Below are 144,179 nucleotides of genomic sequence, written 5' to 3' on the forward strand. Positions count from 1 at the left end.
GAAAGTTGGACTTAGTTGTAGGGTGTGTGGTCAACAGAATCCAGACAACAGGGACAAATGTTTGACTTGCAGTGCTCATCGCTCACGAGTCATGCGAGGAATTTACTCTGCCATAACACCCAATCAGGCAATAGCACAATGAGTGGCAGCCGCAGCAGAGGGAGGAGCAGACAGTTCTGATCTTTATAATACTTCGTCCTCTTCAGGGATCGGAGGGACGGCACCAGGGGGAATCACACAGGTGTCCTTGGCAGAGTACAGTCCCTGGACTCCCCAGGAACACATCACTGATTCAACAATTGCCAGACGCTATTGCCAGACTGATGCCATACTACAGACAAATGGCACAAATACAGAGCACCTACAATGCCACATGGCAGGACCTGACACCTCTAACTGCTCTCAAAGCTGGAGAAGCTGTTGGGGTGATCATAAATGACCATGTAAAAAGGCATTGTGGGCACGATTTCAATCAAATAAACCACCTTGATTGGTTATATGGTCCATTGTACATCACGGAACTACACCACTGGGCTAAAGAAAAGTTACAGGAATCCTCCCTGTTCCTTTCCAATATAGTACATGAAAAGGGAGACCGTATTGAGACTTTCCTTGCAAAGCTTCAGACCAGATGGGCTGACTTGGGGTATAATGAGATTGGACAGATGGGTGACACTATGCTTGCATTGGCATTTGTGGATGGCCTTAAGCCATCCATCAAGGAACAATTGTAGGATTGCAAGCCAGAATGGTGGACGGCTGCAGCATCCTCCTTGCTCCAGGTCGCCAAGGGCATAGAATTAAATGAGAGATCAGAGAAAGTTACTCCTGGTAAACATGTCATGTTAGTACAAGGGGGAGGTGGTAGAAGCTACAACAAAAAAGGTGGTTGACCCAAACAGCATCATTTCAAGTGCCATTCTTGTGGCAAACCTGGTCATTTCAAGCGTGAATGCAAGAAGTTTTTGGGCAAGAGCAACAGTCTGACACTGTGCCTCTTTCTCCTACGGAGGAACAGACATGAAAAACAGGCAACCCCCTACCCCTATTTCCCGTCACTGTAGAAACAGAAGGTTCAGTGGTCTACATGAAGGGGGAAGTTTTACATCATGAGATTCCATTTCTTATAGATATGAGGGCTGCCATGTCGATCATTAAGGGGCACCTTGTACCTCCACCCCATAGACAGCAGAGTACACAATCAGTAGTGGGGTTGGGAGGAAAACCTGTTGCATTACAAGAGACCAAACCCCTTCCACTCAAATTCAGGGGCCAGATGGTAATAGTTTAGCTGCTAGACAGCGATGATATCCCCATCTCTGTTCTTGGCACTGACATCTTACAAGCCTTATCTGCATCCATCAAATTCTCACTGGATGGATCGGTACGGGTTGGGACCTCAGGTGCCAGTTCAGAGAAATTTTGCAAACTAACTGCTCTCTTGGTGGAGCCGGCTCATGTGTTTGTCCTGACAACCTCTGAACAAACCCAGATTTCCGCGGTTCTTGACAAATTGTGGGCCACCTCCAAGACAGACATAGGGAAATTGAATATACCCCCTATGATGGTATATCGGAAGCCAGGATATACACCCTCCGGGTTAAACAGTATCCTCTTACTTTCCTACAAGAAGATGCAATTTGGGGACAGGTGGGAGACTTGGTCCAACTGGGGGCTTTACACGAGATATGCTCTCCAGCAAACCCCCCTCTTTTTCCAGTCAATAAAAAGATGCAAAAAGGTCAGCCGGACACCTACCGAATGGTCCATGACCTCCACGAGGTGAATAAGGTTACGGTAATGGACACCCTTTTGGTGCCCAATTCTCACACCTTACTAGCACAGGCACCACCTACCGCCACCGTGTTGGATCTGACAAATGCCTACTTCAATGTTCCCCTGCACCCCTGCTTCACCTTTAAATGTAAACAGTATGGGTGGACAGTTCTCCCACAGGGAGCTCAAAACTGGCCAAACATGTACACTCAGGCACTCCAGTCAGTGTTGGCTTCTCCCACCTGGATCTTTTGCTGTGTGCTGATAATCTGGTAACCTGTCAACAGGTCACCATCACGCTGTTGATTTTCCTTGCAAAAAATGGTTGCAAAGCCTCAAAGGAAAAACTTCAGTTTTGCAAAACAAAGGTTGTTTTTTGGGTCATTGCCTGGCTCAAGGAACCAGACATTTAACAGAGGAATGGAAAGCCGCTGTCCAGGCCATTCCTGTGCCTTCCTCTGTTGCCAAACTCCGTACCTTTTTGGGTCTTGTCTCCTACTGCCGTCCGTGGATCTGCTCTGACTCCTCTCTCATGCAACCACTGTATGACTGCCTCTCTGTCACTCCTTTCTTTCTGACCTCTGAGCAATTGACAACTTTCATACTTTAAAACTCTCTATCCTCATCTCCCCAACCTTGGGAATTCCTAACTATACTTTACCTTTCACTCTCTTCTGCACTGAACTTTCTGAACACACAACGGCAGTATTGACACAAAAACACGGAGGGCAATCACGACCACTTGGATACTACTTCATACGTCTGGATCCAGTGGCTCGGGGAGCTCCCTTATGTGTCTGTGTGGTGGCAGCATTACAAACAATGGTTGACAAATCCTCTGAGTTGGTATTAGACTACCCCCTAGTGGTTCTCACCCTTCATGACATCCAGAGCATACTGACACAGGTCCAACCAAAACATTTGTATTTGGCTTCATCAAAACAGATTGCAATGTGCCCTTCTTATGCCCCCTAACATCTCTTTCCAGCGGTGCCCTACGTTGAACCTGGCTACTCTTCTTCCAATCGAGTACACTGGTCCGAATGTGGGAGGAAGAGACATATGTGATCTAGGTACTGCAGATCAGTTATTTTTAAATTCTTTGAAGCAAGATTCTGATCTATTTGAAGGAGAACATCAGCATGATTGTCTAGCATTGATGCAACAAGAAACTGCATGTTTTGAAACAGTTACTGTAACCCCTTTTGACAATGCACATTTTGAGCTTTTTGTAGATGCTTCCAGGTACCAGGGTGAGGATGGACGATTCTATACCGGATATGCAGTGGTCACACAACTTGATGTCCTAAAACCAGAAGCTTTGTCTCCACATGTCTCAGCACAAGAAGCAGAACTGAAGGCCCTCACTGAGGCGTGTAGAGTGGCAAAAGGTAAGACGGCAACCATTTACACTGATTCCTGGTATGCATTTGGCATAGCTCATGATTATGGCCCAATATGGCAGGCCAGACAGTTTCTTACCTCAGCAGGACAACCAATTAAGAATGGTGCAGAGTCTCATGGAGACCCTACTTCTACTCGACAAAGTGGAAAGCTCACACCAACTCCTACACTTGATAAGCAAGAGGCAACGCCCTCGCCGACAGCACAGCAAAGGCAGTGGCCCTCAAGCTGTGAAAGAAAGAAGAAAAGATACTGACAGCACGAGTCAGAGGCAAAAACTTGTACATTGACAAAATTTGGACATTGATATGCTAAGGACTTTACAGTTACAAGCCAGCAAGTAAGGAAAGAATAAATGAACTAAAAACGGGAGCAGCAGAAACAGGACAGCGTATGGCGAACAGTCAACAGTACTTGCCTACCACGGTTCCTGTATCCCATGATGGCCCAGCTGATGCACGGAAAGACGCACCTAGTAAAGCAGCAATGATGTTGACGCTTGAACGAGGATGGTTGGCTCCTGGGTTTTCTGTAGCTGCTGCATCATTTGTCCAGTTTGCATGATCTATGCCATAGGCGAGTCAGGACAGAAGGAAAATGTGCCCCAAAGACACTTGCCTAGACCACTCTACACATTTCAGGGATTGCAAATTGACTACATTCAGCTCCCACCTGTTGGGAAGTATGAATATGTGCTTGTTGATGTCTTTTCAGGTTGGAGGTCTACCCTTTTACCAAGGCAAAGGAGTAGGTAACCACAAAGAAGCTCATGAATGAGGTAATCTGCAAATATGGGGTACCAGAAGTGATTAAGTTAGACAGAGGTATGAACTGTGCAGGTGAAATAATGCAACACATCTTGTCTGCCCTGGGTGTATCCCTGGCCATTTACACACTCTACCACCCATAGAGTAGTGGAAAGGTGGAGAGACATAATGCCATGCTAAAAAGCAAGATGCTTGAAATGACGCCGGAAATAGGGCTACCCTGGACAGACCGTCACCCAATAGCCCTATTCAGTGTTAGATATATACCCAGGGGGAAACAAGCATTATCTCCCTACGATATTCTGTTTGGGTCAGCCCCAAGGCTAGGTTGCTACTATCTCCAGTAGTTAAAATTACAATCTTCAGACTTCACAGCAAAGACAGTGGCCCTCAAGCCGTGGAAGAAAGAAGAAAAGAGGATACTGATAGCACAAGTCAGAGACAATGAGCAAGGAGACTTCAGAAAACCTACCTGTATACCAGATAAAACAGCCACTGGAGAATGGGTGATGGTGGGAATCGGGCAGAAAAACAGAAGAAAAAGCCCTGCAAGGGTTGAGTAGAACCGTAGAATGTACCTTTAACACAACGTCACCAAGAATCTTCAGATTAACTGTTTTAAAAGGGGATAAATTTAAGACTGAAGCTCTGTTAATCTCCATTTTGTCTTGTCTTGTCTCTGAACTTTAGCCCAATTTTGTTTTTCACCTGAGATGAGGATTCATCTGGGCGTACCGCCATTCCTTTGTTCTTTCAGAATCTCTCATGAAATATAGTTTGTTCAGTTATATCAGAATTCCACAACTAGAAATGTTACAAGTTTTTGTAGATACGAATATGTACTTGTGTGTTAGTTTCACATGAGAATGAAAACTTGCTTATGTGAGATAATAGTTTCACACAAGACCTTATGTGAAGCTTTGGCATAAAGCCTTCTTTCTTTTCTTGATAAAAACTCATTTTGTAGTAAAAAACTTAGGATTCTTTGGAATACAACTTGTCTGGCTGTGTCTCATTGATTGCTTCTGTCCGGATATACAATCTAATTTGGAACTCGGCAACATATCATTTGGGGTATCTGGAATATCCCTAACAGGACTATGGTGCTAATGGATGTTCCAATGTCCTATGAGACCCCCAGTGCGAGGGCAGACAATGTACATGATGCCTTCACAGCTTGTATAAGGCTTCACTGTCCATGTTCTGTCAGTTTACAAGGTCTCTCTGAACATGGCAGCACAAAAAACACCGGATGGTTTCTATTTCCCAATAACGTGGCCAATAGTGGAAGGTCCAGAAGCTGTGATGTTCCATACTGATTGATTGGTGACATCCCCCACCAGACCCCTTTGTCAGCTCTACACTTGGTGACATCCCCCACAAGACCACGTTGTCAGCTCTACACCTGGTGACATCCCCCTACCAGACCCTGTTGTCAGCTCTACACCTGGTGACATTCCCCCCACCAGACCCCATTGTCAGCTCTACACCTGGTGACATCCCACCACCAGACCCCATTGTCAGCTCTACACCTGGTGACATCCACCCACCAGACCCCGTTGTCCGCTCTACACCTGGTGACATCCACCCACCAGACCCCGTTGTCCGCTCTACACCTGGTGACATCCCACCATCAGACCCCATTGTCAGCTCTACACCTGGTGACATCCACCCACCAGATCCTGTTGTCAGTTCTACACCTGGTGATATAGAATCATAGAATGGTAGAGTTGGAAGGGATCTCCAGGGTCATTGAGTCCAACTCCCTGCTCAGTGCAGGATTTACTAAATCATCCCAGACATATATTTGTCCAGCCTTTGTTTGAACACTTCCATTGAAGGAGAACTCAACACCTCCTGTGGTAATCTGTTCCACTCATTGATCACCCTCACCGTCAGAAAAGTTTTTCAAATATCTAATTTGCGTCTCCTTCCTTTCAGTTACATCCTATTGCTTCTAGTCTTTCCTTGTGCAATCCCCCTGCCAGACCCCGTTGTCAGTTCTACACCTGATGACATCCTCCACCAGACCCCGTTGTCAGCTCTACACCTGGTGTCATCCCACCAGCAGACCCCATAGTCAGCTCTACACCTGATAACATCCCGGCACCAGACCACGTTGTCAGCTATACACCTTGTGACATCCCACCGCCAGACCCCATTGTCAGCTCCACAACTGGTGACATGCCACCACCATACTCTGTTGTCAGCTCTACACCTGGTGACATTCCACCACCAGACCCCTTTGTCAGCTCTACACCTAGTGATGTCCCCCTGCCAGACCCCGTTGTCAGCTCTACACCTGGTGGCATCTGATGGTTTCTGTACTAGGATCTCCTGTGTGATCCTCTCCTTTATACCTAATGCTCACATGTCCGATTTGCGTATCCCCTTCACCTGGCAGCACAGGCTCTTGGTGCCACCAGTACTTTGGGTACATGCCTCTCCACTTCCAAGTGTGATGTACCTGCTAGCATGACTGATGAAGGGGTTCACCTCGAAGTGTGTACATTTGCTTGCTTTTACTTTACTTAATAAGAGAAGTCGGCTATTTCATCCTATTGTCTCACGACTTTTATTGGAGAGTTGCAGATAGATTGAAGATAGCAGGTAGTTGAAGATACCATTTTTTTGTATCCGCATATCTAGTCTGCCAACCTTTGGTGGGTTAACCTGGTTGCAGCATCTCCACTACCTGACTTCTATAACCCCCCTCAAAGCTGTTTGAGTCCTGGTCTTTTGTCTATGACTCCACCTCATTTCTTTCATCCTCAGCACAGGATTGCCTTTATCAACACAGTGTAAGTGGATATTATACTAATGGTCCATATGGCCTCTTGTAGATGAAAGTAGGAAGTTTCAGTAAAGTTGTAGCAATTCTTTAAAAATCATCAAATCCCAAAACACCCAGGTTATTATAAAAAGGATAAAAATTAAGCGATAAACGGCGCCATTAGCGAGATTTCTGGAGCTTAAGAGAGAAAATGGGCCACAAACTCATCGGGCTAATGTGCTCTATTGTGAGAGAATACAGTGTATACTGACGGGTGAATACAGCAGCCACTAAAGAGCTGACTAATGGCGGGAATTATAGTGCTGCCTCCCAGCACTAATACGACTCCTCTGATGGAAGAGGCAGCCTGTGATTTACATCACGCCGCTTCAATTCATGCGGCCTTTTCAGACTTCAACTTTTTATGTATCAGTATAAGTGGCCGAACGTTTATTGCGGCCGCGTCCATTATAAGAAGGACCATTATGGAGCAGAATGTGGAGAGATGGAGGACTGTAAATGCTGAAAGCTGTAGCGTAATACGGTAACATGCAAAGTGTGACTGTAGCCGTAATGTGCAGAGCAGAACTCGCTACATAAAGGGAACTCAAGGGTTTCGGTGGGACAAAGCAATAGAGTTCAATGGAGTATCTAATTCTATCCTGTGTGATACTTTCTGCTGAGCTGCTGTATCTAATCCTATCCTGTGTGATATTGTCTGCTGAGCCATGTATCTAATCCTATCCTGTGTGATACTTTCTGCTGAGCTGCTGTATCTAATCCTACCCTGTGTGATACTCTCTGCTGAGCCATGTATCTAATCCTACCCTGTGTGATACTGTCTGCTGAGCTTTGTATCTATCCCTATCCTGTGTGATAATGTCTGCTGAGCAGTGTATCTAATCCTACCCTTTGTGATACCGTCTGCTGAGCTGTGTATCTAATGCTATCCTGTGTAATACTGTCTGCTGAGCCGTGTATCTAATCCTACCTTGTTGTAATACTGTCTGCTGAGCCATGTATCTAATCCTATCCTGTGTGATACTGTCTGCTGAGCTGTGTATCTAATCCTACCCTGTGTGATACTGTCTGCTGAGCTGCTGTATCTAATCTTATCAGGTGTGATACTTTCTCCTTAGCAGTATTGCTCATTTTGATTGGCTGGGTGATAAGACTGTTCCAATTTTCACAAAAATAAATCAGGCCAGTCTAAGCCGATTTTTGGCACAAATCACATGAAAATATAATTTCCCATAATGACTGCTGCAGAGGTCAGAGTGCAGCCAATCAGCAGCCAGGGCACCTTGCTGATGTCACCAAATGTGTGCTTCATCTTGCATATAGGCAGCAGCTTCATTGGACGCCTATATAACATAGGCACAGTGTAACCATGGCCATTTTTCAGTTGAGCACAGAACAGAAAAGCTGCATCTGCTTCATACACCTATACGAAATGTGGTCTGTACATTGGGAGTGGGGATACGTCTACTGCTGTCAATGTATATAGCGGCAAAGCAGACAGACAAAATAAGCTTTGGTGTGGGGAATATTGCAATTCTCTATTTGTGGCCTCAGACATCATTCACTGACGCCAGTCCGACCACTATGAATTATCGCAGATCTTACACAGCTAGCAGGGGAATTTGGGGAATTAAATTACACTGCACCAAGCAGGGACAGCTCACAAATATACAGGCTATACTGTGTGGCCTTCTGTTCTCACATATCCTGCCTCCCAGGGATTGCAGCTTTTTTAGTTGGCCATACTTTTTTGTTAATATAAAACAAAAAGAAAAGCAAACAGGGAAACAGCAAATACATACAGTGTGTGTCAGCCGCCTCAAACATCATTCAAAGTTGACAGTCTGGCCATTAGGAATTATTTGCAGGCCTTATGCAGCTGGCAGTGGTTTTCTGCAAAATACAGTTAAAAGCTAAACATTAGCTCATAAGTTACATGCAACTACACTAAAAAGTAAACAAAAAATAAAAAAAGGAAATATGACAAAAACAAGGGGCAAGGATTGCGTCAGTGGTGGAGATGGTAGATGACGGGATAAGTTGGCACTGCAAGCAGCTCCAACTGAAGCAACAGCTTCACATTCTGCAGGAGGTGAGGAAAGCCCACTGCCAATCCTTAGAAGTTCTGCCTGTGCGTCACATCAGCAGCACACGGTACAGGTCATAGAGCGGATGACATAGTTAACCTCAAGTACCACCACCTCCTCTTCCTCCCAGTCACAGGCACACAACAGTAAGTTGACCCTCTACTTCACTCCATGCCAAATTCCTCACACCCTTGGAAGAACTCCGGATGGATCAGTCTGAGGTGCTGTTTGGTCATTCAGCGTCATGGATGTCAACTGAGCCAAACAAGCAGATGGAGGAGAGCAAGATATTGAATGCACTGATGTCCAACCATTTGAAGATAAGGAAGGATCAGTGCCGGCAGTCAGCCCGCCACAGGCAATATGTACTCAGGAGGATGTGGAAACAGAGATGTCGACTCCCAGTGCTCATAGTACACTGAGTAGGAGGACGACGACAAAGAGGAGGTGGAAGATGAGGATGTTTTTGATCTAACATAGAGAGGCAGGGAGAGTCATGACAGCAGGTTGCAGGTGGCAGAGGGGGACGTTGCAGGGCAGCACCATGCTAAGACAGGGAGTAGCATTTTTCAGAAAAACAGAACAGCAGTGCCACCCCCCTTAGGTACTACTGGTACTGTTGTATCTTGTCTCCACCGGAAGCTAAGGGCTGTATGGCCTTTGCTGCAGTGTACGCCCCCTGTCATGCCCCTAGCTTGGGTGCTGGTGTTTGGTTCCCACAGCTGTTCCACCCCCACACATACAGCTATTGGCCAAGCAGAACACAGCGGGATGCGTAGCTGACACTGCTCCCTGCACAGCAGAATACAGCTGTGCTCATGTATCTGCTACCGTGACTTCTGCCATGTCAGCTTCCCCTCTCGTCTGCCTTGTTGGAGGCCAGTGCTTGCTAGCGGTGCTGTCAGTCTGGTTGTGTCGACTGTGCTTCTCATCTCCTCAAGGCGGCATGGCTGCTCCTGCTCCCCGCTGTGATTGTTACTGGCAGACTGCCTGCAATGTGCCCCCAGTCACTGAGCACCGGTCTCCATGCGCTGCCATCAGGAGGGTGGCGCCGACACTGACAGCAGGGGACCGCAGCAGAGCTGCTTGCCTGAGTTTCTTCCTGCTGTTCCTAGCGGTGTAAGTGCCAACACTAACACCAGGGGACCACGGCAACTGTCACAGTGGGGGACTGCGTCGACACTGACAGTGGGGTACTGCAGCGGAGCTGCTCTGCCGCGTTTGTTACTGCTGTTGATAGGGTCAGTGGCGGCAATGCAGGACGACCGAAGCACACCTCCAGCAATACTCAACACAGCGCCCTGGTGAGCTGGTAAACTGGTGGTAGTATGGTGGGAAAAGTCATACGAACCCCTAGCACAAAACTTACAGGAGGCTAACGCTGTCAGGCATCAGTCAAGTCACTGTTGGGGGTGCCTCCTACCCTTCCCTGCATTAGTCAATCTATTCCTAGGGGTGTCACCTGTCACTGAGCCAGCACAACCCATGTCTCCACCCCTACTTCCATTGGAGACAAGATACAGCAGTATCTGTACTACTAGTCGCAGCAGCACTAACATCAGGTCCACAGCTGGTTCTGTTCACAGGACTTCTGCAGCCCGGGCATTCTTTGGAAGCATATGTGATGACAGAAGAGCATCATCTGCAAGATCTGTTACAAGTATGTAAACAACCTCAACACAACATGTATGAACAGTCCCACCAGCTGCTGCCTTGGAGAGCTCACCTGGGCCAAAGGGTAAAAAGTCAGTTTTGTCCTGCTCGTACTCCCACTGCCTCTTCCTCCATCTCCCTACCTGGTCATACAGTAGTCTCTGAGCACAGAGAGGCAGGTTTGTGTAGGGTCAGTAGCACGACTACTTCAGGCCTCTCCTCCCCAATTGACGATCAGGCTGCAGACTTCAGAGCCAGGAGTGGGACATGGAGAGCAGAAGTTGAGCCGTCACCATCACCATCTTCACCAACATTGACATCTACCCCATATTCCAGCGTGTCCCAGGTCAGCAGCCCTCCACCCCTCGCTATAGCAACATAGAAAACTACCACCCAACCATCCACAAGCACAGAGCCTCAACCCAAGCATTGCACAGCTGTTGGAGATGAAAATGCTGCCCTTCAGGCTAGTGGACACAGATACCTTCGATGATGTGATGCTCCATGCTAATCCATAGTACCAGATGCCAAGATGCCATTTCTTTACCCAAAAGGCCAACCTTGCCTTGCACCACAATGTGAGGGATTACTTATCACTGGTATTGAAGAAAGCTGTCAGTGGCAGGATGACCTAACCATGGACAGTGGTCCACGTTTTGTAGTACCCCCGACAGTTGAGACATTCATCCATGTCTATCCCCTCCTCTCCCCTCTCCAGCTCCTTCTTCTCTTCCTCCACCTCTTCATACCAACTTTCAACATCCTTCACATGACCACAGATATCCATATGCAAAAACAACCTGGCCTCTATACAGCGGTGCACGTTGTAAATGCCAAAATGCTATTCTAAAACTCATATGTCTAGGAAAAGCAGCCACGCGGCCGAAGAGACCAGGCTGATGTACGGCTGACCCCACACAATATGTATGGAGGTTCATCATTTGACATCTGTGGAGTGACTGCATATCAAGGACGTGTGTGCCATTTTAGTCTGCTTTGAGGAAGTGACTAAAATTATCAGTTGTGATGACACACTTATCTGTATGACCAAATGCGGCTGCTAGAGAGGGGGCGGTCCTTCATCCTTCATCCCCACGACCAAATACAATCCGTTCGTGTGGGCGAAGGACATCTCCCTCTTCACCCGTAAATTACGCTGGCACAAATACTTTGCGCTCAAAAACAGAGAACGCGCCAAGGAATTGGGGTTAAATACAGCAGATCTACCAGGCCTGGATGCTCTCCAGGCACTTAAGGATAAAAATCTAAGACCTATGGGGTCAGGTCGATTTACAGACCTCAAACCTCCCAATACCTGCAATCACCCTCCTGTCCCTGTCCTGAACTTGATAATCCACATATGGCCGACTAGTACAGGACCCTACCATTAATTTTCTATCAGAGCTAAAAAAATCTATTACGGAAAGCCTTAGAACTAGGATGCATAGACGACAAAGAATACCAATTTATGTATCCAACGAATCCAATGATGGCAACCTTTTATGCCCTTCCCAAAGTGCAGAAAGGGACTAATCCTCTTAGAGGAAGACCCATTATATCGGGAATTGACAATCTCACACAAAATATGAGTATTTATACTGATGGAATACTCAGACCATTTGTCTTGTCATTACGATCCTTTGTCCAGGATACTATGGACATTCTGCGCTTGCTTGATGGCATCTCCATTAGCACGGATACGTTCCTGCCTACGATAGATATAGAGTCATTATATAGCTCTATTCCGTACAAAGGCGGCAAAGAGGCTCTCAATTCTCACACCATAACCAATGCGTCTTGGACAACGGGGACATCTTGTGCCCCATCGTACGCCAATCTGTACCTGGGCTGGTGGGAGGAAAAATACATCTATGCCACTGGCGATTCCATCTGGTTAGAGAACCTCATTCTATGGCTAAGATATATTGACGACGTACTGTTTTTCTGGAAAGGCATGGAAGCGTCATTCCTAAGTTTTGTGGACTCTCCTAATGTCAATGACCTAAATCTACGCTTTACACCCGAAATCAATGCAACATCAGTGTCGTTTCTGGATTTACTGATTACGAAAAACACTGATGGATTTTTTTTTGTCCACTTTATAACGTAAAACAACGGCCACAAACAGCCAACTAGGATGCGATAGCTACCATCCCTTTTTTTTTAAGAAAAGGGATCCCGAAAGAACAATTTTTGTGGATAAGACGCAACTGCTCTGATGGTAAAATTTCCACGAGGAGAGTCACAAACTCAGACAGCACTTCCGGGAGAGAAATCACCCTGAGGATGTGATTGACATCACATATGAGAATGCTGCACAACAAAAGAGAACACATTTATTAGTTCCACACAATCGTCCAGCTACCCAATTTTCCTGTGTCATAGGTACATTTGACACGGGCACAAGACAAGTACGTGAAATACTCAAGCATTATTGGGATATTCTTATGGATCATGAGGACCTGCGGGATGTTGGACCTCAATCCACAATGATTACATTCCGCCGTGGCCATAATTTAAAAGATCACTTGGTAAAAAGCCATCTTCCACATTCCGAGGACAGTACCACCTGGCTAGACTCTGCAGGACCGGCTGGCACCTATCACCGCCACAGATGCATGGCTTGCCCAATTATTCTTAAATGCAATTCTTTTCAAAGCGCTAGCACTAACAGAGTTTATCAGAATCGCAGCTTTATTAATTGCAAAACTCCAAATGTGCTGTATATGGCTTCTTGCCGTGCCCTAAAAACTACATAGGGAAAACTATTTAAGAGTTTCGCGGCTGTATTCTCTCGCATGTAGGAAACATCCGCCATCAAGAGTCAACCCCACTGGCAGACCACATTTGGTCTGTGCATAAGGAGGATATGAATTCCCTGAAATTTCCGGGGCTCGAGGTGCTTCGGAGAAATGCTCGTCGTGGCAATATAGATAAAAAGCTACTTCACAAGAAAGCGTCATGGACATTTAGACTCAATACTCTTTCTCCGGTCGGTTTGAATGCGAACATCAACTTGTTTTCTTTAATCCAGTAATCTTGAGCCTTTGTGCTAGCTCTCCGGATAGTGCTGAGCCGTATCATGTAACCATCTCTGTTATCTAGATATCGAGTTATTATTTTAGATCTCACTGGGTTTACACTGAGATCTTAATGAGCTCTACATTATCATGTGATCGCTCATTGTCTGATCTTCCATTTGATGAATGGTCGTTTGGAATATTTGTCTACTCCGAATCGGGGGCAGACAAGAAGATGCAGCGCGCTACATCGCTACAAAATCTGCATTTTTCTATTCATTAGTCTATACTTACCTTACTGCCCCGATCCTCTGTAATCAGTAACTGAAATAGGTATGGTAATACATGATCGAGCTTACAACTAGTTCCGATCATGTGAGCTGACATATGATCTTTGGGGGAAGAGTTCTCTCAATGAATATAAAACAGGACTTAGTTTACTACTAGTCCCGATCATGTGACTCCTCACGTGACCCTGGCTAGAAAATCTCTCAATGGATGCAGCCGTATTAATTACAGAACACGTGACAAGCGCCGTGGCATCATGACGTCGCGACACAAGCGCGCATGCACAATACCACCAGACGGCGGATCCATTTACTACTGGGAACCGTTTGTCATCGGGAGCCACTGTGAGCAATCGGGAGGCAGGTTTCTATGCTCCAAGCAATTAGCTGCAAGTACATGGCGGGAAAGTATCTTAATTGTCGTTTCAAAAGGAACGATCGCCAGGGGATGGATTTGGGGCAGTCTTCACTCCCTTTGGCTACCTCCACGTAATTGGCAAGTGGCTGCTAAGGAGGACACACCTTAGATGGGAAGTCCCCTGTGGATCTTAAATAGGAAGACAAAAAGATCCGAACTCATATACCTGTCGCTCACCATCAGAGCCACAGGCGCTACCATTTTTGCTTTATTTTATTTTCTGCTCATTGGCAATCTATTCTTTAGCATTTAGTCTCTTTTGGGGTCATTGTACCCATTCCTCAGAGTCGGCTAGCAATAGATTTGACTAGAGGGTCCAAATCATAGGGCTGATTTCTTCTATATACCGAGTTGAGCAGTTATCCTGTTTGGTACCAGTCCTTCAACAGGTTACCGTATCTGTCGGTCCTGTCAAATCGCTTATTGAATGGGATAATATATTGCCCATTCCATTACTGCGACATCATGCAGTATGGACAATGATTTCAGCTATGCCGATCTCTAGGGGATTGCCAGGTATTATGAGAAGAGAATATAATTGGCCCACTGCTGCGACGGCCCCAAGTACCGACACTCATGCATTTGGGGCCAGCTTTCATTTAGCAGCATATTGCCGAGCTATTGTTATTAAATAAACGACAGAAATAAAGAGTAACGGTAATATCCGTACTCCGGGTCACAACCTGTACTCAAATTATGATCTGAGAGATGTATACGTATGATTAATTCTGAGATGAGCTCCTGATGAACTGTCCACAATAGGACAGAGAAACGCGTTGAGCAACAATCCAGTTCCAAATGAATCTAACTTTAAAAACACAATAAAGGGTCAATCTCTGTGTTCTCAAAAAAACATATGAACACTAAGATCTGTCATCTCACATGAAAACTTAGTTAGGACCACTCAGATCTCTCTTGAAATCCATCTCGCTTGAGTCTGGGGCATGATTGCACACAGTAACATTGCTGGACCAATGATGATCTGCTTTTTTTTTGCATGAATCATCTAATCGTGTCTTGCACTCCATGTTGTGACTGATATAATACGTTCTGTATATCACACGTGATCATCACTCACGAAGGCGCACAAATTGGGGCAATGTCATACCCTACTGTGTACAGCTAGGACATTCGATATTGACTGTCCCTTACCCCTTATAAGGCTGATAACCCAGCACAGCCCAATTATTCTTTTCTTGTCTGTTAGCCCAATATTTTAGCATTATTAATGCAGTTTTGTGTTTTAGTCCATTTCTGTGAAGGGCGAGGTCAATAGTTATATAGACTTCCTACCACTGTGAATTCTGACTACAATAGTGTAGCATTAAATAGCATAGTTACTGAGGCACGTTGGGCACACCCCAGGGCACACGGGGTTCACTTCAAATGTAGTAATCGTAGGTCTAGGATAGATAGGTTTTATTTAAAGGAGGAAGCCGTCTCCTCACTGACGCAGCATAAAATCCTCCTAGAGGATGAGGTAAGTAGGAATATTCTGAGTATGCTCTCTGGAATTTTAAAGGCTGGGTGAGCCAAGGATGGCCTACCTCTAGATGAGTTTTTACTTTGGGGTTCCCTAGCTTGGAGAACTCTGTGGGTCTGGTGTAGTAGCGAAAATAAAGAGTGAAATGTCTATTTCACTATCTGAGCTAACAGAAAAGATGTGCCGGACGCATTCCAACTGCCAACAGTTATCAGTATATGCAGCTTTCGTAGAAACACCCGCACATAACCTCAGGACATATCTTGCTTGCTCGCACGTAACCCTCAGGTGTCATCTGACGACACACTGCTCACCACGCCCCTGCCCCCTCCATCGACCACCCAAAATGTTGCCTGCATCCTACATGAAACCACGGGATAAGGACGTCGATGACAACAGACGCACACGCAGGACCGGATGCAAGAAGAACTTAAATGGTTTAACCTACCACTTGCTTACACGTATCACTTACACTATTTCCGGCATGCCCATAAAGGGAAGTTAACTCACAATGCTATAAAAGATGCTAGTCGCCTACTAATAAATAGAGTAAGGGAAGACTTTATACACTGAACATCTGTGTTAGTGTGATTTTCTTCCGTCGTGCGCACAATCTCTGAGCATTGATCTGGAAGGGTGCAAACATTCCTATTGATTACGCCGTGGACCCCAAATAAATCCACGACACAGGATTCTTTCACCCTAGCTTTTTGTTTTGTTTTTAGATTAAAACTTTGAGTGAAAGTCTTACGGGACCCAAATAGGGTTGCCACCTTTGTCACAAATCAAAGATGTGTCTAATAGGCTGTCAAGACTCTTCAGTCCTACAGAACACCACCCATTCCTACTAATACATTTAGGGACAAATGACAGCAAAAAAGGACCTTGCAACTATCTGTAAAGACTTTGAAGACCTAGGAAAGAAGGTGAAGGAACTAGGAGCACAGACGGTCTTCTCATCCATCCTCCCAGTGGATGGCCATGGAATAAGAAGGTGGAACAGGATTCTAGAAGTGAACAACTGGCTACGTTCATGGTGCCATCAGCAAAGATTTGGATTTCTAGACCATGGACTGAATTACTTATACAATGGACTGCTTTCTAGAGATGGGTTGCACCTTACAAAAACCGTTAAGCATATTTTTGGTGTGCGCGTTCTTTAACTCATTAGGAGAGCTTTAAACTAGAACAATATGGGAAGGGAAGTGAAAAGCCAGGGAAAAATATACAGCTAATTATTACATTTGAGAACCTCGCTATTAGAAGTGGAAAGAAAGAACAAAGACAAAAAATGCAGAAGGCAAGTAGAGGAGCAACAGACCCTCATCACAAACTAACATGTTTCTACACAAATGCACAACATGGGAAATAAACAAGGAGAATTGGAGCTCCTAACACAGGAAGAGAAATATGATGTCATAGGCATCACAAAAACTTGGTGGGATGATAAACATGATTGGAACACAAGGCTTGTAGGATACAACTTATTTATAATAAACAGACCAAAAAAAAGGGTGAGGAGGTGTTGTATGTTAGGAAGACATTCATCACCACCGAGATTCAAGCTCCAGAGCATGGGAGTTCTATAGAAACTGTTTGAGTAAGAATACAAGGAGAGAACAACAGAAAGGACACCATTGTAGGCATTTACTATAGGCCGCCTGGACAAGCAGAAGATATTGTTGAACTCTTTCTACATCAGATGGCCAAGCTCTCCAAAAAGCACAACATAGTGATCATGGGAGATTTTATCCATCCAGACATTTGTTGGGAATCTCTCTCAGGTAAAAGTAATGTATCCAACAAATTCTTATTTACTTTTGATGACAACTTTATCTTTCAGAAGGTCGAAGAGAAAACAAGGGGATCTGCTATCTTGGACCGAATTCTTGCCAACAGGGAGGGAATGGTTGAGGATTGAGGAAGTTAGGGTGGCTGGGACCTGAGGAGGCAGTGATCATGCTATCCTTGAATTTTCGATAAAAAGAGGAGGAAGACCTGAGAAGATTCAGACCTCAAGGTCGGATTTCAGAAACGCAGATTTTAATGAACTCAGAAAGAGGGTAGGAAGAATCCAATGGCTGAATGTTCTTTAGGACAGAAAAGTCCAAGAAGGTTGGGAAATATTGTGAAATGAGATTCTCAAAGCACAATCGTTACCAATCCCTAAAAGGAAGAAGAATGGGAAGCATTTAAAGAGACCAGGATGGATGAACACAGAACTTGCACACATGTTAAAAACAAAGAAAAATATGTTTATCAAATGGAAAGAGGGTGAAATATCTAAAGAAGAATTTAATCGGATCTGCAGAAACCGTAGGGCAAGTGTCAGAAAACCTAAAGCTAATAATGAATTTAGGCTTGTTAAAGAGGCCAAAAGCAATAAAAAAGGATTTGGGGGTCAAAAGAAAAATCAAAGATGTTATTGGATGCTTACAAGATGAAAACGGTGAATTGGTTAAGAAGGATTTTGGGAAGGCCAAACTTTTAAATTCCTATTTGGTATCCGTTTTCTCTTAGAAAGTAGATGGAACATCAACTGATATTCTCTGTGCTATTGGGGGAATAAAAGAGTGTAGGCTATCTGTAAGCAGAGAGATGGTGAGGGAACACTTAGCTAACTTACATGAATTTAAGTCTCAAGGTCCAGATGAATTACATCCTAGAATACTAAAGGAAGCAGTGGAGGTAATTACTGAGCCACTCGTCATAATCTTTGAAAATTCTTGGGGAACAGGAGAAGTCCCAGAAGATTGGAAAAGGGCAAATGTTGTCCCTATCTTCAAAAAGGGAAGAAGGTGGATCCAGGAAACTACAGGCCTGTGAGCCTGACTTCTATACTGGGAAAGATCTTTGAACAAATTATTAAACAGCATGTATACAAGTACTTGGATGAAAATGGAGTAATTAACCAGAGCCAGCATGGGTTTGTAACAAACAAGTCATATCAGACTAATCTAATTGCCTTCTATGATAGTATCACTGACTGGGAAGATGTAGAAGGGTGCAGACAGCACAACCTTGCACCGTATTCAGCCAGGCAGGAAATATGCAACTGCCACAGAGAGGGAACCTGATCCAAATAGGTCCCTTAAAATTTCCAATGAGTATAGATATAGGAGTGGCATATTTTTCAAATATGTATCACTGACTGGGTTGATCAGGGAAATGCGGTGGATATAGTATATCTTGACTTTAGTAAAGCATTTGACAAAGTATCTCATACTATACTTATTGAAAAAATGACCAAATTTGGGATTGACATGACAACTGTTAGGTGGATTCAGAAGTGGCTGAGTGATTGTACTCAGAGTGGTCATAAATGGCTGCACATTAGAGATGAGTGAGTACACTCGTCCAAGCTTGATGCTCGTTCGAGCATTAGGGTACTCGAGATGCTCGTTACTTGAGACAAACACCATGTGGTACTCGAGTCAATTGCATTTCCTTCCCTGCATGTTTAGCGCCATTTTCTAGCCAATAAACATGCGGGGAAGGCATTACCACTTCTTGCTGTGACGTGCCAGCCCTATCCCACCCCACAGTAGTGAGTGGCTAGGCCGATAAGGTGACTGCCTAGTACTTAAACTGGTCCCGCCCGTGGCTCGCCTCAGACGCATGCTGGCAGAGGTTGGGGAAAGTGCTGCTGCTTATACAGGGAAAGTGTTAGAGTAGGATCTTGTCTACAAGAACCCCAACGGTCCTTCTTAGGGCTACTCTTCATAGTGTGCATTACTGTTGTGGCTGGCTGGGAGCTGTAGTGCACCATTTTTTTATTTTTTTTTTAAGCATCTCAGGCTGTTCAGGTCATTTCAACTATAGTGTTCTCAGTCTGCAGTGTATTATACAGAGTTTAGGGAAAGAGCCGCTTATATAGGGAAAGTGTTAGAGTAGGATCCTGTCTTCAAGAACCCCAATGGTCCTTCTTAGGGCTAAATTTGACCGTGTGCATTATAGTTGTGGCTGGCTGGGAGCAGTAGTGCATCAATTTTTGTATTACGCATCTAGGCCATTTGCCAGCCTTTCAGTAATAGCGTTCTCAGCCTGCAGTAAAGTACAACCAGCTCTCACCGTGAAACTGCACTCTAATATTTCCTAGTCTACCGCAAACTACTTCAGTTATACCGTTCCGTATCTGCATGGGTGTCCAAGTGAGGGTGTGGGCACAGGCCGAGTTCCTGGTCGTGGTGAATCACAGCCGGCTGCTGCAAGATTAGGAGAGAGGCAAGTTTCTAGGCTCCCCACCTTCATATCACAATTTACGGGTCTGCATGGCAGACCTTTATTACAAACAGAGCAGTGCAAGCAGGTCCTGTCATGGATGGCAGAAAATGCGTCTAGCAATGTATTGACTACCCAGTCTTCTACGCAGTTCACTACTACCGGCCTAGGGACTGCTACTCTGAATGCTCTGGCTGCTTCTCCTTCTTCCCAGCCATCTTTCTCCATGGAAATGACATATTCTGAGCAGGCAGACTGCCAGGAATTGTTCTCGGGTCCCTGCCCTGAGTGGGAAAAAATGGTTCCTCTCTCACCTGACGAGTTTGTCGTGACCGATGCCCAACCTTTGAAAAGTTCCCAGAGTCTGGGTGATGAGGCTGTGGACTTCCGGCAACTGTCTCAAGAGCTTTTTGTGGAGGAGAATGATGAGACACAGTTGTCTGTCAGTGAGATGGTAGTAAGGGCAGTAAGTCCGAGGGAGGAGTGCACAGAGGATTGAGAGGAAGAGCAGCTGGACGATGAGGTGACTGACCCCACCTGGTTTGCTAAGCCTACTGAGGACAGGGTTTCAGAGGGGGAGGCAAGTGCAGCAGCAAGACAGGTTGAAAGAGGAAGTGGAGTGGCCAGGGGTAGCGGCAGGGCCAGAGCGAAGAATCCCCAAACTATTTCCCAAAGCACCCCCTCACGCAAGCCTCCGTGCAGAGGGCTAGGTGTTCAAAGGTGTGGATGTTTTTTAGTGAGAGCACGGACGATTGTCGAACGGTGGTGTGCAACCTGTGTTGCACCAAGATCAGCCAGGAAGCAACCACTACCAGCCTCACCACCACCAGCATGCGCAGGCATATGATGGCCAAGCACCCCACAAGGTGGGACGAAGGACATTCAGCGCCTTCGGGTCACATCACTGCCTCTTCCCCTGTGCCCCAACCTGCCACACAGATCCAATTCCCCTCCCAGGACACAGGCATGAGCGCCTCCCGGCCTGCACCCACACCCTCACCTCCACTGTCCTCCACTCTATCCAGCAATGTCTCTCAGCACAGCGTTCAGCTGTCGCTAACACAAGCATTGGAGCGAAAGCGCAAATATGCCGCCACACACCCGCACGCACAAGCTTTAAACGTGCACATTGCCAAATTAATCAGCCTGGAGATGCTGCCATACAGGCTTGTGGAAACGGAGGCTTTCAAAAACATGATGGCGGTGGCGGTCCTGTGCTACTCGGTCCCCAGTCGCCACTGTTTTTCCCGGTGTGCCATCCCAGCCCCACACCAGCATGTCTCCTGCAACATAAAACATGCCCTCACCAACGCAGTTACTGGGAAGGTTCACTTAACCACCAACACGTGGACAAGTACTGGTGGGCAGGGCCACTATATCTCCCTGACAGCACATTGGGTGAACTTGGTGGAGGGTAGGACCGAGTCAAAGCCTGGGAACGCTCACGTACTACCCACACCCAGAATAACGTGTCCTACCTGGGTGCTGGTATCTGCGGCGTTTTATGCCACCTCCTCCAAACCCTCCCCCTCCTCCTCCTCTGCCACGTCTAGCTCTCAATTAAGAAGTGTGAGCACGTCGCCAGCAGGCGGTAGCGTGCGGCAGCACAGTGGTTGGCAAGCGTCAGCAAGCCGTTCTGAAACTAATCAGCTTAGGTGACAAGAGACACATGGCCCCCGAGCTGTTGCAGGGTTTGACAGAGCAGACCGACCTCTGGCTTTCGCCGCTGAGCCTTCAACCGGGCATTGTCGTGTGTGACAACGGCCGTAACCTGGTGGCAGCTCTGCACCCTTACACACGTGCCATGCCTGGCCCACGTCTTCAATCTGGTGGTTCAGCAGTTTCTAAAAAAATACCCCCACTTGTCTGACCTGCTGGGCAAGGTGCGCCGCGTCTGCGCACATTTCCGCAAGTCCACCACGGACGCTGCTACCTTGAGGACTCTGCAATGTCGGTTTCAGCTGCCAGAGCACCGACTGCTGTGTGTCATACCCACTAGCTGGAATTCTACTTTGCACATGTTGGCCAGCCTGTACGAGCAGCGTATAGCAATAGCGGAATACCAGCTGCAACGTGGGCTGTGGAGTGGTAGCCAGCCTCCGCAATTCTTTAATGAGGAGTGGGCATGGATGGCAGATATCTGCCAGGTCCTCGGAAACTTTGAGGAGTCTACCCAGATGGTGAGCGGCGATGCGGCCATCATTAGTGTTACCATTCCGCTGCTTTGCCTGCTGAGAAGTTCGCTGTAAAGCATAAAGGCCGACACTTTGCGGTTGGAACAGGAGACGGAGAATGACAGTATGTCGCTTGATAGCCAGACCACCCTCATGTCTATATCTCAGCACGGTTTGGAGGAGGAGGGGGAGGGGGAGGAGCAGGAGGAGGAGGGGGATGAGACAACTGGGCACACTGCAGAGGGTACCCATGCTGCTCACCTCTCATCTGTTCAGCGTGCATGGGCTGTAGAGGAGGAGGAAGATCCTGAAAGTCATCTTCCTAGTGAGGACAGCGATGTGTTGCCTACTTGGACCCTGGCACACATGGCTGACTTCATGTTAGGCTGCCTTTCCCATGACCCTCATGTTAGATGCATTCTGGCCAACACGGATTATTTGGTGTACATCCTTCTCAACCCATGGTATAAGGAGAACCTTTCCACTCTCATTCCTGAAGAAAGAGGAAAGGGGTACGAGAGTGATGCAATACCACAGGACCCTGTGGAAAAAGTGATGCTAAAGTTCCCATCAGCGCTAGTGGCAAAAGACGCAGTGGCAGAAGACGCAGTTCCGAAGGCCAAGTAGCAGGGGAGGCGCAGTGTTCAGGCAGCATGTCCAGAGCAGGCAGGGGAACACTCTCCAAGGCCTTTGCCAGCTTTATTGCTCCCCAGCAAGACTGTGTCACCACTCCCCAGTCAAGGCTGAGTTGGCGGGAGCACTGTAAAAAGATGGTAAGAGGGAGTACGTAGCCGATCGTAGCACCGTCCTCCGTGATGCCTCTGCTCCATACAACTTTTGGGTGTCAAAGCTGGACACGTGGCACGAACTTGCGCTGTATGCCCTGGAGGTGCTGGCCTGCCCTGCCGCTAGCGTCTTGTCAGAGAGGGTGTTTAGTGCAGCTGGGGAAATTATCACGGATAAGCGTACCCACCTGTCAACTGCCAGTGCCGACATGCTTACACTCATAAAGATATACAAAGGCTGGATTTCCCCAGACTTCTCTTCTCCAACGACGGAAAGCAGTGGAAACTAATGATTCTTTTCGCTGCAACAGGAGAAAAATGCATCCTCTATCACCACAAAAAAAGGGGGAATTAGCTCTGTCAATCACTCTCGGATATTATTACTCCTCCTCCTAAAACAGCATGTCATCACGCTGAACTGCCAATTTTTCTGCAGCCCAAAAGGCTCTGTTTAAAAGGTTTTTACAATTTTTCAAAGTTTCAAAAGTATTGATACTTTAACAGAAACCAATTTTTTTCACAGGGCTGCCTCCAGGTTCTGTTACAAATTAAGCAACAGGGAGCTGTATCTTTAAAACCTGCCCTCGTGGTTGTGCACTTGTACTCTTGGTACACCAATTTTTCTGGCCCTTGCCTATACTGTTATCTAACTAATTTTTCCCGCCTTCGCCTACACTCTTGGTACACCAATGTTTCAGGGGTCCACCTACACTCTTGCTACAGAAATGTTACAGGGGTCTGCCTATACTTTTGGTACAGAAATGCGGTGTTTTACCTGTCTGACACAAATACACTGACTGACTAGGGTATAAATGTGGGCCAAGGTCCTTGGCGGGGTGAAACTCTGCCATGTTTGGGTGCTCTGATTTCTTCTTGTGTAATACCATTTTTGTGCACTGACAGCATAGGCAAGCCCAAGGAACTCAAAGACTTCCCATTGCGGTGTTGAGCTATCTGACACCTACACAGAATGAATTGTGTGGGGACACATGGATTTCCCATTGCTATCTAACTCGCGGCACCTTGGGTCACACAAGGTGGAGGCTGGGACCGAGCCTCACCCTGGGCCCGCTCACATGCTTCCCACACAGAGTATTGCTGCATTGTGGAGATGTGTAGAAGTGCTGGCACCTGAGTACCCTTTATGCCCACGTTTGCGGCTCCTGACAATTTTGTGAAGGAGGTGGCACGGGATTGGAATGATGATCGTACGTCAATTTATCATCAATTCTCATCAGCATTGCGGGCTATCGCCCACACTTTCAGAGAGGGTCGCTGCCTGGCCCTGCCAACCCTCTGCAGTGTGTGCCTCCAGTTCCTCCTCATCTAGTACGCGCTTATTAATATGGGAGTGGTGTGGCTATGAAGCGAGCGTGTGGCATGAGGGCAGCTGAACGCTGCACAGGGAAACTTTTGTGTGCGCTGTGGACGCAGGGTTGTGCTGGGGGAGGGGGGGTTGGACTGCAATGCCAGCATGTAACCCAGGAGAAGAGGCAGTGGTGTCACCCGCAGGCAGTGATTGTCCTTGGTTGCAGGTAGTGTGGTGCTTAGCTAAGATGTGCCAGCGCGTGTGCCTTGCTAATGAGGGTTTGTCCGAAGTAAATTGTTAGGGGGGTGATGCCAGACTCTTGCCCCTATTTTGGCTTAATAGTGTGACCCGGGAGCCTCAGATGCAGCCATCCCTGCTGCCCCTGCCCTTACCTATTCGTTTCTGTGGTGTTTCCATGACTTTCTGATGCTTTTTGGTGTGTGACAAGTCATGACCTATGCGGAGCGTCGGTCCCATATAAAAAAAATGCTTGCGTCCCCCATTGACTTCAATGGGGTTCGCTACTCGAAACGAGCTCTCAAGCATTACGAAAAGTTCGACTCGAGCAACGAGCACCCAAGCATTTTGTTGCTCGCTTATCTCTACTGCACATCCAAGTGGAAGAATGTATCAAGTGGGGTACCACAAGGCTCTGTCCCAGGCCCAGTGTTGTTCAACATTTTTATAAATGATCTGAGGAGGGAGTTAATGGGAAACTGATCAAATTTGCTGATGGCACAAAGCTAGGAGGGATAGCTAACACTAGGGAAGAGAGAGTATTCAAAAAGATCTAGAAAAGCTTGCACAGTGGGCGGCGACTAACAGAATGGGATTTAACAAGGAGAAATGCAAAGTACTACATCTGGGCAAGAAAAATGAAGAAAGCATATGCAGCATGGGAGGAATTGGGCTAAGCAACACATGTGAAAAAGACTTGGGTATACTAATAGATCATAGACTGAACATGAGTCAACAATGTGATGCAGCAGCCAAAAAGGCAAACACAATTCTGGGATGTATTAAGAGAAGCATAGAGTCTAGATCACGTGAGGTCATTATCCCCCTCTACTCTTCCTTAGTCAGACCTCATCTGGAATACTGTGTCTAGTTCTGGGCGCCCCACTTTAAAAAAGACATCGACAAACTGGAGCAAGTTCAGGGAAGAGTCACCAAGATGATGAACAGTCTACAGATCATGTCCTTAGAAGAACAGTTAAAGGATCTGGGAAGGTTTAACTTCTAAAAAAGAAGGCTGAGAGGAGACTTAATAGCGGTCTACAAATATCTGAAGGGCTGTCACAGTGCAGAGGGATCAGCCCTATTCTCATCTGCACAAGGAAAGACTAGAAGCAATGGGATGAAACTGAAAGGGAGGAGACACAGATTAGATATTAGACAGTGAGGGGGATCAATAAGTGGAACAGGTTGCCACGGGAGGTGGTGAGTTCTCTTTCAATGGAAGTGTTCAAACTAAGGCTGGACAGACATCTGTCTGGGATGATTTAGTGATCCTGCACTGAGCAGGGGGCTGGACCCGATGACCCTGGAGGTCCCTTCCAACTCTACCATTCTAGAAGTTATATATGTGTTCCAGGGATGGGTATAGAGAATGGGTATAGGCTGTGGGTATCGGTATAGGGTATGCATATGTGTATATATATACTTATGTTGCTTATGTGTGTCTGCAGGATTATTAGATATGATTTTCTATTCATTTTGTTTTGAAATATATATATTATGTTTTTATATAAATTACTTGGTGTAAACCGGACATGCATGGATGGTTATGCGGCCCAGTCAGGGTTTTTTTTTTCTTCTCTTGGTTTTATTTTGTAAATATCTCTTTTTGTTTGTACTGTTGTATTTTGATGATTTTAAGTTGGTTTATTATGCTTTTGGCAATTTTCCCGTTTATTCTTTGCTATTATCCTTTAACCCAGTTGTGTTATCATGTAAACACAGTGTTGATAACAAGCTGTGTGCCCGTCCCAAGCCTGGTACAATGGGGAGGGGTGGAGAAGAAAAGACTACTGCAATGATTTGCTTAAAACTCATTTGAAGATACGGTGCTGGGACGGATTGCATCCCTGCCGAGCTGCTCAAGCCCCGGCCAGTCCGGACGCTATTAGCACTCCGACGCAAGATTTGGGAAACCAAATAATGGCCAAATGATTAACAACGTCAGTTCCCAAAAAAAGCGACCCGAGAGAATGCTCAGAGTACAGGAGAAAAGCCCTAACATCACATGCAAGCTAAATCCTACTGCAGATTCTACAAACACATGACAGCGACAGCGGGGCCGAAACTCCAAGGGGCACAAGGAAGAGCAACAAGAGACCAAGCTACAAATCTCTGATAGTTCATGGGATATGAAAGAAAGAAGCCGTACAGAACAGAACGGTGCGGAGGGGCAGATACACAAAGTGTCTGAGTGTCGCCCGACTAAACGGATCCAGATAGATGTTATTCTTTATTATGCTTTTTACTTTGAAAATAAAAAGTTCTGCTGTATCTAATCCCATTCTGTGTGATACTGTCTGCTGAGCCGTGTATCTAACCCTATCCTGTGTGATACTGTCTGCTGAGCTGTGTATCTAATCTTATGCTGTGCGATACTAACTGCTGAGCGGTGTATCTAATCCTACCATGTGTGATCCTGCCTGCTAAAATGTGTATCTAATCCTATCCTGTGTGATACTATCTGCTGAGCCGTGTACCTAATCCTACAATGTGTGATACTGCCTGATGAGCTGTGTATCTAATCCTATCATGTGTAATACTGTCTGCTGAGTCGTGTATCTAATCCTACCATGTGTGATACTGTCTGCTGGGCTGTGTATCTAATCCTATCCTGTGTGATGCTGTCTGCTGAGCCGTGTATCTAATCCTATCATGTGTGATACTGTCTGCTGAGCCGTGTATCTAATCCTATTCTGTGTGATACTGTCTGCTGAGCCGTAAATCTAATCCTACTATGTGTGGTACTGTCTGCTGAGCTGCTGTATCTAATCCTATCATGTGTGATACTGCCTGCTGAGCTGGGTATCTAATCCTATCATCTGTGATACTGTCTGCTGAGTTGCTGTATCTAATCCTATCTTGCGTGATGCAGTCTGTTGAGCTGTGTATCTAATCCCATCCTGTGTGATACTGTCTGTTGAGCTGTGTATCTAATCCTATCCTGTGTGATACTGTCTGCTGAGCTGTGTATCTAATCCTATCATGTGTGATACTGCCTGCTGTGCTGCTGTATCTAATCCTATCATGTGTGATACTGTCTGCTGAGTTGTGTATCTAATCCTACCGTGTGTGATACGGTCTGTTGCGCTGCTGTATCTAATCCTACCGTGTGTGATACATTCCCTTTCTGCCGGTCTCGGCTCTGCTGTTCCGGCGCGGAGTGCTCGGCTCTGTAGCAATAATATGTAATAAATGAAGCCATGAGCTATAAGGGAACGTCCGCCCCCCTCTTGGCAGATGTCTGCAATCTACAGACGCGGCTCAGAATTCTAATTCCGCATCATCTTATGGAGCCTTGAAAATGAATAGTCTGAAGTGAATTATGGGAAGTCTGTGTTTTCCCCGTGAGGCTGCGGGATATTAGCGTTGCTGTGGCATCTCCGTGCTGTGACATACGCCGTGTAAATCTGTCTCCTCGCTGACGCTCACTTGGAGAACGAGCAGCAGCTGGCAGTGTGCAGCTTCATAATGTCCCCCCAAAAAAGGAATCAACTGCTGCCGAAAGCAGGGGGGCACAAACTTATTTTGGTCCATGGATATCATAAAATGACAAAACATTCAGTTCTATAAAACTTCACTCCATATCTGCCCATAACTCCCAATTTTTCAACAACAGTAAAAGGGCCAACAGTAGTGGTGCATGTAGCGCCACGAGACAAATTTTTATTACAGGCCACGCCCCTTTCATGCAAAGCCACGCCCTCTGTGTCCCATAATAGTGCCCCTTAGTGATTCACTCACAGTAACAGTCACCCCCTTTATGGAACCAGTAGTAATAGTGACCCGAGTTGTAATATTGATCCCCTTAGTAGCCCCAGTAGTAATAGTGACCCCCCCCCCTTACTTGCCTTAGTAGAAATAGTGTCCCTCATTAGTTGCCCCAGTCTTAATTGGTACCATCATCAGCGAAGCTGTTTGGGATGACTTGGATCTTGAAGTACAAAATTCCCTGACTACTGAAACTAAACTCTAGGGCAAGACGGACATTTATGGGAACGAACGGGAGCCACTATGGCCACTGCATACCGAGAGGTATTCTCATCTCAGCTATAGTAATGATGTAGCCAGGGTCAAGCAAAGAAGTGTCTCCAAGCTCCAACGCTGCGGCGGATGGCATAGATGAGGCAGGTAATGTTAGGCTCAATTCTTGAAGACTGACCAATGTCTCTCGGTCAACATGACACCAGACCGGGACATGGCCGGGATCAGGCCATACTAGATCGAGTTGCAGCCTAAAAGTGAACTGAGCTCTTGATAAAACTAGAATCTGTACAAGCCGACTGTAGGAGGCGTAGTCCAAAGGGGCCATATTGATGCTCTGAAACGTAGATCGAACAATATGACAGCTCCATTAACAATATAGTTCTGGTTTACAAAGTCTGTGGTCTCTAAAAGTCCTTCCCGTTTATTGATATAAAGTGTCTCGGTCTGCCTGGAATAGGTCCTCACTCCTCACACATCTTTACATGCCCGCTTCTGGGCCAATCAATCAGTGGTGGATTCACTATTACTATCTATGTCAGTGTGTAAGCGGAGGGGGGTGACTGGGTATAGTCTCTGACTTCCACCTTTTCCAAAACAAAATAACTTTTTTGATATAAATCAGGACAAATGCTACAGCTGTTCCTCCTAAGCTGCTCTAGGGAGTATCCTCAGCTCCTAAGCATGCAGCATAGCGGCCTTACACTCACTACTTCCTGTGCCATGCAGAGACTCCATTCCCTCACTCCCTCCCCTCCAAAGGCACGGGGGCCATATCTTCCACAGTCAACACAAACATCAACAACACTAAAACACCCTTACTACACTGATTGGCCAAGATGGGGATACCCCTTTAAGAGGACAGAGCTCTCCATATTGGGACTCGGGAACCTTGAGTTATGTCTCTTCACCTCTCTCCATGGGAACTTATATCATCAGCCTAAAGAAACACATGTTCTACATTTCAAAATGCAATGCAACAATCTGACCATCCCCCGTGTGTAATTATGAGAATTAAAACTTTACAAGCTGATTATTTTTTTTGCCTCATCATTAAAGTGTATTCCACATAAAGGAGGTCATCCTGGTAGCTGCGCCCCCTTCTGGATTTCTAAACTAGACAAACCCCTCCAGGTACATTTTGCCAGAGTATACTATTACCATTAATTGATCACCCCGTCATTAAAGGGATTGCCTGGATTAGAAATACTCTATTAGTAAATTGTCAATTAATAGTGGTGTTCTTCTGTTCAAGACATTTATCCCTTAGTAATAGTGAAGAACAGCTTCAAAGAGTATCTCTGACTGTGGAGGACTCAACATATCCATACATTACATGGACAGCCCATTGGTTTAGATTTCAACTGTGTAATGCTAATTTTCTCCTGTGGTGGCGCTGCAGGGAAACTGAACACTTATCATACTGCCAGGTTCTCTTGCAGATTGTAGCTGATCGCAAGCGGATGCCTCTTTAAGTAAACATTTCCTGAAAAGGGTTTTGCCACAGTCTAGATAAGCAATAATATTAGACGTGACCGGGTTTCCCAGCCTTCTCCGTCTTGGGGCACCCGTGGGAATATTTTTTATAATCAACTGCTCAGATTTGCAAGTGAAACAGCTATTTTCCAACAAAATTATATGGCCCCTTAACAAACAATTTAAAAACTGGAGAGGCCAAAGGCAAGATAGTAAGATGGTGTTAATTGTGGCCTCCGACCACATGGCTGCATTGTGTAGGGGGCAGTCCTGGTAGGTCACTATGGCACAGTGTCCATTAAGGCTCCTATTGGGCTTCGAGAATGTCTCTCTGTAGGCAGTACCTCGTTACCTTGTGTGGGAGGTCTGATGTCCCATAATGAGTGCTGGCCTGTGCAGAAGAGCTGGGGAGACTGGTGTTCTGGTGGATAGTACAGGCAGAAATGGAGGGATGTCTCCTTTGTATAAGACCAATAGCAGGTTGGACTTGTCCTTGCCGTCAACATGCAGAGGAATCATTACCAAAGGGCATTATTGAATGAGGGCATGCGGGGAACTAATAATGTGAGGGCATCACAAATACGTATTATTACTATGAGGGGATCACTGAGGGGCACTATTACTGTGAGGGGGCACAAAGGGAATGGCTTAGCAAAAAAGGGGTATGGTCTAATGGTAAAAATTTGCAGCAGCAGGCATAGCTGGGACGCAACAATTGTTCCCTTTTCGTTCTTCAAAACTTAGGAGGTATGCCTTCTAGCCTGGATCAAAGTAGATCGAATGAACTGTATAGTGTTCCTCCATGGAGTAGGAGGAAACGGAAAGTGTATCTATGCTCAGGCTCCTCCCACCCGGATGTAGAACAGTTGTAGAAAGATGCTGTAAAAGGGATTCTCAGTCTGAAGTGTTGCAGTACTTCTGGCAGTACTCAGCATCCCAGGGTAATACGCCATCCTGATTGGGGATTGCAGTCTTAAAAGGTCATTAAAGGGGTTTTCTGGTTGTAAACTATTGAAGGCCTATCCTTACGATAGGCTATCAATAATAGATCAGCGGGACTTTACTGCCCCGATGCCCACCAATCAGCAGTTTTCAGAGTTGGTTTGCCTGTGCATTGAGCTAATTTCTGCAGAAAATATGCCCCCACTGCTGTGGCCACCCTTGGTATTACATGCAAAGTCCCCACTACAGCGAATGAAAACTTTGCATGCAATTCCAAGCCTGGCCACAGCAGTAGGGACAGAGCTGTCTGCTTCCTGCAGAAATCAGCTCAATGCAGGGATGCCCGGTGGAGATCCCGAGTGGCAGACTGCTGTTGATCTACTAATGACAGGCCATTAATTGGTTACAACCGGACAACCAATTTAAACATTTTTTGATGTAAATCAAACTACTGTATTTGAAGAATTCTGATGAGGGACGCCCAACATCTACTGTAAATCTTCAGAGTTTCCATATAAATGTTCACTGTCTCGCTCTGTAATGGTTTGGATCCGCGGACGCTGATGGCAGTGAGATCTGTGCTTCAGATTGTTTATTTAGTCACCCTTTTTGATGTAAAATTCTCTGTCGCTGGAGTAATATTTTATTAATAGCGGCCTTTCTGCCTGAAAACTAACAAGGCTTCACAGGCCCAATAGATTAAAAAATAATAGCTTTTGCTTGGTATTGTTACGTGGGATACGTCAAACTGTTGGGCGTTTGACGCCTCTGAACATGGTACAAGAGTCGCTGGCTAGAACGGCTGTCTCAGACTCTTTCTGCATAGACAATGCGCCAAAGTTCCTCTTAATGTGCTGTCTGTCTAGCAATGAGCATCGTGGAAATACTTCCAACTTATTTTGTCATGTTTTTGAAGTCTCCCTTCAAAGAGACCTGGCAGCTCCTGGGGGCGGACATCACCGCACATGCGGAAGCTAATCAACAGCGTTGGCTGAACGGAAACCTAAATGCTTCTGATGACTCAAATGCTGAGGGATCGGCTTTGCTTATTCTGAAATTGCCTGTGACAAATCTGACTACTGATTCTGCCTTTTATCGTTTGATATCGGTGGTGGGACCCGCCTAAAAGCAGAAATATGCTAAAATTCAATTCTTTACATTTGGCGTCTTACAGAAGGAGCATTGGTTGTCCTAACCCTAAAAGGTCCACCAGAGATATTGGGGTCCGAGTTGACAAGGAGAATTGAGAAGAGAGAAATCGATACATCTGACTTTGAAACCTTTATTTCACACCAAAACTGCTGGTTGCCCCTAAGAGTTGTCAGTTTTTAATTGACACAAACCTGAATGCACTGAGATAGAAATGCCAGGCTGCTGCACAACTTGGCCTGCAGTTATGTCATAACATAGTATGATAGGCTGAATAAACTAATCTAGTTCAGCCTGTTTCAACCCCCTTGTTGATCCAGAGGAAGGCAAAAAAAACAAGAGCCAATTAGCCCATTCGGGGGAAAAATTACTCCATAATGGCAATCAGAATAATCTCTGGATCAACCTTTGATAGTTCCTACCTGTCTGTAGACCCAGAACAACAACCTGCTGGTCACCTAATGTCTATATCCTGTAATATCGTAGCACTCTAGAAAGACATCTAGTCCCTCTTAAACTCCTCTATGGATCCTGCCATCACCACGTCCTCAGGCAGAGAGTTCCACAGTCTCACTGCTCTTACAGTAAAGAACCCCCTTCTATGTTGGTGATGAAACCTACTTTCCTCTAATCGTAGCGGATGCCCTCTTGTTACCATCGCAGTCCTGGGTATAAACAGATCCTGGCAGAGATCCTTTTATTGTCCCCTCATGGATTTATACAGAGTTATTTGGTCGCCCCTTAGCCGTCTTTATTCTGGGGTGAATAATCCCAGTTTTGGTGCCTCTCTGGGTATTCCAGTCCCGTCATTCCATGTATTAGTTTAGTTGCCCTTCTTTGAACCCCCTTCAGCACTGTGACATCTTTCCTGAGCACCGGTGACCAGAACTGTGCGCAGTATTCCATGTGAGGCCTGACAAGTGCCTTATATAATGGGAGGATAATGTTCTCGCCCCTCGCCCCTATACCTCTTTTAATGAACCAAAAGACTTTATTTTCCTTTGCAGCAGCTGACTGGCATTGATTGCTCTATTTAAGTCTACAATCCACTAGTACCCCCAGGTCTTTTTCCATATCACTTTTCCCTAGCTGTACCCCATTTAGTGTATATTGGTGACATCCGTTTCTCCTGCCCATGTGCATAATCTTACATTTATCCACATTGAACTTAATTTGCCATTTCCCCCCCCCCAAGCCCCCAGCTTATCTACATCCTTCTGTAGCCGCACATTGTCCTCCGTTGTATTAATTATATTGTATAATTTTGTTTCATCTGCAACTATTGATATTTTGCTGTGCAGCCCCTCTATCAGGTCATTGATAAATATATTGAACAGAATGGGGCCTAATACTGAACCCTGTGGCCCCCGCTAGTGACGGTGGCCCAATTAGAGTACAATTTATTATGTCAGGCAGATATGTAAGTGATTACAGTTGTGATTTGGTTAGACACCGAAGGGACAAAAGGTTTCAATAAAGACTCATAAAAGACCCTGTGAACCTCCCATGTAAGTGGAAAGTCCAGTTCACAGGGGAGAGGATTCACTACACGTGTGACAACAACGGGACCCACGTAACTCGGCGCCAGCTTCAAGGATAGGACTAGAGATGAGCGAGCACCAAAATGCTCGGGTGCTCGTTACTCGAGTCGAACTTTCAGTGATGCTCGAGAGTTCGTTTCGAGTAATGAACCCCATTGAAGTCAATGGGCGACTCGAGCATTTTGTATATGACTGGTGCTCCGCTAAGGTTTTCATTTGTGAAAATCTTAGCAAATCACCAAAGTCATGTAAAAAACACAGAAATGGATAGGGCAGGCGAGGAGCAACATGCAGAGCTGCATTTCGGGCTCCGAGGTCTCACTATTAAGCCACAATAGTGGCAAGAGTGAGCCCCCCCCCCCCCCCCCCCGCACTGTCAGCATAAAGATCGTTCTCCTCTGAGAAGAACGATGGTAGCCCATTGAATTCAATGGAGCCGGCAATACAGTATCTCGAGCACCCTAATACTCAAACGAGCATCAAGCTCGAACGAGTATGCTCGCTCATCTCTAGATAGGACCTTTAATTTGAGATTTTTGGAAGACAGGTAAACCTTCTGCCCTACGCTGTAAGGTCCAGACACTAATAGCCTCCTCCCACTACGCAACTGCATACGAGCCCCCGTTGCTTTCAAGTTTTTCTGTACTTCTTTCCATACTCCTTGCAGCGTATCTGTGGTGACGGAGTAGGAATCGCTGTAAGAAAGCGAGGATGCTGCCCGTATACACAAAAAAAATGGAGATACCCCAGTGGAAGAACAAATGCGGCTGTTCAGCGCAAACTCTGCCAACGGCAGGAACTCTGCCCACTGATGAGCCTTTTTGCTAGCAAACAACCATAGATATTGCACTAAATCTTGGTGCTTCCGCTCCGTCTGACCAATGGTTTCCGGGTGGAATGCTGACGAGAAGGAAAGTGACGTTCCTAAATTTCTACAGAAGGCTCGCCAAAACTGCGCAACAAACTGAACCCCGCGATCAGATGCAATGTTTTCGGGCACCCCATGGAGGCGAATGATTTCCTTTACAAAAATCCTTAAAAATTCTATTGCCGAAGGTAGTATCTTTAACGCCACAAAATTTGCCATCTTCGAGAACCGATCGACAGCCACTAAAATAGTAGTGAACTTTTGAGATTCCGGTAGGTCGGTGATAAAGTCTACCGATACCTGCGACCACGGGCGCGAAGGTCCCGGTAACGGTCTCAGAGGCACCTCTGGAGGACGCCGATGACTTTTATTGCATGCACAGGCAGAGCATCCCTTAGCTAAGTAGCGGATCTCCTGAGCCATGCCTGGCCACCAGAAGTGTCTGGAACAAAGATCCAGAGTCCCCTGTACCCCCGGATGGCCTGCGAAAACCGAAGAGTGAGATTCTTCAATGACTCTGAGACATAAGGTCTCTGGCACAAACCATCTACCCTCCGTACCCCTGAAGAGGCGTCCTGCTGACAGTTCTGTAGTTGGGGACGAGGTTGGTTTCTACCGCTGCCACCACCACCTCAGGTGCCAAGATATTCTCAGGAGTAACTGTCTCACTTTCCGGCGACCCGAAACTCCGTGACAGGGTGTCCGCCTTCACATTCTTTTCTCCCGGAATATAAGTTACGTGACGAAAAACAATGCCCACCTGGCTTGACGAGCAGTGAATCGTTTAGCATTGGCAAGATATACCAAGTTTTTGTGATCGGTATACACTGTAATGGCGTGTCTAGCCCCCTCAAGATGGTGCCGCCGCTCTTCAAGGGCTCATTTGATCGCCAGTAACTCACGGTACCCACGTCATAGTTACGTTCTGCCAAGCTAAACTTCCGAGAAAAGAATGCACATGGGCAATACCCGGATCTCCCACTGACTTCTTGAGACAACATAGCTCCTGCTTCAACCTCAGACTCATCTACCTCAACGAAAAATGGCCCCCGCGCGTCCAGCTGTATCAACCCTGGGCAGTGGTAAATACAGCTACTTTTGTCAGACTCCATCTGAATCTCCATGGGTGAAATCACATAGCCCAGGAAAGATACTCGTTTGGTACCAAATATGCATTTCTCCAACTTGACAAACAGTTGGGTTAGAACCAGCCTCAAATGCCGCAACCAGGTGGTGGGCCCCCACAACCTGACCCAATAAGTCCGGAATCAGGGGCAAGGAGCACTGGTTCTTCACTGTAATTTTATTCAGAGCTCGATAATCCACACAAGGCCTCAATGTCCCATCCTTTTTCTCTACAAAGAAGAGACCTGCCCTGGCAGGGGACCTGGACGTCCTGATATGTCGTTTGGCCAGATCCTCCGAGATATAGGACTTAATGGCTTCATGCTCACGCCCCACCAAATTGAAAATGGCTCCCTTAGGGATGGGACTGTCAGGAATCAAGTCAATACCACAGTCCCACTCCCTATGGGGATGCAAAGTCTCAGACAGTTTCTTGGAGAATACATCCTTGAAATCAGACAAATACTCCGGGACAAACACGGTATCTGCTGAGCACAGGGATATGGTAGTTAAGTGATTATGACAAGATGGCCCCCAATGTGTCAATTACCGGGTGGACCAATCAAATTGGGGGTTGTGCTGTGCCAACCAGGGCATACCAAGCACCACACCAACTGACATCCTCTCCATAACCAGGAAGGACAGATTCTCAGAATGGAGAACAACCACAGTGAACTGTAGAATGGGAGTCCTGTCGATAAAGGAGTTGAATCAATACTAGTGAAGTGTATGGGAATCTTTAATGCTGAGAATTCAGTTGTAAGAGGTCTGACAAAATTTGAATTAATCAAATTGGCGGCAGCACTCGAACCAATAAAGGCTTGACCAGATGTGGAAGCCAATCTGACAAGGCACCAACAACTTAGGGAGCACCTGTGATCCTAGGCGACTCTCCAGAGAGTCACCTAGGATCTGAAGTTCTTCCATCGGTTCAGGCTGATGTTGCATCCACTTCTGAGGGCAGGTCGCTACACGATGTCCGGCTTTCCCACAATACAGAGATGCTGAGCCATCCGGAACCGTCTCTGTTCTTCGGGACTTAGCTGGTCCACTTCCATAGGCTCGGCTCCAGGAGATGGCATGGGAGAAGTAGGAGCAGGTCCATAGGACTCCCTAGTTTTATAGGCCTGTCATTCCTTTTGTCTAGATCTCAACCTCCTGTCAGCTTTTACTGCTAATTCCATCGCCTTACTAAGTGTTGTGGGAGCAGGATGGGAAATAATTAGATCCTTGACAGCATCAGAAAGGCCCAACAAAAACACATCTTTGAGGGCGCCATCGTTCCAAGAGGTTTCACCAGCATACTGTCTAAACTTAGAGCAATAGTCTTCAGCACACTGCTGCCCCTGATGTAACGCCATGAGATGAGATACTGCTAACCCCACTTGGTCCGGCTCATCAAAAATACCTCCCAGTTCCCGAAAAAATGGTCAACAGATTGCAGGCAAGCTGAAATCTCGGGCAAGGAGTAGGCCCATGTCTGGGGGGAACCCTGCAGTAGGGACATAATCAATCCCACCTTCAGGGACTCTGAACCGGAGGATCAGGGCCGCATCCGGAAATACAGTCTGCATGCCCGCTGAAAAACAAAAAACTTACTTCTCTTCCTGGAAAATACCTCAGGGAGAGGACACTTAGGCTCGGGGCTGGGAGGTTCAGCAGAAACATACGCATTCTGCCGCTGCGCCTGGGCCACCATACGACCGGACAGGTCTTGGACCATGCCCACTAAAACCTGCAACTGACTTGTGAGGTTACTCACGGCCGCCATTGGAGAGCAAACACAAACCCTGCTGGGCAATTTTAAGGGCCAGTTATTATGTTACGGTATATTGCCCTTGATACGCCAGCCTGGGTTGCCCTGATCTCACCCGCAACCCCTCTTCCTGCCTACTTGCCTCCACTCCTGGCTAACCCCAGGAGTAACTGGGCGGTGGTCCAGACCGAGAAGGGACGCTGGCGTACCTGATGGAAAGGGCAGAATACTGACAGGAAAGGCAGATGTATTAAACCAACACGAAAATACAAAGCAGACCTGAGGCAGATGGAAAAACCTGGCAGAAATAGCAAACAAGCTGACAAGAGCAGGAGACCGACAGAGGCAGGCTAGCTAACTCACTGAGGGAAACCAATAACTGGCAGTGAATGAACCTCACTGCCAGCCTTATAAACAGAAGCCTCCGCCCAGGGACGGAGAGAGGGAGGTGCTACCTCCCAGCAGAATCCAGTATACAGGAGCTCATAAACGGATCTGTAATGACAGGCATGTACGGCGCCGCCCAGACCCACGAGCGTGCACACTGCACCGACCGCCCCCACCCCCCGACAGCCGGACAACAAGCCGGGGGGACGTGCCCCGACCACAGGAGCCAGTGCCTGGCCACCGCTGCATGGTAACAAGTTGAGGAACACTTTTCTGCTCAATGGACCCTTCTAGCAGGTAGGGACTGTCCAAAGTGGTGAGCCTCTTTAGTGAAGAAGAGTACATTTTTGTGCTGTAAGGGGGCTGCTATGTTGTTAACAGACCCCTCTTGTATTTTTTTCCCCATTGTTTTCTTTGCATCAAAATATGCTCTGGCCTGAGATATGTTTATACAAGCAGTGGGTACCTAATGGAAGGAGGAGCAGTGCTGTTGGCGTCAGGTGGGAGGAAGTGGCAGCATCTTACTAGAGTGAGCCTGAGCAACCGAGCAGGCAGAAGTGTCAACCAGGTTCTCCTAAGAACTTGTGTGGTGGCACCATGGTGAACAGCTCACCGATCTGAAGTATCGGCAGTGAATGGTTACCTATAAATCTTCCTGCATTGGTGGTAGTAGCATCAGATCCTCTCATTACATGCAGAGGTAAACCGGCACCTTATAGGAGTGTTATCTGGGCAGCTTCTGGCGGTATTATCTGAGCATTTTGTAGCAGTCCCCTTGTTAACCCACTAACTGACAAAGTCCCTGCTCTATAGTAAAGCAGTCCACCAGCCTACGGGGTGTGCCGTCTAAAAGGTTCAGATCTACAGGAACATCTGTCCTAGTGTTATAGTGCCTACAGGGTTTGCCGCCACAGAGACTGTAGACTACACCGGATGAGAATGGTCCCAGTTTTCACTGAGTTGTTATAATATCTCCGAGGCCATGTCTGGCTAGCTGGCTTTTTTACATTGACTGAAATATGTTATAAGTTGTCATTTGAAACGTTTAATAGAAATCTTTCATGGTCCAGAAGTAACTGCAGAAGTTTGAATAAAGTCATTGTTGTTATTTGAAAGCATGGAGTCAACCCCTAGAAGTTTGTTATCCGATGCCGAACATCAAGCCATCGATGCCCATACAAGGGGTTTCCCACTCCACCATCTGGTACACAGTTATATAGCTCTGGCTGCATACCTGCAGCTTGGTCTGGTCTTTGCTTATCACCTGCTGCTCCCCAATGGCCTTTACTACCACTCCAAGACATTCAACCCCAGTGGCCATGCCCACCTAATATTGGTCACGGAGGAGCGCCCCACCAGTTGTGATACATTTTGAATTGTTTTGCTTGATAATAAATTCCCCACATATTATTTTCGCCAGTGCTTTTCCATGAGAATCTCTCACATTTCCAAAATTTTCCTTTCAGCCCTTTCCCTTCCTCTATCAATCTACCGATCCTCCCCCACCTCCCATGGTCCTGCTCTGCAGAATACAACACTGTCATATAAGCAGAGTAGAGAATCTATTAGAATTTCCACGTCTGCTGTACATTGACTCAATTAACTGAGCTCAGGCCGAACATTAAAAAGATTCTATTATCTCCGCTACCGGTGAGCCGAAGGCAGATCCTTCACAGAGTCCATGGCTCCAATCTGCATTGTTGCTTGTTAAAGAAACATGATATTTAATGCGATACATTGTGCCCATCCAACAATATTTGTTTTAAGGTTGACTTCCTCCAGAGAGCTCTAGGCGAAGACGCTCGGCAGTGATGCGAATTCTAATTTTCTCTTAAATGCTTGATTTGTATCGTACAAGAAAACAAAAAAAACAATGAGGTTATTTATTTTCTTAATTGTCTTTGAAATGATCATCGGGGAGTCTTTCCCGTCACCGGCTGCGTTACATTTGTTCATAGCCTGAGCAGACAACAAAGAGTCACTGAATGAGTTATTACCATATTGTGTTCACCCGGTGCAACGTGGAGCCTCGCTGTGGGGAGAGCGGATCCTACTGATGCCGCACCAGCACAAAAACTCAACCGCTAATGAGATGAACTCCGCTTAGAGTGTGCAAACCTTCTCCTAGCAACTGTACACGGCGCTCTTTACAGCGTGTCATCCGTGTGAACGGCGGACAGTTTCTTCCTCTCCAATCTTTCCTTTTTTTTCAAGAGCGAAAGGAGATCAGTGAATGACTAGAGAGGACGGACCGTAAGGAACCGACGAGGAGCGAGAGATGTCTTTAAAGGAAATCATGTAGAATATCTTTAATGGACTCCCAATCACTTCATTTCATGTGACGTTCTCACATCGGACGGTTCTTCTGGCGCTCAGATAACACATAAGAGAACAGAAGGGATATACTTGAGGTTTTTGGGAAGTAGTTACAGGGTTGGGGAATGCAACCAAGAAAGGGGTGATGTTCTCTTCTGAAGGCCCATTTACATGAGCAGATAATTGCTCAAAGATCCTCAAAGAGCGATTATTTTGCATAAAAAATAATTAGTATTCAATAGCTTCTCAGCTACTTAAATGCCAATTATGTACGTTAATGAAGCCTTCCCTGAGTGCAGGCTAACAGCCCGAGGCTATTCGCTGCTCTCAGATCCTTTGTTCTCCACGGGGAAACAATGCTATCAGCACTTCCCCGTGGAGAACGACTGATAAAACTGATCCCTAAAATTAAGCTCACTTGATTTTAATGCTCAGTGAAATGCATGTGCCCCGCGCCCATTTACACGCACGATTATTGCTAAAATGATTGCCGATGAGCGAAGTTTTAGCAATAATCGTCCAGTGTAAATGGGCCTTACGAGACCAGCCTTTGAGTTGTGTATTTACACATGACGCCATTAACCTTAACATCCCAGACTCCCAGGTCTGGGCCCAAACCTAACAGTACCTTAACATGGTAGCGATTATCGTCAATAGTCGGGCTGTGTACAAGTGCTACCGACAGGGCAGAAATTGCTCACTTTTTGGAGTTGCTTGGCTTTTAGCTAATCTAAAGTGCCTGTCGGCCCGTGTAGACAGGCAGTTGTCCATCTATGCCTGTTTGCAGTGATTGGGAGCAGGCAGGTGGAAGAGATCTCTGGCTGGCTCCGCCACCATTCACTGAACAACTATGATTCCTATGTGAAAGCACAGGAGCGTTAGTCGTTGGGACAGCCGTCAGGCGCTTATGTGCTTCCGACAATCATCCCATATATGGGTACCTTAAGGAAAGGCAGCTGTACTGGATCCATCTTCCTTGACTATTTTATTGATAAGGCAGTGCCATCTGGGCACTTTTTTTGCAGCATTATCTGGGCATATTAGGACAATGTTAACTACGCACTTAATGGCTGTATTAGCTGGGCTTCCTATAGGAGTTATCTGGGCACCAACTGGCAGTATTATCAGGGCATCTTGTAACAGTATTATATGGGCACCTTATAACTGTTTTCTGAGCACCCTATGACAGTGTTATCTGGGCACCATGTGGCAGTGTTATCTTAGCCCTCTGCAGTAGTGTTATCCAGACACCTTACAGCAGTGATATCCAGTTACCTTATTGCAGTACTATCCAGGCACCTTGCACTAGTGTTATCGGGGCACCTTCCAGCAGTGTTGTGTGGGTACCATGCAGCAGTATGAGCTGGACACCTCATGGCAGCGTTATCTGGGCACTCTACAGCAGTATTACCTGGGCATCTTGTGGCATTTTACGGATGTAGCCCATAATCCTGCAGACCGATTTCATCACCTAGTGGGATCTATGCAATAAGTAATTGCTGCTGTTCTGAAGGCCAAAGAAGGAACATTGTGCTACTAGATCGGGGGTGGGGGGTGGGGGGGCTAATAAAGAGGTCATTCAGGTGACAAGAGACGCTGGGCAGTGAACTACCACCACAACCCCAAGGGCACTTACCCCTTGTACCCACCCTATATTTTGGCCCTTTGGGATGTGCTGGTCCACTGAATCTTCCCTTGTGCTTATTAAAGGTCAGCACAGCAATTCCAAGGTTAAAGTTTCATCCTGGAGGAGTTTCAGGACATGGCGGGAACACAAAAGTTCACCAGGAATAACCTCCATTTCTTTTTTGAAACTTTGCGATGAGGAAACGGCGGGGAGCGCGAGGCGAGTCTCTCTGTAAACTTATGATCAAGGAGATGGGAATCCAGTATATAATTTAACCATTTGCCTTAAAGTTAGTTTTGCTTTCCTACCGCGCTCCACAGCCAGAGGGATGTTCAGTGGAGTCTCTTTGTTTAGTGAGTTTGTTTACTCGCAGCCAAAACATCTGAAATGAATCCTGAGATCTTGATAAGCCAAATCCATTTACTTTATAATATTCAAAATCAGTCGGCTCCGCATTCCGCCTGGATGCTGAAATCACAGCGGGGCGAGCCGTCTCAGCTCTCGGAGCCGACGCAGCGTCGCAGTCTGAGCCTCAGTCTCTCACATTGTTTTTTTCTCGCCATGCAGATGTCGGAGCCGACGAGACGATTCTTCTGTATTGTTCACCTTCATTGTCTAATTTATTATTATATAAGATGGAGAAAAGTCTGTATACAAAAGCGAAGAAAAGCCAGACAGAAGAGAGAGGAGGAGAAGAACAACGGGGACAAGAGGGAAGAACAGACATTTCAGCCAGATAAACAAATTCTCCAGACCGTCCAGGAGCATAGTAATGGTCATTTATATTCCTGTACATAGGGGCAGTATTATAGTAGTTATATTCTTGTACATAGGGGGCAGTATTATAGTAGTTATATTCTTGTACATAGGAGGCAGTATTATAGTAGTTATATTCTTGAACATAGGAGGCAGTATTATAGTAGTTATATTCTTGTACATAGGAGGCAGTATTATAGTAGTTATATTCTTGTACATAGGGGGCAGTATTATAGTAGTTATATTCTTGTACATAGGAGCAGTATTATAGTAGTTATATTCTTGTACATAGGAGGCAGTATTATAGTAGTTATATTCTTGTACATAGGGGGCAGTATTATAGTAGTTATATCCTTGTACATAGGAGGCAGTATTATAGTAGTTATATTCTTGTACATAGGGGGGCAGTATTATAGTAGTTATATTCTTGTACATAGGGGGCAGTATTATAGTAGTTATATTCTTGTACATAGGGAGCAGTATTATTGTAGTTATATCCCTGTACATAGGGGGCAGTATTATAGTAGTTATATTCTTGTACATAGAGGCAGTATTATAGTAGTTATATTCTTGTACATAGGGGGCAGTATTATAGTAGTTATATTCTTGTACATAGGAGGCAGTATTATAGTAGTTATATTCTTGTACATAGGAGCAGTATTATAGTAGTTATATTCTTGTACATAGGAGGAAGTATTATAGTAGTTCTATTCTTGCACATAGGAGGCAGTATTATAGTAGTTATATTCTTGTACATAGGAGGCAGTATTATAGTAGTTATATTCTTGTAAATAGGGGGGCAGTATTATAGTAGTTATATTCTTGTACATAGGAGCAGTATTATAGTAGTTATATTCTTGTACATAGGAGGCAGTATTATAGTAGTTATATTCTTGTACATAGCGGGCAGTATTATAGTAGTTATATTCTTGTACATAGGGGACACTATTATAGTAGTTATATTCTTGTACATAGGGGGCAGTATTATAGTAGTTATATTCTTGTACATAGTGAGGGTTCTCAGGTAACTCTAAAACGTAACTTTTAATTACAGTCTTACATAAAAAGGATTCACATTCACAGTCTTACATAAAAAGATAGCTACCTGCCTACCACTGAGGCTGGTTGCTGCCATTTTTTTTTTTGTTTTGTTCCTGAAAAATCTTTTCTGGGGGAAACTGGGCTTATCTTTTCTAACCTAGTGATAGGATCGTCTATCTCCTCTGAGTGAATGCAGGGTATCTCCCCACCTTGGGACTTACCTTTCAATCTTCAATCCTGCAGTTTTATTTTCTGTCAGGAAGCGGACTTATTTGTTCTCATTAATTGGTAGAACAGTCCACTTTCCTTCTATTTAAAGAGGGGTGAGTCTCGTTTTCGGAACTTACCAATCTCTTTATAGCTGACTTATTGATCCATAATTGATGGTTCCTGATGAGGCTGCGTTTATCGTAGCGGAAACGCGTCGAACCCAGTTAAGCATTTTTTCAGCAGTTGATGCACTGCACTTTGTGGCCATACATTGGCTTATAAGAACGCCATGTTGAGCCATAACGATTGACGATTGTCAGCTTTAAATTTTTTTCTTCTTCGACTAGCCGTAAAAGGTGTATCTCATCCCAACCAAGAGACACAAACCACGGCCTGTTGATGAAATTGACAGCATTCATCTTGATTGAATAGCTGTACTATCTGTTCACTATGATGGGAACAATCTAGCTAGTCCCATTGAGCCAAACTTAAATACTCTGTCTCAAGTTGTATACGATATTAAACTTGAAAAGTGTCGGGAATTCCTGATTTCCCGATACTGTGTAACTATACACTTTTTTCAAGGGTGGCTCATTGGCTGTCCTTTCCCCAGAAGCTGCTAGGGGTTAGACATTTTAATATTTTTTGTCTGTGTGTCTGTAAGCTAGGACTTTGACTAAACAGAATCCTTTTTATGTAAGACTGTAATTAAAAGTTACATTTTAGAGTTACCTGAGAACCCTCACTGTGACGAAATAAAGAATTATCCAGGTGTTCCCCCTGCTACTGCGAAACCTATTCTTGTACATAGAGGGCAGTATTATAGTAGTTATATTCTTGTTCGTAGGGGACAGTATTATACTAGTTATATTCTTGTACATAGGGGGCAATATTATAGTAGTTCTACTCTTGTACATAGGGGGCAGTATTATAGTAGTTATGTTCTTGTATATAGGGGGCAGTATTATAGTAGTTATATTCTACTACATAGGGGGCAGTAATATATTAGTTATATTCTTCTGCATAGGAGCAGTATTATGGTAGTTATTTTCTTGTACATAGTGGCAGTATTATAGTAGTTATATTCTTGTATATAGGGGGCAGTAATATAGTAGTTATATTCTCGTACATAGGGAGCAGTATTAGAGTAGTTATACTCTTATATATAGGGGGCAGAATTATAGTACATATATTGTTGTACATAGGGAGCAGTATTATAGTAGATATATTCTTGTACATAGGGGGCAGTATTATAGTAGTTATATTCTTGTACATAGGGGGCAGTATTATAGTAGTTATATTCTTGTACATAGGAGTACCATTATAGTAGTTATATTCTTGTACATAGGAGAGGTATTATAGTAGTTATATTCTTGTACATAGGAGGCAGTATTATAGTAGTTATATTCTTGTACATAGGGGGCAGTATTACAGCAGTTATATTCTTGTACATAGGGGGCAGTATTATAGTAGCTATATTCTTGTACATAGGAGCAGTATTATAGTAGTTATATTCTTGTACACAGGGGGCAGTATTATAGGAGTTATATTCTTGTACATAGGGGACAGTATTATAGTAGTTATATTCTTGTACATAGGAGCAGTATTATAGTAGTTATATTCATGTACATAGGAGGCAGTATTCTAGTAGTTATATTATTGTACATAGGGGCAGTATTATAGTAGTTATATTCTTGTACATATGAGGCAGTATTATAGTAGTTATATTCTTGTACATAGAGGGCAGTATTATAGTAGTTATATTCTTGTACATAGGAGGCAGTATTATAGTAGTTATATTCTATTGCATAGGGGGCAGTATTATAGTAGTTATATTCTTGTACATAGAGGGCAGTATTATAGTAGTTATATCATTGTACATAGAAGCAGTTTTATAGTAGTTATATTCTTGTACATAGGAGGCAGTATTATAGTAGTTATTTTCTTGTAAATAGGAGCAGTATTATAGTAGTTATATTCTTGTACATAGGAGCAGTATTATAGTAGTTATATTCTTGTGCATAGGGGAGCAGTATTATAGTAGTTATATTCTTGTACATAGGGGAGCAGTATTATAGTAGTTATATTCTTGTACATAGTAGGCAGTATTATAGTAGTTATATTCTTGTACATAGGAGCAGTATTATTGTAGTTATATTCTTGTACATAAGAGCAGTATTATAGTAATTAAATTCTTGTACATAGGAGACAGTATTATAGTAGTTATATTCTTGTACATAGGGGGCAGTATTATAATATTTATATTATTGTATATAGGAGCAGTATTATAGTAGTCATATTCTTGTAAATAGGGGGCAGTATTATAGTAGTTATATTCTTGTACATAGGGGGCAGTATTATAGTAGTTATATTCTTGTACATAGCAGGCAGTATTATAGTCGTTATATTCTTGTATATAGGGAGCAGTATTATAGTAGTTATATTCTTGTACATAGGGAGCAGTATTATAGTAGTTATATTCTTGTACATAGGGGGCAGTATTATAGTAGTTATATTCTTGTACATAGGGGGCAGTATTATAGTAGTTATATTCTTGTACATAGGAGTACCATTATAGTAGTTATATTCTTGTACATAGGAGAGGTATTATAGTAGTTATATTCTTGTACATAGGAGGCAGTATTATAGTAGTTATATTCTTGTACATAGGGGGCAGTATTACAGCAGTTATATTCTTGTACATAGGGGGCAGTATTATAGTAGCTATATTCTTGTACATAGGAGCAGTATTATAGTAGTTATATTCTTGTACACAGGGGGCAGTATTATAGGAGTTATATTCTTGTACATAGGGGACAGTATTATAGTAGTTATATTCTTGTACATAGGAGCAGTATTATAGTAGTTATATTCTTGTACATAGGAGGCAGTATTCTAGTAGTTATATTCTTGTACATAGGGGCAGTATTATAGTAGTTATATTCTTGTACATATGAGGCAGTATTATAGTAGTTATATTCTTGTACATAGGGAGCAGTATTATAGTAGTTATATTCTATTGCATAGGGGGCAGTATTATAGTAGTTATATTCTTGTACATAGAGGGCAGTATTATAGTAGTTATATCATTGTACATAGAAGCAGTTTTATAGTAGTTATATTCTTGTACATAGGAGGCAGTATTATAGTAGTTATATTCTTGTACATAGGAGCAGTATTATAGTAGTTATATCCTTGTACATAGGGGAGCAGTATTATAGTAGTTATATTCTTGTACATAGGAGGCAGTATTATAGTAGTTATATTCTTGTACATAGGAGCAGTATTATAGTAGTTATATCCTTGTACATAGGGGAGCAGTATTATAGTAGTTATATTCTTGTACATAGGGGAGCAGTATTATAGTAGTTATATTCTTGTACATAGTAGGCAGTATTATAGTAGTTATATTCTTTTACATAGGAGCAGTATTATTGTAGTTATATTCTTGTACATAAGAGCAGTATTATAGTAATTAAATTCTTGTACATAGGAGACAGTATTATAGTAGTTATATTCTTGTACATAGGGGGCAGTATTATTGTAGTTATATTCTTGTACATAGGGGGCAGTATTATAATATTTATATTATTGTATATAGGAGCAGTATTATAGTAGTCATATTCTTGTAAATAGGGGGCAGTATTATAGTAGTTATATTCTTGTACATAGGGGGCAGTATTATAGTAGTTATATTCTTGTACATAGCAGGCAGTATTATAGTCGTTATATTCTTGTATATAGGGAGCAGTATTATAGTAGTTATATTCTTGTACATAGGGAGCAGTATTATAGTAGTTATATTCTTGTACATAGGGGGCAGTATTATAGTAGTTATATTCTTGTACATAGGGGGCAGTATTATAGTAGCTATATTCTTGTATCTAGTGGGCAGTATTATAGTAGTTATATTCCTGTACACAGGGGGCAGTATTATAGTAGTTATATTCTTGTACATAGGAGCAGTATTATAGTAGTTATATTCTTGTACATAGGGTGCAGTATTATAGTACTTATACTCTAGTACATAGGGGGCAGTATTATAATATTTATATTCTTGTATATAGGAGCAGTATTATAGTAGTTATATTCTTGTACATAGGGGGCAGTATTATAGTAGTTATATTCTTGTAAATAGGAGCAGTATTAGAGTAGTTATATTCTTGTACATAGGGGGCAGTATTATAGTAGCTATATTCTTGTACATAGAAGCAGTATTATAGTAGTTATATTCTTGTACATAGGAGGCAGTATTATAGTAGTTATATTCTTGTACATATGAGCAGTATTATAGTAGTTATATTCTTGTACATAGGGGCAGTATTATAGTAGTTATATTCTTGTACATAGGCGGCAGTATTATAGTAGTTATATTCTTGTACATAGGGGGCAGTATTATAGTAGTTATATTCTTGTACATAGGGGGCAGTATTATAGTAGTTATATTCTTGTACATAGGAGCAGTATTATAGTAGTTATATTCTTGTACATAGAGGGCAGTATTATAGTAGTTATATTCTTGTACATAGGGGGCAGTATTATAGTAGTTATATTCCTGTACATAGCATGTAGTATTATAGTAGTTATATTCTTGTACATAGGGGGCAGTATTATAGTAGTTATATTCTTGTATATAGGTGACAGTGTTATAGTAATTATTGTTGTGTCCAAGTGACACTAGAACATCACGCATCAGCACGGACTCACGGTGTCATACATGCAGAACCTTGAAAGCATGCATATAATGTTGAGATAGGCTACATCACTTTAGGCAATGGAAGATGGAGAAACTTGCACCTTACTAGTTTGCCCAAGGCCTCGTTCAGACGGGCGTTCCTTCGTGCGATTTACGCATGTGCATGCGATCTGCGCATATACAGAACCATTACTTTGCAATGGGATAAGTCACAGAACCGCTTTTTATGCGGATGTCCGATAAATTATTGGACACGAGGAATCGCAGATCGCGCCTATCTGCGTTCTGCGATTCCTTGTGTTCTATATATGCGCTCAATGGGGCCGGCAGCAGCAGCGCCGACCCCATTGAGAACATATACTACAAAGATCATTCTCCTTTCCCACAGCTGTAACAGCTGTGGCAGAGAAGAACGATGTTCGCCCATTGAATTCAATGGAGGCGGCAATACAGCCGGCTCCATTGAAAGCAATGGGCTGCCCCCAAGCGCGGGATGAATTTTCGGGAGGGGCCCTTCCCGAAAATTCATCCCGCGCTCGCCAGCAGCCCATTGCTTTCAATGGACCCGGCTGTATTGCCGGCTCCATTGAATTTCAATGGGTTGGACAGTGCTCCTTTGATCGGGCCCGTTTCGCCAAAAACGCTGCTAGCTGCAGATTTTTCGGCGAATCGTCGGCCCCAGTCACTCGATTTGCGGATGCGCATCCGACATGCGATCCGCCAATCGCGGCCAAAAAATGGTCGTCTGACCGAGGCCTAAATGTGTAGTTCGCGTCCTGGTAGGGATGCATCTAGAACTTGACTATCCCTGAGAAGGCACCTAGGGGGGATGCACTAAACACCACAAAACAAGTGTACAAACATTAGCAAAGCAAAAGGAAAGTAAGCCAGCACTTATCTGTATGTAGATTGCTTTCACCCAAATAGAGGCTTCAACCAGCTCCAACCACTACCACCAACTGATGTAACTCCCCAAATACTTACCTAGTGTACCTGCACACATAAACAGATGGAATTGCTACAGTACGTATGAGGTATTGTTTTCTTTTTGGCGTGGACACTTAAGCCCATCAGCCAGCGACAAGGGTCCTCGTTGATTAGTGGGTCCCTACTCTTCAAGGACAACTTAGCACATAAATCATAAATACTGCCTGCAAGCGGGGAAACAGTCCCAATAGGGACGGCCCCAAGCTGGAACCTAAGGACTTAATCTGCCCTGGGCGATAAACGGTCCAAGCAGACAGGACACAGTTCACACCAACACACAATGTAATGCATACCATACAGAACAGGACTGTTCACACCTCACGTCCAGCCACCTGCACAGACACACAGAACACTTAGCTGCTCTCACCCACACAACAACTTCCATACTGCAAACACCAGAGTATTGGGAAAGCAGCGTCCTCTAGCTGCAGGCGCTGGTATTTATATGAAGCAGACCAGTGGTGATTGCCTTGTTGGAGAAGCTCCACACCCAACCGGCTCAATTATCCCATAACTGTGGCAGTGTGCTCCCATGGAACTACAGATCCCAGCAGCAAAACCTAACAGCTATATACTTTTAGAGAGGAGCGGTATTAAATTACTTATATTTTTGTGGTTTTTCAGGTGATCAACAGAAAGTGTTAATTTATGACAGCTCCTGCAGAATCCTGGAATGGTCTCTTTCATATTTTGTGTGTATATATAATATTCTTATTCTCTAGAAGCCTTATTATATGATTACAATAATTGCCTGGTCGGCATCCATTAGTGCATGATTCTTTGACATATGTTCCTATTACATTGTGCAATAATGATTTCAATACAAATTAATCCTCTGACTAAAAGGAAAGTGTCCGCAGGATGTGTTAATGTGAGCGGAATAATATCAGTGATTACATGTGGAACAATCTGCGCCTCTTTCATCTTGCTTCCCAATGAATGCAGTTTTCTGGTGACCATCAATTTCTAACCTGTTATTTCCAAAGATTTTTCTGGTGGCGTCATGTTTCGTCTTTCAGTTTTTATAATATTGGTTTTCAACAAATTAAAATCCTTTTTGTAAAATGCGCAGGCTAAAACAGAGGCGTCCATCATCGGTGAGTACGCCGCCATTACCGTCCGCAGACATTGCCACCCTCATGCTTGTTCTTTATGGTGGACTTAGATTTTCAGTCTCGTTGTTTTTATGTTTATTTTTGCTTTTTCTCCCACATAGTTTTGCCTTTTTATCCCTAAATAACGCGGCCAGAAGTCTGTGGGGAACGTGTTCTGTCTGATGAGACTGAGAGGGAACTTGTTGGCCAGAAGGTACCAACCCTGCTATCACCAGAAGACCCCGAAAGAAGAAGTGAGGGTAGAATAATGTGGGGGCTGCTCTGCTGCTGGAACTGGGGCTTTAGTTATGAATAGGGATGAGCGAGTATACTCTCTAAGGCACTACTCGCTCGAGTAATGTGCTTTAGCCGAGTATCTCCCCGCTTGTCTCTAAAGATTCGGGGGGCGGGGAGCTGCAGGGGAGAGAGGGGAGGAACGGAGGGGAGATCTCTCTGTCCCTCTCTCCCGCCCGCTCAACCCTGCTCCCCGCCGCAACTCACCTGTCAGCTGCAGCGGCTCCCGAATCTTCAGGGACGAGCGGGGAGATACTCAGCTAAAGCACATTACTCGAGCGAGTAGAGCCTTAGAGAGTATACTCGCTCATCCCTAGTTATGAACAGTTCCAAATATCAGTTCATTCTGGCCCAAAACCTTCTGGCCTCGGCTAAAAGCTAAATATGAAGAAATGTCAGCTCGATCATGACCCAAAGATAGTGAAGTCAGGATGTGCTGATGGACACCAACTCAATAAGAGTGAATGCCGTCATAAAGTCAGAGGGCACAACAACAAAGTATTACTTTTAGGGTGTGCAGATGCATGAAAACACAATATTTTTTTTATTTGTCCAGCTTAAAAGATTTCAGTTTGTTTCCGATGGGATTGTCCAAATAACGGGGCAGACGGAATAAATCGGAAATGATCTTGTTACACGACAAAAACTGTCATCTTCACGGGGCGTGTAAACCTTTATAGACACTGTGTATGTATCAATGAGTCTTTCTATAAACATCTTCTGACCGCTCTAACTTTCTTATCGCCCCATGGTGTTGTGCTAGGGCTTTTTGCAGTATGACTTGTATTTTCTATCGGTCCTATTCTCTAGTACACACAACATTTTGATCGCTTTTCATTAGATTTTTTATTGGAGACATAGTGACTAAAAAAACTGCAATTCTGACATTGTGTGTATTTTTTTCTGTCGATGTTCACACTGCGAGATAAATATCTGATATTTTGATAAATTGGACTTTTACAGATGGGGTGGTTCAAAATATGCTTTGGGGTTTTGTGTTTAATTGTTTTTTTTAAGAATACTATAAAAGTGGAGTTTTTTTTAATTTTTTTAAAATTTCAGTATCCTGTATTTCTTTTAATAAAATATGTTATTTGCCACTTATTTTTCCTTTTTCTTTTAGTCTCTATAGGGTACTTGAACTTTTGATCATTTGATCACTTATACTATGTACTGCAGTACTTCGGTATTGCAATATATGGTATTTTAGGCTTGTCAGAATAGTTAGAAATACAGGGCCTCTCTTGGGGGCCTTTAGAAGGTCCCCTGCTGCCATGACAATCGAATGGTAACTCCTGGTGGAGGGCGTGTTCAGTCCCTCTGAACTCTGATCAGGGCACTTCATTGCCGTGTTGGAATTGACAGCAGCATTTAAAGGGTTAACATCAGTGCTGCTCACGGCTGTTGGGGGTTTGTGTCAACTGCTATGTATCTAGCAGAACCCGACACCAGAGGGAATACATGTACACTAAAAAATGTCCAGGGGTTAGCCTCCTTCCAACACCCAGTGCACATGACTTAGGCACTCTGTGTGCTGGTGCAGTACAACATGCAATGGGACATTTTACAATTTCTTTTTTATTAAAGGGGTTGTCCCGCGGCAGCAAGTGGGTCTATACACTTCTGTATGGCCATATTAATGCACTTTGTAATGTACATTGTGCATTAATTATGAGCCATACAGAAGTTATAAGAAGTTATTCACTTACCTGCTCCGTTGCTGGCGTCCTCGTTTCCATGGAGCCGACTAATTTTCGCCGTCTAATTGCCAAATTAGCCGCGCTTGCGCAGTCCCGGTCTTCTTCTTTTTTCAATGGGGCTGCTCGTGCTGGATGCCAGCTTCGTGTAGCTCCGCCCCGTCACGTGCCGATTCCAGCCAATCAGGAGGCTGGAATCGGCAATGGATCGCACAGAAGCCCTGCGGTCCACCGAGTGAGAAGATCCCCGCGGCCATCTTCCTCAGGTAAGTAAGAAGTCACCGGAGCGCGGGGATTCAGGTAAGCGCTCTCCGGTGTTCTTTTTTAACCCCTGCATCGGGGTTGTCTCGCGGAGAACGGGGGGGGGGGGGGGTTGAGAAAAAAAAAAAACAGTTTCGGCGCGTGACAACCCCTTTAAGGCCCATTTACATGCAACGATTATCACTCAAAATGCGTTCAAATGAACAAATTAGAGTGATAATCGCTACCTGTAAACGCACGGCCATCGTGCGCTATTGCTTCACTTGTCGCTTATTGCGGAGTTCCAGCCTGCATATTAATAGTCATTAGTTCGTTCACTTGTTGTTGGGCTTAAATGGCACTCGTTCAGTTGTTCGGTCTTTCAAACAACTTGCGGGAAATGTGATTGTTTGCCCAGCTAAACACAATCACTCATGCTGCAGTGGACAATGGATTTCCTTCACACTAATTGAAAACCGTCCAGCCATAGATTCCTCATATATACACACACCCATCTGAGTAAACAACACATAGTGTTTACATAGCTAACGAGGGAAATGGCGGGGATTTCAAACCATTATCTTTACGTGTAAACGCTCAGCATTTGAAAGACAAAAAGTTGATAATTCTTTCATTCAAACGAAAATCATTGCGTGTAAATGGGCCTTTAGTCAGTTGTTTTAATGAGGATCTATGGCATCTCCTGCTCTTAAGAATTGGTCCCAAGTCTAAGGGGGAGGGACATTTTGGACCCTTTCAGGTCTTGCCTAATTTGCATGTTAGATATAATTAGAATATCTCCACCTACTTATCTATCTATCATTATCTGTTCAGTTGGGGCCTACTCTTCAACACTTTATGGATCCACCTACTCCTAGGAGTATTATCATCCCTGTTTAAGAGGAGAGGAGAATGTAAAATGATTTCCTATTCACCATCATCTTACATCTATGGAAGCCAACCCCCTTTAAGAAGAGGCTGACTCGACAATCAGTTGATCACCTCTAATCCCGGGCCATTAACTGGTATTATTAGTGGTGTTATAAAGGATGCAGCCGTGGACAGATAGAGGCAACATAGTTATTAGAGCGCCCCCTTGTTACAGTCCTGGGTATAATAGATGATGGGAGAGATCTCTGTACTGACCCCGGATATATTATACATAGTTATTAGAGCGCCCCCTTGTTACAGTCCTGGGTATAATAGATGATGGGAGAGATCTCTGTACTGACCCCTGATATATCTATACATAGCTATTAGAGCGCCCCCTTGTTACAGTCCTGGGTATAATAAATGATGGAAGAGATCTCTGTACTGACCCCTGATATATCTATGTATAGTTATTAGGGTGCCCCCTTGTTACAGTCCTGGGTATAATAGATGGTGGGAGAGATCTCTGTACTGACCCCTGATATATTTATACATAGTTATTAGAGCGCCCCCATGTTACAGTCCTGGGTATAATAGATGGTGGGAGAGATCTCTTTACTGACCCCTGATATATCTATATACAGGCATTAGGTTGCCCCTCACTCATCTTTTCTCTAATAGAAACAACCCCAATTTTGATAACCTCTCTGTTAATTGTAGTCCGCTCATTCCATTTATTACTCTAGTTGTCACCTTTGTACCCGCCCAAGCTCTGATATGTGCTTCTTGATTATCGGTGCTTAAAACTGTCCACAATATTCCATATGTGGTCTGACCAGTGACTTGTAAAGAGGAAGAACAATGTTCTCGTCATGTTCCACCTTGACCTCTTTTGATGCCCCCCATGATCCTATCTGCCTTGGCCGCAGCTGCCTGACCCTGGCTGCTACAGTTAAGCTTACAGTTAACTAAAACCTCCAAGACCTTTTCTATGTCAGTGCAGCAACCGAGGCGCAAGGCACACCACTGAGGAGATGGCGGGGTAGTTGTCAGGGATGTTACAGTGGCACTACCAGCTCCTCCCAGGAGGGGCGCATGTGACACTCGGCCAAGGAGCTGGCAGGCCTCTACAGGCAATGCTAGAACAGCAGTTACCTGAATAAATAGTGTAGTGGACTGGAAGAATCTTGTCACGGGTGACGCCACCATTCCTTACTCCGTAGGATATCCGACGGGAAAAATAACAGAGTCCACACACAGTTAACTTGAGAAACTCAGTTGTTGGGTCGGTCTACAACTGGAACTTTACTTGTAGATGGATTATCTGAATACACAGTCACAATTCTTTGTGAGAATTTCACACACCAGTGCAGGAAGAACAAAGATGGAGGTCAGAGAGAGGAGAACACAGGATGACACCGGGCCTACAGTCAGGTTATCTGTATGACTCCACTCCTGGACACACACCAGAGGAGGACACAACACTCTACTGACACTTACATGCTGACGGTTTAAGGACACTGCATGGCGGAACCTTTTTCTCTTCTCTCTCTTTCTTAAGGTAGGAATCCTGGCATTAGACCATCAGGGAAACCTCTCTTCTTCTTCCATTCTTCACCACATGAGGGATGGGTACCCCCTAGTGACCGGCACTCTCACTCCACACCCAACAGTGGAAGAGAATGGAACTCTCCCACTCTCGTCTTGCATTCACAAATATAACTTGCATACTCACGTGATAACACAAATTGTTACATTTTCCAGACCTATCCCAGACATTCACAGACATTAACCTCTTGCATGCTGCAGCTGCGCAATACACATAACTGGTGACAAGACATTTTGCACAGAGCATCCACATTAAAGACATGACATGTGAGACAAATACAAGACAGTTATGGAGGGGCCAGACATAGGTATTTTAGGCCACTACATTAGTATTCCCCAGTGGTTTCCCATTTAGTGTGTAATGGTTACATGTATTCCCCTGCCCATGTGCAGAACCTTACATTTATCAGTGTTAAATATAATTTGCCACTTTTCTGCCCCCAATTTATCCAGATCCTCTTACAGCCACATTATCTCCCCTCTTGTGTTAATTTCTTTACATAGTTTTGTATAATCTGCAAATATTTATATGTTACTGTACAATCCTTCTACCAGGTCATTAATACATACATTAAAAAGAATAGGGCCCAAAACTGCCCCCTGTGGTACCCCACTAGTAACGGTGACCCTATCAGAGTATGTACCATTTATACCACCCTCTTCTTGCTATCACTGACCAGTTACTTACCCCCTTACACACGATCTCGCCCAGACCAGGCATTCTCATCTTATATACCAACCTTTTATGCGGCACAGGATCAAATGTTTGGGAAAAGTCCAGATACACAAGATTCAGTGACCCGCCGGTCCAGTCTAGAACTTACCTCCTCGTAGAAGCTGGTCAGGTTGGTGTGACATGAACAATCTCTTATAAACCTGTGCTGATACAGAGTTATACAGCTATTTTCCTTGAGATCCTCCAGGATAGCATCTCTTAGAAACCCTTCAGACCTTTTTTCCTACAATAGAAGTAAGACTTACCGGCCTGTAGTTTCCAGGGTCACTTTTTTGACTCCTTTTTGAATATCAGCACCACATTGGCTGTGCACCAATCCAGTGGAACAGACTTCGTCATTATTGAGTCCTTAATTATAAAAAACAAGGATCTGTGTATCACATTACTCAATTCCCTTAAAACCTGGGGGTGTATGCCATTGGGACCGGCTAATTTGTCTATTTTAATCTTTTTAACACCGCTCTGGACTTCTTCCTGGGTTAGACTAGTGACATTTAGAGTAGAGTTTACTTTATCACTCTGTATCTCATCCAACATTTCATTTTTCTTTGTGAATACACTGGAGAAAAGCTATTTAATAGATTTGCTTTCCCCTCATCACCCTCTACAATTTATCCTACATTATTTTTTTTAAGGGCCAACACTTTCATTATTAATATTTTTACTATTTATAGAATTAAAGAGCAGTTTTGGGTTAGTTTTACTCTCCTAGGCAATAAATCTCTCTGTCTCCATCTTTGCTGTTTTTACATAATTTATTTTTTTTCTTTTTAGGTTTTTAGTGATTCTTTGCCGCCTTCTTATTTTAGTAGTTTAAAAGCTTTCTTTTTGCTGTTTATTTCCCCCTTTACATCTCTATTGAACCACATTGGTTTTCTCCTATTACTACATCTTTTATTCTTGTAAGACATGAATCTCTCACAGTAAGTAATTAGAATGTTTTTTAACATATTCCATTTATTGTTTTTTTATGTTTTAGGAAATTCGTCCAGTCCATAAGGTTTAGGGCATCTCTGAGCTGGTCAGACTTTGCCTTCCTAAAGTTTTGTTTTTTTGTAGCCCCCAATAAAACTCTCTCTTGAAGGAGAGGTGGAAATGTAATATATTTCGGTCACTGTTTCCCAGGTGCCCCCTGACCTGCACCCCTGTTATTCTGTCAGGTCTGTTGGTTAAAATTATGTCTACAGTGATTGTCCCCCTAGTCATGCCCTGTACAAGTTGGATAAGTTAATTAACTTTAGTAATTGAGAGAAAGTTCTCACCTTTATGAGATCCGCAGGTTTCGGCTCCCCAGTTTAGATTTGGATAGTTAAAATCCCCCATAATAAATACCTCATTGTGATTTTCTGCTTAATCTATTTGCCTCAATAATAGATTTTCAGTGGCTTCTGTTATATTTGGTGTCCACAGAAAACCTCTATGAGAATTTTATTGATGCATTTCACTCCATGTATTTCCACCTATAGAGACTCCACATCTTCATCTCCCTCCCATATATATTTCTGTAATGTGAGCTTTAAATAGGATTTTACATAGAGACAAACCACTCCCCTTTATGGGTTTTATGATCCTTCTAAAGAGACTGTAACCCTGTAAGTTCACCTCCCAGTCAGAGCTTTTATCCAACCAGGTCTCTGTTATTCCCACTATGTTGTAGTTTTCCTCAGACATTATTACTTCTAGTTTGTGTACTTTATTAGTCAGATTTCTAGCATTAGTTACCATACAGTTTAGAAGGTTTTGGTTATGTTCTATATTATGTGTATCCCTACTAACGATTCTGCCAGTTCTAACTGTATTAACCCCTTCCATCTCTCTGCCCCCATTTCCATTACTTAGTCCTAGGTTGCTGTCTACACCATCTTCCCCTCTATCACTCTGGTTCCCCTCCCCCAGTCCCTAGTTTAAATACTCCTCTAACCTTCCAGCGCAGTTATGGAGACTGAAGCCCACAAACAGACTGCATATGTGTTTTTTAAAATGTAACAATGTTTATCAATATAACATAAAGATTTGTGGTTGGTGAATAGTAGAATATGGTTTCCCAGCTGCGAACCAAAAGAGAAGAGGGCCATAATCAATGTGCACAACAGCAAAGATGACATTGCCTCAAGACTGAAGATCCTCAGATCCACTGTTGTATACATCAAGAGTTTTTGTGAAACTGGGACAAACAAAGATCAACCATGAAGTAGATGTCTGGGGTGACTAAAGAAAGCAGAAGATAAGCCCATCATCCTGTTGTCCAAATGAGATACAGAACTCTTCCCGAATTTTAAGCAGATTTCTATTTAGGCCATGACAAATCAATATCTGTGGAAACTATCAAGAGGAGACTTCGATCCGCTGCCTCTCTGGTAGAGTTGCTGTGAAGAAACCACTTCTTAAGGAAGTTAATAGAAAGAAGAAACCACAGTGGGCATATAAACAGAAGAATTGGACCATAGAACATTTTTAAAAAGTGCTGTGGATGGATAAGTCCAAATTTGAGGCATTTGGGGGCAAAATAAAAATATACGTATGACGCTTGGTGATTGAAAAGATGATGCCCAACTGCATTATACCAAATCTCAAACATGGTGGAGGGTCAGTAATGGTTATATACACTGTATAGAATCAATGGAATTCTTGAACACAAGTGTGACCACAAAATCCTTGTGCACCGCGGAGTCCCTGCAGCAAAAAACAATTAGCCAACAATACAGTATACTGCAAAATAATGACCCAAAGAACATCAAAGCTTTTCAAGAACTACCTGGTGCAGAAAGAAGAAGAGGGAACCCTGAAAATAATAGATTGGCCACCATAATCATCTAGTCTAAACCCAATTGAACTTCCGTGTGAAGGACTCAACTGTGAAGTGAGGAAGCCGCATCCAGCCTCTCAAGAAAGACTCTGGAATACACAGGTTGTCTCAAAAGTGTGGAAACACCCATATAGTACAAAAACAGTTTTGGCAGATGTTATGCAATTTTCCATACAAGCTGTGGGGGAAGGAGGAATATGTTAGCCCATGTTATCAATATGGATGCAATTTTGAATGTCGCCATCTTGGATTCAATTATAATTTTTCCATAACTTTATTCGTTCTCATGTTAACACAGTGATTTTTCTTCATTACAGGCAATGCGAATTATGGCGCTGTCTCAAGCAGAACAGGTTGACATTGTCCTTATGTCGGGTGCTAGAAGCCCACATGTGCCATCACCTCTGGTTTCAATCAACACCACCCAACCAGACCTCCCATTATCCACAGTGCAGTGGCCAAATGTTTTTCCAATTTCTGAGAAACAACTTCTGTTGCTGATAAACCAAAATCTGGATAACCCAAAAACTGTTACTGATGAATGAGGCCAGAGCAGCGGTTGCTGATGCTTCATCAGTCATGGTTTTTGGTCATCCAGATTTAATCAGAGATAAAATCTATTTCTTGGAATTTGGAAAGAAGTTGGACCACTGCTCTGTGGGTAATGGGAGATCTGGTTGGGTGGTGTTGCTTGAAATCTGCGGCATTGACACATATGCTTTGTTCGACTAAGGATGATCTGAACACGTTCTGCTTGAGACAGCGCCATCATTCACATTGCCCATAATAAACAAAAACCACTGTGTTAATGTGAGAGCAAATAAAGTTAGCTTACAATGAAGCACACTGTTGTTCCCCTGATTAAATTCTCTTCCCGTTTGATGTGTCACACACCGGCCTTCACATTGGAAAAATTGTTGAGTTGAGTTGAATCCAAGATGGCGGCATTTAGAATCGCCGTCATGTTGGTGACCTGGCCTAACTGATTTCCACCTTCCCCTGCAGCTTGTTTGCAAAAATGCATCACTGTCTGCCACACCGTTCTTTTTCTCCATGGGTGTTGCCACACTTTTGAGACACCCGGTATTACAGGTCTCATAGAAGCGAATACAACCAACCGTTTTACAAATAGTTAACAGGATGCCGACGGGAGTCCAAAGTGTTCCAATGGGTGAAGATGGTCTCCTTGATGAAAAGAAAGCTTGGTGTATTTTTAATCATAAAGGCCTGGGATGGCCATGTTCTTGTTTGGTTTCTAATACTCTATGAATGAATACAATGTGTTCTTTGATCGAATATGTGTGTTTTGCTTGAATGTGCTTGTTATTCCCTTAAACCATAAGTGTTTGTGGTGTCCAAAGCCTTTTGACCGACAATGGAATGAGCAGGTCCCCATCTACTACATGAACAGACTGGGTCTTACTTAGAGCTCTACATTCTTATACACAGCGGTCTTGACTGGCGCCGGTTTCCTCTTCACAAGACCTTCCCTTTAATTTAAAGTATTGCATTAAATAGTCATTTTGGAAAATCTCAAAAGGAGGGAAAAATCATAATTTCTGTGTCTGTAGAATCTTGGCCCCCGCTGATCTCTTATTTTATCTTCTGATGCGCTAATAACTTCTTTCTTCTTCGTCTCTCACTTCTGTCGGCGCTTCCAGGAGTATTGTGAAGATATACAGATACATCGCAGCTTCTCCTATCTCTGCTCTTTCTTATAAAAAGCGCTCTACTTTCTGCTAAGCCAGCGCGTTTCGTATGATTTGCAGCTTCAATTAAAGTCTCTCTGCAATGCTTGTCCTGACTTCCTATATTTTCTATTAGGCCTGGAAGGTTCTCGGGACATTATTTAGCCATCATTGTAAATAACCTATAATCTGGTGGTAATTAATGTCACGCGGTCTTACGTGCCGCACCAAACTCAATTCCCAACTAACTAAAAGAAAAGTGATATATTCCGGTATTTAGTGCCAGGCGATAAAAATCATAGGCGACGAGGTTGGGAATTTACGAGGAAGAATTTTGCAAAACATATCGCGTTCCTTCAGGGGGGATTTATTTTTGTATTTAATGAGGGGTAGGTGGACCCTGCAGATAGTTTAACTGTCATCCATGACTTGAATGGTTGGGACTCGATGTTTGTCCTTGTGCAGGCGGCCGCAGTACAGATCCTTGTTGGTGGATTTGTAACGTAGTACTTGTATATGGAAGCAATGCACCTAAGGGAGAATACAGTGTTATGAGGAGGCACACAGCCCATGGCTTCATCCCCAAACCATAGGGCAGGAAATACCTTTCACTTTGGTTGGGGCTGTTCGTAAGAGCGCAGTAACATAAATAGTAACATAGTATGTTAGGCTGAAAGTATACATATATCCATCCACTTCAGCCTGTTTCCACCCCCTTGTTGATCCAACGGAAGGCAAAAAATAACAATGAAGCAACAGCTAATTTAGCGCATTTTGGGGAAAAACTTCCTTCCCGGCTCCATAATGGCAGCCAGAATATTGCCTGGATCAACCTTCGATAGCTCTTACCTGACTGTAAGACCGGGAACAACAATCCGCTGGTCAGCTAATGTCTATATCCTGTAATATCATAGCGCTCTAGATAGACGTCTAGTCCCTCTCAAACTCCTCTAAGGACCCTGCCATCACCACGTCCTCAGGCAGAGAGTTCCACAGTCTCACTGCTTTTACTGTAAAGAACCCCCTTCTGTGTTGGTGATGAAACCTCCTTTCCTCTAATCGTAGTGGATGCCCTCTTGTTACCGACGCAGTCCTGGTATAAACAAATCATGGCAGAGATCCTTGTATTGTCCCCTCATGGATTTATACAGAATTATTTGGTCGCCCCTTAGCCGTCTGTTTTCTAGAGTAAATAATCCCAGTTTTGGTGCCTCTCTGGGTATTCCAGTCCCTTCATTCCATGTATTAGTTTAGTTCCCCTTCTTTGAACCCCATCCAGCACTGTAACATCTTTCCTGAGCTCCGGTGACCAGAACAGTGTGCAGTATTCCATGTGAGGCCTGACAAGTGCCTTATATAGTGGGAGGATATTGTTCTCATCCTTCGCCCCTATACCTCTATTAATGCACCCCAAGACTTTATTAGCTTTTGCAGCAGCTGACTGGCATTGGTTGCTCCAGTTTAGTCTACAATCCACTAGTACCCCCAGGTCTTTTTCCATCTCACTTTTCCCTAGCAGTACCCCATTAAGTATATATTGGGGACATCCGTTTCTCCTGCCCATGTGCAGAACCTTACATTTATCAATATTCAACTTAATTTGCCCTTTCTCTCTCCAAGCCCCCGGCATATCTCGGTCCGTTTGTATCCGCACATTGTCCTCCGTTGTATTAATTATCTTGTAGAATTTTGTATCGTCTGCAAATATTGATATTAGACTCTGCAGCCCCTCTATCAGGTTTCTTCTGATTAATGTTTTGTATCCTTTCTCATCCTTTCTTTTTTTCCACAACTTTACCAAGTTGCATTTCCCTCCTTTCTTTTTCCCGCCTTTATTACTCCATAAACCAGTGGAGCCATACACACTCAGCTCGGCCTCAAGACCTGGTACACCATACACACTGAGCTCGGCCTCTCGCCCTGGTACACCATACACACTGAGCTCGGCCTCTCGCCCTGGTACACCATACACACTGAGCTCGGCCTCTCGCCCTGGTACACCATACACACTGAGCTCGGCCTCTCGGCCTGGTACACCATACACACTGAGCTCGGCCTCTCGCCCTGGTACACCATGCACACTCAGCTCGGCCTCTCGGCCTGGTACACCATACACACTCAGCTCGGCCTCTCGGCCTGGTACACCATACACACTCAGCTCGGCCTCTCGGCCTGGTACACGATACACACTCAGCTCGGCCTCTCGCCCTGTAACACCATACACACTCAGCTCGGCCTCTCGCCCTGGTACACCATGCACACTCAGCTCGGCCTCTCGGCCTGGTACACCATGCACACTCAGCTCGGCCTCTCGCCCTGGTGCACCATGCACACTCAGCTCGGCCTCTCGCCCTGGTACACCATACACACTGAGCTCGGCCTCTCGCCCTGGTACACCATGCACACTCAGCTCGGCCTCTCGGCCTGGTACACCATACACACTCAGCTCGGCCTCTCGGCCTGGTACACCATACACACTGAGCTCGGCCTCTTGGCCTGGTACACCATACACACTGAGCTCGGCCTCTCGGCCTGGTACACCATACACACTGAGCTCGGCCTCTCGGCCTGGTACACCATGCACACTCAGCTCGGCCTCTCGGCCTGGTACACCATGCACACTCAGCTCGGCCTCTCGGCCTGGTACACCATGCACACTCAGCTCGGCCTCTCGCCCTGGTACACCATGCACACTGAGCTCGGCCTCTTGGCCTGGTACACCATGCACACTCAGCTTGGCCTCTCGCCCTGGTACACCATACACACTGAGCTCGGCCTCTTGGCCTGGTACACCATACACACTGAGCTCGGCCTCTCAGCCTGGTACACCATACACACTCAGCTCGGCCTCTCGCCCTGGTACACCATGCACACTCAGCTTGGCCTCTCGGCCTGGTACACCATACACACTGAGCTCGGCCTCTCGCCTTGGTACACCATACACACTCAGCTCGGCCTCTCGGCCTGGTACACCATACACACTCAGCTCGGCCTCTCGCCCTGGTACACCATGCACACTCAGCTTGGCCTCTCGGCCTGGCACACCATACACACTGAGCTCGGCCTCTCGCCTTGGTACACCATACACACTGAGCTCGGCCTCTCGCCCTGGTACACCATACACACTGAGCTCGGCCTCTCGCCCTGGTACACCATGCACACTCAGCTTGGCCTCTCGGCCTGGCACACCATACACACTGAGCTCGGCCTCTCGCCTTGGTACACCATGCACACTCAGCTTGGCCTCTCGGCCTGGCACACCATACACACTGAGCTCGGCCTCTCGCCTTGGTACACCATACACACTGAGCTCGGCCTCTCGCCCTGGTACACCATACACACTGAGCTCGGCCTCTCGCCCTGGTACACCATACACACTGAGCTCGGCCTCTCGCCCTGGTACACCATGCACACTCAGCTTGGCCTCTTGCCCTGGTACTTCATGCACATACTAACGGCCAACACAGGGGTAAGCTCTCTACACCTACAAATGATGCTGAGTCTGCCTATTGTTGTTGTATTTGGAGTCTTTTAGTGCAGTTTCACTCCCTCCCCTGTTCCTATTATCCTTCCACCATTATTTCTAATATTGCTTCTCGCATCACAGTAGTTGTAAAAGTTATTTTAACATTCACACGTTTTGTCTTTTAAGAACTATTTGATAAAGTTAGTTTCCTTTCTCTATGTTGCAATATATTACAAATAAACGCCGTCATATTCCCAAAGGGGATCACAGTTTTAAAAGTTGTTGTTGTTTATAGGAATGTGTTATTATATGACATCTTCTATAATATTCATTGTATCGCTGTGTGCAGGATGCTTCATTGTATAACTGACATCTGTTGTTTTTTCTTTTTCCTTTTCTCTCTCTTTGTTCCTCCTTTTTATGCTCTATATTTATTGCACGCATCTTTCCTTTCCTAATCTGTAACTAGTGATAGTGTATCCCAGCTATATGAGGAAGCGGCGCTGGCCCGCTTTTTAAACCCCCGCCTGCTGAAAGAGCTAAATGTGATTGGTTGAGGTGCTCAGACAATCACAGGCAGCACTCGCCGAATGAATGACGTTTTTACAGCACTTTTACTGTTTCATCAGGATGTTCCTCATCATTGTCATAGCACTGGCAGTTTTATAGCCCCAAACTGATTACAGATTCCCCTTCAATGGCTTGATCTGAATTGCGGTAGATAGACACACCTGCTTTCTTCAAAAAACAGCAGCACTCAAGTCGATGGCTACTCCGTTGGAGAAAATGGGGCTGAGTTGCAATACCACACACAACCTGTGCAGAGGAGCGGCACTGTTTTTCTAATCCTGAACAACCCCTTTAAGGTAAACAGAAAGAGGCTCATCAGTAAAAGGCAATTAAAGAGATCAGGAACAAGTTATTGAGAACCCCCAAGGACCTAACCAGACCGTACGGCTTCCTGAGATGAGATGCCAATAATTGGAGGTTCCATTAAATGTTTCTAATTCTAAGCATTCGTTGTACGGAATCAGCGCACGTTCTGTAATAGAGGCAGGCAGAGCTGGGGAATAGAGGAGGGCGAGACTATAGAGGAGGCCGATCATTTGTATTCAGCATTTTAGCCCGCTGGATAGACTGCTTGCTTAGTAAATGCTGCACATTAAACATAAATCACCGCATACGTCAGCAGAATCCGGGCTGGAGGGAAATCAGATTGCCGCTTCTTTAAAAGCTCATGGCTGCGTGCCACAGACGGAACCTTTAACATGTGCCAAAATATATGTTATGTATCTCTGCACGGAGATCCACAGGGAACTTTTTGAAATGTATCCTAAGTACATCTCCATCTATAATGCTGACATCCCTGGAAACACATCAGGTCCGAGAGGGGAGAGAAGCGGCGGCACTCACTGACTACTGGATGAAGGGCTTGTGTAATCACACTGCTCCAAGCAAGGGATGAGGATGAGGAACAGCAACCCCCATCATCTCACAAGTCACTAATCGGGTGCATGAGATGGACGTTATATACTGGACAATCCACTAAAGAGAAGTGTCATCAGGAAATAGACTATTGGATAAAACAGGTTTTTTTGTGAAACATTTTTGAGCATTTTTTTTCCATTGTCAATATCATAATCTGTATTAAAAAGAAACAAATCTTGCAAAAAATACTGCAGTTCTCACACCGACCACTAGGACTAATAAGGCTGGGCTCACACAGGGCGAATTTGCCGCGGAAATTCCATCTGGAATTTCACTCCGGCAAATCCGCCTGCGGACGCTAATCCCGGGATTAGCCAGCCATGTGGATGACATTTGTCTGTGGCGCGGATTCCCCGTCCGCAGCATGTTTTTTTTTCTCCATTGCCGCCGCGCTCTCCTCTATGGGAGCACCGACCGCAGCGGAAAAGTATGCCGCCAATCTGCTCCAAAACCCGCGGCTAAGTGCCACGTGTTTTGAAGCAGCGCTTTCCCCGCAGAAATCTCACGTCTTTTTACTGCGGCCCAACCGCGAGATTTCCGCCCTGTGGGAATCCAGCCTATTAGTCTGACACTTCCTGTTCTGTAGAGAAAACTTCTCACTTGTCATCTCATTCTCATCACAGGCAGGATTACACTGAGAGGTGACACCCATAGATAGATAACACAGGACCACCATTCACAATAGATGATGTCACAGCTCACCTCCTTTCCCTCTTTGCACACTGACCACTAAACCTAAATAATAGTCCGACACTTCCTGTTCTGTAGAGAAAACTTTTCAGTTGTCATCTCATTATCATCACAGGTAGGATTACACTGAGAGGTGACACCTATATATAGATAACACAGGATATACCAGTCACAGTAGATGATGCCACAGCTCACCTCCTCTGCCTCTCTGCACAGGTTACAGAGCATTGTCCCATAAACATTTATAGGAGATGGTCACATCTCACCTCCTTTTTGCACAGGTCACAGTACATGCCTACAACACTCTCCATATAAATTTATAGGTGATGATCACAGCTCACTTCCTCCACCTCCCTGCACAGGTCACACAGCATGCCCACTCACTCAGACGTCTATAGGTGATGGTCACAACTAATATTCAATGAGCGAGCACAGCTCAAATCACTGAGCAGTGTACACACATCCCCTGGTCAGATGGGTCCAGATTTCTGTTGCTGATGGGAGGGCAGAATTTGGCACAAGCAGCATGAATCGCGGACCCCTTCCTGTCAGTTGGTCAGAACATGTCAGCACCGCCATCTAATCTGCGGCAACTACAAAAAGCTTCCTGTCCGCAGGGGCCGATATTCCTGCAGAACCATTTAATCACCGAGTGGAATCTACACCATATCAAATTGCTGCAGATCTGAAGGCCAAAGGAGCCCAACGCTACTAGATGGGGACTAATAAAGGGCCATTAAAGGGGTTTTCCAGTGAAATACTATTGATGACCTATTATCAGAATCGGACCCTGACCGATCAGCTGAGCGGGCGCATGCTGTCAGTGCCCCAATAACCCTTTTAATCTCCTGGGCAGTTGGTGAAAACTTTAATCATATCTATTGATTCCAATGATACATACCGCTTCACTCGTCTTCTGCAGGTGGAGTGCGGTATTGCACTTTGGCCCCATTCACTTTAATTGACTTGAGCTACAAAACAGATACAACCGATGGACAGGAGCGGCGCTGTTTTTGGGAGTAAGCAGCCATGTTGTTCTAGTCTTGCACAACCCCTTTAAATAAAGTTATGGCCGTCTAATGTTGTGTTTGGCAGTGCTGTTCCATCCCAGATAAAGTCACGTCCTTCTGTTTAACTGGCGAGCGTCCTGCTGGAGTTCACTTTCGCTTTGTACTTTTTCACCCTACCAAACCCCTTTTAATTTTTTGAAGCCTCTTCCTCTGACAGATAGTCAATTGTAAATGGATTGTGAGAGCAGATAGCAAACATCAGCAGCCGCGTCTGAATCTTAAACACATTTCGCCTTCCACGTAACGGAATGCTCCACACATTTTCAAGAAGCCAACGTCCATCTTAATTACGTCTGTCCCTTTCTCTTAGGATCGTGACGATCCCTGAAAACTGCACTCCATCAAATCTTGGCACTCGAGGTAGAAACGTCCCAAGGAATTTACAGTTTCTGACTTTACAGCCGTTTCTATTGATAGGCCAAATATAACGTGAGACGTCTTGTATAGTTCTGGTTATTTGCAATGCAGTTAAGTGAAGAAGAAGGAAGGAGACTGGACAAAACTGACCCTCACCCTTTTCTACAGTATGCTGACAAGAGTATTCGCCCACCAGCAGTCCGGTGATGTGTGAGCATTAGGTATAAAGGAGAGGATCACACAGGAGATCCCAGTACAGAAACCATCAAATGTCACCAGGTGTAGAGCTGAGAACGGGGTCTGGTGGTGGGATGTCAGCAGGTGTACAGTTGACAACAGGCTCTGGTGGTGGGATGTCACCAGGTATACAGCTGACAACGGGGTCTGGGGGGAATGTCACCCGGTGTAGAGCTGACAACGGAGTCTGGAGGTGGGATGTCTCCAGGTATAGAGCTGACAACGAGGTCTGGTGGGGAAATGTCACTAAGTGTAGAGCTGACAACGGGGTCTGGTGAGGGGATGTTACCAGGTGTAGAGCTGCTACTGGGCTCTCGTGGTGGGATGCCACCAGGTGTAGCGCTGACAACAGGGTCTGTTGGGGGGATTTCACCATGTATAGAGCTGACAACGGGGTCTGATGGTGGGATGTCACCAACCAATCTATATGGGACACTGCAGCTTCTGGACCTTCCAGAGTCCACTGTTGGCCATATTATTGGGAGATGGAAACCATCCTGTGTGTGCGGTGCCGCCATGTTCAGGGAGACCTCGTAGACTGACAGAACGTGAACAACGAAGCCTTGCCCTAACTCAGGAAGTCTCACAGAACATTGGAATATCTATTAGCACTGTAACTCCCTGTGGGGAATGGCATGTGAAGGGTTACCACGGATGAGCGGCTGCACACAACATCACAGCAGTGAATGCACGGTGGCACCTGCGATGGAGCTTGGAGTGTTGGATTGTAAATGGGTGGAAGCAAGTATTGTGGACAGCTGAATCACAGTACACCATCTTCCAATCGGATGACCGCTCTTGGGTGTGGTGGTTACTTTGAGAGCAGTTTCTATGCAACTGCATTTTCCCAATATTGAAGTTTGTAGGAGGTTCTGTTATGGTGTGGGGGGTATTTCTGCTGGAAGGACTAGGGCCGTTGGTTATAATGCAGTCCACTCTCAACGCCAAAGGGTACAGAGACATTCCGGACAATGTGGCATTACCTACCCTGTGGTAATACTTTGGTACAGCTCTTTGTATCTACTAACATTTCCAAGCACCAAGTCATACAGCACAAAGTGTTGCAGCTTTGTTTGAGGAACTGAAAGTCTGCAAACTTCAATGGTCAGCCCAAAATCCAGATCTTAATCCCATCGAGCATCACCATATCAATGCATGCTCAAAATGGTATTGGTACTTTGGCTCAGTTCCGTTTCTCTACCACCATGATCGAGAACTATGTCATACAGCTCGCAGTGTGGAGGAGCAAAATGTCTACAGACTACATTGGCCAGCCCAAAGTCCGGATCTAAATCCTATCGTTCTTTGGGACGAACTAGAACATCGTAGCCATGCACGTCCATCACACCCATAATTCCTTTTGTCAGGTTATCAGGATTTATCTCTAGGACAATGTAGAAGGTACTATGACACACAGTATTGGGACAGACATAGAAGTTGATGAAATTCGATTTTATTCATATTTTTCCATCAGGTATTGGGTCGCCTTGGGCCTCAGTGACTGCAGTCACCCTCCATGGCCACTTTCCACCAAATTCCCATAGATTCCAAAAAGGAATAACAAACTTTCCCGTCAGTGACTGCTGAATTAAGGAGTTGTCCCAATTCAGGCAACTACTGCCTACTGAAATAAACCTACAATTGCCAACATCTCTCTAAAATATTGTCTTACCCCAAACTTTGTAAATTCTAAGATGGGTGCTGTGGCCACATGACCCTGCCCCCCCCCCCCCCCACGCACACACACACACACAATTTCACAGCTTCTGCTGAAGCCCTGTTTACTGCCTTGCTTCTTTTATTCCGACCAGGTCAGTTCACTGTAATATTATTTACAGTACAGAAGAGCAAGCAGGTATCATAGTCAGGGAAAGCCAGAGGTCAGTACACTGTAATATTAGTTGCAGTACAGAGGAGCAGGCAGGTAGCATAATCAGGGGAAGCCAAAGGTCAGTACACTGTAATATTAATTGCAGCCCAGAAGAGCAGATAGGTAGCGTAGTCAGAGGAAGCCAGAGGTTGGTACCCAGAAATATCAGTTGCAGTACAGAGGAGCAGGCAGGTAGCATAGGCAGGGGAAGCCAGAAGTTGGTACACTGTAATATTAGTTGCAGTACAGAGGAGTAGCGTAGTCAGGGGAAGCCAGAGGTTGGTACACTGTAATATTTGTTGCAGTACAGAGGAGCAGGCAGGTAGCGTAGTCAGGGGAAGCCAGAGGTTGGTACACTGTAATATTTGTTGCAGTACAGAGGAGCAGACAGGTGGTGGAGCTTGTCTACAAACTTAGAACATGATAATCACGCAGGGATGGAGGTGCAATGCCAGGTTTATATTGTGAATCCAATTAGGAGCCAGTCACAAAGACAGGAACTGGATTAACAGAAGCAAGGAACAAGGACAATGTTCAGCAAAGGAGCCATATAGCTTGCAGAATAGCTCAGCAGGAAAGGCCGCCACCTGGAATACAGGAGCTTCTGGGTTAGAGTCCTGACATCAATTCTTATGCATGTGCAGTCTCTACCGGACCTGAACATGTGCTTAAACATGTGAGACCAGCACAGGGAAGCATAAATATTGACCTAGACAGGAAGCTAATGAGTCCAGTAGTTCAGCATCATAACAGACCTGGTGTGTTGTGGTACTGTCAGAACCGGCAGAGTGCTTGAAGATATCATAGTGCAAGGTACTTGAGGGGGTTGGAGGTGGGAAAACCCTTTTATTTGCCACCCCATTTAAGGGCAAGGGGACTAAGCATCTGTCAACTACCCAATGCTAATGGATGGTGTGTCTACAGTATTGCAACTTGTTGGTAAAGTAGCAGCTCATGTAGAATGGGGGAGGGGCCTGAGCAAGTTTCCCCATCCTTGAAGAAGCAAAATATGGACAAACTCAGCTGCAGCCCAACTTCACAGTTGATTATAGACCGTGGACATATTCTGAGATATAAGAGGGCCTTTGTTCAATAAGAGATACAAAATTTGCCTCTTTGGCTGCTAATTTAAGCTACCCAATCCAAAAACAGGGGCACTAAGCATTTGTCAACCACCTCATTCCAATGGGTGGAATGTCAATAGTTTATCATTTGTTAGGTAAAATACCAGCAGCTGCAAAGAGAAGGAGTAACCTTGAGAAAGCTTTCCCACCCCTGAGGAAGCAAGATATGAACAACCTCAGCTAAAGCCCAGCATCACGATTGGTTATTTTTGTAGGACATTGCCACATTATGAGATATAAAGGGCTATCGTCCAAAAAGATAATCAAATGTGCCCCTCTATTTCAGATTTAAGCCCCCCCCCCATTAAAAGGCAGTAATTGTAAGCCACCTCATCCCAGTGGGTAGTGTGAATACAGTGTTGCCACTTAGTAGATAAAACAGCAGCACCTGCATAGACGAGGAGGAGCCGCGAGCAAGTTTCCCTGCCCTCGAGAAGGAAAGATATGGACAACCTCAGCTGCAATCCTACTTCACAGCCCCTTTAAAAGCCCGAGTTGTTGTCTCTATGGTATTTAAATATTAGCTGAAAAAAGCTGGTGTTTGTAGCCTTACAGACCAGTCATGTGACCAAAGTTGAGACAGTAAAACAAGAAAAGTGGGAATATAAGTGAAATACCCATTTGCCCATTCCTCATCTGCATTATCTGGGCACTGGAATCTTCCCCTACTCTTTTGGTCCTGCTTCAATGGTTTCCTGCCTGGTGGGACTTTGTGTTCATTTGCAGAAATTAGTTTATATTCTATCTAGCAGAGATTAGGTTACTTGTTATGACTTATAAGCGTATATATTAGGAAATAAGTAAATGAACCTCCTCATTTAGCTGCTATCAGACAACTGGGGCGGCTGCTAATACTTTAATATCACTTTCACAATTATATTCTTATCACTTGAAAAGTAAAATTAATTGAAAAATTTCACTTGGGAGTCCCGAGCCTCTGCAGTATAGAAGGAACTGTGCTAGATTCACAGTATTTAACGATCTAGAAAACAAAAATTAAAGGGATCCTTCATAAGCTCAGTTTCCTGTGGTGCTCTTCATCATTGTTCCATTATACTGCTATAATGTGATTATGTACCATCATGATTGTTTGTACTGCCATAAAAAGCTGCTGAGACCCCCAGCAATCAACAATCTGGGAGCAATCCACCAGCAGGTGTTCCATTTCTCCACAGCTCCACCACAGGGGAAATTAAGCATTGCGCAGTACTTATTGAAATCAATGAGCTGTTAGTGTAATGCATAAATGTGCTGGGTCCTCCGAATAGAGAGGCACTCTTTACAGCCTAAGGCCTCTTTCACATATTTTTACGTGTGCCAGCCGACACTGTAAAAACACGTGAACGGGCGCACAAATCTAACGTTTGTGTGCCCGCGCAGATGGCATGGGCATGCGCATATATGCCGAGGCTGCATGCCATTGCCTCCCCTTCCCTTCCCCTCACCGGCTCACCTTCTCTCTCCTTCCCTACGGCAAATAAACAAGTTTATAAATATTCCGACTAAGGGTGGCTACATCAGTCTCCTGCTGAGCGCTGGATTTTAGCTTTTTCTTTTTGAATCTCTCCTTCCCTATGGCTGTTTGCAAAGGGAGTTACTGGGACAGGAGAGTCCGCTCCCTTGTCCGCAGCCAGCAATGGGAGGGGGCGGAGCTTAGCTCTGCCCCACCCTGCCCCCTTCCATTGCAAACAGCCGGAGTGAGGAGAGAGGAGGAGAGAAGAGAGAGGGAGTTTAGCAGTTACGCTGCTAAACTCCCTCCCACCTCCCTTCTCCGGCCGCTGTCATTGGCTCCCATAGGAGCCCCTGCAGCGGCCGACGTATTTCGGCTGGAAAGATACTTACAGGGCTATCTTTTCAGCCTGGCATGAAACCACCCGGCGCTATAAGGGTCTGGTTGAGCGTTTTTTTTACGCAGCAGGAATACGGCCATCTGGTCTGATGCATTGGAATCCAATGCATCAGATCATAGCGTATATCGGCCAGTTGAGTGCTGCCTCTGATTGACTGAGCGCAGGGGCCAATCACAGGCAGCGATCAGCTGTCATTCAATGGCTGAGTGCTGCCTCTGATTGGTCACAGTGCTCAGCCAATCAGAGGCAGCCCTGTCAGCAGGTGGGGACTTTAAATTCCCACCTGCTGAAAGCACTTCATAGAAGTTCAGGAGAAGACGCGGCTGGACGCACCTGAGCCCCGGCAGCGGCGGAGAGGTGAGTATTTTTTTTTTTTTTTTACACATTCTAGGGATGATTTTTAGGGAAGGGCTTATATTTAAAGCCCTTCCCCGAAAATCACTACAGGGGCTGCCAGCATATGACTGCTTTCAATGAAGCCGGCTGTAGCGCTCCATTGAATCCAATGGGATAGCATTGCGGTTCTCTGCCACAGCTGTGAAAGCTCTGGCAGAGGATTTCTTCATCCTTGCGATGAGTCCCCTTGTCACTGGACACTGTGACAATGCTGTCACAGTGTTCAGTGATGAGGGAACTCCTTGCGGAGATGAAGAAATCTTGGCCAAAGCTGTCAAAGCTGTGGCAGAAGATTGCGATCTTCTCTGTATGTCAATGGGGCCACCACTGCTGCCGCCGACCCCATTGACCACAAGGTAAAACCCCTGGATGTGACATTATCCAAGGGTTTCACATCCAAAAAATCCTAAATGCTACAGTTATTTGCGTTTTACAATCCGCTGCCCTATATTAACCGGTGCACATTTTTGTGCGCAGGTGAAAAACGGACATGTGACCACTGCCTTTGAGAAGCATTGGTTCTAATAGATGCGGATCACAAACGCAAATAACATGCGCAGCAAAAAACGCAGATCTGACTGAGCCCTAATGGTGTTTTCTTATGATTTTCTATCTTTTTAATAATTAAATAACATTTTGACTTGAATTTGTGATTATTTGATTGTTTAAACTACACACTGTAATACTTTAGTATTGCAGTACATAGCTATTTTTGATGTTACCATAGGCAAGATTTGATACGTATCCATGCATGGAAACCCTAGAAGCCATCAGTGGAGTTCGGGCTGCCATGCTAGTCCCTTGGTATCCCCTGATCACATTGCGGGATGTGCTGATGGGCATGGACAGGGGTCTCCACCCTCCTGCTGACTATTTAGATGAGCGGTCAGCCAACTCTGATCATGGCAGTTAGCATCAGAAACAGCTGACGGCCGCCGGCTATGGAGCGGACCCGGCTCCTGAGCCCACTCTGTACACACTACATGACTGCCTGAGGTACATTTACATAAGGCAGTCATGAAGGGGTTAAAGGTGGAGTGTCCCTTTAAATTAAATTATATTGAAATATTTATTAATCTGCAGATACTGAGAGAATAAAATCATCTTTCTTGGCGAAACCGTCTAGATTTCATAATGTGAGTTTAATTCCATAATTTAGGCCTCCTTTACGCTCTCCTGTAATTACGAAGCCCCACGGCCGCGGCGAACGCTTTAAATTATTACACAGAACTTGGCAGCAGCATAACTTACTCAGTCCGCCGTCCAGGACCGCGTCCAAGTCATGGCTTGGCCACAAGTGCTGGAAATGACACTGAGAAGGACTGGGGAGAGGTAAGGGGAGGGTCCTCTGCCTGAGAGTAGATTCACAGGGGCGGGGGGGGGGGGGGGGGTCCATCTGATTTTCAGCCCAAAAACAATCAGATCGGGTGGATAGAAGGCAATTTATGGTTTTATGGAGTTAAACGGTTTTATTCACAAGTGCATTTTTTAAAGGATTGCAGCTATTTTGTTGCCTTTTTTGCCTGAAAATGGAATATGAAATGCAAGAAAATCACAAGGAAAAATTACAGAAGCGCAAAAAAAAAGCATGAAAATCCCACCATAAAAATCAGTCCAATTTTTCGGGGTAGAAAAATAAATTGCTCGTGTGCAAACAGTAAGGCGGTTGCAGGAGACAGGGGGAAAAACATGGTCGTATCTTCAACGGGAACCTCGAAAAAGTTGCCAATTGCTGTAAAAATGAGAATGTCAAAGTCTCACATTCAGACCTAATCAACCCTAAAGTATCAAAAAAACACTATTTGGCTAAAAAAAAAAAAAAAAAAAAAATCAGGGGGTTTCCACTATAAAATTTGAACGGTTTATCCGAGGAACGTGTTATTTTTTACATTTTATAGAAAATATTCCTGGCTTCAATTTTCACCCCCGAAACGTGTTTGACAATCAGCAGATCGGAAGATGTTTGGCTTTTTTGTGGACCAGACCTGGAAAATCAATTAAGAAAAAAAAGTTAATATTCGTTATAAATGTGATACAATTACTGTCTAAGCACGCTCTTGTTGTTCGTTGGATTCAAACTCTTCAAAGAAATGTTTCAATATCAGTTTTTTAAATGTAGATTTTTTTCAACATTATGTTTTTGTTTTCCGGAGCGGTAAGTGATAATGGATTCAGAACCTTCGGCTGCGATCGTTGGACGTTCCAGGCAGATTCTTGGGATTTGATAGACGTCCCATCACATTACCGGCAGTCAGCTGCCGTCAAGCCGACAAGTTTTACTTAGTTTGTTTTACAATAAACATCAAGTTAAAGTAGAAAACAAAGATGCTGCAAAACTCCCAAACCTTGAAAACCTTCTCACGGAGGGGAGAAAACTGCAAAAAATGCAACCAGAAGTGTAAGTTAAGAAAGTGGAAGCTTTTAAGTCAATATTTGATGACCTGTTTGATATTTCACACAAGACGCACTGAAGGACACAATTGCAGAAGACAGACCACCATACAGCCTAACGGCCCATTTACTCGGAGCGATGATCACTCAAAAATTGCTAAAAAGCGATCGTTTGAGCGATAATGGTTGCATCTAAACGTGCGCCCATCGTGCCATTTTCAGGCACTGCTAGCTGATCGTTAAATTCAGGCCAACCTAAAAATCGCCCTGCAGTCTTATCAGGAGTTCTCCGCGGGGAGTGCTGATAGTATTGTTTCCCCGTGGAGAACAAAGGAGCTGAAAGCAGATAAGAGCACTACGGCTATTAACTGCTTTCAGCTAAGGCTTCATTTGCACATTTAATTGCTCTTAAGTAGCTGAGTAGCTACTTAATAGTTTATGCAAAATGATCGCTCAAAGCTGTCACTGTCGTTTGAGCGATCATCGCTCCGTGTAAATGTGCCTTTAGGCCTCATGTCCACGGACAAGAGCCCGCAGTGGAATCCCACCTTGCCCGGGCCGAGGACATTGTATTACCTGTTCCGGATCTGTGCAGGTCTCCTGCGTCCCGGCTGGATCTTCTTTCTTGTGCACGGCAGATGTGTTCCAGCACACGTGCAATAGGAGTTTTTCTTTTTCATACGCTGTGTTTTCCTGTCCCGATGTGTGGTGCGTTCCTGCGCCATTTTGAAAGTGGACAAGTGCAATATTGGGCCAGAAACGCTGAAAAACGCCTCCCATCGTTTCTGCTAAATAATGATCCGCAGACACGAGTTTTACGCGCATCAGAGGAGCACAAGTGTTTATCATTGTTTTCAGTGGGGAGCATCGCATTGCACTCGCGTGCGCATCACACGGGGGGCAGGAGCCTTATGATGTTGTTAAAGGGCCCATTGGAAACAACAGGCGAGGCGTTCCGAGAAAACGCCCAAAGATGAAACATGCTGCCATTTTCATCCTCTGTAAAGGAAAGAATCGCTCATGTGAATAAGTTCATTGAAAAGAGTGAAAGAATGGCGCTGATATTCGCGCACGCTGTTTGCATCTCACATCGCAGAGACCGCCGCAGATTCTTCCTCACATATATTCACACAAATTATTTTTCAGCTGATTTGGCTCGAAATCAAACAAAAATAAAGGATATTATTTGGATTGTTTTTTTTCGCCCGTGTGGTTTTATAATTGGATGAATGGTCCGAGCAAAAACATCTGCAGCATCTCCTACTGTCCGGCGATTTGTGTACAACATGTCTATGATGCAATTAAAAAGCTAGCGATTGCACTTGTTTGGTGCCACGACGATCCGTTTGTAAAAAAAACATTAAAAAGTGTGCAGAAGCAGTGGTGTAGATATTGGGGTCACAAGCAGTGGCCTAGCTATAGGGGTCGCAAGAGTCGCAATTGCAACCTGGCCCCTAAACCTGGGGGTTCCAAGTCCTCCCTCGCCACAATTGAGGCCCTCCCCCAAATCTATGGCCAGGAAGAGCCCAGGTTGCTGCATTACTCACACTGCCGCAGCATCCGGTGCAGACCAGTGTTTTTGATGCTTCTGCGATCTTCACGCGTGGGATATGATTCAAGTGTTTCAATGGCAAACATGGCAATGCACTCACATGCACATCTCAGGGTATGCGAGAGCCACACAATGTCTGTAAGGGCCCATCGCAAGGAAACAAATCACATGAATGAATCCACTCAAAAGAACGGATTTCATATGTATGCGACTCTTCAGCACATCGCACAAAATGTGCGCCAGAGCATCGCTCATGTGACTAAGCCCTTAGATCCTATTTATACGGGCGGGTGTGATATCGGTCAGAGCAACAATAATGCTACTGCGTCCTCGTGACGCAGCCCATCCGGGGATTAAAAGGCTATTTAGCCTAATGAGGTCAATATGTGTCCTTTTGTTCACAGGATTCCGCAGCACATTGAACACTTGAACGCATATTGAGTGCATTTTTGCACGACTCCCATAGACTTCTGTGGGGCCTTTGGTGCGCAAATACGCTGGAAAATTGAGCAGCGCCTATTTTCTTGCGTGAACACGAAATGAGTGCGCAAAACGCGCCCATGAGAGCGAAGCCATGCGCAGCAACTGGTTCTATTCTCTATGAATTTGGTTGTGTGAAGAAGCCCGGAGGCCGTCTCTGCGTGTGCGTTTATACGTTCATCCGTACGCACCGTAAATTCGCATGGATGACTTTTTGCCACGGGTGACTCCCGATTGTAATCGCGTATTTAAAGCCATTCACACGGGGCGCTGCTGCGTGAAAGGAAAGAAACACGCTGAAGCGATGGCGAGCAGCAATCAGAATAAAATGCTCGGAATGACAATTAACGCCTAATTAGGGGCGGCTGTCTGCCTTTCCCATGTTGTACGCAGGGTAACTCCACCCCTCCCCTTTTTTCCAGCTGCCATAGAAGTCTATGGGAACTTGCTGCGTATCACGGCGACCGATAGGGCGAGACTTCTCTTTACACGCGGCGTATGAAAAGATCGAGTAGGGGCTATTTGTTCTGACGCAAATATTCTGCACGGAAAAAGCACGTTCGTCTGAATGAAGCCATTGAAATCCATTGCTTCACTTGGTCGCGCTTTATGCGCAACTTTTAAACGTGTGGAAATACCTGCGCAAATACGTTGGTCTGAATGAGCCCTAAATCTGCGATCTCTATGCAATTGTGATTCGACTTTGTAAGAATATGGCACCATATCGCACCTCGGGGCACACGATCTTGTCACGTGTTTTTCGTGCGTGTGAGAATCGCATATTGTTTTATTACAAAAAGTATATTAAATCGCGCTCAAAACTCGCAACAACATTTGACCGCGATGCACATTTTCACAACTCCCATAGAAGACAATGGGCATTTTTTCTTAGCAAGTTGGCCCAGAAATAGGAAAGGGAGTGATTTTGTTTATTTTTTTTCATGATCGGTCCAAGAAAAAAATTGTTTCCATAAATGATATTTTTTACCTGCACAACATGTGACTTGTGAAAACCGTCTGTGTGATCGCACCCTGAGCCCCGGTGTGGGGCCGAATACCCCAATACGAATCAATGGGGTTTCAGCTGTATGTATTATGGAACCCAAATGCCCGCATGAAGGAAACCTTAAACCTAAAGGGGTTTTCCCACTATTAAAAATGTCTTCCGCACCGCTCTGTACTTTCTGGTTGTTGTTGCGGACCAGGTCATGTGACTGCTGCAGCCAATCACTTTACAGAATTGCGCCTCTGAAAATCATGTCAAAATCTGTGCATTCTATTGTTGCTCTTGGCCCGGATCCGGATGCGGAATTATCCCTGATAATGGGCGAAACCTGCATGCAGAATTTCAATGTTTCCACATCAAAAGTGCCCCATCACTTCCACGGAAGCTCGCAGAAATGCCCGTTTTTGCGTCAATATTGCACACAGCCGTTTCCCATTGGCATGACTAAACCGCGCCAAAAACTGCGCCAGAAAAACACGGATTTTAGAGTTCATGTAAAAAATATGGCGGTGAATTCGGCAGCCTTTATAGAGTGCTTCATTGCACGGGGTAGACTAGAAAACTAATCTGTTGTCTTTTATTACTCCGCCGCCCTCGCTGCCGGAGCCGTAAACTTCTCTTTGCGTTCGCTTGTCTTTCAATATCCTGGAATTGTCAGTGTAATAAATTTCTGTCTGCACAGATGATAATTCTTCCATTGATGTATTTCCTTGTCATAAAACATGGCGGATTCTTACTGACTGGCGGCGGGTGTCCTTTTCTCTCGCACCGCTGTGAAGCGCGTCAGCTTGTTTATTCGCCTCCGACTTGTAAACTTTAATCGTGTTTTGTTCAAAATCACTATCATTTATAACTCAGTAATGAGTCTCCTCCTCTGTCATAACCGCATCGCAGCTGCAACATTGTATCAACAAATCTACCCAGAATTCAATTCTGCTACTTCAAAAATCCCTTTTTATAACAGTGTGTTACACACAGATACTCCATAATATTGTCTCCAGATTGCTGTCCTATGCTCGCTCCACCACCTGCACTAGCGGCTCTCTCCCCTCACACCTCCTCCGGTCCCCCTCCCCTCACACCTCCTCTGGTCCCTCTTCTCTCACCCCTCCTCCGATCCCTCTCCCCAGTGGTTATCTCACATTTTACTACTATATTAAACTTCTCTCTCACCTCTGGCATTTCCCCCTCCTCATTCAAACACTCCATCATATCCCCACTGCTAAAGACACCGACTCTTTACACGACCGATGCTGCCAACTACCGACCCATCTCTAATCTCCCCTTCATCTCCAAACTATTGGAAGGCCTGGTTTACTCCCACCTTATAAGCTATCTATCAGAGAACTCTCTCCTAGACCCCCTACAGTCTGGCTTCGCCCCTTACACTCAAGAGAAACTGCCCTTACAAGGGTGTCAAACAACCTCCTAACAGCAAGGGGCGACTACTCCCTTCTGATCTTCCCCGCTCTCTCTGCAGCGTTTGACATTGTTGACCACAAACTCTTCCTCCTTATTCTTTGCTCCATCGGACTAAAGGACACTGCTCTCTCCTGGTTCTTCTCCTATCTATCATTCTGCATCTCCTTTGCTGGCTCTACCTCCCCTCCTCTTCCCGTTGCTGATGGGTTCCCCCAGGGCTCAGTCCTCGGCCTCCTCCTCTCCTCTTCCCTTTGCTGTTGGGGTCCCCCAGGGCTCGGTCCTCACCCCCCTCCTCTTCTCCATCTATACAGCCCCCACTGGACAGACCATCAGGAGTTTTGGCCTCCAATACAACCTCTACGCTGACGAAACCCAATTATACACCTCCTCCCGTGACATTGCAGCACCGATCCTCTGCTGTCTCTAACAATGTGTCCTCTCTCTACCTAAAACTGAACCTCTCTAAAACTGACCTCCTGGTGTTTCCGCCCTCCACTAACCGACCTCATCCTGGCATCTCCATCTCAGTCTGTAGCACTATAACTCCCAGCACGCCTGCTGCCTTGAGGTTATATTCGATGACGATCTCTCCTTTGCCCCCTACATCCAATCTCTGGCCCGAACATGTCAGCTGCACCTCAAGAACATCGCAAGAATCAATCCTTTTCTCACTGTGGACAAGCTAAAAATGCTCACTGTTGCCCTCATCCACTCTCGGCTCGATTAGTACAATTCGCTGCTGATCGCCCCCCTCCCACCACCACCCCCCTTCCCCACGGCACCAAGCTCTACCCCCTCTAATTCATTCTGAGTGCGGCAGCCAGACTTATCTTCCCTTCCAGCAGCTACTCGGACTGGCTGCCTGTCAAATACAGAATTCAATTTAAACTCACCACCCTCACCCATAAAGCGCTCCATACCACTGCACCGCCCTACATTGTATCCCTCATCTCAATTTACCACCCAGCCCGAGCCCTACGCTCTGTCAACAGAATCTGATAAAGCTACCCTTTAATTTGAACTTCTCATTCTCACCTCCAAGACTTCTCCAGAGCAGCACCTGTCCTCTGGAATGTGCTACCCAAAAAATATCTGGGCAATCACTGACACACACAGCTTCAGGCGTGCTCTAAAAACGCCCCTCTTCAGGGAGGCATACCATATCCCCTAAACCGAACCCCTCTGTACTCACCTGATAACATGCTGCCTGACCTACTGACTGCAATCCCTGCTAGCCGCCACTAGCCACCCCCTGCAGTCATACTAATTCAGCCACTATACAGCCTGACCATTGTCTGTGTATAGCATCCTACACTCTCCACCCTGCCATACCATACACATCTCCAGCCCCTTTACCTTCTGTATCCCCCTATTATCTGTAGTATGTAAGCTCGTTGGAGCAGGACCCTCACCCCTATTGTCTCCATCAGCTGATTACTAGATGTAACCGGGGATTTGTTTGTTTTCCCTGTTTTTAGGCGCTGCGGAATAGGCTGGCGCTATATAAATAGGGATTATTATTATCCACAGGTCTCCCCATAACAGCGTGTTACACACAGATCCCCCCCATAAAGTGTCATCCACAGATCCCCCATAACATTGGGTCAATGCCGGTTAACATAAGTGGATCTGGGAACATTTCTTAGACAACACACAGTACATGAAGCCACAATATTTGCAATTTGCTTACGTTAGTCCGTGTTCGCTTCCAGTTTTACGCTTCAGTTCATTTCCTTGGTTCTGTCTTTGCTGAGTTTCCAGATTCTTTCTTCCAGTCCAGGCAGAAAGAGGTTAACAGAGTCTTGGAGTCGTCAGTCGGGCCAGAACCGCGAATCAAAGGCCCTCTGGTGTAAAACATTGTGCATAAAAATTAAATGACTCCTTGCCGCTTGCTCAGCAAGAAAGCAGAGATTCTGCTTAACCTCCATAGACAAGCGGATGATGACAAGCAGCGGGAGCAAAGGCTCAGATAATGGGCGATGTAAGAGCCGCAAATGGGGCGATAATTAGTGCAAAATCCATTGGAGCTACCTAAATCCATATCACCGCAGCTAGAGGGGCGTCAGGGACCACCGGAGATAATAATGCACAGCTAATATGTCTTCTGCCAACATAGTGCAAATGTAAGTCACTGTATGCAGGATACATAATGTGCACAAGATGTACATATATAATTATACACAGGAGATACCCAGGTTATACCAGCATGCTCCATATCACTGTATACAGGATGTATAACTTATACCAGCTGTACATATATAATTATATACAGGAGATACCCAGGTTATACCAGCTGTACATATATAATTATCTACAGGATATACCCAGGTTATACCACGATGCTCCATATCACTGTATACAGGATGTATAACTTATACCAGATGTACATATATAATTATACACAGGAGATACCAGCATGCTCCATATCACTATATACAGGAGATGTATAACTTATACCAGCTGCACATATATAATTATATACAGGAGATACCCAGGTTATACCACGATGCTCCATATCACTATATACAGGGAGATGTATAACTTATACCGGCTGTACATATATAATTATACACAGGAGATGCCCAGGTTATACCACGATGCTCCATATCACTATATACAGGAGATGTATAACTTATACCAGCTGTACATATATAATTATATACAGGAGATACCCAGGTTATACCACGATGCTCCATATCACTATATACAGGAGATGTATAACTTATACCAGCTGTACATATATAATTATATACAGGAGATACCCAGGTTATACCAGTATGCTCTATATCACTATATACAAGAGATGTGTTACTTATACCAGATGTACATATATAATTATATACAGAAGATACCCAGGTTATACCAGCATGCTCCATATCACGATATACAGGATGTATAACTTATACCAGTTGTACATATATAATTATATACAGGAGATACCCAGGTAATACCAGCATGCTCCATATCACTATATATAGGGGATGTATAACTTATACCAGCTATACATATATAATTATATACAGGAGATACCCAGGTTATACCAGCATGCTCCATATCACTATATACAGGAGATGTATAACTTATACTGGCTGTACATATATAATTATATACAGGAGATACCCAGGTTATACCACCATGCTCCATATCATTAGATACAGGGCATGTATAGCTTATACCGGCTGTACATATATAATTATATACGGGAGATACCCAGGTTATACCAGCTGTACATATATATTTATCTACAGAAGATACCCAGGTTATACCACCATGCTCCATATCACTATATACAGGAGATGTATAAATTATACCAGCTGTACATATACAATTATATACAGAAAATACCCAGGTTATACCACCATGCCCCATATCACTATATACAGGATGTATAACTTATACCAGCTGTACATATATTATATATAGGAGATACCCTGGTTATACCAGCATGCTCCATATCACTATATACAGGGAGATGCATAATTTATACCGGCTGTACATATATAAATATTTACAGGAGATACCCGGGTTATACCAGCATGCTCCATATCACTATATATAGGAGATGTATAACTTATAACAGCTGTACATATATAATTATATACAGGAGATACCCAGGTTATAGCAGCATGCTCCATATCACTATATACAGGGTGATGTATAACTTATAGCAGTAGTACATATATAATTATATACAGGAGATACCCAGGTTTTAGCAGCATGCTCCATATCACTATATACAGGAGATATATAATTTATACCAGCTGTACATATATAATTATATGAAGGAGATACCCAGGTTATACCAGCATCCTCCATATCACTATATACAGGGAGATGTATAACTTACTCCATCTGTATATATATAATTATATACAGGAGATACCCAGGTTATACCAGCATGCTCCATATAACTATATACAGGGAGATGCATAACTTATACCGGTTGTACATATATAATTATATATAGGAGATACCCAGGTTATACCAGCATGCTCAATATCACTATATACAGGAGATGTATAACTTATACCAGCTGTACATATATAATTATATACAGGAGATACCCAGGTTATACCAGCTGTACATATATAATTATCTACAGGAGATACCCAGGTTATACTAGCATGCTCCATATCACTAGATACAGGGGATGTATAACTTATACCGGCTGTACATATATAATTATATACAGGAGAAACCCAGGTTATACCACCATGCTCCATATCACTATATACAGAAGAGATGTATAACTTATACCAGCTGTACATATATTATATATAGGAGATACCCTGGTTATACCAGCATGCTCCATATCACTATATACAGGGAGATGCATAACTTATACCAGCTGTACATATATAATTATTTACAGGAGATACTGAGGTTATACTAGCATGCTCCATATCACTAGATACAGGGGATGTATAACTTATACCGGCTGTACATATATAATTATATACAGGAGAAACCCAGGTTATACCACCATGCTCCATATCACTATATACAGAAGAGATGTATAACTTATACCAGCTGTACATATATTATATATAGGAGATACCCTGGTTATACCAGCATGCTCCATATCACTATATACAGGGAGATGCATAACTTATACCAGCTGTACATATATAATTATATACAGAAGATACCCGGGTTATACCAGCATGCTCCATATCACTATATTTAAGAGATGTATAACTTATACCAGCTGTACATATATAATTATATACAGGAGATACCCAGGTTATACCAACATGCTCCATATACAGGAGATGTATAACTTATATCAGCTGTACATATATAATTATATGAAGGAGATACCCAGGTTATACCAGCATCCTCCATATCATTATATACAGGGTTATGTATAACTTACACCAGCTGTACATATATAATTATATACAGGAGATACCCAGGTTATACCAGCATGGTTCCAAATCACTATATATAGGAGATGTAAAGGTCTGCCTGTATTTTTCTACTTTATCGTCCCCTCAGCAGTGAACTGCCTTGTGGGTAATCTGATCATATCTTGCCCAGGCTTGCATGGATATAGTGCTGCATAACCTAACATTTAAAATAGAAATGTTTTGCACTTCCTCCTAAGCTCAGGTTCTATCTCGGGGCTCAGTCCTGATCAGCGTCAGTTTCTATAATTAAATTGAAATTCTTTTTTAATCAGTTTAACTAATTTTGAAAAGAAAATGAACCCTCTAATCCGGGTTAATTGGAGACGCATCTCCCCCCACTCCCCCCCCGAGGTATTGTCAAGGTGAACTCGATATATTATAACGTGGGCCTACTGCACCGAACAAGTCCTTGTCTGTCTCTGAGACAAGAGAGCTGATTACTCCAAACTCACAAGTGTAGCAAAATCAATGTCATTGATGGAAGCAAATAGAGAAGACATCCCCCCCCCCTCCCACTCTAATAGGCAAGTAAAGCCTCCAGCGCTGCCGAATGCAAACCAATGACTTGGACCGGAGCACCGCATTGCTATGCCCAGCAGTCGGCAGTGCGCACCCAACTGGGGAACCGGCACCGCAAAATGTGTCCAAATATCAATCAAACAACTAATAATATGTCCAAAAAACGTAATCCACATGCAAAAGGATAGAAAAACATGTAAGCAGGCAGACAGAGATAAAATAATATAAACGCTAAGTTCAAGTAGACAACCTTTAAAAACATGTGAACCCCAAAATCATGGGGAACAGAAAAAACACAATAACAAACCAAAATGTGGATAGGATTGTACAGCTATACTACAGCATGGATTGGCCACCCCGGATGGAGCCACCTGTAATGTAGTAATGACATGTTCCCATAGATTGGGGCAGTTACCCTGATAAAGCAACCCATGACATAGCCATATGTGTGGGGCATCTCCTCTCATTGACGCGGTCCTATGAATTGGCACAACACCTGATGGAGCTACCCATGTTGTAGCGATACGTATGGGGCATCTACTATTTTTGACACAGTCCTATGAATTGGTGGCATTTTCCTGATGAAGCCACCCATGATGTAGCAATATACGTGGGACATCTCCTCTCGCTGACAGGGTCCTATGGATTAGGGCAGTGATGGTGAACCGTTTAGAGACCGAGTGCCCAAACTGCAACCCAAAACCCACTTATTTACTGCAAAGTGCCAACAAGTCAGGGGGCGGGGCTTATCACGACGAATGATTTTACCCCCGTCGTTCTATAAAAGGACCGGGCTGCCTCAAAACAGACCGGGTGCAGATTTTGACTGCTTTTTGGATGCGGAAATACTGCAGAATGTCTTCAGAGGAAATTTCTGTGGAAAATTCTGCAGCATTTCTGCTTCCCAAAAGCAGTGAAAATCGGCATGCTGTCTATTTTGAAGAGGCCCTGCCCATTTCCGCCATATGTAAACATACCCTAGCAGTAATAGCGACGCCCCCCCCAAGCGGCCCCAGCGATAATAGTAACACCCCCTCCCAGTGGCCCACGTGATAATAGTGACCCCCCCAGCAGTAAACGTGACCCCCTCCAGCAGCCCCCATTAGTAATGGTGAGGCCCCCAGTATAATATTGACACCCCACAGCAGGCCGCTATGGTAATAGTGACACCCCACAGCAGGCCCCCAGTATAATAGTGACACCTCATAGCAGCCCCCAGTATAATAGTGACACCCCACAGCGGCCCCCAGTATCATAGTGACACCCCACAGCAGCCCCACAGTACTAATAGTGACACCCCACAGCGGCCCCCAGTATCATAGTGACACCCCACAGCAGCCCCACAGTACTAATAGTGACACCCCACAGTGCCCCACAGTACTAATAGTGACACCTCACAGAAGCCCCCAGTACTAATATTGACACTGCACAGTGGCCCTCAGTACTAATGGTGACACCCCACAGCGGCCCCAGTACTAATGCTGACCCCTCACAGTGGCCCTCAGTGTAATAGTGACACCCCACAGTGCCCCACAGTACTAATAGTGACACCTCACAGAAGCCCCCAGTACTAATATTGACAACGCACAGCGGCCCCAGTACTAATGCTGACCCCTCACAGTGGCCCTCAGTGTAATAGTGACATCCCACAGCAGCCCCCAGTATAATAGTGACACCCCACAGCAGCCCCAGGTTAATAGTGACACCCCATAGTGAACCCCAGTACTAATAGTGACACCCCACAGAAGCACCCAGTACTAATAGTGACACCCCACAGCAGCCCCCAGTATAACAGTGACACCTCACAGCAGCCCACAGTACTAACAATGACACCCCACAGCGGCCCCAATGTAATAGTGACACCCCACAGTGAACCCCAGTACTAATAGTGACACCCCACAGAAGCCCATAGTACTAATAGTGACACCCCACAGCGGCCCCCAGTACTAATAGTGACACCCCACAGCGACCCTAGTGTAATAATGACATCTCACAATGGCCCGGCATTCCCCTGAGAGCCACATACTTACTCCCTCCTCTGCGTGAAAGCTCGCCTGCTCTGCGATGATCCCCGCACACATTGTGACGTCAGTATGTGCTGCCGGATGCCTCCTCCCCTCCCCTGCTCTTGCGGAACCAAGTAGAAGACGTCAGGGGAGGGGGAGGAGGATCCCAGCTGCACACTGACGTCACAGTGTGGCCGGGATCAGTGCCGCTAGCAGAGCAGTGAGTGAATACTGGCAGGGGAGCCGCGGTCCCTGCCGGTATTCAGTAAAGTGGTGAGCGGCTGATGGCGACGAGTGCCAGTAGAGAGGGCTCTGCGTGCCGCCTCTGGCACGCGTGCCATAGGTTTGCCACCACTGGATTAGGGTATACCCCCATGAAGCTACCCATTATCTAGTGTTTTGCATGGGGCATCTCCTCTCGTTGACACAGTCCTGTGGATTGGTATACTCTTTGATGATTCACACATTGCTTGATGTGCTTGCCATTTTTGCTACACTCTCAATGCTAAGCCAGTCCCATTGCTTTCTACTATTCTCATGTGATGCTATACTTTATGAGGCCTGTACTATAATGTGGGTATTCCATCCTATCCATATTCTGATTTGTTACTGTATTTTCTTTCTCTGTTCTCATTATTTTGGGGATTTCTATGTTTTCGTAGCTGGCTTGAACTCGGCTTTCAAATGATTTCCTCTCTGCCTGCCTGTTCACATGATTTTGTGTCCTTTTGTATGTGAATAAAGCTTTTTGGACAACTGGCCTCTTCTAATATCATAGAGGTTCATGTGAAAAGAAAATGCTGTATAACATCAATCTGTCAAACATCCAACCATAATCTTGGGCCGGTGTTTGATCTTCTGTTGTAAATTTGTACTAGCTTTTATATGGCTAGAGCCGGCAACACCCCAGCGCTATCGCCTTTCCAGTAGGAGAGGAGGTTATAATGCTGACATAAGTCGGCTCTATCCTTCCCTTGTAGTAAGAGTCTTCAAGTACAATTTAAGTCTGAGCAAAGTAGCTGCTAGACAATTAGGTTGGTGTGAAAATCCATCGAGCCATGATATGTTTATTAGTGAGATCATTTCAACGCAAGCTGGTAAATCCAAATGTCACTCGTGACACCACCATTCCGTCCTCTGTGGTGAATCTTGACAATAGAATAAAGTACTCCACACACAGGGAAACCGTTCTGGACAAACCGGGAACGGTCGGTAATGTCTGTTTACTGTAGCTTTAGCAAAGTCCAATTCACAACAGCAGCTTGACACAAATACAACAAGGTAAGGTGGTGCGACAGGGAGGATTCTCTGGGTATTTAGGACGATCCACAGTCCTAGTTATCTGTTACGGCACTCTGCCCCCCCGAGCGCCAGGTGGGGTGCCCTGATCTTCCCCCACCCCACTGTCCCTGCCTACTTGCCTCGGCCCTGGCTAACCCCAGGCAGACAACTGGACGGCGGTCCCTGCGCTGGCTAAGGACCTGCCGACTGACAAGAAGAAACTAACTGATGGGGGACAGAGTGCCGACAGAGAGGCAGATGGAAAAGACCAACAGGACTTACAAGGCAAAGCAAGGCTGGAGATGGAAGCTGACAAGCAAACTAGAAGGAGACTGACTAGCAACTAAGGGACATCACCGAAGGGACAAAAGGTTTCGATAACAACTTATGGAAGACCCTGTGAACCCTACTTTTGTGATTTCCAGAGGACCGGTACACCTTCTGTCCCACCCTGTACGGCTCAGATACAGACAGACTCTTCCCACTACGCAACTGCATACGAGACCCCACCACTTCTAGACTCTTTTGCACTTCCTTTCATCCCCCCTGTAGCACATCGGTGGCGACCTCAGCAGCAGGACAGGCAGACGGGGTAGGAAGGGGAGTCAGACCACGGGGACTGAGCGCGGTATCCACTAAGCAGAGAGGAAGGGGAGCAAGATGGCTATGGCAGGATGGTCCCCACTGGGTCAGCTCCCCAGTGGCCCAATCGAATTGGGGGTTGTGCAAAGCCAGCCACGGCATCCCTAGTACCATGTCTACCGACTGCAGGCCGGGGAACCCTCGGGAATGGAAAAAGCCCAGGTCTGGGCAGAGGCCCGCAGCAGGGACATTATAAACCTGACCCTCTGGGCCTCCGACCCGGAAGAACGGGGACGCATCCGAAAAAACAACCGACACGCCTGTTGAAAAACAAAAAACTTGTTCCTCTCCCCAGAGAACACCTCGGGAAGAGGGCACTTGGCTTCGGGACTGGTTGAGGTGTTACACCCCTGCGACAACGCCCACTGCTCCTGGGCCACCATGCAAGCTGATAAATCCTGGATCACCGGCACCAGGTCTTGCAGCTGGTTCGCAAGGGAGCTGGTTGCCTCCATGGAAAAAACAGTTTAAAGGGCCAGTTATTATGTTGCGGCACTCTGCCCCCCCCGAGCGCCAGGTGGGGTGCCCTTATCTTCCCGCACCCCACTGTCCCTGCCTACTTGCCTCGGCCCTGGCTAACCCCAGGCGGACAACTGGACTGTGGTCCCAGCGCTAGCTAGGGACCTGGCGACTGACAAGAAGAAACTAACTGATGGGGGGACAGAGTGCCGACAGAAAAGGCAGATGGAATGACCAAACAGGAATTACAGAGCAAGGCAAGGCTTGGGAAAGGAGACTGACTAGCAACTAGCACTGACTGAGACAGGCTGACTAGATGCAAGCAGAGCCAATAACTGACAGTGAGCTTAGGTCACTGCCAGCCTTATAAACGAAAGACTCCGCCCCAGAGCAGAGAGTGGGAGGAGCCAGCTCCCCCACTACTGCACAAGAGAGGTGGAGGAGTGCGGGCGGCGCCCTACGGGCGGACACGCCCACGCCGCCGCACACCAGCCGCTCCACGTCGCCGGGAGAGCCCCGACGCCAGGGCTCCAGGACGCTGGAGCCGACGCCGGGGTGGCGCGCACTGACCGCGGGACCTTGCGCCGCCCTGCATGGTAACATTATCTGTGTGATCCCACTCCCCACTACTCTCTCTCTCTTACTTTCTACAGGTTAACACTCACGTTTATTGTGTCTTTCTCTCGCCAAGTGACAGTCCTTCTCTCTCACTGTAGCAGTAGCACTGGCATATCCCGGGTAGAAGGGTGCCAGACCAAGCAAAAGGGACTCGCTCCGATTCCTCCATTCTCTCCACACATAGACCAATCTCTGTCTGTGTGGCTCACTCAGCAGAAGTTCTCTCACTTGCTAACTAGTCAGAAGTGCTCCTCTATTCTCTCTCTCTACAGACTGACTCTTGCAAGAAAGTAGATGAAGAACAACAACAACCACCAGTCTTTGCACTGCACCTTGCAAACACTTGTATATGACATAGTCACATGACCTACACAATACATTTCCCAGACATAACCCAGACATTAACCCATTCAATCCTGCAGAGGTGCAATACATATAACCCAAATGCATACTACACATAAGACATTGACAAGACAGACACATAACATTATGGAGGGGCCCCGCTAACTCTGGGCCACTACAATAACTAAGTCAGCCTTTTCTTTCTCACAGCCGATGCAAAGACAGAAGAGGCTGGCTTAGTGGAAGAGACAGCAATGACATGACGGGTACAGAGAGAGGGACAATACCACAGGACCCAGTGTCACAACCATGCCGAAAGTGCAGGTTTTGATACTGCAGGTTCAGGTAAGGATTCCATCTTCTTGGACAACCCCTTTAATCTCTTAGTGACATGACTTAGGGCGCCCACCCACTGGCGTTTTTTTACCTGCGTTTTGCGTTTTGCGTTTTTCCTGCACAGGCATAGAGATAACATGTGTTCCTGTCCACTGGCGTTTTTTTTGCGTTGCGTTTGCGTTTTTAACATAGGAACTGTCAGTTGCATACGTGTCCTTATTTTTCTCCTAATGCACCCATGAAAGTCAATGGAAATTAACGGAAAAATCGCGGAAAACGCCGCGTTTTTTTCCCGTGGAAAACGCAAACACCAGTGGGTGGGCGCCCTCATTATGGACCTAAGGATGCAACAATGTGGGAGAGATTTCTATTTCCACATTTCAAAAGCCATAACTTTTTTTTTATTTTTCCATCGACATGGCCATATGAGGGCTTGTTTTTTGTGTGGCGAGCTATAGTTGTAGGGTTCATTTTTGGGGTACATATAATGTATTGCACAACTTTTATTAATTTTTTTGGGAGAGTGAGAAAAAAACATCAATTCTGCTATTACAGACCTGAACGCCATGGTAACACATCGTACCTCTGCGATTACATGGTTGTGGTATGTAAGGGGTTAACAGCTATGGCAACCCATTGGTCCTCTGAAATTACATGGCTGCTGCATGTAAGGGGTTAACATCGGGGATCAATGTTCTCAAAGTTCCTTGCTGTTGCAGCAGGAGGCCGGCTGTCAGTCAGAAATAGCTCCCGCTGTGGATGGCGTAGTCACCTTCTGAGTCCACACCATCCATAGGACATAAATGTATGTCTATTCCTGGGAACTGCTTCCCAGCCAGGATGTGTATTTACACCCTGATGTGGGAAGAGGTTAAAGAGGAAAACTTGTCTGGGAGCCAAATCAAGAACTGACTATAACTGTCCAATGCAGACACAGAAGGGGGCTTGCTCAGTTACTAAGATGAGTGCAATAGGTTGTCCTCCATAGTGATGTGATGGGTTATACCATATGACCCAGTGTCAGAACCAGGCCGGAAGTTTAGGTTCAGACACCGGAGGTCTTGGTAACAATTCCACCTCTCTGGACTACGCTTTTAAAGAGAAAGACACAGCTGGGAACAAAGTCAAAGTTAACTTGACTTTTAACTTCAATTGTAGGTCCAGCTGATAACTTCAAAACCTCTTAGCTATAAGTATGTTGCTGTTGTCACTGAACCTTCTGCACGTAGTGTTATTTCATCCAACCATCTCTGCTCCTACCTGTATTAGAGTTTGCACACTGCCTGTAACATGCTGCATGCTGCTGCACAGGGAACAGTCCTCTGCCTCTCCTGGGCTAGGGGCACAGTCCTCTGCCTCTCCTGGGCTAGGGCACAGTCCCCCACCTCTCCTGGGCTAGGGCACAGTCCGCCACCCCTCCTGGGCTAGGGGCACAGTCCCCCACCTCTCCTGGGCTAGGGCACAGTCCACCGCCTCTCCTGGGCTAGGGCATAATCCACCGCCTATCCTGGGCTAGGGGCACAGTCCTCTGCCTCTCCTGGGCTAGGGCACAGTCCCCCACCTCTCCTGGGCTAGGGCACAGTCCGCCACCTCTCCTGGGCTAGGGCACAGTCCGCCACCTCTCCTGGGCTAGGGCACAGTCCGCCGCCTCTCCTGGGCTGGAGGCACAGTCTGCCGCCTTTCCTGAGCTAGGGCACAGTCTGCCGCCTCTCCTGGGCTAGGGCACAATCTGCCACCTCTCCTGGGCTAGGGCACAGTCTGCCGCCTCTCCTGGGCTAGGGCACAGTCTGCCGCCTCTCCTGGGCTAGGGCACAGTCTGCCGCCTCTCCTGGGCTAGGGCTCAGTCTGCCGCCTCTCCTGGGCTAGGGCACAGTCTGCCGCCTCTCCTGGGCCAGGGCACAGTCTGCCACCTCTCCTGGGCTAGGGCACAGTCTGCCACCTCTCCTGGGCTAGGGCACAGTCTGCCGCCTCTCCTGGGCTAGGGCACAGTCTGCCGCCTCTCCTGGGCTAGGGCACAGTCTGCCGCCTCTCCTGGGCTAGGGCACAGGCTGCCGCCTCTCCTGGGCTAGGGGCACAGTCCCCCACCTTTCCTGGACTAGGGCACAGGACACCACCTCTCCCAGGCTAAGGCACAGTCCGCCGCCTCTCCTGGGCTAGGGCTCAGTCTGCCGCCTCTCCTGGGCTAGGGCTCAGTCTGCCGCCTCTCCTGGGCTAGGGCACAGTCTGCCGCCTCTCCTGGGCTAGGGCACAGTCTGCCGCCTCTCCTGGGCTAGGGCACAGTCTGCCGCCTCTCCTGGGCTAGGGCACAGTCTGCCGCCTCTCCTAGGCTAGGGCACAGTCTGCCACCTCTCCTGGGCTAGGGCATAGTCCGCCGCCTCTCCTGGGCTAGGGCACAGTCTGCCGCCTCTCCTGGGCTAGGGCACAGTCTGCCGCCTCTCCTAGGCTAGGGCACAGTCTGCCGCCTCTCCTGGGCTAGGGCATAGTCCGCCGCCTCTCCTGGGCTAGGGCACAGTCTGCCGCCTCTCCTGGGCTAGGGCACAGTCTGCCGCCTCTCCTGTGCTAGGGCACAGTCTGCCGCCTCTCCTGGGCTAGGGACACAGTCCCCCACCTTTCCTGGACTAGGGCACAGGACACCACCTCTCCCGGGCTAAGGCACAGTCCGCCGCCTCTCCTGGGCTTCAGTTCTGTATCTCTGGCTCCAGCTTCTGGTTTACAAACCTGAAATCAGTTGAATAACTTGAGCTTCTGATGATAGACATGTAATGTCTCCTACACCAGCAGTCCTGATTTGAGTCATACATAATAGATATTGTTTAGTGTGTGCCATCCAAACAAATGCTATTTCATCAGGAGTCAAACTTTATGGCCCCACATGACCTGCTACATTATTAGCACCCAACCCCCGTATTCCGCTCTTCTACAAGAATTATTTCATTTTCCTAACGTTCTGTCTGATTTCTATTACCAGGAAGCCGCAGTATTGTGGTCGGAGCTTCTGTTCAACAGCGTCTATCCTGTGACCTACCATGACTCTATTAATGTATGAAAATTCTCTGTACGGTTACTGATGACGTCATCATCTCTTTATCTCTGCCCTGTGTGCTGTAGGAATTATCACTTCACGCTCTGAACTGTTTCTCATAATATAATGTTCTATGTAAAAAAGTGATTCACTGCTACTTACAAGATAAACATGTAATGTCAATTCATGCACATCAGGAAGGAAGTGGTGCAATGAATATGTAAAAAAAAGACATAATATATAATAGTAATTATTAGGAAATTATAGTGCCAGTGTTTCTGGTGGTGATTGCGCCACTAACAAATGTAATACATAGTGAAAGGGATTTGAGTTGTGAGCACATGGCTGCTGTTTCAGGACCTGCTTGTTTAGGTCCTGTGATGACATCACCATCATTGTGCCTCTAGGGTGTTTCATAGATAATAGATAGCTCTGTTACATGCACGTCATGTACACACAGCTCTGCTACACATGAGACACACACAGCTCTGCTACACGCATGTCACACACAGCTCTACTACATGCGCATCATACAGCTCTGCTACATGTCACACACACACAGCTCTGCTCTATGTGTGTGACACACACACAGCTTTGCTACATGCGCATGTCACACACATAGCTCTGCTACATGCGCACGCCACACACACAGCTCTTCTACATGCGCACGCCACACACACAGCTCTTCTACAGACAATCTTTCTCCCATACAACAGGAATCACAAGCAGCACTGCTGTGATATGCCCGGCATCACCTGAGCTTAGTTTGGTACAGGTATTTACCCGTTGTTCACATGGAAAATTTTATGAAGTCCGGGTTACTTCAGAAGAACCGAGGAATAAAATATGTCTACACATAGAGGAGTGTTAGATTCTTCTCAGGCTGTATGTACTGATGTCCCTCTGCAGAATGTGCAGTTTTTCACGCATGGAATTGAATATTGATGTTGCTACCCCTTTCCTTTTCCTATTTAGAACATAAAAAAATAGAGATGACCGAGCATGCTTGTCCAAGCTTGATGCTCGTTTGAGCAGTAGCATACTCGAAGGTACTCGTTACTCGAGCAAGCACCACCCGGTGCTCCCGAAAATTTAATCTCCCCTCCCCACATGTTTAGCGCCATTTTTAGCCAATAAACATGCAGGGAAGGCTTTGGCACCTCCTGCTGTGATGTGCCAACCCTGTGCAGTGACTGGCTGGCCTGATCAGGTGACCTACGAGTATAAACACTCTGGTCACCTGAGGCTCACCTCATACGCATGCTGCATTAGCTGAGGGATAAAGCTGCTGCTATTCAGGGAAAGCATAGTATAGGGCAGAGGTTGCAGTTAGGCAGGGATCCTTGCACCAAGAACCCAACAGTCCTTTCTAGGACTACAACTCCTATCATTGTGTGCTTCAGCAGTTTGGCTGCCTGGGACCAGTAGTGCGCACAAATTTTTTCTCAAGCATCCCGTCTGTATACTGCATACTGTTACCGGTTTAATGCAGTATACTGCTAGTGGTGTACAGAGACTAGATAGGAAGTAACAAAACTCCTATCATTTTTTAATACTTTGGGGGGGGGGGGGCTTTAAGCGTACACTATATACCCCTGTGTGCGTCCTGTCAATCCACACTATCTACCAGCAGTATACGCTGTTTAAATTTTTTCTTTTCCCGCTGACAGTGTACGCTATATACCCATGTGTGGGTGCTGTCAATCTACGCTATCTAACAACAGTATACACTGTTTAAATTTGTATTTTTTAGGTTCAAAGCATATGCTATATACCCATGTGTGGGTGCTGTTAATTCACGCTATCTAACAACTGTTTATTGTGTCTATTTTGGCCTATAAGCGTATGCAAAATAATTTGCATTTTGTGTAGCATTTTGTCCAAGTGCATTATTCAATATGATGAAGACTAGGGGTGAAGGTTGAGGTCGAGGACGTGGACGTGGGCGTCCCAATGAGGGTGTGGGCAGAGGCTGAGGTCCTGGGCAGAGTGAAACAGTGCCTGCTGCTGAGGGATTAGTAGAGCGCCGCGTATCTCCCCTCCCCAGATTTATCTCACATTTTGCAGGTCTGCGTGGTAGACCATTATTAAAAGCACAACAGTGCGATCAAGGGCTGACGTGGATAGCGGATAGCCCTTCCAGTACTTTATCCAACACCCAGTCTTTCACGCAGTCCACTCACGATAGTCAAGGGACTGCACCTCTGAATCATGAGGTTGCTCCTCCTTCCTCCCAGCCTGGTCACTCCAGGAAAAGGAGAGATTCAGAACAGGCATACTCCCAGGAACAGTTATCGGGTCCCTTCCCTGAGTCGGAAAAAATGGTTCATCAGCCGCCTGAGGAGTTTGTCGTGACCGATGCCCAAAATTTGGACCTTTGACAGTCTCAGGGTGATGATGGTGGGGACTTCCAAGTAGTCTCTCAAGAGGCATTTGTGGATGATGTTGATGAGACACACTTGTCTATCATAGAGGTTGTTGTTAGGGCAGTAAGTGTGAGGGAGGAGCAGACTCAGGATTCAGAGGAAGAGCTGGTGGATGATGAGGTGACTGACCCCACCTGGATTGGTAAGCCTACTGAAGACAATGCTTCAGAGGGGGAGGCAAGTGCAGCAGCAGAACAGGGAGAAGCAGGGCCAGAGCAAGTAATCCCTCAAATGTTCCCCACAGCACCTCCTCGCAGCAAGCTCCGAAGGGCTAGGTGTTCGAAGGTCTGAAGGTTTTTCAATGAGAGCGCAGATGACCGACGAACAGTGGTGTGCAACCTGTGCCGCACCAAGATCAGCAGGGAAGCCAGCACTACCAGCCTGACCACAACCAGCATGTGCTGGTATATGATAGCTAAGCACTCGACGAGGTGAAACAAAGGCCATTCACCGCCTGCGGGTCACACCACTGCCTCTTCCCCTGGGTCACATCCTGGCACTAAGATGCGTTCCCCTTCCCAGGACGCAGGCATGAGCGTCTCCCGGCCTGCACCCACCCTTCACCTCCACAGTACTCCACTGCCTCCACCAATGTTTCCCAGTGCAGCGTTCAGCTATCCATAATCCAGGCATCGGAGCGGAAGCGGAAATATGCAGCCACCCACTCGCATGCACAATCACTAAACTTGCATATCTCCAAACTACTGAGATGGAGATGCTGCCATATAGGCTGGTAGATACGGAGGCTTTCCGCAACCTCATGATGGCGGTCGTCCCTGGGTACTGCGCTGTCTCTGCCCTACACCAGCACGTGTCATGGAATATAAACCGTGCGCTCACCAACGCGGTTACTGGGAAAGTCCACCTAACCACCGACACGTGGACAACTGCTGGCGGGCAAGGACACTACATCTCCCTGACGGAACATTGTGTTAACCTGGTGGAGGCTGGGACCAAGTCTGACCTTGGGTCCGCTCACGTGCTCACCTCGGTCATGGTTTCTCCGGCTTATTATGCCACCTCTTTCAACCCCCCCACCCCCGCCTCCTCCTCCACCTCTCAATTACCATCTGTGAGCATGTCTCCTTCAGTCTGTAGCTCGAGGCGCTGCAGCACTGCAGTGGGGAAATGTCAACAGGCCATGCTGAAACTCCTGAGCTTAGGTGACAAGAGGCATACGGCCCAAGAGCTGTTACAGGGTTGACGGAACAGACAGATCTGTGGCTTTCGCCGCTGAACCTCCAACCAGGCATGGTCGTGTGTGACAATGGGCGTAATCTGGTGACAGCTCTGCAGCTTGGAAGACTAACACACGTGCCATGCCTGGCCAACGTGTTCAATCTGGTGGTTCAGTGCTTTCTTAAAAACTACCCCAATTTGTCAGAGCTGCTGAGCAAGGTGCGTCGCGTGTGCGCACATTTCAGAAAGTCCACCACAGATGCTGCCACCCTCAGGACACTGCAACATCGCTTCCAGCTGCCAGTGCACCGACTGTTGTGCGACGTGCCCACGTGCTAGAATTTCAACGTTGCACATGTTGCCCAGGATTTACGAGCAGCGTAAACCCATTGTTAAATAGCAGCTGCCGACGCTTTGCGGATAGAACAGAAGATGGGGGATGACAATACGTCGCTTGATAGCCAGACCACCATCACGTCTGTTTCTCTGGAGGAGGAGGAGGAGGAGGAGGAGGAGGGGGAAGAGACTGCTGCCCACACTGCAGAGGGTGCCCATGCTTTTTCCTTCACATCTGTTCAGCGTGTATGGGCTGAAGAGGAAGAGAAGACTGAGAGTCATCCTCCTAGTTAGGAAAGCGATGTGTTGCGTACTGGGACTCTGGCACACATGGCTGACTTCATGTTAAGCTGCCTTTCCCATGACCCTCGCGTTAGACACATTCTGGCCAACACGGATTACTGGGTGTTCACCCTTCTCGACCCACGGTATAAGGAGAACCTTTCCACTCTCATTCCTGAAGAGGAAAGGAGTACGGGAGTGATGAAATACCACAAGGCCCTGGTGGAAAAGCTGATGCTAAAGTTCCCATCTGACAAGGCTAGCGGTAGAGGATGTAGTTCCGAGGGCCAACTAGCAGGGGAGACGAGGGGAACAGGCAGCATGTCCAGCTCAGGCAGGGGAACACTCTCCAAGGCCTTTGCCAGTTTTATGGCTCCCCAGCCAGACTGTGTCACCCCTCTCCAGTCTAGGCTGATTAGGAGGAAACACTGTAAAAAGATGGTCAGGAAGTACATAGCCGACTGTACTAACGTCTTCCGTGATCCCTCTGCTCCATACAACTATTGGGTGTCAAAGCTGGCATGAACTTGCGCTGTACACCTTGGAGGTGCTGGCCTGCCGTGCTGCTAGCGTCTTATCAGAGAGGGTATTTAGTGCTGCTGGGGGGATTATCACGGATAAGCGTACCCGCCTGTCAACTGACAGTGCCGACAGGCTTACACTCATTAAGATGAACAAAGCCTGGATTTCCCCAGACTTCTCTTCTCCACCAGTGGAAAGCAGCGGAACATAACGATTCTTTAAGCTGGAGCAGGAGAATCATGCATCCTCTATCACCCCAAAAAGGGGAGAAGTAGATTGGTCTATCCTTCTCTGATCTTCTTCCTCCTCCTCCTAAACCAGTATGTCAGTACGCGGAACAGACAATTCTTTAGAGGGCCAAAAGGTTCTGAAAAAAAGTATTTTTTTTCGGAAGGCTGCCTCCAGGCTCTGTTAGCAAATTAAGCAAGTACAAGCTCAATGTAAAAAAAAAAAATTCAGGGTTTCACCTGCACTCTGGGTAAACACATTTTTCTGGGGTTCGCCTATACTCTTGGTACACAAATTGTTAAGGGGTGTGCCTATACTCTTGGTATACAGATTTTTAAGGGGTTCGCCTATACTCTTGGTAAAGCAATAGTTTTTGGGGTGCGCCTATACTCTTGGTATACAAATTTGTCAGGGGTTCGCCTATACTCTTGGAACACAAACTTTTTGGGCGGTTCGCGTATACTCTTGGTACACACATTTTTAAGGGGTCCGCCTATACTCTTGGAACACAAATGTTTCAGGGGTTCGCCTTTACTCTTGGTACACAAATTTTTAAGGGATTTGCCTTTACTCTTGGTCAACCAATTTTTCAGGGGTACACCTATACTCTTGGTCAACAAATCTATCAGCGATTTGCCTATACTCTGGGTACACAAATCTTTCAAGGGTTCGCTTATACTCTTGGTAAGCAAATGTTTCAGGGGTTCGCCTATATAGTCTTGGTATACAAATTTTTCAGGGGTTCGCCTATACTATTGGTACACAAATGTTTCAGGGGTTCGCCTATATAGTCTTGGTATACAAATGTTTCACGGGTTAGCCTATACTCTTGGTAAACAAATCTTTTAGGGGTTCACCTGCACTCTGGGTACAAAAATCTTTTGTTATAGAATAGGTTGTTGAATTGTGTAGATGTGTAGAAATACTGGCATCTGAGTCCCCTTTATGCCCACGTTTGTGGCTAATGAAATTTTGTGACAGAGGTGGCATGGGATTGGAATTATTGGAATTCAACAGTCCTTTCTGGAACTACAACTCTACTTTTGTGCATCATCAGTTTGGCTGCCTGGGACCAGTAGTGCGCACAAAGCATTTATAAGCATATGTATACTGCATACTGTTACCGGTTCTATACGGTATACTGCTACTGGTGTACACAGACTATATAGGAACTAAAAAAAGCTCCCCTCATTTTTCATTCTTTTATTTGTTTTTTGCTGAAAGCATCTGCATAATAGGCCCAAGTGTGTGTCTTGTTGATAGAAGTACCTTGGTCTATCCTTCTCTGATCTTCCTCCTCCTCCTAAACCAGCATGTCAGCATGCTGAACAGCCAATTCTTCAGAGGGCCCCTTAGGCTCTTTAAAAACATTTTTTTTTTTACCAGGGCTGCCTCCAGCCTCTGTCAAAACAATTTTTCCGGAGGGCCGCCTCCAGGTTCTCGCCACCAATTTTAAAGAGGTTCACCACTACATTTCCGCAAGCATGCTGGTTCCAGCATCATATGCCCACAGAGTCCACAAAGGTTTCCCAGCGTAGTGTCTAGCTATCTGACACCTAGACATAATGATTTGTCCTGCTTTGGCCACTCAAATTTCTTCATGTGTCCCACTGTCCTTGTAGCGATCAAAGGAAGCATAACTGATTTCATGAAACATTGACAGTTTCACTGTATACCTGTAGTGGCAACTTTAGAAACACCTCCTGCTTAAAACAAATCTTTGGTTTTAGAATGCGTTGTTAAATTGTGCAGATGGTTAGAAGTACTAGCATCCGAGTCCGCTGACAATTTTGTGACGGAGGTGGCATGGGATTTCAATTCAGATCAGCACTGTATAACAAGACAGAACTCATTGCACACTGCCTGTTTTTGGATTTAATCGGGCGTAAAATACCCTGAGTGGTTAACAGCCGGTTTGGTTTGGGCCTGAGAAACACACGCATCCCTCATGGTCTGCGATTGTCGGAATGTACAATCTGCTCCAGATCCATTGCACAGCGCGGGTTCCTGCTTTGGCCACTCAAATTTTTTTCATGTCTCTCACTGTCCTTGTAGTGATCAAAGGAAGCGTAACTGATTTCATGAGACTTTCACAGGGTCACTGTATACCTGTGGTGGCTACTTTTGCGACACCTCCTGCTTCAAACCAATCTTTGCTTTTAGAATGTGTTGCTGAATTGTGGACATGGGTAGAAGTGCTGGCATCTGAGTCGCCTTTATGCCCACGTTTGCGGCTCCTGACAATTTTGTGACGGAGGTGGCACGGGATTGGAATTATGATCATACATCAATTTATCATCAATTCTCATCAGCATTGTGGGCTATCACCCACACTTTCAAAGAGGGTCGCTGCCTGTCCCTGCCAGCCCTCTGCAGTGTGTGTCTCCGGTTCCTCCTCATCCAATATGCACTTATAAATAGACATGAGGGTGGTGTGGCTATAAAGCGAGCGTGTGGCATGAGGGCAGCTGAACGCTGTGCAGCAGAAAATTGGAGTACGCTGTGGATGCAGGCTTGTGCCTGCATCCTGGGGGGGGGGGGGGAATTGGATAGCAATGCCTGCATGTAACCAAGGAGAAGAGGCAGTGGTGTCACCCACAGGCAGGGATTGGCCTTCGCTCCACCTAGTGTGGTGCTTAGCTAAGATGTGCCAGCGCGTATGCCTTGCTGATTATGGTCTGTCCCAAGTGAATTGTTAGGGGGGTGAGCGCCTGCCCAAAATTTGGCTTAATAGTGCGACCTGGGAGCCTCAGATGCATCCATGCATGCTGCCCCTACCGTTCCCTATCCGTTTCTGTGGTGTTTCCATCACTTTCTGATGTTTTCAGGTGATTCACACAACCTCCCCTATGCGGAGCATGGGTCACCTTGAAAAATCCTTGAGTCTCCCATTGACTTACGAAAAGCATTACGAAAAGCTTGACTCGAGTAACGAGCACCCAAGCATTTTGGTGCTTGCTCATCTCTAATAAAGAATGGTCACAGCAAATTTCACATTTGTGCGGTGCAGATATTAGTTATATTACATAGGGGGTCACTAACTTTCACACTTAGAATTGAATAATCAAGCTGTGACCCCTTTACTTGTCCTACTTAAAATCTAAAGAATGCTCCTGCCAAATTTCAATTTTGTACGACATCAGGAAGTTAGAGAATTAGATTAGGTACATTACATATGGGGTCACTTGCTTTCACACGTAGAATTGCATAATCAAGTTGTGACCCCTCAACGTTTCCTATTTAGGTCCTAAAGAATGGTCATGCCAGATTTAATGGGTGTATGACACCGGGAAGTCAGAGAATTAGATTAGGAACATAACATATATATATAAATGATTGTCTGTTTAGTCACATCCGACCTTCCGTCACCCTATGGATCAATGTTCTCCACGCATTCTAGTCTCTCACTGCGTTTTATAGTTCGGAGATTGACATGTTCATGGTGGCCTAGATTGCATCTACCCATCTTGTTCTTTGTCACCCTGATCTTCTCTTTCGACTTTGCCGAGCATCAGTACTGTTTCCATTGAGTTCGCGCGCATCACGTGGCCAAAAAAGGGAGCTGCTGTTTGATTATTTTGCCCTCTAGTGATATTTTTGGTTTGGCGTAATCTAACACTACATTGCAGTCCAAGGTATCCGCAGCATTGTCCTCCAGCACCAGAGTTCAAATGCAGCAATATTCCTTGTCTATTTTTCTGAGCGTCCAAAGACGATTGCGTCGACCAGTCTGGTTTTTGTTACAATGCTAATATCCTTGCTTTACCAGATCTCCTCCATTCCTTGCATTGCAGTCCTGCCAAGTGTAATCCGTCTCTTGATCTCGGGTCCAGATTGCCCGTTGTTATTGAATTTGCATCCAAGGAAGATGAAATCTTGGACCAACTTGATTTCTTTGTTATTGATTTCTATGTTCACTGTACCGTTGCCAACCGTGGTCATGACTTTTGTTTTCTTGCTGTTGAGGTATAGTCCCATGCGTTCTCTTTCCTTTTGCACTCGTCAGATAAGGTATTCCAGGTCCCTTGCCATACACCGTGTTTCCAAAAGCTGTCCTGACGGTTGCCTCTTGGTTGTTGTAAAGCCACCTTATAAACTGTTAAATTTGTTCTGGGACACCCATTTGCTTCAGACACTTCCAAAGCTTGTCATGCTTGACACAATCAAATGCCTTGTTGTAATTGATGAAACACATGTACACCTCCTTTTGGTACTCTTGGGTCTTCTCCATGATCCAGCGCAGGATCGCCATTTGGTCTCCGGCGCCACGTCCTTTTGCTGAAGCCAGCTTGAACGTCTGGCAATTCACGTTCAACAATTGTCACAATGCGTTTTTGCATGATCTTTAAAGAATTTTGCTGGCGTGCGGTATGAGGGCGATGGGGCGGGAATTGGGACATTCTTGAGCATCACCTTTTTATGGAAGTGTGATGAAGCCAGATCTTGTCCAGTCTTTGGGCCACGATTTGGAGCTCCAGATCTTTTGACATAGGTCCGTTAGGATCTCGACTGACACTGGTTTGAGCAGTTTGGCTGGTATGTGATCAATGACCGGAGCTTTCCAGTTTGGTAGTTTTTTTCATGGCCCATGTGACTTCTTCCTCCAGAACTCTTGTTCTACTTGATGTACATGATCCAACGGGTTGTCTGTTTGTATGGCATTTCACATTTGTCATTTACTTCAATAATCGAAATAGTGTATTGCTGGTGACCTTTTAATGTTGCTGAACCTTGATTTTTGTGACAAGTATCTGGTGACTGATGCTGCAGTCTGCACCTGGAAATGTTCTCACGGCCAGTATTGAGCTTTTCCATATGGATATGATCCTATTGTTTACAGCACTGAAGCAATGGGCAGCTTTGGCGACTGCCTTGTTTGTGATGAATGCCACCCAACTGTGTCTGATGGTGTCATTGCCGGATTAAAAAATGGTGTAATCATTGCTGTTGAAAAAGCTGTTGCCCATCTAATGAACTTCACTAATACCCAACAGGTGGATTTTGAGCCGTTGCATTCCATTTTTTATCATTTCCAGTTTGCCCGTGTTCATGCCGCGGACATTATGAGTGTTGATGTTGTGAATATCTGAGAAATGCAAACGAAACCTTTCACTTGAAGCTGCATCAGCAGACCGGCATCCAAATGGTTTTGTCCTGCCCACATCAATAATGCTCAAATTATTCGAGTTCCGTCCTTGTTCTTCACTGGTGGCTTGATCAGTGCCTCACAGCCTGAGGGGCCCGCCTACCAGCACCATATTTGGACTCACTTGGTTTTTATCTATAAAGTATTTTGGCAGTGGTAGTAGAGTAGTTTGCCATTGCTTTCCATGCAACTCCCCATTTATCCGCGCTTGGTACCGTCATGCAGCTGTTGCCAACAACACAGCTGGGATATATTAAATATATATACAGATAGTCCCCTACTTGCGAACATTCGAGTTACAAACTTCGCAAGATGTGAACAATCTGTTCTGCACAGTATAATGTAATGCTATCGCATTACGTCATTCTGTGCAGGGACCGGACAGGCTTCTATCAAGCCTGTCCGGTAAGATCGCGGGACGCTGTGTGGTTGCTAGACAGCCGGGGGCCTTCTGAAAGGCCCTAGGGCTGCCTATGCAGAGCACCTATCAAGTCATGCACCTGATGGGCGCTCTGCATAGGCTCCCTTGGGGCCTTTCAGAAGGCCCCTTGCTGCCTAGCAACCGCACAGTGTCCTGCGATCTTATTGCGGAACACTGTATAGGACCCCCGAATGTTGGATGCCGGCTGTTTCTTAGAGCCGGCACCCGGCGGGAGCAGTACCAACAAGCCGCGCCGCTCGTCGGAACTGTTGACTCTTTAAATACCGCTGTCTATTCTGACAGCGGCATTTAAAGTGTTAACAGTTCCGACTAGCGGCGCAGCGTCGGAACTGGTGCTGCTGGCTGCCGGCTGTAAGAACAGCTTGCACCCGACGTTGTCTGGAGCGGGATCCACCTGCGACCCCCTCCATACAACCATTTGTTCAGACATACGAACAAATGTACTTGCGAACAGGTTCCTGGAACGGAACCTGTTTGCAAGTAGGGGACTATCTGTATATGTATATATATATATATATATATTGGTATTTTGGTCAGTATGTAGAGCTGGTATAAGTTATACATCCCATGTGCACATACTGATATGAAGCATGCTGGTATAACCTAGGTATCTTCAGTATATAGGGTGTAGTCAAAAATCATAGAATCACAGGGTTTGAAGGGACCTTTAGTGTCATGGGGTCTGACACCCTGCTCAATGCAGCATTTCCTTAATAATCCAGAACTGGACACAGTATTCCAGATGAGGTCTGACTAAGGAAGAATAGAGGGAGATAATGACCTCACGTGATCTAGACTCTATGCTTCTCTTAATACATAATTGTATTTGCCTTTTTTGCTGCTGCATCACACTGTTGACTCATATTCAGTCTGCGATCTATTAGTATGCCTAAGTCTTATTCACATGTGCTGCTGCTTAGCTCAATTCCTCATTCTTGCCCAGATGGTAAAGCTTGTCTAGATCTTTTTGAAACCTCTCTTTTCTCCAGTGTTAGCTATCCCTCCTGGCTTTGTGCCGTTGGCAAATTTGATCAGTGTTCCATCAATTCCCTCACCTAGATAATTTATAAGTTGCCTTGTCAATCCCATATTTAGTCATTTTTTCAATAAGTATGGTATGAGATACTTTGTCAAATGCTTTACTAAAGTCAAGATATACTATATCCACCACATTTCCCTGATCAACCCAGTCAGCGATTCTGTCATAGAAGGAAATTAGATTCGTCTGGCATGACTTGTTTGTTACAGACCCATGCTGGCTCTGGTTAATTACTCCATTCTCATCCAAGTACTTGCATACATGCTGTTTAATAATTTGTTCAAAGATCTTTCCTGGCATAGAAGTCAGGCTCACAGGCCTGTAGTTTCCACCTTCTTTCTTTTTTTGAAGATAGGGACAACATTTGCCCTTTTCCAATCTTCTGGGACTTCTCCTGTTCTCCAGGAATTTTCAAAGATTATGGCGAGTGGCTCAGCAATTACCTCTGCTGCTTCCTTTAGTATCCTAGGATGTAATTCATCTGGACTTTGAGACTTGGATTCATGTAAGTTAGCTAAGTGTTCCCTCACCATTTCTCTGCTTATAGATTGTCTGCATTCTTTTATTTCCCCAAAAGCACAGGGAAGATCAGTTGATGTTTCATCTACTTTCTGACAGAAAACAAATACAAAATTGGAATTTAAAAGTTTGGCCTTCTCAACATCATTCTTAACCAATTCACCATTTTCATCTTGTAAGCATCCAATAGAATCTTTGACTTTTCTTTTGCTTGTGACATATCTCCAAAATCATTTTTTATTGCTTTTGGCCTCTCTTTCAAGCCTCTATTCATTATTGACTTTTCTGACACTTGCCCTACAGTTTCTGCAGACCACATTATATTCTTCTTTAGATATTTCCCCCTCTTTCCATTTGATAAACATATTTTTCTTTTGTTTCTAACGTGTATAAGTTCTGTGTTCATCCATCCTGTCTCTTTAAATGCTTCCCATTCTTCCTTCTTTTAGGGATTGGTAACGGTTGTGCTTTGAGAATCTCATTTCACAATATTTCCCAACCTTCTTGGACATTTCTGTCCTTAAGAACATCCGGCCATTGGATTCTTCCTCTCCTCTTTCTGAGCTCATTAAAATCTGCCTTTCTGAAATCCAACCTTGAGGTCTGAGGTTTCTCAGGTCTTCCTCCCCCTTATCCAAGAATAGCATGATCACTGCCTTCTCAGGTCCCAGTCACTCTTACTTCCTCAACCATTCCCTCCCTGTTGGAAAGAATTAGGTCCAAGATAGCAGATCCCCTTGTTTTCTCTTCTACCTTTTGGAAGATAAAGTTGTCAGCAAGAGCGGGTAAGAATTTGTTGGATCCATTACTTTTACCTGAGAGATTCCCAACAAATGTCTGGATGGGTAAAATCTCCCATGATCACTATGTTGGGCTTTTTTGAGAGCTTGGCCATCTGATGTAGAAAGAGTTCCTGCATATCTTCTGCTTGTCATGACGGCCTATAGTAAATGCCTACAATGGTGTCCTTTCTGTTGTTCTCTCCTTGTATTCTTACCCAAACAGTTTGTACAGAACTCCCACCTCTGAAGCTTGAATCTCTGTGGAGATAAATGTTTTCCTAACATACAACGCAATACCTCCTCCCCCTTTTAAGGTATGTTTCTTATAAAGATGTTGTATCCTTCAAGCCTTGTATCCCAGTCATGTGTATCATCCCACTGAATTCCTGTGATGCCTATGACATCATATTTCTCTTCCTGTGTTAGGAGCTCCAACTCCCATTGATTGTTTCCCATGCTCTGTGCATTTGTGTAAAAACATGTTAGTTTGTGATCGGGGTCTCTTCCTCCTCGACTTTTCTTCTGAATGTTTTGTCTTTGTTCTTTCTTTCCACTTCTAATAACAAGGTTCTCAATAGTATTAATTAGCTGTATAATTGTATTTTTCACTTCCTTTCCCATATTGTTCTAGTTTAAAGCTCTCCTAATGAATGAAGCAAGGCACCCTCCAAATATATGCTTACCTGTTTTTGTAAAGTGCAACCTGTCTCTAGCAAGCAGTCCATCATATAGGTAATTCATTCCATGTTCTAAAAATCCAAATCCTTGCTGACTGCACCATCAACGTAGCCAGTTGTTCACCTCTAGAATTCTGTTCCATCTCCTTATTCTATGGCTATCCACTGGGAGGATGGATGAGAAGACCACCTGGGCTCCTAGTTCCTTCACCTTCTTTCCGAAGTCTTTAAAGTCACTGCAGATAGTTGTAAGGTCCTTTTTTATAGTGTCATTTGTCCCTGCATGTATTAGTAGGAATGGGTGGTGTTCTGCAGGACTGAAGAGTCTTGACAGCCTATCAGACACATCTTTGATTTGTGCTCCTGGAGGACAGCACACCTCTCTTTGGGTGTCAGGTCTACAGACAGCGGCCTCTGTTCCTTTCAGTAGGGAATCCCCCACAACCTCCGCTCTCCTCTTCTTCACAACAACACTTGCTTTTCTCCATTCAAGAGGACTCTGTGTACTTCACTAGACTGTTCTTTGTTGGTAGAGTCATTTCTTGAGGTACCTCTTCGCTCTTCTCCTGCGGGAGAGCTTAGTACCGGTCCCTTAGCATTCCTTAGCATTCTTTTGCTTCTGTAGATACACTTAACATGTCTTTTCCTTCAACATTCTGTAGACTTACTTCTTCTCTGTCAAGGAAATCCTCATCTTCTCTCATCCCTTCCCGACATGTGCTGTACATGCTGGGCGCTGATTACCAAGAAAGTTCCGAAGTTGTAACTTACAGCCGCGATCCTGCTGCAACAACCGGGATGGAGCTTAGTTCCGATCCAGGTGATTTAATCCTTTAGATGCTGCTATTTATGCAGGCAGTGGCATCTAGAGGGTTTGGAGAGGGAGGGGGCTCCCTCATTCACCTCATTGGCACTTCCATGATCTGATCACTGGGTGCCAATGGTTACCATGGCAATGAGAGGTCAAATCATGACCTACAGGTCTGCCATTTATGGTGGCCTGTGAGGGTCACTGTCATCACAGACAGTAATAGACATTAAAAGGCAAACATAATTCTGGGATGTATTAAGAGAAGCATAGAGTCTAGATCACGTGAGGTCATTATCCCCCTCTACTCCTCCTCAGTCAGACCTCATCTGGAATACTGGGTCCAGTTTTGGGCACCCCACTTTAAAAAAGACATAGACAAACTGGAGCAAGTTCAGGAAAGAGTTACCAAGATGGTGAGCGGTCTGCAAATCATGTCCTATGAGGAACGGTTAAATAATCTGGGAATGTTTAGCAGAAGAGAAGGCTGAGAGGAGACTTAATAGCTGTCTACAAATATCTGAAGGGTTGTCACACTGCAGAGGGATCAGCCCTATTCTGATCTGCACAAGGAAAGACTAGAAGCAATGGGATGAAACGGAAAGGGAGGAGACACAGATTAGATATTAGACAGTGAGGGCGATCAATGAGTGGAACAGGTTACCACAGGAGGTGGGGAGTTCTCCTTTAATGGAAGTGTTCAAACAAAGGCTGGACAAATATCTGTCTGGGATGATTTAGTGAATCCTGCACTGAGCAGGGGGTTGGACCAGATGACCCTGGAGGTCCCTTCCAACTCTACCATTCTATGTTACAGTTATTAAAAAAACTAATAAAAAATATTTTCACGTCAAAAACCCACCCCTAAAAAAATAAATCTGAAAAGCCATATTTTTCCAATAAAATTTTGTTTGTTATTGGAAAAATGCAAATGTAAAAAGGTGCACCACAAATACCTACAAATCTGGTTTTGCTCCCGGGATCGGAGGCTTCTTATCGGTGGCCCACCTATATATGTACAGCTGGTGTACATCTTCTTGTATGTGTAACCTGGGGCTCCTTCATTATGTGGTACAAACATTCTTACATCTGCCACAAGTTGAAGAAAAAGGAATCTAAATGGCTCCCACCCAGCGTAGATGGGCATCACGTCCCTAGAAGAGTGACCCTCCTCGTCCTCTACAGGCAGCTCTTACATTAATCAATGTTTATTTTGCCATAAATGACTTGACGATTCTTCTATTCGACAGCTTTACTCGCTTTCAAGTGAATGAAATATGGCGATTATTAAATAAAGCTGCTCGGATTTACCACGCTTTTGCTGGTAAGCATTTTTACTTTTCTCAAGACAAATTACCGTCGACTGTAGACTTCTGGTGTTTTTCTCTGCTACAACTGCACTCTGCAATTGAATTAGCACAGCAATCACAAGAAGGAAAGTTCCTGGGGGATCTCCGTAGGTTGCACACTTCCAAACCCTTGCAGAAATGATGAAAGAATCAGCAATGACTGCTGCAGCCGGGACGGATTGGAAGCACCACTGACTGATTGCATTGTGGAGGGACCCTTGGGGGCAACCGGGAAAATCAGAGTTTGCTGCTTTTAAAATGTGCAAATATTAAAAGCGAACATGAGTGACTTAATGTTAAGCAGCTGGAAATGAAACAAATGAATTATCTGTGTGGCTGGACGGCGGCGATGTCTACAGTGGAGGAGGCTGTACATAACAGATAATAATCTCTTTTGTGTTAGAGCCCTTGAGCAAGAACGATAATAATACACATCACCGAAGATGATTACTGTCCATGAGCACACAGTGCTTCGGCTCTTAAAGATGAACAGCTTGACGGTACACAAGCAGTCAAGTGGAGTAGTACAATATTTGAGGTGAAAGGGCACCATTGCTTTCCTCTATGTATTCAGTAGTCAGTAGGACATTCGATCACCACTGAGAGCTCCTATGCATAGATGATTGTCACATATGAAGATGGCCATTTTTGACCCCATCAAGACCCAGTTTAGTCCTTGGACAAAAAATATACATGGCTAAGAGCTTCTAGACATGGACAAATGTGACATATGAAGATCTTTGAAACTGGTAGCCATCTTTGACCTCACCAAAACCCATGTTGGTTCTTGGCCAACACTCTTTATCAATACTCATAGCATTATCTTCTTTGGTTTGGCCCAATTGTGTAGATGGTTAGCTCCTTGGAAGGTTCGTAATAATCCAGTTCTCATCTGATGACCATATGAGATGGTAACAAAAGGAATGAATCCACCTTTCAGCTTATTTACTCCACAATGTAGTCTGTATATTTAATAGAGAATCGAAGGGGGTATTTAAGATTTCCTCATTGCTAAGAGCTTCCAGACATTGACATATGTCACATATGAAGATCATTGAGACTGGTGGCCATCTTTGACCCCACCAAGACCCAAATTAGTCCTCAGTCAATACTGTTTATCAATATTCATAGCGTTATCTTCTTTAGTTTGGCCCAGTTGTATAGATTGTTACAGACTTGTAGGAGACTTCTTAGTTGTCTGATTATCATATCAGAAAGTGTTTAACTACCGAGATGAGAAAAATAATCCATCCTATTAGTTGACCTACCTCACATAACATGATAGACCACAGAAGGTGATATTCATGATTTCATCACTGCTAAAAGCTTTCATACATGTCACATATGTATGAGGATTATTGAGACACAAGAACATTTTTGACTTCACCAAGACCCAGCTTGATCCATGGCCAACACTGTTTATTGATAGTGATGGGCAATTAGTAGAATTTTCAGTTTGTTTTGATATGAGGCTGATTTCACAAAAATCGTTGTGAATTGGGGCTGCCGATTTCAATTCCCATTAAAACCAATAGGAGTAAACATTTGGTTAACTAATTTGCCCTCTAGAAAGTCACCAACGCATCCAAAACCCCGCAGATTGCATGGGAAAACGGACACACATATGGGGAACATTGTACTTCTCCCCAAAATTGGTCAAAATAGTGTACAATGGTGTAGTGGTCAATCGTGGCACATGGAAGTCACTGAAAACATAAGAAGGCCCACAGAGGGTCTCCAAGATCAAAAATTGTGCCGAGGAGGACAGCAGGTGGGCTGCTTGTTTTAAAAGCAATATAATAAAGTTTGTCAAAGTTTGTCTCAATGGATTTACCCAGTTGTACATTCAATGTGTCCTCTCTACTAGAAACTGAACACAATTTGCTTGATATTGTGGGATACATTTTTCGTGCAATCTATCTTCTCAGTAGGAAATGGAAGGAGTCCAACACCCTTGGCTGTTCTTCCATCTTTCTCAAAGTCCACTTTAGAGCGTGAAGAGTCCCACCTGCTGATCGTACAGCAGTATCCGTATACACATAGTACATTTACCATTACGCATGTATATTTCTCTACTTAAAGGGTCTTCTTGTAGCTCATGTTGCCTAGCAACCATATCTCCTCCTGGGTAGGTGACCACCACCTGAATGCTGATCCTCACCTAGTGAGAAATAAAGAAGGAAAAAGTGGTGGATCCTGGTGTCAATTTCACTAAAATAGAAGAGTGTCAATTTCACAGTTGAAAACCTTTGATACTGCCTCTCACTTCAATAATTTATGGCCATGGATACCATGTGGATGTAAGCTGGGGATGATCATTCCCCTTAGGTCCGCCTGGCCAAATGACCTTCTTCTTCTGTGCAGTAGTGTCTTGTGGAGCTACATGAATTATCTTCCTGCCTCCTCCCCTCTCATATTTTGAGGTGCTGCTGTCAGTCCAACGGCACCCCTGCAACACAACCACTTATTGGTTCTGGTGCTGTATTTATGCATTGAGCTTGGTTCTGGTGCTGTGTTTATGCATTGAGCTTGGTTCTGGTGCTGTATTTATGTACTTGTTAGTGCAATGTAATGCTACATGTATATTCTTACTGGTCAATGGAGAGCCATTCAAACAACAACATCTTATTTCCCCCTTGTGCATCAGATTGCAAACACAACAGTAACTCCATTTCTCAGTTTGACAATCATATTCGCTTCAAACAATCGCAGATCTTACATTTACATAAATAACCAGAATAGACCTTCTGTCTGGTTCTTTGGACAAGGCACAAACATGACAGGTGTCCTTTTCTGCCCACCGGCCTACCGTCACTGACACAGAGAGGGAGAGATGTAAGTGTGACACTAAGCTTCTTACCCGTGGATCCAATCAATCTGTCAGTCCCAATGCAGAAGCATGGTTTAAGTGTTCGGGGGATAAAACATTATTCTACCTTATCCCGGGGTTTCGGCACCAGGTTTTGTTAGCGTAATGTAACACTAGATCTATATTCATGCTGCTCTGAATGAAGGGTTAAAATTTGAGCTGCTTGGAGAATCACCGACACCCACACAGCACTGGTGTAAATCGCAAATGATTTCGTTTATTTGTCAAACAGCCCGAGAATTTATTGTCCTTTAAGACAAATACATTGAAGTCAGGTGATCAAAAGTCACTTGATTTAACATATTCACTTGTTACCCATATACACTCTACAACCACACCCCCGCTCGGCATGCTGTGGCAGTTTGAAGCATTTTAGGAATTGTAGCTTTTAGCTTTGTACCAACTGGAGAGCATGCGCAGGGTGCAGGCCAATGTCATAGAGACATCCATTAACCCTTTGAGAAGTAACTTCTCGCTCTAGTAGGCATTACTCTCTTTCTCTACAAAAGTAACGCCGAAGCTGAAGCCCGCAGGGCTGTAGGTGTAGGCAGGCATGACGGGGTTAACGGGGAGGGACAGGTTTAAGGAAAGAAGGGGCATGCTGGGAAAGGGGGGGGGATTCAGCGGGGAAAAGAGCGCGAATAGCCAGGGAAGGAGCCAATCCAAGGAAGGAGAGAGAAGAAGACAGACCATGGAGCAGAAGAGTCCCACACACTTGCCCGGATGGAATAATAGTAGGGGGTGGGGGAATTGTCATAGCAGCGGGTTGGGGAGGGATCCTTGGTGGTGATTAATTACTAGGTGGGTCTGTCGCCTATTGGCTTTGACAAGCGTGGCCCTGCAAAGATGGTGTGTGTGGCTGGTCTGAGTATGGCTAGCGGGCCTCGGGGTCAGGAGGAAAGGCGACTAGAGGCTAGTTGGCGAGCCTCCCGAGTCAGGCGTGGTTCGTTGGGAAATAGGGTCTCCCGAGTCTGATGGTAGGCGACGGGAGGCAGTTTCCCCTATTTCCCATGGTTGGTGAGGCGACAGACATAGGGGGCTCCAAGGATCTCTCCCAGAATAGTTTTTCTATTGGGGTTGAAGATTTGTATGTTATTGTTGTGTCTTGTTTTAATAAATTGTCTGCTGTGGCCAAAAAATTATCCAAAAGAAAAAGTTGTCAGTGGTTATTTTAGATAAGTGTTTAAGGGGGAGGTTGCAGCAGACGACTCCGTTATACCCCAGTCATGCTGTGATCATTTGTAGGGCACTATCGCACCTTGCACACGGCAACACTAATAAATATTGGGCACGTCTTTGAGAAGTAAGGGCCCTTTTACACAGGCCAATCAATGAGATTGATGCACATTTAAATGGCCATTACACCTTTATTGGGACCAACAATAGCTTATCATTCTTCCCCAATGGATCCCTGTCTGCAGCAGGTCCGCCGTTCCCACAGAAAGATGTGCTGCCGACAATGATGAGTTCTTCAGCATAAATGACGAAATCGGGTGACTGGGTTTGCACTCTCGTCAGCTAATTGTGGGCATAGTTGTACAGTCTGATAATTGGGAAATGATCACTTGTGCCTGATCCTCGGCAAATGTAAAGGGGCATATGAACACGTTCAAGAGAGGTTACCTACATGAATGCCCATCCTGTAATACTACATTTCTTCTGAGGCTCCTCACAGCAAGATGGTTGCTGGAGGTTCTGAGTGTGGGACCCTTGGCAATCAGTTGCTCTTCCCCGATCCCTCATTCTTGGCGGGGTTGTACAAGTTGGCACAACCTCTTTGAGGTATATTATACATGTCAGACCCTCCTGTAACCAAGATATGGGTTGTCCTTTCATAAAGAAGCCATACTATGGGGGTCCCATTTACATTTTTTTTCATGGGATCTCGCCTTATTTTTACTTAATCTCTATCAGAGAGAAGTTTCTTCATGTTGGACAGTCTTATGAACATTCCTCCTTAGAGCAATCCCATTGCAAAATGCTGCTTTTCTTCTGGAGCACGACTGGTAGCTAATTATGAAAAGTCCCATTCTCATGGTAATTCCCTTGAAAGAATAGCAGGAAGGGGTGTGGCTTATTTACATTAAGAGGCTTGGAAATGAGCATGGCCGGCCTTAGCTACATGCAACCTGTGCGGTCACACAGAGCGTCGGCTACCAGTTTGTAGAGGGGCGCTAGACAAATGCAGGGCTGATTGCCCCCCTTAGGTTCACCCTGCCAGATGATTTGTGTGGCAGTGTCTGGTAATCCTACATGAATCTTGCTGGGTCTATAGCTACTCCTCTGTTCTGAAGCGCCGCTGTTAGCCCATCAGTGCTCTGCAACAGCTGCTTAGTTCTTCTACTGTATTTATGGTATCATTATGGTTCTCGTGCTGTATTTATGTTACAAATTGGTTCTAGTATTGCATCTATGTACTGAGCTTAGTTTGTTCTGTATTTATGTTATGAGCTTGGTTTTGGTGCTTTATTTATATACTGAGCTTGATTCTGGTGCTGTATTTATATTATGAGCTTGTGTTTATGCTCTATGTATTCACTGAGATGTTCTGGTGCTGTATATATGTACAAAGCTTGATTCTGATGCTGTAGTTATGCAATGAGCTTGATTCTGGGACTGCATTTATGGGATGAGCTTGGTTCTGGTGCTGTATTTATGTACTGAAATTGGTTCTGGTGTTGCATTTATGTTATGAGCTTGGTTATGGTACCCTATACACTAAGCTGTTTAGGTGTGGGTATGCTGAACAGGTAGAACATGGGCAGACTGCCTATCAATATATATAATTTTTTTTCTTATGTCGAGTTGGGTAAACATTCTGCACAGGGTGCCATCCAATCTACGGCCAACAATGAACAGGATCCATACGTGTAACGGATCTCACTGCGGGGCAATAGTGCATTTACATTTTGCTATGAGCTTGTTGCCACAAACCATGCAAATCCTCTACAGCAGCCGTCCTCCATTACCCTCCCCCGCAGCAGTGTAAGTGCCGTGTTTAAGGTGCCTTATCAGCGATGTCAGGAGTAATTATGTATCTTATGCTTCTCATGTAGAACACGATCAGCTTCATATAGAAAATATCTCCCATTAATATTAAAAGCGTGAAACCTCTGGGATTCCATCATTCATATTTTACCACCGAAGTCTTGAGCAGCAGAGAGAATCCCGAAGACGCTGCGCTTCCTTCAAGCTGCAGGATTGATGCCGCTACAAATCTCGGCTCTGCTTATTATACATTTAAATATTTATCACAAGTTATTTTACAGGATTTATCGGCATAAATCAGTTTGGCGTTCCTGGAAGTGCGCGGCGCTCGGAGAGGTTCGGTCCGTCCAGGGGTCAGCCATTGTGATTTCATCTCCTGACCCCGGCAGCGGCAACTGTCAATAACGATCTCTGTCCAGGAATCTTCGTCCCGATGGGGGTGATTGTTGCTTCTCTCATGAATCATTCACTCCCATATAGGTTGTTGGCAGAGACGTCCGAGCACACCGAGAAGTCTTCCGGATGTGTCTAATTTTCAGCAGTTGTATTAACTCCTTAAAGACCAGACACTTCTTAGGGATTTCCTCCATCTGGTGGTTTTACTGACGTATTTTTTTCTTCAGCTACCAAAATTATTGTTGCAGCATTTTTTTTTCCGTGACATATAGGCGATTTGTTAGATCTTTTTTCACTGACATTTTTTACTGCTTTTTACTTTTACTAGGGGCAAAAAGCTAGAAAAAATGATTTAAAAAAATTTGTGTTTATTTTTAAAAATAATATTATTACCCTAAAATTCTGTTTTTGTTTTGATATATAAATTGTAGATTGTCTCGGATTACAGGGTGCACAAGGCGACAGTTTTGGTTGGTGCTGGTGGTGGATCATTTATATATCAAATTACTAACGACCACCTGTCTGTCCGTGTGTGAGTGAGTTACATGCTCCGCCCCTGATCACTTGATGGTGAAGTCATCACAGATTCTGTACGGACATGGCTGCTGCCCAGCTAGGTATTCATCAGTATTCCATTGCAACTGAGACCACAGGGGTTTGTAGGAGATGGAATACTAGTGAACATCCACAACAGCTGTGTACTTAAAGGACCTGTCATGATGTCACTATCATGTGATCAGTCACCTGTGTGGGAGCAGTCTGGGGTCACATGACCAGGGGGTGATCAGTGTGTACAGGACTCTGCTGTGCTGCTTTTCATCCCTACTGTATGAAGAATATATGTAGCAGAGCTGTAAGTGATGTACATGTAGCAATGCTGTGTTTGTGTGACAAGCATGTAGCAGTGCTGTGTGTGTGACAAGCATGGAGCAGAGCTGTGTGTGTGACGTGCATGCAGCAGAGCTGTGTGGATCATTGCGCCACCAGAAACACTGGTACTATATAATTTCCAAATAATTACTAGTATATATATTATTCTGTAATTTGTTTTTAAGTTACTTTTGTAACAAGATATTTATGCCCCCCCCATGACATCATATAAGCTCTCTGGGGGTCATTCATATTGTCTTTTTTTTTAATTTTACACTTTTTCACTGTAGCTGGGGTATCCATAGTAGCCCCAGTCACAGTGGAAAGACACCCCCCTGTAGTGCCAGCAATCATTACCAGAGCTGCTAGGACCCTGCAGCCCTGCCTCAGCAGGGGGTACCCGGCGGTCACGTGATCACCGGTTTGAATAGCGGAAGTAACCTTTCCGCTTCCTCTCTTCACTTCATAGCACTATTGCTATGTAGTCTGTAAAGGAGAAGAGACAGAGGCAGTTAAAAACTGCTTCTGCCTTCTCCTCCGGGTCCTCAGGTGTGACTAACAGCTGAGGACCCGACCTGCTCAGCCTAGACTGCAGGAACAGGAGCTTTAATCCCAAGCCATATTTTTACTATCAGCCTGAATTAAGGCCCTGAACCAAGCGCCATAAAATGACTGTGCTTGGTCCTTAAGTGGTTAAAGGGCTGTCGTCCAGTTTGACTCACTGTTATATTAAACGTCTGGCAACTTTGTGATAGATTTTGCTGTCTTGCAACCATCCCTGATTAGGCAGAAGAACCCAAGATTTGGGTGGCAGGAGGCGTGGGGCAGCTAGAAATTAAGTAAAATAAAACAGCCTATGCTCACCTCTTTTGCTCCCCCACCACTCCGATCCCCGCCTACATCTGTGTAGCGCCATCATGTGCCATATAGTTTGTGATTGATGCAGCTAATTGTTCGCTTCAACCATACCAATTCTGAGACTGGGCCCTGACTGCAAAGATCATGTAGCTGCACTATCCAGAAGTGAGGGGGCATACAGGGGCATTATTACTGAGGGGGCAGGTGTATCTATTACTGGTGTTGTGCTGGGATTCTGGTGTAAGTTGCTTTGGTTTTTTTGGTTTTTTAGTACAAATCAGTTCAGACAAATATATTATTGATTTACACTTAAAAGAACAGAAGTTCTGCCTCTCACTCCATTTATCAAAAGTGTCTAGAAAAGAGGCGGGGTTTGAGTTGAGGGAAGTTTTTTGAGAGTTTGAGAGTTTTAAGAACACCTGTACAAAGTTTTTTTTTTTTTTTTTTTAAAGTAGCAAAATTTGTCACAATCTTAAAGGGGTTGTTCCGCGAAAGCAAGTGGGTCTATACACTTCTGTATGACCATATTAATGCACTTTTTAATGTACATCGTGCATTAATTATGAGCCAAACAGAAGTTATTCACTTACCTGCTCCGTTGCTAGCGTCCTCGTCTCCATGGTGCCGTCTAATTTTCAGCGTCTAATCGCCGGATTAGACGCGCTTGCGCAGTCCGGTCTTCTTCTTTTCTGAATCGGGCCACTCGTGCCGGAGAGCGGCTCCTTGTAGCTCCGCCCCGTCACGTGCCGATTCCAGCCAATCAGGAGGCTGGAATCGGCAATGGACCGCACAGAAGACCTGCGGTCCACCGAGGGAGAAGATCCCGGCGGCCATCTTCACCAGGTAAGTAAGAAGTCACCGGAGCTCGGGGATTCAGGTAAGCACTATCCCGTTTTCTTTTTTAACCCCTGCATCGGGTTTGTCTCGCGCCGAACGGGGGGGCTATTGAAAAAAAAAAAACCCGTTTCAGGGCGGGACAACCCCTTTAAGCCTCCTGCAGACGGCCGGGTTGGATCCCGCTGAGAGAATTCACAGCCCTGCAGTGACCTCCCCCCGGCGTCTCGCTCTGCTCTGTGCCGGCTGTCTCACAACCGCACATGCGCAGACCTGAGCCCGCGCATCACCAGTGATGGCTCCCACAGAAATATGACGTGCCACGATTCGTTTACCGCGCGAGTTAAATCATAGCTGTCTGCATAGGATTGCATAATCTAATGCAATCCTATGTCAGCGGGCATGGGCAAAAGAAATTCAGCGGGAAATCCCGCCGTGGAATTTCCACCCTTGTGTTTTTGGCCTTACTCCAGGAGCTAATTGTATAAAGTGACTTCACATCTCCAAATATATTTAAAAATGCAAAAAAGTTATCAACATTATGTGACATTTCATATTTTTTTCATTTTTTAAACTGGAGAAGTAGGAAAAAGGGGAAAGTGGTGTCAAAAATTCAGGAGCCAGGAGTTAAGCTAGGGAGGGGCCTGGTGGGGCATCTGCCCTAGATGCTGAGAGCCAGAGGGGGCACTAATAATTTCCTCTTGGGCATATTTACTAACTGCCTTGTGACAGAATTACGGTACTAAAAAATGTTGCAATTTTTAACACAAGTGCCAAACTTGCAACTTTTTGGATGTTTGTACCAGTCCCTGGAACTTACTTTTTTTTTTAAGTAGGTGTGACTTAGCATTAGGGGTCGTGGCTGCACCTTCTCATAGTTTTGCACCTCCTCACTGAAACAGCAGGGGAATAGCAGTAAGAACCATCTGATTGGCTCAGCTCTGATATCACAACAGGAAGAGCCTGCCCGCTAAGCAAATAAGCAGAGAGGTAAGCAACAGAAGGAAAGAGCAAAAGTCTGCAGGCTACTCAGGCATCTACACGTCCCCCTCAGATCTTGATGTCATAATTATGTGTGCACAGAAGGAGGTTGAGTCATTTTTTTATGAGGGGCGCTTCAGTATGACTCTCACATATGTTGTGGAAGGAGCAAGGAGCGAGCAGCTCGTCATAAAAGTTAATGCAGGTCAGAGCGCGGTGCTGGGAGACTGCTGATTATGTAGAACATTCTGGGCTGAGAGCACAAGATACATAATGCAGATGAATTGATCTCATCGTGTACACAAAACGCGACCTCATGAAACTTCTCCACGCATCCTAAAACTAACCGGAAAATGTATCCTGATCCTCGTATCTGAGCGCCCCCCAGGGGAAGGGGAGAGAGACAGCAATGCTCAGGATGAGGCTGTATCACACAGGTCAGGACTATATATATTGGACTGTTGGACCCGTATAACCCCGCTACCCTGACACCATCTATCTGTGTCATATCTATCTACAAACACCATTCCAAAACCGTTGGGCCGCTGTGTATAATGTAAATGAATGTGAAGAAAGAAGAGAAAGCGATGATTTGTAAATCTCATCTAACCATATTTTACCGACAATGGAACATATCGGGGGGGGGGGGGGGGGGACATTTCTCCATTTCATTTTTAAAAAATTAACTAATTTAGAAATTGATGGCAGCAGCACATCTCACGAAAGTTGTAGCGGGGCTGTGTCCGCCATTGTGTAGCATCCCCTCGTCTGGGGAGTGAGGAGACTACTTTTTAGAGTTTCAGGAGAGGATTGTTGTCCCATTCTTGTTTGATGGAGGATTCTGGCGGCTCATCAGTCCAGGTCGTTGCCAGATTTTTCGTTTTATAAGGCACCAAATATTTTCTCTTGGTCAGGACTGCAGGCGGTCGGTTCACCCCGGACTCTTCTTCTGTGAAGCCATGCTGTTGTGATGGATGCAGTATGTGGTGGAAGGTCTGGACTGCAGGCGGATGGTTCACCCTGGACTCTTCTTCTGTGAAGCCATGCTGTTGTGATGGATGCAGTATATGGTGAAAGGTCCGAACTGCAGGCGGCCGGTTCATCCCGGACTCTTCTTCTGTGAAGCCATGCTATTGTGATGGCTGCAGTATATGGTGAAAGGTCTGGACTGCAGGCGGCCGGTTCATCATCCCGGACTCTTCTTCTGTGAAGCCATGCTGTTGTGATGGATGCAGTATATGGTGAAAGGTCCGGACTGCAGGCGGCCGGTTCATCTCGGACTCTTCTTCTGTGAAGCCATGCTGTTGTGATGGATGCAGTATATGGTGAAAGGTCTGGACTGCAGGTGTACGGTTCACCCCGGACTCTTCTTCTGTGAAGCCATGCTGTTGTGATGGATGCAGTATGTGGTGGAAGGTCTGGACTGCAGGCGGCCGGTTCATCACCCCGGACTCTTCTTCTGTGAAGCCATGCTGTTGTGATGGATGCAGTATATGGTGAAAGGTCCGGACTGCAGGCGGCCGGTTCACCCCGGACTCTTCTTCTGTGAAGCCATGCTGTTGTGATGGATGCAGTATATGGTGAAAGGTCTGGACTGCAGGTGGCCGGTTCATCACCCCGGACTCTTCTTCTGTGAAGCCATGCTGTTGTGATGGATGCAGTATATGGTGAAAGGTCTGGACTGCAGGCGGCCGGTTCATCCCGGACTCTTCTTCTGTGAAGCCATGCTGTTGTGATGGATGCAGTATATGGTGAAAGGTCCGGACTGCAGGCGGACGGTTCACCCTGGACTCTTCTTCTGTGAAGCCATGCTGTTGTGATGGATGCAGTATATGGTGAAAGGTCCGGACTGCAGGCGGCCGGTTCATCACCCCAGACTCTTCTTCTGTGAAGCCATGCTGTTGTGATGGATGCAGTATATGGTGAAAGGTCTGGACTGCAGGCGGCCGGTTCATCACCCCGGACTCTTCTTCTATGAAGCCATGCTGTTGTGATGGAGGCAGTACGTGGTTTAGCATTGTCTTGCTGACATATGTGTAGTGTACCGGAGTGGTACACTCCATGAAGCAATGTGGTTATTGCCTAAATGTATGTGTATGACTTTAAGAGGTTTATGGTTTATTTGTTCTGTCACTCATATTTTTTCTTGCAGCCTAAACATATACCCTACCGGTTGTTCACCCTAGTATGCTTACTGGGCTATCAATCACCCAGCCCAGCTCAGTTATTGGCCAGCTAGATAGTAAGTTGTTAGGAAACCTGTAATTGGCAGATAATAATAATCTTTATTTGTATAGCGCCAACTTATTCTGCAGCGCTTTTGATGCATTGGGGAACTCAGTCAGGACCGTACATGTTGGGTGTAATTTGAGGGCAGGGGACTAATTCAGAAGAGTTGGTATGCTTCTTTAAAGAGGTGAGTCTTTAGGGCACGTCTGAAGTTCAGTGTGTCAGGGATTGTGCGGATGTATTGGGGTAGAGCATTCCATAGGGTCGGTGCTGCTCTGGTGAAGTCTTGGAGGTGAGCATGTGAGGATCGTATTAGGGGTTCGTCTAGTCTGATTGTGGTGGCAGAGCGAAGTACGCAGGCTGGGTGGTGTAAGCCCTCTGCACTGGTTGTCTGAGAGTAGAGAGTATAAGAAGGAGTAGGGAGTGGCAGAAGAGAGATGAAGAGGGGAGTCTAGGCCTAGTTAGGAAGTAACAGTGACTAAAGGAAGGAAAAGATTCATACCTAAAGAAATAGAGGACAGAGAGAGAGAAGCAGAAAGGCATAGCGGATAGAAAGGATCCCCATGCTTTACACTATTATAGAGCCCAAGTGTCCCGATATAGTTACTGTAATTAATGCCTGCATGTTAGCAGATGTATGTATCTACCTCAAGTAGCAAAGTAATGCTAATTGTATGAAGTTTATTGAAGATCCATCTCTCTGAGAAAATAAACAGTTTCGCTGTTTGAAAGTTTAAATCCTGCCTCCTGGAATCCCTTCTCAGCACCGTAGCATCTGCACTGAGGTATCACACTACTCTCCAGGGGAAGGACAATTCCAATTTTATTTTATTTTCCCATGTTTATTATTTTGTCCGGCACGGGTCTCGGACCTTCATAAGGACTGGCATCATGAGCTTGACAAATTTACCATCTTACCCTATCCTACCTCATGGGTAGCACCCGATATGCCAAACTTAGATGTTTTACATTTTCCTGTTGGACAATCCCCATTTGTTTGTGGAGTAGCAGAGCCACCGCCGCTATCGCCACGATTTCCACATTCGTGTGCACAACATAATCATTGCATTACAGAATCATGTCTGTTTTTAATGCCTGTAGATCTCGAACATCTAATATTGCCCGACGGCCTTGTTCCTTGCACACAAGAATTTCTCCAGATTCTCTGACTCTTTTGGTGATATTACATTCTGTAAATATTGGAATATTCAGTCTTTGCAATTTTACATTGAAGAACATTTTTCTGAAATTGATCCACAACTTGTAGACACCGCTTTTCACAGACTGGTGAACCTCTGACCATCTTTGCCTCTCTAACAGGCTCTGTTTATACGCAGTCATTTTTGTTACCCCATCCCAACTTTTGTGAGATGTGTTGCTGCCACCAATTTCTAAATTAGTTGTTTTTTTTTTTACAATGAAATGGAACATTGTCTCCCTTCTACCTTCTGATACGTGTTATATGTTCTACTATGAATAAAAGATGGTTCGATGAGATTTCCAAGTCATTGCATTCTTTTTTTTTATTTACATTTTGCATTGTGGCCCAACTTTTGGGGAATTAGGGTTCTTTCTATCTATCTCATCAAAATGCTCATGCTATACAAATATTGCAGTATTCTCTCTCTCTCTCTCTCTCTCTCTCTCTCTCTCTCTCTCTCTCTCTCTTCTCTCTCTCTCTCCTTTTTTATCTTTCTCTCTCTCTCTCTCCTTTTTTATCTTTCTCTCTCTCTCTCTCCTTTTTTATCTTTTTCTCTCTACCCTCAATCTTTATGTCTCTCCCTCTTTCACCCTCTCTCTCTTTTTTATCTCTTGTTTTTTCTTACCCTCTCCCTCTCTGTCTCTCTCTCCCTTTGTCTCTTTCTCTCTGTCTCTCTCTCCCTTTGTCTCTGTCTCTCTCTCTCTCTCCCCTCTGCCTCTCTCTCTCTCTCTCTCTCTCTCTCTTTCTCTCTCTCCTTTTTTATCTTTTTCTCTCTACCCTCAATCTTTATGTCTCTCCCTCTTTCACCCTCTCTCTCTTTTTTATCTCTTGTTTTTTCTTACCCTCTCCCTCTCTGTCTCTCTCTCCCTTTGTCTCTTTCTCTCTGTCTCTCTCTCCCTTTGTCTCTTTCTCTCTGTCTCTGTCTCTCTCTCTCCCCTCTGTCTCTCTCCCCCCTCTGTCTCTCTCTCTCTCTTCCTCTGTCTCTCCCTCTGTCTGCGTCTCTCTCTCCCTCTCTCTGTCTCTCTCTGTCTCTATCTCCCTTTGTCTCTTTGTCTCTGCCTGTCTCTCCCCCCCGTCTCTCTCTCTCCCTCTGTCTCTCTGTGTTAGTCTCTCCCTCTGTCTCTCTCTCTCTCTGTCTCTCCCTCTGTCTCTCTCTCTCTGTCTCTGTCTCTCTCTCCCTCTCTCCCTCTGTCTCCATCTCTGTCTCTCCCTCTCACTCTCTCTGTCTGTGTCTCTCTCTCCCTCTCTCTGTCGCTCTCTCCCTCTCTCTCTCTCTCTCCCTCTCTTTGTCCCCCTCTGTCTGTCTCTCTCTCTCTCTCACTCTCAAGTTTCCCATTTTGCTCTAACAGACTGTTTTTCCGTCTCTTTGCTGCTGTTTCTTGAGCCGACCTCGGCTTTCAGGTAACGACTCCTCGGGAACTCTCTGTGTTCTTGCAGTAAAGATAAAACATTGAGGGAGGAGATGATGATGATTATTTGTGGATCTGTTTTTTTCTCAGGTCGCTTCCTAGGCCACAAATGAGGTGAAAGCGAAAATAGCTCCGGAAAGTCATCAGAACTGTCTGAGTAAAATCAATCACGCTCCATCCAAATGGTGCGAGGAACAATTAGACGTCAAACGTGCAAAATGTAACAATGCAAGAGACGGCTGCTAAGTAGGAAAAGTTCTGCGCAAACTTAAACTTTATCCTTTAGAATTCAAGGTTGGAAGTTCTGGAGAATGTTCTAAGATCAGAAGGCCCCACCTTCTGTTTTCAAGGAGGTTCTGCAGCAGCTGCAATATTCATGCTAATCTGAGACTCGTCTCCCTCTAAATTGGGGGATCCAAAACCGCATTTAATTTTTGTATTTAATAACATCAAATACGGACTAAGACTTCATTTTCATTATAAGTTGGCATTATCAACACCGATGCTGTGTGGAGACAATCAGCAAGCAGGATCCTTTCTGTTGATAGATCCTATAAGAGCTTTAGTTATTCTTTAGCTATAACTAGAGCTGCCAAAAACTCATGAAAATGTTACTAAACCCATCGCCGGCTCATAGCTGACATAAGGCTGCTTTTACAAAGGGTGATAAAATCATTCGCACAACGCCTGCTGCCTATTTATTACACAGGCAGAAACATCGTTAGCAGTTGCGTTCGCATATCGTTAAGTCGTTTACACTAACGGTACGGCGTGCGAACAAGCAGCTACTTTTACCTGCATAACAAGAACAACGAACAAGAAGCGAATTCCTCATCGTTTGATCGCTGGACGTTTTTACTCTGAATGATTATCGTTCAAATTCGCACGATCTAACAATTTGTAAAATGGTAATCTTTCCGTGTAAAAGGGCCTTCAGTTTATATGCGGCTGCCGGATGAGACGTGGGTGTTGGGAGGCTTGTGCCTCTTAACACATTTGTCGCCAGAACACCGATGTACACTTTACATAGACTGACATTTGAAACACCAGTCCAAGGCCGGCTTCCCACGGCCGTGACCGGCTCCGCCACGGAATTCCGCGTCGGAGCCCGTCATGGCGCCCCCCAGAGACCCCAATACTTACCTCCGGATCCGGCGTCTTCCGTCCCGCATGATGCTTCGGCGCGCATGCACAATAAAGCGTGTCACACGCCGCAGCGTTATATGACACGCCCACAGCGTCACATGATGCGCCGGCCACGTCGTATGACGCGCCAGCCGCATCATATGACGTGGCTGGCGGTGGGCGGGGAAGCGGTTTCACGCTATCTTCCGCTGTGCTACAGCGGAAGATAGCATGACGGACGGCTTCCATTGACTGCAATGGAAGCCGTCCGTGCGTACACCCGCGGCAAATAGAGCATGTCGCGGGTGAGGACGGGAGATTTCATGGTGCGGAATTCCACGGTGGAATTCCGCACCATGAGCATTGAGCTATTAGGTTCAATAGAACCTAATAGCTGCGGGCAACGAGGCGGAAATCCGTCCGTGGGAAGGAGCCCTAAGTAAACATGTCCCATGGTTCTGTCTGGAAACAACCAGCAAGCAGGCTGCTGCCTGACAGCTCTTGTTAGGGCTATATTCATTATACATATATCCTTAGGACTACTCGGGTTATTAGCACATCATGCATAATATTAGCACAATGTTCTGTCTGGAAACAATCAGTAAGGCTGGTCTCATGAGACTCGATTTGAATTGTGAAATCTGCGATCGTCACCCGTGCGGAAGATCCATAGCATACAAAAATAGAGCATTCACATGTCTGCTCACAGGAACGGACAGCGATTGTGATTTCCGTAAGCGGCAGTTAAATAGCAGCACGGTCTATTTTTGTCCATATTTTGCAGTCAATGGAAGCCATCTGACCGGCAGCCCATCCACAACTGACTTTGCGGATAGGCCGCAGGTACCCGCATGACCGCCTAGCAACAACATGTGAAATACAATTTTTAAAAAAATCTCTACTGCGCATGACCGGCCCCCACGGTCATCCACAGTAAAGATGATTAAGGTACGCGAGGTCGCTGGCCGTGGTGAGGGCTGGAATCTGCTACGGGCTCCGGCATGCGGACTCCGACCCGTCCGTGTGAGACCAGCCTAAGTAGTGAGTGTGGTGTAGAACTGGCGGTGGTGCGGCGTGGGTTCAGGGTGGCGCAGTAATGACACATGCAGACAATACATTTTACATACGTTTTACTGAGGGGGTTAATTAGCGCTTTCGCTCCATAGGAGGTTCGGATACTCGAAATGTAACGTAAGCATAAACCGAGTCCCACCAACAGATCTCCCCATCCCCGTTATCCACCGCATGTGGGTCATCTGCTTCAGGGTACATCTCTTCTCCTCCCTCGGGGCAGCTGGCCCTTCGTACCGTCCAGCGACTCACAACTTGGTAGTCATACTCCATACTGTATCTAAGCTCCATGGCAGCACTGCCTCCCTCTGTAGGGGCAGAGTACATCCTAACTTTCCGAGCTCCACCTCACAGCACACTAAAAATGGGAGGTTGTGGAAGTCGTGGGGGGGGGGGGCGGGGGGGCTACAGCAGTATTGACAAACTAATTTGAGCGATAATCGTTCAGGGTGAATACAAAAACAATTGCTTACTTGTTGTTTGCAGTTCTTTAAGCTGACTTTTCAGCGGACGAGAAGCCCCCAAGCCAGTGGCTTTAGTTTTTCAATGCCCTGTACGAGTGCTGACGACCTTAGCGGTGCCATCAGCACTCGTGGAGTCGTTTAAAAGACTGTGGGCCCGTGTAAAAGGGCCTTTAGATGGCAAAATTGTTATCACTAATCTAAATGTTACTGGGAGGCGGAATGTTCAGCCACACTTCAAATGTCAGCAGATTAGCAGATTGCTCTGAGAATCGTGTACTTTGAAAGAAAGCACGTGACATGCTGTATTCTGGGGCGCATTTGTGCACTAAAGTCACCATAGGAGTTTATGGTGGTGCACTACCTTTTAAACCATGGTGCTGTTGTGTCCCGCTTCGATGTGAACAGTCCCTGGAAGCACAGAAAGTACAGTAAAAAGTGCTGATACGCGTACAATAGCGCAAATTTTTGCGTTGTAAAGGTCACATTATCACAATCGTTTTTCTGCATTTACGATCTTCTGAAGGAGCTCGAACACCTGGGATTTCAAACTCATTTTCATCAAGGTCCATATCAGCATTATGGCTGCCTTCAAAGGCTGTTTATAAGGGCTCATTCGCACGGGTGTACTATGCTTCGTCTTACACGCATGCTGCTTGCACGCATCATACAGACATCTTGGACCCCATTGATTTGCATTGCAGTCTTCAGACATGTGATTCTCACAAGTGTGAAAAAAACCATAGCATGTGCTATTATGGACCCAAATCACCCACTTAGTGCCCATTCACACTGCCGTAGGTGGCATGGAGCACAGCTGCGCCTAAATGAGGTCAAACCCTTCCCCTTCACTGGCAGTTCAAAATTATCGCAGGAAGACCGGGGCGGTCCAATATTTCCTTGGCTGTACAAATCACGGAGGGGAAAAGAGGTGGTGAAAACGAAACCCATGGAATCCCCCAGAGATCAGTGGTTGTTGGATCCCCTTATACGGCTGAGCTTACCACAGGGGATACAATCGCGCTCGCCTGAATCTGCCCTAAGGGCCAGAACACATGGGCGTATTTTACTGCCCGTGATTCTAAAAGGACAAAACGCACCCCTGATTTCAATGGATTTCAGTGGTTTGGTTTTAACTCGCTCTTTTCTTGGCTGTTAATACTTCATATGAAAAAGATCCGGCGCCGCCGCCCATTTATTTTTAAAACTCCTGCACCATGGCATGGAGTTTGAATGGCCGTGCACAACTATACTCCGCAGTTACGCATACAGCCATCTGTTTACGGCCCAAAGTCAATGGTATTGCATAGATACGCCTTGAACATGTATGATGCATGCATCCATACACATGAAGCGGGGGAAATCCATGGCAGCTTCTTGTGTTTCTTTTGCGCATGAGATAAGCACAGTGAATATGCATGCACAAGTACACAAGGTGGTCCAAATACGCAGTGAATATGCATCCGCCGGTGTGAATGAGCCCTAAATGTAGCTCCTCCTTACATGGCTCTGGAGCTCGCTGCACTACGATGGGGTTTCTCCCCTTCCACCTCTTTAGCATCCTATCTTGGCGGGTGGCAAGTTGCAAGTAGCTTCCTATCCTGGCGAGTAGCGAGTAGCTTCCTATCATGACTAGTGGCAAGTAGCGACTGTGGGGACTCTGATAAGACCCTTCTGCAAGCTCCCCAACCCAATAAGACGCATGAAAAACACTTTTTGCTGCCTTTAAAAGTGGGTAGGCCACAGCTTTATTGAATTTATTATTAACCAACTATTTTAATCCTCCACTTCTCTCCTTTCGATGCTTCTTAAAATCTGGGTAAGATTGAAAATCATAGAACCAAAAAACATCAAACATCCCAAAAAACAGACGTGAGAAAGCCCCATAATGGGCCTGAAAAACCACCTCCCACTCCATTACTGGCATGGAAAGTCCTGCAATGACGCCAATCTCTAGCTGTGACAACTTCCTTTCCTAACAGAAAACGTTCCTGAGTTCCAGCAACGCTGCCCCCCTCCGCTTACAGGGTGGGTGGGAGGGTGTCCTCTTCACTCTTCTTCTCGGATGCCTCTGACTCCTCCTCTTCCTCTTCCTCCTGTTTTCACCTAACTCTCTCCTGGTACTTCCTCCCCCCTTTGCTAACTCTAACCCTGCCCCCCAGTCTCTAGCAGCTTCGTTATACACTATGCTGCTGTCTATTCCAATCTTGGCGGGTGGTGAGTAGCTTCCAATCTTGGCGGGTGGCAAGTGTGCAAGGTAGGGGGACAGAGCTGTTCGCCAGCTGAGAGTTACTGAAAAGAGCAGAGTGGAGGTGCGCCGGAGCTCAGGATCCAAGATGGCGCCTGCTCCCTGTGCTGGTATTGTCCCCTCTGCTGAGTGTTGGCTGCATCCTCCGAATAAAGTGGAAACCTGGTCCTTCCGCATCCGGACCTCGAGAGCCACACAAAGTGCTGTTGACCAGATTCGGCCCGCGCGCCCTGTGGTGGGCAGTGTTTTCTGTCGTCTATTTTTGCATTTTAAGCTTTTTTCCATATAATAATCTATATTTTCATGGCGGCCTTGTGCTCCTTGTTTTGTTATTTTTAGTCTATGTGCAAACTACAGCCATTGTTAAGTAAGGTGGCGCGCCCCTTTAAGCCCCCATAGAGTGTCAGCTCTTCGTAGCACACAGATCTCCTATAATGATGCAGAGAAGTTTCTACGCTGTAAAACTCAGTACTTTTCCGAAGATGAAGACGGCGTCGATCACGTGACTCCTGAGATGTGTTTATCTGGAAGCACCGCCATGCCTGCAGGCCATCTACATCTCACTTGTTTCCCATGATACAATCTCCAAATCATCTAATCCTTCCAGCAATTAGCGATTGTGAAGCGGCGAGGACGATATCGGTTCATTCCGAGTGAGCTTCATAATGACTGCAAGTAATTATCAAAAGTCGACTCATTACACTCATAACTGGTGCTAATTGATACACTCTTACTCTCCGCAGCAGAGATTAACCTGCCTCACCCCACGCTGCGCATTAATGGAGATCACATTCCGGGCACATCCGCGCTCCAAGCCGCATCCAGCCGCAGACGAACACCGTTCACTTGTGTACCAGATACTGCCAACAACGAACCGGCCGAATACAAGTACTAAACACGACATGGCCAACAGATAATTACACACCGCAGACTGATTAATATCATTCATGATAGGGGTACAAATAACTACATGCGTACAAGTAACACAGGGGACAGTAATATAACACTTATATACTTATACACAGGGGCAGTATTATAGTAGGTATCTTCTTGTACATAGGGGGCAGTATTATAGTAGTTATATTCTTGTACATAGGAGGCAGTATTATAGTAGGTATCTTCTTGTACATAGGGGGCAGTATTATAGTAGTTATATTCTTGTACATAGAAGGCAGTATTATAGTAGTTATATTCTTGTACATAGGGGGCAGTATTATAGTAGTTATATTCTTGTACATAGGGGGCAGTATTACAGTAGTTGTATTCTTGTACATAGGGGGCAGTATTATAGTAGTTATATTCTTATACATAGGGGGCAGTATTATAGTAGCTATATTCTTGTACATAGGGGGCAGTATTATAGTAGCTATATTCTTGTACATAGGGGGCAGTATTATAGTAGTTATATTCTTGTACATAGCAGGCAGTATTATAGTAGTTATATTCTTGTACATAGGGGCAGTATTATAGTAGTTGTATTCTTGTACATAGGGGCAGTATTATAGTAGTTCTATTCTTGTACACAGGGGGCAGTATTATAGTAGTTATATTCTTGTACATTGGGGCAGTATTATAGTAGTTATATTCTTGTACATAGGAGCAGTATTATAGTAGTTATATTCTGTACATAGGGGGCAGTATTATAGTAGTTATATTCTAGTACATAGGGGGCATTATTATAGCAGTTATATTCTTGTACATTGGAGGCAGTATTATAGTAGTTATATTCTTGTACATAGGGGGCAGTATTATAGTAGTTATATTCTTGTACATAGGGGCAGTATTATAGTAGTTATATCCTTGTTCATAGGGGGCAGTATTATAGTAGTTATATTCTTGTACATAGAACAGTATTATAGTAGTTATATTCTTGTACATAGGGGGCAGTATTATAGTAGTTAAATTGTTGTACATTGGGGCAGTATTATAGTAGTTATATTCTTGTACATAGGGGACAGTATTATAGTAGTTATATTCTGTACATAGGGGGCAGTATTATAGTAGTTATATTCTCGTACATAGGGGGCAGTATTACAGTAGTTATATTCTTGTACATAGAGGAGCAGTATTATAATAGTTATATTCTTGTACATAGGAAGCAGTATTATAGTAGCTATATTCTTGTACATAGGGGGCAGTATTATAGTAGTTATATTCTTGTACATAGAGGAGCAGTATTATAGTAGTTATATTCTTGTACATAGGGGGCAGTATTAGAGTAGTTATATTCTTGTACATAGAAGGCAGTATTATAGTAGTTATATTCTTGTACATAGGGGGCAGTATTATAGTAGTTATATTCTTGTACATAGAGGGCAGTTTTATAGTAGTTATATTCTTATACATAGGGGGCAGTATTATAGTAGTTATATTCTTGTACTTAGGGGACAGTATTATAGTAGTTATATTCTTGTACATAGGGGGCAGTATTATAGTAGTTATATTCTTGTACATAGGGGCAGTATTATAGTAGTTATATTCTTGTACTTTAGGGCAGTATTATAGAAGTTATATTCTTGTACATAGGAGCAGTATTATACTAGTTATATTCTTGTACATAGGGGCAGTATTATAGTAGTTGTATTCTTGTACATAGGGGCAGTATTATAGTAGTTCTATTCTTGTACACAGGGGGCAGTATTATAGTAGTTATATTCTTGTACATAGGGGCAGTATTATAGTAGTTATATTCTTGTACTTTAGGGCAGTATTATAGAAGTTATATTCTTGTACATAGGAGCAGTATTATACTAGTTATATTCTTGTACATAGGGGCAGTATTATAGTAGTTGTATTCTTGTACATAGGGGCAGTATTATAGTAGTTCTATTCTTGTACACAGGGGGCAGTATTATAGTAGTTATATTCTTGTACATTGGGGCAGTATTATAGTAGTTATATTCTTGTACATAGGAGCAGTATTATAGTAGTTATATTCTGTACATAGGGGGCAGTATTATAGCAGTTATATTCTTGTACATTGGAGGCAGTATTATAGTAGTTATATTCTTGTACATAGGGGGCAGTATTATAGTAGTTATATTCTTGTACATAGGGGCAGTATTATAGTAGTTATATTCTTGTACATAGCAGGCAGTATTATAGTAGTTATATTCTTGTACATTGGAGGCAGTATTATAGTAGTTATATTCTTGTACATAGGGGGCAGTATTATAGTAGTTATATTCTTGTACATAGAGGCAGTATTATAGTAGTTATATCCTTGTTCATAGGGGGCAGTATTATAGTAGTTATATTCTTGTACATAGAACAGTATTATAGTAGTTATATTCTTGTACATTGGAGGCAGTATTATAGTAGTTATATTCTTGTACATAGGGGGCAGTATTATAGTAGTTATATTCTTGTACATAGGGGCAGTATTATAGTAGTTATATCCTTGTTCATAGGGGGCAGTATTATAGTAGTTATATTCTTGTACATAGAACAGTATTATAGTAGTTATATTCTTGTACATAGGGGGCAGTATTATAGTAGTTAAATTGTTGTACATTGGGGCAGTATTATAGTAGTTATATTCTTGTACATAGGGGACAGTATTATAGTAGTTATATTCTGTACATAGGGGGCAGTATTATAGTAGTTATATTCTCGTACATAGGGGGCAGTATTACAGTAGTTATATTCTTGTACATAGAGGAGCAGTATTATAATAGTTATATTCTTGTACATAGGAAGCAGTATTAGAGTAGCTATATTCTTGTACATAGGGGGCAGTATTATAGTAGTTATATTCTTGTACATAGAGGAGCAGTATTATAGTAGTTATATTCTTGTACATAGGGGGCAGTATTAGAGTAGTTATATTCTTGTACATAGAAGGCAGTATTATAGTAGTTATATTCTTGTACATAGGGGGCAGTATTATAGTAGTTATATTCTTGTACATAGAGGGCAGTTTTATAGTAGTTATATTCTTATACATAGGGGGCAGTATTATAGTAGTTATATTCTTGTACTTAGGGGACAGTATTATAGTAGTTATATTCTTGTACATAGGGGGCAGTATTATAGTAGTTATATTCTTGTACATAGGGGCAGTATTATAGTAGTTATATTCTTGTACTTTAGGGCAGTATTATAGAAGTTATATTCTTGTACATAGGAGCAGTATTATACTAGTTATATTCTGTACATAGGGGGCAGTATTATAGTAGTTATATTCTCGTACATAGGGGCAGTATTATAGTAGTAATATTCTTGTACATAGGGGGCAGTATTATAGTAGTTAAATTCTTGTACATAGAGGAGCAGTATTATAGTAGTTATATTCTTGTACATAGAGGAGCAGTATTATAGTAGTTATATTCTTGTACATAGGGGGCAGTATTATAGTAGTTATATTCTTGTACATAGAAGGCAGTATTATAGTAGTTATATTCTTGTACATAGGGGGCAGTATTATAGTAGTTATATTCTTGTACATAGAGGGCAGTTTTATAGTAGTTATATTCTTATACATAAGGGGCAGTATTAGAGTAGTTATATTCTTGTACTTAGGGAACAGTATTATAGTAGTTATTTTCTTGTACATAGGGGGCAGTATTATAGTAGTTATATTCTTGTACATAGAGGCAGTATTATAGTAAATATATTCTTGTACTTAGGGGACAGTATTATAGTAGTTATATTCTTGTACATAGGGGGCAGTATTATAGTAGTTATATTCTTGTATATAGGGAGAAGTATTATAGTAGATATATTCTTGTACATAGGGGGCAGTATTAAAGGAGTTATATTCTTGTACATAGGGGGCAGTATTATAGTAGTTATATTCTTGTATATAGGGAGAAGTATTATAGTAGTTATATTCTTGTACATAGGAGCAGTGTTTTAGTAGTTATATTCTTGTACATAGGGGGAAGTATTATAGTAGTTATATTCCTGTACTTAGGGGGCAGTATTATAGTAGCTATATTCTTGTACATAGGGGGCAGTATTATAGTAGTTATATTCTTGCACATAGGAGGCAGTATTATAATAGTTATATTCTTGTACATAGGAGCAGTATTGTAGTAGTTGTATTCTTGTACATAGGGGGCAGTATTATAGTAGTTATATTCTTGTACATAGGAGCAGTATTATAGTAGTTATATTCTTGTACATAGGGGGCAGTATTATAGTAGCTATATTCTTGTACATAGGGGGCAGTATTGTAGTAGCTATATTCTTGTACATAGGGGGCAGTATTATAGGAGTTATATTCTTGTACATAGGAGGCAGCATTATAGTAGTTATATTCTTGTACATAGAAAGCAGTATTATAATAGTTATATTCTTGCACATAGGGGGCAGTGTTATAGTAGTTATATTCTTGTACATAGGGGACAATATTATAGTAGTTATATTCTTCTACATAGGTGGCAGTATTACAGCAGTTATGTTCTTGTATATAGGAGGCAGTATTATAGTAGCTATATTCTTGTACATGGGAGGCAGTATTATAGCAGTTACATTCTTGTACATAGTGGGCAGTAGTATAGTAGTTATATTCCTGTACATAGTGGGCAGTATTATAGTAGATATATTCTTGTACATATAGATCAGTATTATAGTAGGTATATTCTTGTACATGAGGGCAGTATAATAGTAGTTATATTATTGTACATTGGGGGTAGTATTATAGTAGTTATATTCTTTTACATAGAAAGCAGTATTATAGTAGTTATATTCCTGTACATGGGGGGGGGCAAGATTACAGTAGTTATATTCTTGTACATCGGAGGAGTATTATAGTAGTTATATTCTTGTACATAGGGGGCAGTGTTATAGTAGTTATATTCTTGTACATAGGGGACAATATTATAGTAGTTATATTCTTCTACATAGGTGGCAGTATTATAGTAGGTATATTCTTGTAAATGAGGGCAGTATTATAGTAGTTATATTCTTGTACATTGGGGGTAGTATTATAGTAGCTATATTCTTGTACATGGGAGGCAGTATTATAGCAGTTACATTCTTGTACATAGTGGGCAGTAGTATAGTAGTTATATTCTTGTACATAGTGGGCAGTATTATAGTAGATATATTCTTGTACATATAGATCAGTATTATAGTAGGTATATTCTTGTACATGAGGGCAGTATAATAGTAGTTATATTATTGTACATTGGGGGTAGTATTATAGTAGTTATATTCTTTTACATAGAAAGCAGTATTATAGTAGTTATATTCCTGTACATGGGGGGGGGGGCAAGATTACAGTAGTTATATTCTTGTACATCGGAGCAGTATTATAGTAGTTATATTCTTGTACATAGGGGGCAGTGTTATAGTAGTTATATTCTTGTACATAGGGGACAATATTATAGTAGTTATATTCTTCTACATAGGTGGCAGTATTATAGTAGGTATATTCTTGTAAATGAGGGCAGTATTATAGTAGTTATATTCTTGTACATTGAGGGCAGTATTATAGTAGTTATATTCCTGTACATGGGGGGGGGGGCAAGATTACAGTAGTTATATTCTTGTACATCGGAGCAGTATTATAGTAGTTATATTCTTGTACATAGGGGGCAGTGTTATAGTAGTTATATTCTTCTACATAGGTGGCAGTATTACAGCAGTTATGTTCTTGTATATAGGAGGCAGTATTATAGTAGCTATATTCTTGTACATAGGAGGCAGTATTATAGCAGTTACATTCTTGTACATAGTGGGCAGTAGTATAGTAGTTATATTCTTGTACATAGTGGGCAGTATTATAGTAGATATATTCTTGTACATATGGATCAGTATTATAGTAGGTATATTCTTGTACATGAGGGCAGTATAATAGTAGTTATATTCTTGTACATATAAGCAGTATTATAGTAGGTATATTCTTGTACATAGGGGGGGGGCAGTATTATAGTAGTTATATTCCTGTACATAGGAGTAGTATTATAGTAGTTGCATTCTTGTACATAGGAGGAAGTATTATAGTAGTTATATTCTTGTACATAGGAGGCAGTATTATAGTAGTTATATTCTTGTACATAGGGGGGCAGTATTATAGTAGTTATATTCTTGTACATAGTGGGCAGTAGTATAGCAGTTATATTCTTGTCCATAGTGGGCAGTATTATAGTAGTGATATTCTTGTACATAGGGAGCAGTATTATAGTAGTTATATTCTTGTCCATAGTGGGCAGTATTATAGTAGTTATATTCTTGTACATAGGAGGCAGTATTATAGTAGTTATATTCTTTTACATAGGAGCAGTATTAAAGTAGTTATATTCTTGTATATAGGGGCAGTATTATAGCAGTTATATTCTTGTACATGTGGGTTGTATTATAGTAGTTATATTCTTGTACATAGTGGGCAGTATTATAGCAGTTATATTCTTTTACATAGGAGCAGTATTAAAGTAGTTATATTCTTGTATATAGGGGCAGTATTATAGTAGTTATATTATTGTACATAGGGACAGTATTATAGTAGGTATATTCTTGTACATAGTGGGCAGTATTATAGTAGGTATATTCTTGTACATAGGAGCAGTAGTATAGTAGTTATATTTTTGTACATAGGAGCAGTATTATAGTAGTTATATTCTTGTCCATAGTGGGCAGTATTATAGTAGTTATATTTTTGTACATAGGAGGCAGTATTATAGTAGTTATATTATTGTACATAGGGGGCAGTATTATAGTAGTTAGATCCTTGTACATAGGGGGCAGTATTATAGTAGTTATATTATTGTACATAGGGGGCTGTATTATAGTAGTTATATTCTTGTACATAGGGGGCAGTATTATAGTAGTTATATTCTTGTACATTGGGGCAGTATTATAGTAGTTATATTCTTGTACATTGTGGGCAGTATTATAGTAGTTATATTCTTGTATATAGGGGGCAGTATTATAGTAGTTATATTCTTGCATATAGGGGGCAGTACTATAGTAGTTATATTCTTGTACTTTGGAGTAGTTTAAGTAATTGTATTATTGTACAAGGGGATTTGACTATTTCCTCTTATGTAGCGTTTCTGTTTATTTTTTTCCTGTTAGTGTTTTCCTCTCCTCACTGATTGTATTTTGCTGCGTTGTCTTTTTTGGTTTTGAATGAACCTAAATCCACCTCCTATATAATTAGAGATGCAGACCGCTGCTCTTCATCTCTACTATACTTTTCACTGCCGCTCTTCTTGTTCAGCTTGGCTTATGTGTATTAGTAGAAGCTCAGCAGGACATCTGCACACTGAGACAATCGTTTTTACTGTAATAAGTAAATTACTGTCTATAATCTAAATGTGATGTAAAATAAAGGCTTATTCTGTACTTGACAACAATGTGTTGCTCTTAAAACTGAACTTATGAACATAATGGGTAAATTGCAGATTTCTGACATTCTTTTTGGCAGTATTTCTAAGTTTGCTATTTTTTGTGCTTCCTTTTGTGGGTAAGTTCTGGAAATCTGGAGTTTCTGTTTGCATTTGAAAAGCCATAATAGTGCTAGACTGGTGATCGGATGCTCGCATCTCTGAGACAGGAGTTCTCTGTTTGATGTTATTTGTATCTCTGTGCACTTGCAATACTACTCCTTACCACAGGGTGTGCTGTTGTAAATCTTATAGTAACTCTGCCCTAGTGTGAATTTACAGAGGGGTTCGATTCCCCCATATTTTGCAATGAATGAAAGGAGTAACAAATCAGGCAGGGAGTATAGCGGCAACATTTTTTACCTTCTTTTAAGGAAATCTGCCAACAACTATAAACTAAGTTGAGGTGCGCATAATTGAAATGATGGGGGGTCCAGGAAGTTGTGTCTTATGCTCACCTGGTCCCCCATTCCTGTGTTGTCCCCCGGTATAGTCAGCGTGCACATGTACTGAGTACACTGACTTTATGTGGGTACATTGCAGGAACGGGGGATCAGGTGAATATGAGACACAACGTCCCAGACTCCCTGTCACCTGTACGATGAACACCGTGACTTATTTTAAGGTGCTTATAGTTGATGACTGATGCCCTTTAAGTCTTACCCTCATCTCTGGGCTCATTCAGACGGGCAGATTTGCCATCTGTATTATGCACCTATTTTATACGCATGTAATACGAACAGCATCTATTTTGTGTTAATCCTTTACAGGAAGTTAAGAAAAAGGAATATTTGGCTATTCAAAAAATAGCAGTGTCAGCATTGTTCTATTAACTCTCAAAAATATATAAGCTGAAAAAGTCTATAAAATCTGACTTTACTTTGAATTACCGAACTAATATTTAGTGGCATCACCATTGTTTCTGAGAACTGCTTGCCCTCAGTGTTGCATGGGGTCCACCAACTTCTGGCCCCTCTGAGCAGGTATTCCAGCCCAGGAAGATGGGACTACATTCCGCAGTTCTTATGCATTTTTTTGTTTTGCCTCATGAACCCATGAGATCTATGAGATTGAGGTCTGGGGATCGGGCCGGCCACTCCATCACCTCAATGCTGTCTGTATCCAAGATGTTGTTGGCTTACTGATGTGTTTTGGGTCATTGTCGTGTTGAAACATTCATTTCAAGGGCATTTCTTCTTCGGCTTCGGGCACTATGGGCTCCTCAAGTATTTTGATATATTCAAACTGATCCATGATCCCGTGTATGTGATAAATAGGCCCAACACCGCAGTATGAGAAACACCCCATGCTTTACTGTCTTCACAGTGTAGTGTGGCTACAATCCAGTCCTCGGGGTCATCTGACACACTGTCTAGACCCAAAAAGAAGAGTGTTGCTTTCATCAGTCCATGAAACCTCACGCCATTTCTCATTGGGCAGTCCATGTGTTCCTTTGCACATTTTAACCTGTTCAGAACGCGTCTTTTTGCAAGGAGTTCTCACTTAATTGTCTTCTGATTGTAGTGGTTCTCACTGGTATGTTCAGACCTTCTTAGGTCTTACTGGAGGTGATTATTGGCTGAGTCTTTGCCATATTGACTGTTCTCTAATCCATTCGAATCGTTGTTCTTCACTTCCTTCCGTGGCTTTCCGGTTTCAGTTGCCTCTTCAAGGCAATTGAGATCATTTTAGATGAGCTGCTTATATTTTGCTACACTTCTCTGTTTTTGCCTCCCCAATCCACTTTTTACTCGAAGTCCATCCTTCATCAGAACCGTCTACAACAGCCCATTTCCAACAGTATTTAAAAGGAGGTGCACTATAACCAACAAGTGCAACATTTTCCGCTCTCCTATCGTAAATAAGGGCCAAAATGAATAAAGAAAATCCGTGGCAGCAGACAGTGATGCAAGATAGTAATTCTTCTTTATTCCTCCACACACATCATACGACGTTTCGATCAGTTGCCTGATCTTTATCAGTCTGGCCGCCTGCACACGAGCGGAAATCCCGCCGCGGGATTTCCCGCGGGATTTCCGCCGCTGAAGGTTTGCATAGGAGTGCATTAAAATATGCACTCCTATGCAGACGGCCGCGGTTTGGCCGCGCGAAATCTCGCGCGGCAAACAAACCGCGGCATGTCCTAATTTTCTGCGGGGCACGCACTCACCCGGCCGCCGGCTCCGGTCTGCGCATGCGCCGGCTGCGCGGCAGCCGGCACATGAAAGAGCCGGGGCCGCCAGGCGCGGGTGAGTACGCGCTCGTCCCTGCAGGCGCTCGGGTCGGATCGCACGGCGAGAATTCTCGCCGCCGGATCCGACCCACTCGTCTGCAGGCGGCCTCTATCTTGCATCACTGTCTGCTGCCACGGATTTTCTTTATTGGTTGAGCTGACTTGGGGTCTAACGTTCCAGATCCCTCCTGCGGCGTGCACTTGGTTGGTCCTACCCTGAGGGTCTGTTGGAGTAGTGCTGCCCTGCACTCTATTATATGCGCTGAATAAGGGCCAAAATGAGTCCCTGTTATTCCACAGAATTAAGGATTTTACTAATTTAACTCTTCACTGCTATTATTTTGAAAACGTCCCTTTCAATTAATGATTCACTGAATGAGCGGACGTTCTAATTGTTGCTTTTTTTCTATTACTCTACTATACGTACATGTAAATTACTTCCTGTGTAGTAATATCATTTTTACCAGAAACAGTGATTTGTCTGGACAATTATGCTGGACTGCTCTGTTTTTCATCACTATTGTTTATATATGTATGATACCCTGTTTCCCTGAAAATAAGACATACCCTGAAAATAAGACATAGCATGATTTTCCAGAATTTTTGAGGAGGCAAAATGATTTTTCAGGCTTTTTGAGGATGCTGAAAACATAAGCCCTACTCCGAAATTAAGCCCTGCTAACAGTTAATTAAAAAAGTCAATTTAAATAGTGTCCAGTCAGCTATACATGTTAAAAAGTTAAACCTTTTTGAACAAAAATGAATATAAGACACCGTCTTATTTTCGGGGAAACACGGTATCTTTTTTCAGTCCGCAGACCTTATAATTATAATGCAAATAAAATCAGTGACTTATGGATGACATAGTTTTTGATTTGGGTCATTCTCTGTCACTTTCTTCTCCATTTAACCCAGACTGCCATGACGAAGTCTTCCAGCCACAACTCATCTATGCAGAATTTAATACACAACCATCTTCTGACTGACTCCTGACTCTTTCAGCACATCCTCACTTATAATTGGAGGGCTCTGCTACACATTGTTCTTTGGGATAAGCTACACCTCTAATATGTTATGACTGTAAGGCCGGGCGCACATGAGCGTACGGCAATACGCTGCATAAAAGTTGCAACGTTTAACTGGCGCAGAGTAATTCGTGTAGCGTTTTGGCTGCACATGAACAGCGTACTTTATGCATTCATGCATAATACACATTGAAATTACGTTTGTGTGAGCCCGGCCTAATATGGTGGGTGGGGGGGAATTAGATTATAAGAATGCGTTCCAGGCATTTACACCAGCGATTCTTCATGTAAAACATGAACTATAATGCTGAAAATTTCAAGTTTTGAAAGTTTGTGTAAATTCTAATTAATTGGGATTAAGTTGCTCCACTGAACTGAGGAGACGACACGGCTGGACGCAATGTTTTCGCCTTTCATGCTCTTTGTGCTGTTGACTTCACCTCTCATGTAAATCTCGTTTCCACCGGGGGAGGATTACATCGCTGCATAAGCAGCTGCTGATGGAGTTAAGAACCGATTTACGAAGTGCTGGGACCTTTAAGAGCTCAGCAGGCATCCTGATGCATCCCGGAGGGCTCCCAAACAGAAGAATACCTAATTAAATAAGAGGCACAACGGGAGCGCGTTATCACCACAACTTAAGATGGAATTAGAGGATTATCTGCCACAACTGATTTTACAAGTGCGGGAATTATTGTGTGATTCACTGAGGACCGCGCTGCCTTAATCACACATCTACAGAATGGTCGACTCTGTATTACAGCACTCAGAAGTTGACAGTAACATTCTAATGAGGACGGTACAGGAGTCTGGAGGACACATTCAATTATACGAATGTAACTTAAATGGCATCTCTGTACCAAGAACAAGGTACTCCGCCACTTCAGTCTACTAAATATTTCCATTTTAGCTTATACTAAATGGCCCCTTTATTAGAGCTCCCGGCACTCTCATGGCTCTTATGATTGGTGCTTCCCTGTATGGTAATCCCCCCCGTGACCCCGCAGTGCAGCATATAATCAGGTGACAAGCTTTCCATGGATCAGTTTCAGTGTGAATCCACATTAGATGGGAAAATCCAGCGATCGGAGCGACTTCCAATGAGGTCTGGTCATGGGTTCTAGACTTGCCAGGGGAGGGGGTAATTGCAAACCGTAAAGGGTTTTCTCATGTAACAGCATAGAAAGTATATGTGTAGTGACCCAGCTTGGTCACTACAACAATTTGCTGGTCACTTTATGTAATCAGGAATGTATATCCTTACATAGGTAAAAAATGTGTGTATACAGCTTTAAATGTGTTAGTTAGGTGTTCTTTCAGGCAAACCTTGCATGACAAATTCACCCTAACCTGCTCCTATACCTGTCAGTCACCCTTAGCTAGTACATGGTTGAATTGTTAGCTTTCCTCTAGCCTAGGATTGATCAAGTAGGAAGGTATAAAAGGTAGAGAGTGGGCGGGGTTAGACAGTCCATGCTAGTATTCCTTCCAGTTCAGTTGATAGGAGACTGAAGGGGACCGGGGAGGAACAAGGAGAAAGCCAGAGCAGTGGGAAGTGGAACATCAAAGTGTGAGTAACCAAGAAGTTGTTCTGAAGAGTTAGCAATGGAGAGAGAGTGAAAAGGAGTTTGTTTAGCAGAAAAGCTGTAGCAAAGAGCTAATACGGACAAGCAAGTCAGAAACAGTCAGCTCTTTGTAATCCCAGCCAGAGAAGTAAAGCTGGAGAGTAAAGTCAGGGAGTCAAGAAAGGGAAAAGTTCATCTTCAGCTCTTGAATGCTCTCACTAATCCAAGTGTTTTGCTAATGTCAAGTTGTCTTCATCTACCGCAAGTAAATGTAATTCAAGTGTGTAACTGCTGCCAAGCAGAACTCTCTCTCTCCCTGCCAATAAAGTGTTAATATGTTTTATCAGCGGAGGGTTCTTTTCCACGAGTGTACGTATTTTTACGGGTTTTTTTGTCACCAAAAAATCAATTGAAAGGACTTTTTTCCACTAGGGTAATTAGTGTTTTCTCGTCCATTCACACAACCGTTGAGCATGGTTTTCAGCTAAAAAATACGTCACCCCTCCCCCTCCCCCCCCCCCCTCCCGAAAAACCCTCGCTCAGCCTTATTCCTCTGAATGACTTCTAATGCCAACAAAGAGGCACTTGTAAGCTTTTCGCAGCCTCCCTCTCCCTTTTTCCCCTGCTACCATAGGAGTCTATGGGACCTGCCGGCATATATTGGCCAAAACATAGTTGCAGAACTATCTTTTTGCCCAACATATATGCGTCAGCGCGTATTTTGGTCGTGCATGTTCCATTTTTCACGCGTCGTATAATCACCAGTGTGAGCGACTGCATTGGAAACCCATACACAGATGGTCACGTATAGCGGTCTTCCACAAAAACCTGTCGTTTATGCACTTGTGTGAAAGAGCCCAAAGTTTGCTTTCTGGAGTACCGTCCCACCATCTGCACTGAGGTACCACACTACATGCTCCAGAGGCAAGGACTACTACCCCCATTTTTGTTTTGTTCTCCACCTTTTGTTTTTATTATTTTCGGGAATGGGTCCCTACCCGTATACGGATTGCCGTCATGACAAAACAACATCTTCTTCTATCAGACTCTGTAGGTAGCGCCCCATTGGGGTATCACCATCTTACCCTGCCCATCCCCACGGGCACCATGCAGTCAGAACTGCCAAATTTTGCCACGGTGTAGCACCATGTCCAGACCATATTCACCACCTTTCCAGGAGGAGCAGCAGAGCCACCGTGACTACCATCTTAATTTCCCTCACTGCTTAACCCCTCCTAGGTCTGACCTGTTGCATATGGACAATGGCATGATTGAGAAAAAATATTCAGCATAAGGGGATCCTGCGGACGGAAACAACTCATCACTGAAAGGGGTCGGAGGAGGATGTCAGGAATCGTTCTGACCAACAGGCTGCACAGTCAGCCGAATACAACTCTAGAGCTCCAACTAACGTGTCCAAACGCACAACTCGCCGTTCCTCCGCACAGATGGTATAACAGCGGGCGACCAGTTCCATCGCCATTGTGTCTAAGAGAAACAGAAAGACTCCAGCGGGCAAAAGAGCTCAAAACTTGCATCACTGAGTAATGTGTGACATACGAGGAGGTTGACTAGTTCCCAGCTCTAAACTCTGACCCCCTGTTAAGGCCGTTCCTGCACATCATGCTACGAATTGTGATGATGAAAAAATGTGACATTTTGCTGACATTTTGGGATAATCGTAGTGATGAACTGCGATTTGACCCCCCCCGCCTGATCATACTCAAATAATGAACTAGCTGACGGCAGGCCGTTGGAGGAGAGGGCTGTTTATGAACTACCCAAGACTTATGCTGTACTTAAAGGAGATGTCCCGAGGCAGAAAGCCAAAATTTCATATTAGCCCATTCCCCCTGTCACCCCCCGACATTAAGCAGCCCTTGTGAGCGGTTATAAACCGCATTG

General features: G+C 44.7%; 1 protein-coding gene across 1 annotated transcript in view; it reads left to right on the forward strand.

Moving 5' to 3' along the window:
* Positions 1–144,077: 144,077 nt before the first annotated feature.
* Positions 144,078–144,179, forward strand: part of LOC136587866 (P2X purinoceptor 7-like) — a 3,973-nt gene continuing 3,871 nt past the window's right edge. The window contains exon 1 of the mRNA XM_066586665.1: positions 144,078–144,179. This exon is cut by the window's right edge and continues 311 nt beyond it. The gene's annotated coding sequence lies outside the window, so the exon portion shown is untranslated.

This window comes from Eleutherodactylus coqui, chromosome 13 (assembly GCF_035609145.1).
Source record: "Eleutherodactylus coqui strain aEleCoq1 chromosome 13, aEleCoq1.hap1, whole genome shotgun sequence".
NCBI lineage: Eukaryota > Metazoa > Chordata > Amphibia > Anura > Eleutherodactylidae > Eleutherodactylus > Eleutherodactylus coqui.